The sequence below is a fragment of the Trachypithecus francoisi genome, unplaced genomic scaffold (genome assembly GCF_009764315.1).
Source record: "Trachypithecus francoisi isolate TF-2019V2 unplaced genomic scaffold, Tfra_2.0 Lachesis_group11, whole genome shotgun sequence".
NCBI classification, from domain to species: Eukaryota; Metazoa; Chordata; class Mammalia; order Primates; family Cercopithecidae; genus Trachypithecus; species Trachypithecus francoisi.
The window spans coordinates 117251851-117396029 of record NW_022681456.1 but is presented as its reverse complement, the minus strand read 5'-3'; the positions used below and the strand labels follow the sequence as shown (position 1 = coordinate 117396029).

Sequence of the window (144179 nt, the reverse complement as noted above, 5' to 3'; positions counted from 1 at the left end):
TCACTGATGGTAAGGATGTTATAACACTTTGCAAAGTGTAGAGCACTATGTAGGCATATGCTCATCTGTATTCATTTAGCATAATAACCTGAACTCCAAAAGCCTAGAAACTATCCATATATTAGAGCTGGTGACAAAATATTTTCACCCGAAATCTGCCACTATCAAATGGAGAAGGGAAAACAGAAATAGGTCATATCTGTAATGTACTCCTCTTCCAGATTACAAAAAAAAAAAAGAAGAAGAAGAAGGTATACCTTTGCAGCCAGTCAGAGTGACACATAAGTCAAGGATTTTTTTAAAATCTGTTTTAAGATGGTAAATTAGTGGGCAATTACTTCACCTTGAAGGACCTGAGAGGCCTTATCTGTAAAATGATGGACTTGGATGTGATAAACTCCACGGTCCCTTCCTGTTCTAAGACCGAATTATTCTATGCATAAATGAAACAGATTTGTGTAAGATCTGATTAAGATCTTTTTGAGCCTCTAAGGGAGATTACTGAGAACAGGGTTTTGTTGATGTTGTTTTTGAGACAGGGTCTCACTCAGTCACCCAGCCTGGAGTGCAGTGGCACAATCTCAGCTCACTGCAACCTTGACTTCGTGGGCTGCCATCCTCCTACCTCAGCCTCCTGAGTAGCTGGGACTACAGGTGCACACCATCACAGCCAACTACTTTCTGTATTTTTTGTAGAGATGAGGTCTCACTGTATTGCCCAGGCTGATCTTGAACTTCTGAGCTCAAGCTATCCACCCGCTTCAGACTCCCAACGTGCTGGGCTCACAGGCATGCACCACCAGGCATGGCCTACTGGGAACAGTTTTTAAAGCCTATTTCTTGCTGTAAGCCTTACATCACTACCTATGCCCCCACCCCAGGGGCAAGAGAACCTGAACTGATTCACCAGCAAACAGCCGTAAGAGGTGGCTCATGCCTGTAATCACAGCACTTTGGGAAGCCGAGGCTAGTGGATCACTTGAGGTCAGGAGTTTGAGACCAGCGTGGCCAACATGGTGAAATCCCATCTCTACTAAAACCACAAAATTTAGCTGGGCATGGTGGCAGACCCCAGTAATCCCAGCTACTCGGGAGGCTGAGGCAGGAGTATCAGCTTGAGCCCAGGAGGCAGAGGCTGCAACGAGCAGAGATTGTGCCACTGTACTCCAGCCTGGGTGACAGAGCGAGACTCCATCTCAAAAAAAAAAAGAGAGAGAGAGACCAGAGGCTTGAGAAAGTAAAAGAGAAGTCTTTCTTCTTCTCCTCTCTCTATGGTAGCTGAAAAAAAAAGAGTGGGGAAAGAAGAGACAGCCCAGTTAAAAAATGGGTAAAGGACTTGAATAGACATTTCTCCAAAGAAGATACACAGATGGCCAATAAACACATGAAAAGGTGCTCAACACCATTAGTCATCAGGGAAATGCAAATCAAAACCACAATGAGACACACTTCACACCTACAAGGACAGTTATAATCAAAAATGTGGAAAATAAGTGTTGGTGAGGATGTGGAGAAATTAGAACCCTCGTACATTGCTGGTGGGAATGTAAAGTGGTTCAGATGCTGTGGAAAACAGTTTGGCAGTTCTTCAAAAAATAAACACAAAATTACCACAAAACCCAACAATTCCATTTCTAGGTATATACACAAAAGAACTAAAAACAGGAACTCAAACAAATACTTGTATGGCAATGTTCTTTAGAGCATTATTCACAATAACCAAAAGACGTGGATAAGCAAAATGTAGTATATACATACAATGGAATGTTACTCAGCCATGAAAGAAAGAATCCACTTATAATACATGCTACAACATGGATGAAGTTTGAAAACATTATGCTAAGTGAAATCAGCTAGACAAATTCCACTTGTATGAAATTCCACTTATATGAAATTTTTAGAGTAATCAAATTCATAAAGACACAATGTGGATTATAGGTTACCAGAGAACTAGGGGAGGGGAAATGGGGAGTTATTACTTAATGGGTAAAGAGTTTCTATTTGGGTGATTTAAAAAGTTTTGGAAATAAATAATAGTGATGGTTGCACAATATCGTAAGTGTAATTAAGGCCACTGAATTGTCACTCAAAAAGAGTTAAAATGGCAATGTTTGTTTATAAATATTTTACCACAATAAGCAAAAAAAGAAGGGAAGAGGGGCATGGGTCACCCCAGTTGTATGTTTAAGAAGCCTAAGGCGGCCAGGTGTGGTGGCTCGTGCCTGTAATCCCAGCACTTTGGGAGGCCAAGGAGGGTGGATCACCTGAGGTCAGGAGTTCGAGACCAGCCTGGCCAACATGGTCAAACTCTGTATCTACTAAAATAACAAAAATTACCTGGGCGTGGTGGTGCACACCTGTAGTCCCAGCTTCTCAGGAGGCTGAGACAGGAAAATCACTTGAACCCGGGAGACGGAGGTTGCAGTGAACCAAGATTGTGCCACTGCACTGCAACCTGGGCAAGAGAGCCAGACTCTGTCTCAAAAAAAAAAAAAAAGCAAAAGCCTAAGGCACATACTTTTTGGCTAAGTCCCCAAAAGCAATTGCAACAAAAACAAAAATTGACAAGTGGGACCTAATTAAACTAAAGCCTTCTGCACAGCAAAAGAAACTATCAACAGAGTAAACAGACAACCTACAGAATGAGGGAAAATATTCACAAACTATGCATCTGACAAAGATCTAATATCCAGAATCTATATAGAACTAAAACAAATCAACAAGCAACAAACAAATACCCCATTAAAAACATAGGCAAAGGATATGAACGGACACTTTTTTTTTTTTTTTTTTTTTTTGAGACGGAGTCTCGCTCTGTCGCCCAGGCTGGAGTGCAGTGGCCAGATCTCAGCTCGCTGCAAGCTCCGCCTCCCGGGTTCACGCCATTCTCCTGCCTCAGCCTCCCGAGTAGCTGGGACTACAGGCGCCCGCCACCTCACCCGGCTAGTTTTTTGTATTTTTTTAGTAGAGACGGGGTTTCACCATGTTCACCAGGATGGTCTCGATCTCCTGACCTCTTGATCCACCTGTCTCGGCCTCCCAAAGTGCTGGGATTACAGGCTTGAGCCACCGCGCCCGGCCTGAACAGACACTTTTCAAAAGAAGACATACAAGAGGCCAACAAACATATGAAAAATGCTCATCATCACTAATCATCAGAGAAATGCAAATCAAAACCATAATGAGATACTATCTCACACCAGCCAGAATGGCTATTATTAAAAGTCAAAAAATGGCCAGGCACTGTGGCTCATGCCTATTATCCCAGCACTCTGAGAGGTCAAGGCGGGCAGATCACTTGAGGTCAGGACTTTGAGACCAGTCTGGCCAACATGGTGAAACCACATCTCTACTAAAAATACAAAAATTAGACGACAGTAGTGGCGCACATGTGTAATCCCAGCTACTTGGTAGGCTGAGGCAGGAGAATCGCTTGAACCTGGGAGGCGGAGGTTGCAGTGAGCTGAGATCGCCCCACTGCACTCCAGCCTGGGTGACAGACCAAGATTCCCTCTCAAAAAAAAAAAGTCAAAAAATAACAGATGCTGACAAGGCAGCAGAGAAAGAGGAACACTTAGATACTGTGGGTGGGAATGTCAATTAGTTTGGCCATTGTAGAAAGCAATTTCGAGATTTCTCAAAGAACTTAAAAAAGAGATAACATTTGACCCCCACAGCCCCATTACTGGGTATATAACCAAAGAAAAATAGATCATTACACCAAAGGACACATGCACTGGTATGTTTATCACTGTGCTATTCACAATAGCAAAGACAAGGAATCAACCTAGGTGCCCATCAATGGTGGATCGGATAAAGAAAATGTAGTACATATACACCATGGAATGAATACTACACAGCCATAAAAAAGAATGAAATCATGTCCTTTGCAGCAACATGGTTGAAGCTGGAGGTCATTATCCTGAGTGAATTAATACAGGAACAGAAAACCAAATACCTCTTTTTCTCACTTCGTGGTGGGAAGTAAACATTGAGCACACATGGAAAAACATGGACACTGTGGACTACTAAAGAGGGGAGGCAAGGGAAGTGTGTGTGAGTTGAAAAACTACCTATTGGCTACTATGCTCACAGCCTGGATTCAAACCTGCACATGCACCCTCCACATATAAAATAAAAGTTAAAAGTTTAAAATTAAATAATGCAAACATATAGGAAGGAGGAGGAGGAGGAATAAGAAGAGGAAGAGGAGGAAGAAAAAGAAGGAGAAGAAGGGGGAAGGAAGGGGAAGGAGGAATAAGGGGTGAAGGGGAAAGAAAGGGGGAAAGGGAAAGGAAGGGGACGGAAAGGGAAAGGCAGATAGAAGGGGGAAGGGGGACGGGAGAAGAAGAAGACGAAGCTGCCTAAGGCCCTGGGCTTGCTGACCTGCCCCAGAGCAAGAGAAAGAGCACCAAGGAGCAGGGCTCAGGGGTATAGCTCAATGGCGGAGGGACACAGATGGTTCCCTTGGGTCTCTGTTTCCTGAGGCATGCGGAAGATGGATTCCACAATTTGCTGCAGACCCTCAGTAGGGCACCTTGGAGGGCAAATGTCCTCAGTACCAATGCCAAAGAGCACCTGGGATGGAGCCTCATCAGCAGCACCTAAAGTCACTCCCAGTACTACCACTGGCAAACCACTACCCTTCAAGCAACCAGCCAGCCAGTGAGAATGATGAAAAGAAAGGTGGAGAGGTGCCACCATCTGTATCCCTCAGCCTTGTTCCTGACTCAGTCTTAGGGAGGTAAGCAATGGAGGAAGGAGATGGAAAGAGCAGGTGATGACAGCCAGCCTGTTGACCTAAAGAAAGAAATGAAGGCACAATTAACATGGAGAGTTTATTTGGGCCAAGGTTGAGGATGGCTACCTGGGTCACACATTTAAGCTGCCTTGAGGAGTACTTCTACTTGGTCTTTGTTACAAGCAAGCTTTTAAAGGCAAAAGGGGAGAAGGAGTGGGTAGATACAAAGTTGTTTGACAGGAATTCTCACTGATTCATGGAATTAACATTGGTTAGTGATTGGTTTTACATTGTTGAACTACAGTGTATGAGTTATGGTGTCCAGTGCAGTGCATTTTATGGCTACTTGGCATCAGTTAGTCTAGAGCCAACAGAGCAGGTGGCTTTAAGATGTAATGATTTAGCTCAAAGGGAAGTGAAACATTACTGTTGTCATACACTGTCACAATTCAATGCCTCACTGGGCCTGATAATTAAAGAGGGTTCACTCCTTTCCTCTAGGCCTCTAGAACCTGAACCGGAGAGAGGAGTAAGAGAGCTTTGAATTAAGCATCAGACAGATGTTTATTATGGTTTGAATGTATGCGTCCCTCCAAAATTCATACGTTAGAATCTAATACCTAAGGTGATGGTATTAGAAAGTGGGGCCGGCCGGGCGCGGTGGCTCAAGCCTGTAATCCCAGCACTTTGGGAGGCCGAGACGGGCGGATCACGAGGTCAGGAGATCGAGACCATCCTGGCTAACACGGTGAAACCCCGTCTCTACTAAAAATACAAAAACTAGCCGGGCGAGGTGGCGGGCGCCTGTAGTCCCAGCTACTCGGGAGGCTGAGGCAGGAGAATGGCGTAAACCCGGGAGGCGGAGCTTGCAGTGAGCTGAGATCCGGCCACTGCACTCCAGTCTGGGGACAGAGCGAGACTCCGCCTCAAAAAAAAAAAAAAAAAAAAAAAAAAAAAGAAAGTGGGGCCAATGGAGGATGATTAACTCATAAGGACTTTACCTTTGTGAATGAGATTTTGTGCTTACAAAAGTGCTTGAAGAAGTGAGTTTGCCCCTTTTTCTCTTCTGCTATGTGCCTCGTCAAAAGATGCAGCAACAGGGCACCATCTTGGAAGCAGAGAGAGAAGTTTTACCAGAACCAAATCTGAGAGATGTATTTGGTGTTAGGTATAGATGATGTCTGGTAATTATTAAGACAACAGAGTATTGTAGGATTTGCTGTCTTGGCTACTATAACTCATATTACACATCTACAAGACTGTTGTTTAAATAGGATGTAAGTAATTAATTCTTAATTTACTTATAAACTGAGTAATGCTGTACTATAATGTGAACCCATGAACATGTTGGAAAACATCCACTGAAAAATATATAACCCTAAGAAAATGCTATGACAACAAACCTACAGTTCTGGCCAAATAGAGCAGATAAGTTATTTGTGATAAATCTAATAAAGCAGGTTATTTGAGGTTATTTGTGTTGCTATTGTAGAAAGTAGAATCTCCACTCTCTCAAAAATGTTTAACCAGTATACACAAAATAATTGGTCACCAAAAACAACTGTCTTATTTTAATGTTCAAATTTTCTGCTTGTTTCTCCTTTATTAAATTTAAAACTCTTTATTGAATACATTCTCGGAGCAATTCTACTTTCTATCAAATCTGCCAGCAACTTGGTCTTGGACTTCCCAGCCTACAGAACTGTGAATATATATATATATAATATATATATATATTTTTTTTTTTTTCTTTTGAGATGGAGCCTTACTCTGTTACCAAGCTGGAGTGCAGTGGCATGATCTCGGCTCACTGAAACCTCCGCCTCCCGGGTTCAAGTGATTCTCCTGCCTCAGCCTCCTGAGTAACTGGGACTACAGGTGCACACCTGGAACTACAGGTGGTGCACACCACCACACCAAGCTAATTTTTGTATTTTTAGTAGAGACGGGGTTTCACCATGTTGACCAGGATGGTCTTGATCTCTTGACCTTGTGATCTGCCTGTCTCAGCCTCCCAAAGTGCTGGGATTACAGGCATGAGTCACCGTGCCCGGCCATATTTCTGTTATTTATAAATTATCCAATCTCGGTATTTTATTATGGCAGCAGGAACAGATTAAGATAATGTTTTAAAATGAAGAGGACTAGGGCTCACAAACTAGAACAAGACTATTCTGAATAGCCCAAAGTGACCAAAATAAAAGAAATCAGACTGAACTATCATTAGGGGAGCTGGTTCCCAAGAGAAAGTGGTGACTTGGCAGAGAAAAGTTGGTGGAAGTTATTGGACAAATCAATCATTCAGATTTACACCACAATGAGTTGAGTCAGTTTTAAAAACAAGTTGCATAATGTGGAGATGTGTGCCAGTGGCCCCCAGTATGCTTTCTCCCAATTCTTTTATAGATTTGCAAATAGATTTGCAATTCTCAGCTAAGCAAATGTCCGCTCAGAATCAAGAATACACTTTCTATCCTGCATTGCAGCTAGGTCTGAATATGTGACTAATCCTAGACAATGGAATGTACATGGAGATACCATGTGGTTTGGAAACCTCCTTTAAAAGCCACAATCTGCTACCTTTTGCCTTCCCCATCCACTTTCTTCTTCAATCATTCCTATACACCACTTCTTAAGATGTGAATTTAGTGACCAGAGCTATAGTTAGCATTTGGGATCATGAGGATAATGCTCAAAGCCTCAAGATGACAGAAGCGCAAACTAAGAATTCAGAATTCTTGGAAAATTTTCAAAGTAGAAAAATCATGCCAGTCCTGGTTAGCCTACCTCCTTTTACTTGAAAAAGGGAAAAAAAATATCTATTTTTAAAGCCACTGTTATTTTAGGCCTCTGTAACACAGCTGAACCTAAGTTTACATGAAATATATACAAATTATATTATCGCAAATAATCCATAACTTCAAACATAGAGAAAAAGAAAAAAAGAACTATACAGTACCTCTTCACCTCAATTTAGTCAAAATAACATAGATACTAAAACCAACATTTGTGTAGACCTTATGCAAGGAATTTTACCAATGGCTTCATATGCATTATTTCTTTCATTTTCTTAGTAACAGCTCTATAAATGTGTAACATTGTATACATCTTAGAGATGGAAAAGTTAAGACTTAAAGAAGTTAAATAATTTGCCCGAGGTCACACAGCAAGTATTTGTAGAACCATAATAAAAACCCACTCTTGGCCAGGCATGGTGGCTCATACCTCTAAGATGTAATCCCAGCACTTTGGGAAGCCAAGGTGGGTGGATTGCTTGAGCTCAGGAGTTTGAGACAAACCTGGGCAAGATGGTGAAACCCCATCTCTACAAAAAAATTAGCTGGGCATGGTGGTGTGCGCCTGTAGTCCCAGCTACTCAGGGGGCTGAGGTGGAAGGATCACTTGAGCCTGAGAAGTTGAGGCTGCAGTGAGCCACGACCATGCATGCCACTGCACTCCAGCCTAGGCAACAGAGCAAGACCCTGTTTCCAAAAAACAAACAAACAAAAAACATTCTATCTTACTCCTCTAAAGTCAAGCCTTAGCCACTATACATTACACCTGCATAGAGGTTCTTCTAGCAAAGATTTATTCATGTGGAGATCTCAGATAAATGGAATTGCAATAAAATTTCTTAGAATTTTAATAATCTATAAATGAGGGATTTGTTTGATGTTAGATATAGATGATGCTTGGTAATTAATAAGACAACAGAATGTTGTAGGATTTGCTATCTGGGCTGCTATAACTCATACTACACAACTAAAAGACTGTTGTTTAAATAAAATGTAAGTGATTAATTATCAATTTGTTTATAAGCTGAGTAATGCTGTACTATAACGTGAACCTAATAATATGTTGGAAGACATCCATTGAAAAATATGTAACACTAAGAAAATGCTGTGATAACCAACCTACAATTCTGGCCAAATAGAGCAGATAAGTTGTTATTTGTGATAAATCTAACAAAGCATGTTATTTGAGCTTATTTGTGTTGCTATTGTAGAAAGTAGAATTGCTCTCAGAATGTATTGAAGAAAGAGTTTAAATTTAACAAAGAAGGTGAAACAAACAGAAAATTTGAACATTAAAATAAGACAGTTGCCTTTGGTGACCAGTTACTTTGCATATACTAGTTACACATTTTCGAGAGTGTAGAGATTCTAATTCACTGGCATTACTTCAAAAAATTACATTTAGGAATACTCCTCAGAGAACCAATAATTACTTACATTGGGCCAATCCCATAGTAAAGACCTGACACAGTGTAAATGTTTAACATATATTTGATAATGAAAAAACAGATGTGTGGAGTTGGATTGATGTTGGTTAGGTAGATAAATGAATAGATGGTTGGATAAATAAACATAAAGTTTCAAGTAATTTTTACAGGAATTATCTCACTTGACCCTCAAAAGCATGCTGATAGTAGGTAAAGGAAGTGTGAAGTGTGATTATTCTTATTTAAAAAATAAAACATTGAGTTTCAAAAATTTTGAGAAATTTACCTAGATTGACTTACTATGTGAATCCTTGTCTCCCATAAACATAAGAAAATCTATATTGCTTACTGTTTGGCGAAAGGAAGGAGGAGAAGGAGGTTGGGAGAGGGAGAGTGGGAGGAGGAGAAGACAAGGAGGAAGAAGAGGAGGAGGAGAAAAATACCTGTGTTATGATGTATTTCTTGAACAGGCCATGATACTTCACTCCCACATGCCTATAACAGATTGCATTTTCCAAAGGTGGTCACAGTAATATCTCCTTACAATGTGACTTAACACTCTTCCCACTGAGATGTGGAGTCTATATTCTCAACCCTTGAATCTGGATTAGTTTAAGACTATAGGCTGGGTGTGGTGGCTCACGCCTGTAATCCCAGCACTGTGGGAGGCCAAGGCAGGTGGATCACCTGAAGTCAGGAGTTCGAGACCAGCCTGGTCAACATGGTGAAACCCTGTATCTACTAAAAATACAAAATTAGCTGGGCATGGTGGTGTATGCCTATAATCCCAGCTATTTGAGAGGCTGAGGCAGGAAAACCACTTGATCCTGGGAGGCAGAGGTTGCAGTGAGCCGAGAACGCACCACTGCACTCTAGCCTGGGCAAAAAAGCAAGACTCTGTCTCAAAAAAAAAAAAAAAAAAAAAAAAAGACTATGGTAGAAGTGAGGAAGTGAGATATGTGACTTCTTAGGCCAGATGATAAAAGGTGATACAGCTTCTGCTTGAAGTACTTGGAACATTCACTCCTGAAAATAGCTACCATCCTATCACACCGTAAGGACCTCCCACAGCCCCCATCCTGGCTGAGCTCCCAGCCTGTAGCCAGGACCAACTTGTGAGTAAATCAATGTGAAGGGGGATTCCCCAGCCCCGAGTGCAGCTGCCTCCACTGAAGTAAGCCATTCCTGCCTAGCTCTGCTCAAATGACGGATTCACAACCAAGATAAATTATTGTCATTGTCTTAGGCCATTAAGTTTTGGGTGGTTGTTACATAACAATGCCTATTGGTAAAAATGTATGTTTACTGTTTCCATTGTTTCACATGTTTTTCTTCTTCTTGTCTACTTAGAAAATGCCTATTCAGGCTGGCAGTGGTGGCTCACACCTGTAATCCCAGCACTTTGGGAGGCTGAGGCAGGTGGATCACCTGAGGTCGGGAATTCCAGTCTAGCCTGACCAACATGGAGAAATCCCGTTTCTACTGAAATTACCAAATTAGCCAGGCATGGTGGCGGGTGCCTGTAGTCCCAGCTACTCAGGAGGCTGAAGCAGGAGAATCGCCTGAACCTGGCAGGCAGAGGTTGCGGTGAGCTGATATCGCACCATTGCCCTCCAGCCTGGTCAATGAGAGTGAAACTCCCTCTCAAAAAAAAAAAAAAAGAAAAGAAAAGAAAATGCCTATTCACAGGCGAGGCATGGTGGCTTACGCGTGTAATCCCAGCACTTTGGAAGGCTGGGGCGGGCAGATCACCTGAGGTCAGGAGTTCAAGACCAGCCTGGCCAACATGGTGAAACCCCATCTCTACTAAAAATACAAAACATTAGCTGAGTGTGGTGGTGGGCTCCTGTAATCCTAGCTACTCAGGAGGCTGAGGCAGGAGAATAGCTTGAACCCGGGACACAGAGGTTGTGGTGAGCCGAGATCATGCCACTGCACTCCAGCCTGGGAGACAGAGCGAGACTCCATCGAAGGAAGGAAGGAAGGAAGGACGGAAGGGAGGAAGGGAGGAAGGGAGGAAGGGAGGGAGGGAGGGAGGGAGGGAAAGAAAGAAAAGAAAGAAAAAGAAAATGCCTAGTCAGTCTTTAAAACCCAGATCAGTAATACATCTAGACCACCTTCTCTTATACTGTCTCATTCTCCAATAAATTTAACCTCCTTTCTCTGTGTAGCTCCTGTGTATCTTAAATCTCTCTCCAGAATTGCATTAAAAATATTGCACTCAGCCAGGAAGGATAACTCACACCTGTAACCCCAGCACTTTGGGAGGCCAAGGCGGGTGGATCACGAGGTCAGGAGATCGAGACCACCCTGACTAACACAGTGAAACGCCGTCTCTACTAAAAATACAAAAACAAAATTAGCCAGGCATGGTGGTGAGCACCTGTAGCCCCAGCTAGTCCAGAGGCTGAGGTAGGAGAATGGAGTAAACCCAGGAGGTGGAGCTTGCAGTGAGCCGAAATCGCGCCACTGCACTCCAGCCTGGGCAACAGGGTGAGACTCCGTCAAAAAAGAAAAAAGAAAAGAAAGAAAAATATTGCAGTCTACACCTGGCATATACCAGGAACTCCGTAAATGGTTTCCAACTATTCAAATTGAATTTGGTGAACAAAAATGTGCAGGTGGTGCTGTACTTAACCAATTCCTGCTAACGTTGGACGGCCTTACCATTACTATTGCCATTAATCCTGTCTCTACAGTCTCTACACCACCACTCTTACATCGACCTCATGGTTCTACTCACTAGCCTGCACACTGTTCTCCCTTCCATTCAGCCAACGATGTTTGATTTAATATGGGGAACTACTCTGTTTTTTGTTTTGTTTTGTTTTGTATTTTGAGACCGAGTCTGGCTCTGTCGCCCAGGCCAGAGTGCAGAGGCGATATCTCGGCTCACTGCAAGCTCCGTCTCCCGGGTTCACGCCGTTCTCCTGCCTCAGCCTCCCGAGTAGCTGGGACTACAGGCGCCCACTACCACACCCGGCTAATTTTTTGTATTTTTAGTAGAGATGGCGTTTCACCGTGTTAGTTAGCCACGATGGTCTCGATCTCCTGACCTCGTGATCCACCCGCCTCTGCCTCTCGAAGTGCTGGGATTAGAGGCACGAGCCACCGCGCGGGCCAGGGAACTACTCTTTCCTCACTACTTTTATGAGTTTGTTAGTGGCATCTCTTTCCTCTCCATCCCCTTTAGGTCTCACTTATAGCATTTTTTTTAATTAGTTCCCTTGGGGCTAATAATTGCAAGATATTTGAATGACAACATTTTCTCCAAGATCCCAAATATTAATTCCAATGTCATCTTTGTTATTTCCCCCAACTTACTACATAGGGTTCCTGGTGGCCAGCTTGGAGTGCCAAAATCCCCTGGCTGAAGAAACCGATTAGGCCTCCATTGCCTCCAATCTGAGCTTCCGCTTAGATTTATTTGTAGAATTAATTACAGAAACTGTTTTATTCTTTTATATATATGACTTCTGTAGTAGTGTCTACCTGGGATATCTCAGTTTGCTGAGGTCACAAAGCCACTTGTTAAGATGTGATAGGACTATACTCAGATAGTACAGTGACACCACTAAACCTAAGGCTTACGGAAACCTAAGCCTCAGTCGTTTCCCTCCCACCTTTTGCCACACTCTAGCAGAGGTTTATTCAAGTTAGTGTCTCTACTCCACTGGGAAGGATTGGGATTCAGCATTTTCATATTTTTCTCTTTGATTAACCATTCCCCCACTCAAGACCGGCATTTCCTGTTTTGGCTGGGCCTGTTTAGACACATGTTGCTCAGCACAGCTGGTTGGGCATTTGCAGTCCAAGTGATTATCCTTGCACTTTTATATGGTGGCAGCATGCTGCAACAGGAAGCACGACGAAACTGCAGGCAGAAGGCCTGGGTTCTGGTCCCACTTTTCTCATTAAATACCAATATGACCTTGAATAAGTCATTTCACTCTTCTATGTCTCCGTTTATCTGTAAAATGGGGAAATCCAAACCCACCATCTCTAGGGACACTTTCAGAAATAACACTGGATGCTTCTACACTTTACTTGAAAGGCACTTTATTCATTCAATGCCTTTTCAAAGTACTTCTATAAAAAAGAAATTTCAGGGCCAGGAGCAGTGGTTCACCTCTATAATCTCAGCACTTTGGGCGGCAGAGGCAGGAGGACCCCTTGAGCCCAGGAGTTCAAGACCAGTCTGGACAACATAGTGAAATCCTGTCTCTACAAAATAAAAAGTTGTTTAGTCGGGCATGAAGGTTCACACCTGTAGTTTCAGCTACTTGAGTGGCTGAGGTGGGAGGATTGCTTGAGCCTAGGAGGTTGAGGCTGCAGTGGGCCATGATTGTACCACTACAGTCCAGCCCGGGCAACCGAGCAAGTCCCTGTCTCCAAAAAAAAAAAAGAAAAGAAAAAGAAAGAAAGAAAGAAAAAAAAGAAAAAAAAATTTTTTTAAAGAAATCTCAGAGCCACCTTATAATCAGAACACAGAATGATATGGTTGGAAGTCATGCTTTATAGAATTCTTGATTTTTTATATATTTATATAAAAACATCTTGTATGATTATCCAGAATAGCACTGCCAACTCATCAAGCTTTCAGGGACAAGAGGGAGGGTGAGTACATTGCTTCTGCTAGAGTTGAGATTAACAGCTCTGGGCCGGGCGCTGTGGCATGTGCCTGTAATCCCAGCACTTTGGGAGGCCGAGGTGGGTGGATCACTTCAGGCCAGGAGTTCGAGACCAGCCTGGCCAACATGGTGAAACCCCATCTATACTAAAAATACAAAAATTAGCTGGGCATGGTGGCGCACACCTGCAATCCCAGCTACTTGGGAGGCTGAGGTGGGAGAATCGCTTGAACTGGGGAGGTGGAGGCTGCAGTGGGCCAAGATCATGCAACTGCACCCCAGCCTGGGTGACACAGCAAGACCCTGTCTCAGAACAGAGAAAAAAAGAAAAGAAAGAAAGAAATTAACAGCTCTGAACCCTACCAAAGACAGCAAAAGGAACTCTGTTTTCCCCTCAAGCCCAGCATAGAATTTGTTATTTACCTACAATGGTTGATTTTATGTGTCAACTTAGCTAGGCCACTGTACCCAGATATTTGCTCAAACACATCTGGAGGTTCTGTGAAAGCATTTTTAGATGAGATTAACGTTTAAATAAGTAAACTCTGAGTAAAGCAGATTACTCCCCATAATGTGGGTGGGCCTCGTCTAATCAGTTGAAAACCTTAAAAAAAAAAAAAAAAGACTGAGATCCCCTAAGGAAGATGGAATTTTCTGCCAGCAAACTACCTTCAGGCTCAAGCTGCAAAAATCAGCTCTTCCCTGGGTCTCCAGCCTCCTGGTCTACCCTATGGATTTTGGAGTTGCCTATCATGGGAGTATTTATTTATTTAGAGAGATTCTTTCATTCCGTTTCTCTGGAGAACTCTTCCTGGACATAGAGGAAAAGTTCACCCTGCCCTTACCTCCTCCCTTTATCCCATGAAGTTCTATTCCCCTGCCAGAAGGTCCACTCACCTCAATAACCAATGCAAGTGAAAGGAATCAATAAAGTGCCATGCACGTTTGTTAACATAATAACAATTATCATTATCATCATCATTGTCATTTTAGTCAGACCATTTGAAAAACTAGATGTGGGGCCAGCTGCATGTACCCAGTATTATACACCGTGAAAGCCTGGGGCCTCTAAGGGAAGGCAGACCACACAGGGCAGGGGGCTATTGTGCTTTGCTTCCACAACCCACAACCCAGCCACACATCAGATTATTGAAACCACTCCTGCGAAAGAACAAAATTGGTTGATTATGCACTCATCCCACATAGCTCTTGGCTCTAGCAATTCTCTACACCTCCGGAGATCTCTCATCTTCCTCTTCATCTACATTATCCAGAAAAGAAAAAAAGCCAGCTGTCAGAGGGAGTAATCTTTTTAGCACTTTTCCAATCAAAACCAGCCTTTGCTGACTTCCCCTGACTTCCTAGAATAAATCCTGCCTGGTCTCCAAAAAGTCTGATGGCTTTTTAGTGCACTGGCTCCACCCAGTGACTGCTCTAGAGAATGCACCCAAACTTTCTTGTTTGGATGGAGGTTACAGAATTGACAGCTAAAAAGTCAGACAAGTTATTCACGATAGCCAGACCTTAATTTGAATTCCAGAGACTTCTGAGAAACTCTTTATGGCTCATTTTAAGAGCACCTAGCATAAGGTTAAGAGTATGTATTTTAAGTTCAGGTATCTCTGAGTACAAAATCTTGTTCAGCCTCCTACCACATTTTGCCTATATGACTTTGGACAAGTCATTTACCTTATTTAAGCTTTAAGGTACTTATTTGTAAAAACTGAGTTAATTGTGAATACTTACTAGAAATTTTCTAATAATTAATATAGACAGATAGTAGATGGATAGAGTGCTTAATAGACTACTTCGTCCATAATAAACAATCAATAAATCATAGTTATTTCTATTAGCTACTTGGAAGACTTCCATAAAATATCCATTTGTCTGTGGATCGATGCTTCTTACCCTTTTAACTGAGGTAAACAGGAGATTATGATCAATTTTTAAATGCTTGCTTTAACACAATTTGAGTCTGATAGATACAGATTTCCCTGCAGGAATTATGCATTCTTTGCCATGCTACTGCCTAGAGAGTAAATATTCTATTTTATTTATTTAAGACATAGTCTCATTCTGTCACATAGGCTGGAGTGCAGTGATGCAATCATAGCTTACTGCAGCCTTGAACTCTTGGGCTCAAAGAATCCTCCTGCTTCAGCCTCCCAAGTAGCTAGGACTACAGGCATGTTCCACCACATCAGGTTAATTTTTTTACTTTTTGTAGAAATGGAGTCTCAGTATGTTGCCCAGGCTGGTCTCAAACTCCTGGACTCAAGCAATCCTCCCAGGTAGGCCTCCCAAAGAACTAAGATTACAAGACTGAACAAACATCAAGCTATAAATATTCCAGTGATTCAAGAAAGGCACTCATTTTTTTTTAATTAAATGTATGTCATATATGCTCCTTTGTTTGGGACTTATATGGAAATTCAAAGTTCATTCTTAAATCTGAGACCTTGGGAATATACTCTTTTAAATTATCTCCTATATCTGTTCTCAAAATAAATCAACAAAATACTTTTGGGTCTTTCTTGAACGCAAAACCGAAAGCACTTCTTAAAGAATGAAGAGGATCTGTTTATGGGTGGCCATAATGTACCTTTGTTCAATCTCATAACCAAGTCTTACTTCCAGAATCCCTTACTTTTTTTTTTTTTTTTGAGACGGAGTCTCGCTCTGTCGCCCAGGGTGGAGTGCAGTGGCCGGATCTCAGCTCACTGCAAGCTCCGCCTCCCGGGTTTACGCCATTCTCTCGCCTCAGCCTCCCGAGTAGCTGGGACTACAGGCGCCCGCCATCTCACCCGGCTAATTTTTTGTATATTTTAGTAGAGACGGGGTTTCACCGTGTTAGCCAGGATGGTCTCGATCTCCTGACCTTGTGATCCGCCCGTCTCGGCCTCCCAAAGTGCTGGGATTACAGGCTTGAGCCACCGCGCCCGGCCCGCAGAATCCCTTACTTTTTAACACTGCTGTCAACAGATGAACCCAGCCCTGCTCCTAGCCCTGTTCTTCCTTTTTATTGGTTCCTAAGAAGCACATATTTTTTTTATAGCCCCACATTTCCCTATCCTTCATTCTGGATATAATTTTTCCACAAGAAAAAAAAATATTTGTAGTATAAAGGACTGAATTAAGATCCATGGGATTTGCAAGCTTGTCTCAACTGAATTGATTCAAGTCATGAAACCATACACAAGTCACAGCCTAAGTCTGTTTTGCATTTGAAAAATGGCGTTGCCTCCCCATCTTACCCTACAAAGTTATGGTGACTATAATAAATTAGTGTAAGTAAAACACCTTTGTACATTACAAGGTACTATACAAATATAAAACTAGCGCTTCCAGCTCAGGGTGAACACTACTAGTTTAAAATTCATTCCCAAACTTTTAAGTATGGAAACCCTCATATGCCAGTTACTGTATTTTTACTGTATTTTACTGTAGTGATTGAGAAAATAAAAGCTTTCATTTGGATTTCAGTTCCCTCACAATAATTCCAAGGTCTCTCAAAATGTCATGGTCAGATACTTAGAATCATTACCTAAATCATTAAGGAGATTAACCAAAGGTGGCCTCAACACATTGGGCTGCAGAATTTTTTCTTGTTTTCTGATTCCTCTAAACCAACTACTTTCCTTTCCCAAATGTTTTCTATCACTTGCTAGGATTCCTGGTCCCCCTTCTTCTTTGCTGGTTTCTGGGATACTAGCTCATCTGTCACTTCTTCTGAAACTACTGATTATAAATATTATAAATTCCTAACAGTTATTCATAGTTAAACCTATATAAGTATACACCTCAAAAGAAGAAAACAAAATGGATGTCACACATTGAGATGGAAAGATCTGATTCCAAAGTACTGGTAAAAAGTACAAAAATACTCCCCTCCCAGTCCTTGAGTTATTAATCATCTTGAGGTTGCCGTACTTAGACATCTGTTGGATAAAAGAACAGATTAGAGGGAGGCAAGGAAATCTGCCAAGACCTGAGGCAGATGCTTCCTCTTAGACTTGGACCTCGTAGCAGTGCGACATGTTCTGACTCTTTTCTCAGATCTAAGTTTTAACATCGCATTTCTCCAATGTATTGGAACGGCTCCAGTAGAAGTAGAACTTGAACATAAGGAGTCCCAGGCATTATTGGGGCTACTTCATTCATTTATTCAAAAGAATTAATTGAGAGCCTACTCATTTAGCCTTGAATTATTCTAGGGCTGGAGATGTAGAAATAAAAGACATGCATTCAGGTGGGCAGGAACATCACTCATGGCAGTGACTCAGTAAAAAGTGGAGAAAAAGAACTCAGCCCATGGTTTAAGCCCAAAGAACTTGTGCCTATGACTGGGCCTATGAATAAGAGGTGGACACAGCAGCAGTCTCCTTCAGCACGGCTTGGTGTGTCCCTTGATACGGCTCTTCATTCCACTGACGTGGAAGCAACAGGATTGATCATTCTTTTCTAGGGCATATTTACCAATTAAAGTCATTGGAAACTAGAAAAAAAGATGATATATGCATGTTAACCTTCGAATAGCATACCTGTGAGGTTGGTGTGGATCTACCAACCTCTCCTTAGTAGAACAGATGGAGGGCTAGGCTAGTCTAGCTAGTTCTATTCCAGATCTTCTTTTCTTCATTATTGCAATTCATTTTTGGCCTTTTAAGAATTATACAGACCTTTACAATTAATAATAAAATCTACTGATATTTTTGAAAAAAAGAAAGAGAGAAAAAAAGAGAGGAAGGAAGGGAGGGCGGGAGGGAGGGGAGGGGAGAAGAGAGAGAAGAAAGAAAGACCAGCCTGACTAACATGGTGAAACCCCGTCTCTAATAAATATACAAAAATTAGCCAGGCGTGGTGGTGCATGCCTGTAATCCCAGCTACTCAAGAGACTGAGGCAGGAGAATTGCTTGAACCCGGAAGGTGGAAGTTACAGTGAGCTGAGATCACGCCATAGGACTCCAGCCTGGGCGACAGAGTGAGACTGTCTCAAAAAAAAAAAAAAAAAGGAAAAGGAGAAACAAAGAGAGGGGAAGGGAGGATGGGGGAGGGGAGGCGGGGGGAGGAGGAGGGGAGGGGGTAGGAGAGGGGAGGCGGGGGGGAGGGGGAAGGGAGGGGAAGGGGAGGGGGAGGGGAGGAGGGGAGGAAAGAAAGACAGCTCCTGCCCTCAACATGTTCACCATCAACTTGGGGATTCATTTTACAGCATGGTGGCCTAGATTCGATGGTGAAAAAAATCCAAGGTAGGGTGTGAGAGGGAATCCAGTGACTGCCCAGGGAAGGTGGTGTTGGAAGTAAAGATTTGAAATATAAACACAAGCTCATTATGGAAGGAAGGAGCAACTTACTCTAGGTTAACCAGCAAGGTTCAGAGACTTGAAGAGAGCACAAGCATAAAAATGCAAACTGAGGAACTGAAGGCTGAGAAAGAGTAGCTGAAGACCTACAGAGGAAAGACTTGCTTGGCCCAGCTGATGAGCTTATATTTTGTCTTGAAAGCAATAGGAGCTACTAAAAGATTTTTATTTATTTTTTTTTTTTTTTTTTGAGATGGAGTTTTGCTCTTGTTGCCCAGGCTGGAGTGCAGCAATGTGATCTCGGCTCACTGCAACCTCTGCCTCCCAGGTTCAAGCGATTCTCCTGCCTCAGCCTCCCAAGTAGCTGGGATTACAGGCATGCGCCACCACGCCCAGCTAATTTTATATTTTTAGTAGAGACGGGGTTTCTCCATGTTGGTCAGGCTGGTCTCAAACTCCCGACCTCTGGTGATCCACCCGCCTTGGTCTCCCAAAGTGCTGGGATTACAGGCGTGAGCCACCACGCCTGACCTACTAAGAGATTTTAAGTGGGAGAGCTGCATGATGGGATTTGCCACAAAAAATATCAAGTTCAATCATTCTGGGATCTATATTTCCCTCAAACCTCTTAACTCCCATTAGGATGTTACCAAAGTCTCTTGCTTCCTATCCTGGCCTCCTGCCAATCCTCAGTCTCCTGCCCATCTGATCCATCCCCGACCCTTTGCAGAGTAGTCTTCCCCTGCTCTCAGCTCTACAATGGAATCCATGCCTAACGTCTTACACTTATGTTCTTGCCAGTCACCCTCCTCATATCTTAATCTCCAGCCAACCTCACTAGTTCTGCTTCCCCAAAACACCATGCTGTTTTATGCCCCTACTATTATCAGCATTAATGTCTGGGACACCCTTCCTCCACTGTCTTGCTGTTGGAGTCTCACTTATCTTTCAAAACCCAGTTCCAATGTCTCCCTTGTGTGAAATCTGCCCCCATCTGCCTAGGCACCCCTCCTTTGTGCCAACCTCATATCTTGCACAGTTTCCTATTCCTGCATTTATACTCAACAGGACTAGTCTCTGCCTGCTGGTTCACTACCTCCTTTTGTACTAAGAGCGCCTTGAGGGAGAGATGTCACCATCTTATCTTTGTATCCCCAGTGCTTAGGGCTGAGTTTAATGCTCAATACAGAATTGGTAAAATAATAAATGAATGAATAATGTTCCTTCTTACAGATAAAAGAAAGATGGTCCCAGCCTGTTACGGCAGAATAATTTTCTGAATTCTAAGCATGTAGCTATATACTTGAAAAATGTCTGAAGTTATATTTGTTACTGTGGTAGGATACTGCAATCAATTTCTTTATATTATGTCTCCCAATTTCTCTTTTATGAAGACTATACACTCTTGGAAATGCATGGCTGGACAAAGCTATGTTGCAATATTCTTCTCATGCACTGAGAAACTCACCCAATGTATAGATATGTGTATACCCCGAGCAAACTTATATAAGATCTTATCTTCTTTTCCTATAATCCCATCTGAATATTTTTGCAGCAGTAAAAGTACCCAATGTGCTCTGCTGCCAAAATAAAAAGGAGCCCAAGTATATGATTTTCCTTTTTTGCAAAACATGTGTCCCAGAAGATTCTACTTTTGTTAAACCACATCTAAGTAATGTCAAGGTATTTGTGGAAAGAGTGACTGTTATTGGAGATTGAACTTGAAGCACAAGGCCAAAGAATCTTGTGACATGGAAATAGTGTCACAGGTCCTAAAAAGGTCATGTTCCCTGGACTTGTCTTCGTGGTAACCAGAAGGGACCAATAATGGAGAATCAGGGAAGCTTCTCTGGTATTTGACCTGCATATGATCCTGATGCCAGGTAACCATACTGAGGCAAGGGTGAGTCTTTTTTTTTTTTTTTGAGTTGAAGTCTTGCTCTGTCACCCATGCCAGAGTGCAGTGGCACAATCTTGGCTCACTGCAACCTCTGTCTCCTGGGTTCAAGCAGTTCTCCTGCCTCAGCCTCCCATGCAGCTGGGACCACAGGTGCGCACCACTGCACCTGGCTAATTTTTTGTATTTTCAGTAGAGACAGGGTTTCACCATGTTGGCCAGGCTGGTCTTGAACTCCTGACCTCAGGTGATCCACCTGCCTCAGCCTCCCAAAGTGCTAGGATTATAGGCATAAGCTACTGCACCTGGCCAAGGGTGAGTCTGAATAATGACAGAGTGAATTCTCATCATCTTATTGGAATGGGAGTTCAGAGTTGGAATTAAAGTATATAAAGAAGCAAAAGGTAAAAACAAATTAAATGTCTATCAAACGAGCTGGTAATAAAATAGGTTAAAATAAATAGGATTTATGGTAAATTGGACTTTTGGTCCCAATCCTATTACCTGCAGTAAGATTACATGTCTATGATCTAGCCATAACCTCAAGGTAGGTGAAGTAAACTCTCCCACTTTCTGACTATGGGTTTGGCCATGTAAACTGAGTTGGCCAATGAGATATTAGTAGATGTGATGTGAGCCAAGGTTTGAAATGCACTTAAATGATTAACCTCATTTACTTGTGCATCTGTCATTGCCATGCGAAAAACGTAGCCTAGTATTGACTGGCCCTCCATATGAAGCAACACCACCTCAGCTGGTTTATCAACCTGCAATCAGAAACAGAGCAACCCCAGTCCACCCACAGATGCGTGAGAGAGAAAGAAATGCTTATTCCTATATGCTGCTGCTATTTTGTGATGGTTTGTTACCCAGCAAGAGCTGACTAATACATGGGTCATCCATACAATAAAATGTTTTCTAGCTATTAAATGAGATAGACCTTGATGAACCGATATAGAAGGATCTTTAGGATACACCTGCAAGGAAAAACAGCAAGGTGCAGAGCAGTATAAATAATATGCTCTCATTTGTGGGGAAAAAGGGAACATATATTTCTATATTTGTCTAAACGATATTAGACTATCTTTACAAGAATGAATAAAAAGTTGTTAACTGAGATTGTCCCCAGAGAAGAGCACTGGCTGGCTGAGGGACAGAAGTGAGTGACCAATCAGTCGGAAAGCTTTCCAGTATTTAACAACTAGAGAGTCGCACTGGTGCCCGCCGGCTGAATATCCATCCTAGATGGACGCGTTCTAGAAATAGCCAAGATTCCCCCTCTTACAGCTTTTTAGATCCCCCTTTCACAGTTTTCAGTATGGTCTATGCAGAAATTGAAGTGATTTCAAGGTTTAAAGAGAGCTAGATTTAGTTGAGTAGATGAGGATCAGAGTAGGGAGAAAAAGGGAGGAAAAAAACGTGCTAAATATGGTTTTGCCATCCATGTATTTTTAACAACTTATTCTCTACTTCTCCCCCTCTCCAATACCATTTCTAAGCTCCCAGTACCATTCCTAAACTTGACATCATTATAGTCCACAGTATGTAGACAATTGATTCAACTACTTAGATTAAACATATTTTTTAAAAGATGAGGTAAAATACTTTAATACAAAAGATTTTTTCACAATGTGGAAATAAATATATATATATTTTTTCAAAGTTCACATAATCCAAGAAACATTATGAGGCTAAGTGCATGTTGCCATGGAAACTAGATGTCATCATTAGCATCATCAACAGTCACTAAATGCCTGTTAGTGCTGTTTTGAGCTACTTCCTACTTTCACTAGAAAAGAAAGACATGATGTTTGCTGTGAAGGAATTTCTAATTTAAATGGCTTCTGGAACAGCACATGCTTGGGAAGGAAAGGATGAACCTTTACCATTCATCACTGCTAGGTGCCAGAGATACAAGATTAAATATGACTCAGTTTCCATCCACAAAGAGTTCAGTCTGGTGTGGAGGACACTCATGAATGGATGATTATTAGATAATGGGGAAATGTAGTGTTGGTTACACAAAACTCCCAAAGCAATCAAATGCTGACAGTAGATGAAGCACATGCTTATTCAAGAAAAAGCAATCTGTTTATATATCTATTTCTTGCCTCATTATTTATCCCTAAACATGTTTTAAGATTAACAATGCATAAGGGAGAAAACTCTCGATGTCCTCTCCCTGAATTCCTCTTACTATTCCTAGTTTTAACCTTAGTCAGTGAGATTCCCCTGTTCAAATGCAAACAAAGCTTTTATAAAAAGTGTGAAGAATGGAACTGTGGTTTCTACAAGCTGTTAAGTCAAAGAATGCATGAATAATTTAGACTCCACCAACTGCCAATGATCATGCATTCCAAAACTCTGGATCCCAGGAGCCAATGATAGGCAGGACACCTGGGATGGAGAATATGGTGCCCAGGAGAATGATTAATCTTTATTTCCTCTGTATTGTCAGCAATTCTTGATACAGGCGGCTGGCTGCCTGTCTAGATCTACAATGCTCTTGGCTTGCCCTCTGGGGCCCCACTTGTTGCCAGCATTCCACTTGTTACTTCTTGTTGGACCTCCATTGCATGGCCAACTGCCTAACCTCCTACACCCCATCTGTGCCATCCACCAAAGACTATGCTTTGCCTATCAGATTAGCCTTTTTCCTCTCTTCTGCAATAGAATGTGCCTTCAAGTGCCTGCTCTGCTAAGAGAAAATCAGAGTTTTGTTATTCTAGTATAAAAGCAGGATTCTGTAGAAAAGTCAAAGCAAAAGAGAGTCAGGCTAATCACATACAGTGGCCTAGGATGTGGAATGTGCCACCCTAATCAATTCCAGAGGGTTCCGGAGTTCATAAAGGAGCCTCAATCCTAAGTGGATGCAGTCCCTCCGGAGCCATAATACTAACACGTCTCTCTCCTAGGCAATAGCATAGTGATATTTAAGGGGCCTCTAACAGTCACTCTCAGTTTCACAAGGAGAAAGGGTGGTCGAAGGAATTGGCAAGTTCACAAATTGCCTAGAGTGAGTTTAAAAACAAAACCATTATTGTCTGGCTGAAGGATTGCTTGTTGTCAGCCTGTGCAGCCAGTATCATGCTCAATAAATGTTAATTTCCTTCCCTAAAGTAAAGTCCTAGCTACTCAGGAGGCTGAAGCATGAGAATGACTTGAACCTCGGAGGCAGAAGTTGCAGTGGGCCGAGATCTGGCCTGGGAAACAGAGCTAGACTCTGTCACAAAACAAAAACAAAAACAAAAGCAAAAAACCCTTAATATGGGCTGGGTGTGGTGGCTCATGCCCATAATCCCAGCACTTTGGGAGGCTGAGGTGGGAAGATCACTTTAGGCCAGGAGTTTGAGACCAGCTGGGCAAGACAGTGAGACTCCATCTCTAAAATAAATAAATAAATAAATCAAAATTTAACATGTAGGACTTTGGGAAGCTGAAGTGGGGTGATCACTTGAGCCCAGGAGTTTGAGGGCATCTTGAGCGACATAGCAAGACTCCATCTCTGTTTTTAAAAAAACTTAATATGTAAATTATATGTTTTAAATATGGGTATTTTCGAGAGGTCGAGATGGCAGTAAGCCATGATTGCGCCACTATACTTCAGTGTGTGTAGATGACAGAACAAGACCCTTTATCAAATAAATAAGTAATAAATGTTATTTTATTTTACATCAATTATATTTCCACAAAGTTTTAGTTTGTTTGTTTTTTGAGACAGTCTCTCGCTCTGTCACCCAAGCTGAAGTGCAGTGGCACGATCTTGGCTGACTGCAACCTCTGCCTCCAAGGTTCAAACGATTCTCCCACCTCAATCACCTGAGTAGCTGGGATTACAGGCATGCGCCACAATACCCAGCTAATTTTTTTTATTTTTATTAGACATGGGGTTTCACCATGTTGGCCAGGCTGGTCTCAAACTCCTGGCCTCCCTCAACTCGAAATCTCAAAATGTGCTGTGATTACAGTCATGAGCCACTGCACTCAGCCATACAAAGATTTTTTTTTTTTTTTTTTTTTTTTTTTAATGGAGTCTTGCTGTGTCGCCCAGGCTGCAGTGCAATAACATGATGTTGGCTCACTGCAACCTCTGCCTCCCAGGTTCAAGTGATTCTCCTGCCTCAGCCTCCAAAATAGCTGGGATTACAGGCATTCAACACCATGCCTGGATAATTTTTGTATTTTTAGTAGAGATGGGTTTTCACCATGTTAGCCTGGCTGGCCTTGAACTCCTGACCTCAAGTGATCCGCCTGCCTTGGCCTCCCAAAGTGCTGTGATTATAGGCATGAGCCACCATACCTGGCTATAAAGTTATCTTTTAAAGGATAATTGACTACTGATAGTAAGAAAATAAATTATGGAATTTATAGTATATGTAGAAGTAAATTAAAATATGATGTAAAATATATAATAACAGTAGCACAAAGAAAAGAAAGACAGTAAATATACTTCTGTAACATTTTTATACTATACGTACAATGTTATAATATTTGAAAACAGACTGAAAAGTGAAAATGTGTGTGTGTGTATATAGTATGTCCTAGAGCAATCACCTTTTAAAAAAGGGGGGGGGGGGGGCGCTGTAAGCCTAGTGAAGATAAAATGAAATCAGGGAAAAAAAACTTAATCAGAAAGAAGTCAGGTAAAGGAAAAAAGGAAAAATGAGCAATTGAGACAAACAGAAAACAAACAGCAATATGGTGCATTTAAACCTAACCATATAGATAATTACATTAAATATAAATTGTTTAAACAATCAAAAAGTGGAGATTGTCAGATGGATTTTTTTGAAAAGACAACTACATACTGTCTACAAGAAGAAACTCACTTTATATATAGACATGGTTAAAATTAGAAGAAAAACTATTAATCCAAAGGAAGCTAAAATGCCTATATTAATATTAGATTAAATAGATTTTAGAACATGAAGTATTACCAGGGATAAAAAAATACTTCTTAAGGCCGGGCGCGGTGGCTCAAGCCTGTAATCCCAGCACTTTGGGAGGCCGAGACGGGCGGATCACGAGGTCAGGAGATCGAGACCATCCTGGCTAACACGGTGAAACCTCGTCTCTACTAAAATGAATACAAAAAAACTAGCCGGGCAAGGTAGCGGGCGCCTGTAGTCCCAGCTACTCGGGAGGCTGAGGCAGGAGAATGGCGTGAACCCGGGAGGCGGAGCTTGCAGTGAGCTGAGATCCGGCCACTGCACTCCAGCCTGGGTGGCAGAGCGAGACTCCGTCTCAAAAAAAAAAAATACTTCTTAAAGATAAAGAAGCCAATTCATTAAGAAAAGATGGTCAAGTGTAGTGGCTCATGCCTGTAACCAGCACTTTGGGAGGCTGAGGTGGGCAGATTGCTTGAGCTCAGGAGCTGGGTAACATAGTGAAACCCCATCTCTACAAAAAATACAAAAATTTGCCAGGCATGATGGTGCATGCCTGTGTCCCAGCTACTCGGGAGGCTGAAGTGGGAGGATCATTTGAGCCTGGGAGTTGGAGGTTATAGTGAGCCAAGATCACGCCACTGCACTTCAGTGTGGGCAACAGAGTGAGACTCTATCTCAAAAACAATTATATGTATAATATATATACACACACATGTGTGTACACATATGTGTGTATATATGTACATGTATATATGTGCATATATGCATATATTATATGTGTACATACATAATATATGTACATATAGGTACATGTATAACATACCTATATGTACATATATGCTATGTATACTATATATGTGTATACATGTATATGCTATATATGTATATATTATACATAGTATATACTATATACACTATGTATCTATATTATATACATATATTATACATATATACACTATATATTATACATATATACATATGTGTATATATTATATGTATATATAGTGTATGTATAACATACACATATATGTATATATAATATATATAGTTTTTATGACCATATAATTTTATGGTGCATATATATGTGTGTGTATGTATATATAACTATTCTAAATATGTATCTACATAATTACAGAGCCTGACTGATAAGAGAAATAGGAAAACCTAAACAGAAAGCCAAATCATGGGTGAATTCCCATTCACAATTGCTACTAAGAGAATAATATACCTAGGAAAGCAACTTAAAAGGGATGGGAAGGACCTCTTCAAGGAGAACTACAAACCACTGCTCAAGGAAATAAGAGAGGATATAAACAAATGGAAAAACATTCCATGCTCATGCATAGAAAGAATCAATATTGTGAAAATGGCCATACTGCCCAAAGTAATTTATAGATTCAATGCTATCCCCATCAAACTACCACTGACTTTCTTCACAGAATTGGAAAAAATGACTTTAAACTTCTTACAGAACGAAAAAAGAGCCCACATAGCCAAGACAATCCTGGGCAAGAAGAACAAAGCTGGAGGCATCATGCTACTGGACTTCAAACTATACTACAAGGCTACAGTAACCAAAACAGCATGGTACTGGTACCAAAACAGATATATAGACCAATGTAACAGAACAGAGGCCACAGAAATAAGACTACACATCTACAACCATCTGATGTTTGACAAACCTGACACACACAAGCAATGAGGAAAAGAATCTCTATTTAATAAATGGTGTTGGGAAAACTGGCTAGCCATATGCAGAAAACTAAAACTGGACCCCTTCCTTACACCTTACACAAAAATCAACTCAAGATCGATCAAAGACTTAAATGCAAGACCTAGCACCATAAAAATCCTAGAAGAAAACCTAGGCAATACCATTCAGGACACAAGCATGGGCAAAGACTTCATGTCTAAAATACCAAAAGCAATGGCAACAAAAGCCAAAATTCACAAATAGGATCTAATTAAACTAAAGAGTTTCTGCACAGCAAAAGAAACTATCATCAGAGTGAACAGGCAACCTACAGAATGGGAGAACATTTTTGCAATCTATCCATCTGACAAAGGGCTAATATCCAGAATCTACAAAGAACTTAAACAAATATACAAGAAAAAAAAAAAAACAACTCCATCAAAAAATGGGCAAAGGATAAGAACAGACACTTCTCAAAAAAAGACATTTATGCAGCCAACAGACACATGAAAAAATGATCATCATCACTGGTCATCAGAGAAATGTAAATCAAAACCACAATGAGATACCATCTCACGCCAGTTAGAAAGGCGATCATTAAAAAGTCAGGAAACAACAGATGCTGGAGAGGTTGTGGAAAAATAGGAATGCTTTTACAGTGTTGGTGGGAATGTAAATTAGTTCAACCATTGTGGAAGACAGTGTGGTGATTCCTCAAGGATCTAGAACTAGAAATACCATTTGACCCAGCGATCCCATTACTGGGCATATACCCAAAGGATTATAAATCAGTCTACGATAAAGACACATGCACACGTATGTTTACTGCAGCACTATTCACAATAGCAAAGACTTGGAACCAACTCAAATGTCCATCAGTGATAGACTGAATTAAGAAAATGTGGCACATACACACCATGGAGTACAATGCAGCCATAAAAAAGGATGAATTCATATCCTTTGCAGGGACATGGATGAAGCTGGAAACCATCATTCTCAGCAAACTATCACAAGATCAGAAAACCAAACACTGCATGTTCTCATTCACAAGTGGGAGTTGAACAATGAGAACACATGGACAGAGGGAGGGGAACATCACACAGAGGGGCCTGTCGGGGGCTAGGGGAGGGATAACATTAGGAGAAATACCTAATGTAGGTGACAGGTTAATGGGTGCAGCAAACCACATGTCATATGTATACCTATGTAACAAAACTGCGTGTTCTATACATGTAATCCAGAACTTAAAGTATAATTTAAAAAAAAAAGAGAGAGAGAGAGGGAGAAACAGAAAATCCTACAAACATATTGGAGATTTAAGGGCCCTTAAAGTTCTTTTTTTTTTTTTTTTTTTTGAGATGGAGTCTCGCTTTGTCACCCAGGTTGGAGTGCAGTGGCACAATCTCAGCTCACTGCAAGCTCTGCCTCCCGGGTTCACGCCATTCTCCTATCTCAGCCTCCCAAGTAGCTGGGACTACAGGCGCCCGCCACCACGCCCAGCTAATTTTTTCTATTTTTACTAGAGACAGGGTTTCACCACGTTAGCCAGGATGGTCTCGATCTCCTGACCTCGTGATCTGCCCACCTTGGCCTCTCAAAGTGCTGGGATTACAGGCGTGAGGCACTGCACCCGGCCCCAAATTTCCTCTTTTTGTAAGTGGTAGCACAAGTACACAGAAATAGATATAGAAGACTTAAGCAACACCATTGACCAAGTTGACCTATTGCCTTCTGTAGAACACAACATTCAACAACAGCAGAAAACACATTCCTTTCAAGTACACATAAAACATTCACCAAGATGGACTATATTTGGGGCTATAAAACAAATTTCAATAAATGTAGTAGAATTTAAATCATAAACAGTATGTTCTTTGACCACAACTCAACTAATATCAATATTAAAATGACATCTAGAAAATATCCAAATCTTTGGAAATTAACAATTCTAAATAATTCAGAAATCAAAGAATAAGTCACAAAAAACTAGAAAATATTTTGAATTTTAAAAAAATGAAAACAACATTTCAAAATTATAGGATACAGCTGAAACAGTCCTTAGAGGGAAAGGTATGTCATATTAAATGCTTACATGAATAAAGAAGGGTCTAAACTTTGATGATAAGAAACTAGAAAAAGAAGAGCAAATTAAACCCAAGGCAAACGGAAGAAATGAAATAATGAAAATGTAGAAATCATTAAAATAGAAAACAGAAAAGCAACACAGAAAATCAAAACCAAAAGCTGGGTTTTTTCAAATTTAATAAGATCTGTAGACCTCTATAGCCAGACTTAAGAAACAAACAAAATTACACAATTTAACAAATATCAGGAATGAAAGAGGCTGGGAGCAGTGGCTCTGTAATTCCAACACTTAGGGAGGTAGGGGCGGGAGGCTAACTTGAGCCCAGGTGTTTGAGATCTGCCTAGGCAATATAGGGAGAACCTGTTCTAAAAAAATTAAAAAAAAAGAAAAGAATGAAAGAGGGAGACATCACTATAGATCCTAGAGATACCCTAGAGATACAATAAAGAAACATTATGAGTAACTTTATACCAATAAATTTAATAACCTATAAGAAACAGACAAATTCCTTTAAAAGCTAAAACTGCCAAATCTCATTGAAAAAGTAGATAACTTGAATATCATCCACAAAAGATAGTAAATTTATAGCTGCAAACCTTCCCACAGAAAAATGTCTAGGCCCAGATGGTTTCAGTGGTGAAGGCTATGAAACATTTAGATAAGAAATAACACAAATTCTACACACATTTACAGAGAGTAGAAGATGAAATGCCAACTAATTTTATCAGGCCAACAATTAACCTGATAGCAAAACCAGACCAATATATTACAAGAAAAGTACATATCATGATCCTTCATGAACACAGATGCTAAAATTCTTAACAATATATTAACAAATCAAATCTGGCAACATATAAAAAGAATAAACAAGTGAAGTTTCTCTTGGAATACAGAGTTTGTTCAACATTTGAAATCAGTCCACGTAAAAAGTAAAAGCATATAATTATCTTAAGAGTTGCAGAAAAAGTATTTCACAAAATTCAGTATCTCTTCACGATAAAAATTTTCAACAAGCTAAAAAAAAATAGAATGAAGTTTTCTCAACCTGATAAAGAAAACCTATAAAAAACATATGCTAACATCACTTAAAGGTGAAAGACTGAATCCTTTCCCCCTAAGATCAGGAAGAACATCCACGCTCCCTATGCTTATTTAACACCACCGGAGATTCTAGCTGGGGCAATAAGACAAAAAAAAGAAGTACATGGCCAGGCATGGTGGCTCACACCTGTAATCCCAGCACTCTGGGAGGCCTAGGCGGATCACTTGAGGTCAGGAGTTCAAGACTAACCTGGCCAACATAGTGAAACCCCATCTCTACTAAAAATACAAAAATTAGCTGGGTGCGCAAGCCTGTGGTCCCAGCTTCTCAGGAGACTGAAGCAGGAGAATCACTTGAACCCAGGAGGCAGAGGTTGCCATGAACTGAGATTGTGCCACTGCACTCCAGCCTGGGTGACAGAGTGAGACTCTTTCTCAAAAAAAAAAAAAAAAAAAAAGAAGTACATGCAGACACTTTGAAAAGAAAGAAGTAAACCTGTCTTCATTTGCAGACAACATGAGTATCTCTATGGAAATTACTATGGAATTGTTTAAAGCTAATAGAAGTAAAAGTGAGCTTTACCATCTCTCAGAATAGAAGGCCAGTATACATAAATTAATCATGTTGTGGACCAAGTGAAACTATAGTGCAAAAGCACTAATTTAAAAAAAAAAAAAGCATTGTAAGTTCTAGAAACTGGAAACATAGGGGGAAATCTTAAGAATTGCGAGGAGGGAAGAAAATATAAGTAATAAGATAAGGCTTAAGGAAGGAGAAAGATGGAGATGTTTGAGCAACGAAACAACAGAGGATCCGTTGAAGAATTTAACCTGGAGAGGGACCTGATTGAGATCATTCTGAAAAGTAAAATAGAAGCAATCAAGTTTGATTTGGAATAAACTCTCAGGAGGTTCTTGCAATCATTTAGGCAAAAAAGATGATAGCTTGGTCTCAAACAAAGGAGGAGAAAAGCAAACCATAGTCAAGAAAGAGTTGGAAGATTAAATCAATTGGCTATTGACAAATGATAAAGAGAAGAGAGAAGGGGGAGACCAGGGCTGCTCCCAGATACGGGGCTGCAGCAGGGAAGGACAATGCCCTGCAGAGGAGCAGCTGTGCAGGCTTCAGTCTCTGACTCACAAAATACCCCAGGGAAAGAGCAGGCGTCATCTTTAGCTTAAACCATAAAGTGGCATGCGGTGCAGAGTGGCATCCTGCCTGGGCCACTTTACTCTAAAATATGGCACCTACTGGTCCTCCACTTCAGCCACTGCCCCGGGCACTGGCATAATGGTCTTTTACAACAATTATTTCCCTTGCTCGCTTGCCAGGACACCCCCTGAGCCACAAAAGTATGCCTCAAATTAGGCAACTGACATAATAGAGACACTAGGACCTCTGTCTGAGTCGTGACCATTTTCTCTTCCCCTATCTTCTCTCAGGTTCGCTCTCTGAATTATCCTGGGGGAGCTCCATCACCTATCAGCTTCTTTTTTTGATGAAACTTGAACATCTTAAGCTGAAATTAGCCACCCTTCCTGAATAGCAAAATGCAGTCACCTTTACAGGACTCCAGATGTTTCAAATACAAACAGCCACGGGCAGGAGTAATGTTGCAATTCCATCCGTGCCTCAAAAGGGATTTGCAGCCTAAGCATCCACAAGGAGGAGCTCTTTAGTATATTTTCACTCACTCAGCAAAGACTTACAATCACCTGCTGTGCACCAGGCTCTATGCTAGGCATTGGAGATACTATAATAAATTAAAAGGGCCAGCTGCAGTGGCTTATGCCTGTAATCCCAGTACTTTGGGACGCTGAGGCGGGAAGATCACCTGAGCCCAGGAGTTCGAGGCTGTAGCAAGCTATGATTGTGCCACTGCACTCCAGCCTGGGTGACAGAGCATAACTCTGTCTCTAAAGAAAAATATTTATTTATTTAGAGATGGGGTCTTACTCTGTCACCAGGCTGGAATGCAGTGGCACAATCACAGCTCTTGGCAGCCTCAACCTCCCAGGCTCAGGTGTTCCTCCCACCTCCACCTTAGTCTCCCAAGTAGATGGTGCTACAGGTGCCCACCACCACACCTGGCTAATTTGTGTATTTTTTTTTTTGTAGAGACGGGGTTTCACCATGTTGCCCACGCTGGTCTCAAACCCCTGGGCTCAAGTGATCTACCTGCCTTGGCCTCCCAACAAATTAAAATTAAAACCAAAAACGTAAACACAGGAGCAGTGGTTCACACTTGTAATCCCATTTTGGGAAGCCAAAGCAGGAGGAATGATTGAGTCCAGGAATTTGAGACCAGCCTGGGCAACATGGTGAGACCTCATCTCTACAAAAATTAAAAAATAAACAAATTAGCCAGGTGTCATGGCATGCACCTGTAGTTCTAGCTACTCAGGAGGCTGAGGTAGGAGGCTTGAGCACAGGAGGTCAAGGCTGCAGTGAGCCATGTTCACACCACTGCACTACAGCCTGGGCAACACAGTGAGACACTATCTCAAAATAAATAAATAAATAAATAAATAAATAAAAAAAAGATCCTGGCCTCATGGATCTTACATTTCTACGGGAGAGACAATTAGTAAGTAAAAAATAAGTGGCATAAAACATTGTGATAAAGTTATTTAAAAAAAAAACAAAATGATGAGATAGAAACTAACTAGAAGAAGACACTCATCAAGAAAGGCACCTCTGGGGAGGCAGCATTTAGGCTGAGACTCGAAGGGTGAGAATGAGCCCGCTTTATGCTCACTACAAGTGATGCAACAGAAATAATTATGCCATATATTTACAGCTCTACATGTTATTAGCGTGTGGTGTGGGATCCGTGACAGAAGTGGTGCTGTTAGCATAACTCAATGCACGAAACTGTGCAAGGGAAGAGAGTATTTTGAAAAATTACACTATGCAACCTTCTCCCTAGTTAACTGTTAAGGAAAACTTATTCAGTGATACTAGTTAAGCATGGCAAGGAAAACGTCATTGAGAACCATCACAATAGCTACAGGGACCAGGGCAACGGGGTCTTGCAATCAGGGAGGGAGACTGCGGCAACTCCAAGTACAGCACAAGCAGGTGGGAATCATAATTGACGCCAAGGAGCAGGGTGGGGGGGGTCAGTGGATGGAAAATTACTAACAGGAAACATCAGGGGTAAGGGGGATTCTGGCTAAACCAACCTAACAGGATTCTTGCTGAAGACAGGCCAGGGTGAACAGGCATCGTGTTGGGGAAGTGGGAGCGGAAAATTCTGATCAGATATCCAGGATGATCAGATATTGAGGATGAGGGGTTCTGGCTAAACTGACTTAGCAGGGTTCTTTGCTAAAAACTGGATGTTGCAAGAAAGTGCACAGATGGGCTGAGCAGAAGATTTGGAAGCCTGGCTAAAGTTTGGCCAGGCAAAGAATCTTTGTCAAAACCTAAAGTATCCTGGGAGAGAAGGAGGTGCAGATTGGATCGAGACTGTGAAAGGAGGAATGAGAAGAGCAGGAGTTATTATTCAACTTATAACATTCAAGAGATGGCGTAGCATAACAATAAACTAGACACAATTGAGAGAGAAAGGATTCTCTACATTTTTAACTCACATTAAGTATATGAAGAGCTAGTCCCAATGGACTATAGTAGATAGATGGGAAATTAAAGAAACATCCGCCCTCTCCTGACGAAGGGGGTTGTAGGACAGGAAGAAAGAGGAAGAGAGGAGGCGGTCCCACAACGTGTTCCCAGTTTCCCGGAAGTAAGGCGGACAGGTTGACAGGGAACACCGGGGACTGCAGGGAAATTGCTCCATTCCTTTTTTGGGACTCTGGGAGGAAACCTTTGCAGAGGGTATCCCTGTGCCAATATGGGTAAGAGAAGTTGGGCACCAGCATGACTTAGGGGTGCTGCTTCTCAAAACGCCTGGGGAACAGTGTTTTTTGTTGTTCTTTCCCAATCACCCGATTCCCTAATAAAATACACTAAAAATGAGTCAATAGAAAAAGAAAATGAAAAAAACAAAAAAAAGGAATACAAGATCAAGTTTTTTATTAGATTCAACAGACATAAAATTCCTATCAAATTGTTTTGAAAGTTTCAAACGATTCCACCAGACACTGTTGGAAGAGCAGAGATTGAACTCAGCTTTTAAAAAGCAGGGGAGTCCCACAGAATGCCTGCCCCTTCCATGGTGGCTTTCTGGTACCCAGATATGTTAATTGGCCAAGCAGGTAATTTCTATGTGTTATTATCTAAAAATATTTCTTTATGAAAACACTGGGTGGGACCACAGGGCAGTCTCGGGTGAGAGGAAAAAGGAGAAGAAGGTCAGACAGCCCCCAAGGAGAATGGAATGGCTTTTCACACCAGAAAGAGCCTTGTACTCCTGCAACTCCCCTAAATCACCCTGTGAGAATATGTTATTAGCAGACACCTTCAGAATCCCCTGCTAGCATCCTGACAGTGCTCTTGCCAATAATCATTTGACCACATGCATAGAGCCAGCAGCAAAGACTGATTTTCACTGTTTTATTCCTGGCAGTATATAGCCTTTCTGGCCTGAAGTAAGCAAGAAAAACATGCATAATAAAATGTAGGAAGGTTCCAGTTCTCCAGGGCTTAGAAGGAGACCTGGTTCAATGCAACAGTATTTTATGTTTGGCACTGTTACTTTTGGGGAAAGAAGAAATGACAGAAAAAAATGAAGAAGATACAGTGACATAAGGAAACCCTGCATAAGGCTAACCATTGTTACCTCCTTTCAGGGCGGCTGGTTCCCCTTGCTTCCTTTCTTTCTTTGCCACAGACACCAGGGTTCCAGAATGGTCCACTTCTTCACAGGTGCCACCACTTGGAATTTCCATATGTATCACACTTGTCCACAGAGGAAGATACGGCTGCCCCAGAGATCCCCTTTCTATCTACACACAAACACAAGCAGCAGGGTCTTTGTGGACCTAAGAAGCAACAAAGATAAGGCAGCCGCAAAGATAACAGGTTCTAGGGATGCTGGTCTTGCTCAGCTGTTGCTGATTAATGGGGCTATTGCACTCAATTAGAATAGGGTTCACCTGAGATTTGTCCCATCTCCAACTTTCCTCTGATAGAGCCTCCCTTCTATGTAAAAGGTAACCATGTCTAGAGAGCCAATCAAGATAAAGCAATAGTGTCCTTTTTGTCCTACCTGGACCTGAGGACTTGTAGACTAGATAATTACCAATCAAATAGGCCACTAAGAAGTCCAGAACTTAGTATCTCTGGGTTTATCATTATTGCCTCAACCTGCAGCTGTTTCCCATGCATCCTGGGCATGGGAAACAGCCTAGTCTTTAGGAAACAGCCTAAAGAAACCTAAAGTCTGAAGGGACTTGCCCTACTTTAAACTGCCCACCAGTGCCCTTTGCAGAAAAAAAAAAAATGGAGTTCAGGAACTTGGGGTACAAATAAGAGTTTTGGAAAGGGACAGACCAGTCCAGACAGAAAGGGCCGGACTGTTAATTGGCTGGCTAAATCAAAAGTCATCAGTATTTAGGCTACAGTAACCAAAACAGCATGGTACTGGTAGAAAAACAGACACATAGACCAATGGAACAGAATAAAGAGCCCAGAAATAAAGCCGCACACCTACAATCATCTGATCTTAGACAAAGTTGGCAAAAACAAGCAATGGGGAAAGAACTTCCTATTCAATAAATGGTGCTGGGATAACTAGCTAGCCATATGCAGAAGAATGAAACTGGACCCCTTCCTTTAACCATATACAAAAATCAATTCAAGATGGTTTAAAGTCTTAGATGTAAAACCTAAAACTATAAAAACCCTGGAAGAGAACCCAGGAAGTACCATTCTGGACATAGGACTTAGCAAAGATTTCATCATGAAGACACTAAAAGCAATTGCAACAGAAATAAAAATGGACAAATGGGACCTAATTAAACTAAAAAGCTTTTGCACAGCAAAAGAAACTATTAGAGTAAACAACCTACAGAATGGGAGAAAATATTGCAAACTATGCATCCAACAAAGGAGTAATATCCAGAATCTATAAGTAATTTAAACAAATTAACAAGCATTTGTCCATTAAAAAGTTGACAAAGGACATGAACAAACACTTTTCAAAAGAATACATACAGCCGGGCACAGTGGCTCACATCTGTAATCCCAGCACTTTGGGAGACCGAAAGGTGGGAGGATCACTTGAGCCCAGGACTTTGAGACCGGCCTGTGCAACATAGTGACTTCATCTCTCCTAAAAATAAAAAATTAGCCAGGTGTAGTGATGCATACCTGTGGTCCCAGCTACTCTGGAGGCAGGAGGATAGCTTGAACCCAGGAGGTAGAAGCTGCAGGGAGCTGTGATCACATCACTGCATTCCACTCTGGAACAGAGCAAGACTCTTGTCTCCAAAAAAAAAAAAAAAAGAAGAAGAAAATGTATACATGGCCAAAGAGCATATGAAAAAATGCTCAGTATCACTAGTCAAAAGAGAAATGCAAATCAAAACGACAATAAGATACCATCTCAAACCGGTCAGATGGCTATTATGAAAAAGTCAAAAAAATAACAGATGTTGGCAAGGTTGTAAAGAAAAGGGAATGCTTGTACACTGCTGGTAGGAATGTAAATTAGTTCAACCATTATGGAAAGCAGTTTTGAGATTTCTCAAAGAACTCAAAGCAGAATTACTATTTGACCCAGAAATCCCATTATTGGGTATATACCCAAAGGAATATAAATTGTTCTGCCATAAAGGCATATGCATGTGTCTGTTCATCATAGCACTAGTCACAATAACAAACACATGGAACCAACCTAAATGTCCATCAGTGGAAGACTGGATAAGAAAATGTGGTATGTATATACATAGAATACTACACAGCCATAAAGAGGAATGAGATCATGTCCTTTGCCGCAACATAGATGAAGCTGGAGACTATTATCCTAAGCAAATTAACACAGAAACAGAAAACCAAATACTGTATGTTCTCACATTGAGTGGACTTTATGTCAATAGACATAGACGCAATAATAGACACTGGGGCCTACTTGAGTTTGGAGGGAGGGAGGACAGTGAGTATCAAAAAACTACCAATCGGGGACTATGCTTATTACCTGGGTGATGAAATAATCTGTACACTAAATTCCCATGGCACACAATTTACCTATATAACAAACCTGCATATGTATCCCTGAACCTAAAATAAAAGTTAAAAACAAAAAAACGTCCTAAGTGTTTAAGGAAGGAGAGAAAAAAAAAAAAAAAGAATAGAAACTTCAGACATACATTTGTTCAGTGCAAAACATTGTAAAATATATAGGGAAAAGTACTTTGAAATACATCCCAACTCAATCATAATGGTTGTGTGACTTTGGACAAATTACTTTGTTTCTCTAGTTTCAGTTCCCTCACCAGCAATATGAGGAAAACTGGGTTTTTCTAACATCATTGGTGAATTTGACTGTGTATGTGCTGTATCAATTTGACTTGACCCAGGTTCCATCAGGTTCTCCTACTGCCCTAGCTGCAGGTCTCAGCAGCTCGAGCTGTAAGAGGAGCGGTAGTGGCCTCCTCACCACCAAGATACACAAGAGGAAGGTCAGCTCAGCCCAAGACACAGGGAAGGAAGATGCCAAGAGGAGATGGGTGAGGTTGTCAGCTAAACCTGCTCCTGCAACAGTAGAAACGAAAACAAAAAAGGCAGCAGGAAAGGACAAACCTTCAGACAAAGAAAGGCAAACAAAAGGGAAAAAGAAGAGTAAAGGGAAAACAGGCCAAAATGGCTAACCAAGAAACTCAAGAAGATTTACCTGCAGAAAATGGAGAAACTGAAAATGGGGAAAGTCCAGCCTCTGATGAAGCTGGAGACAAAGAAGCCACGTGTGATTAGTATCATATGCCCTGTTTTATCCACAGTTCCTGTCTCCCTTCCTAGTATGAATATTTTTTATCAACTATTTTGTAAATGCCAAGTGTTTTAGTAGCTCTAGAAACTTTTTTTTTTCTTTTTTTAAGACAGAGTCTCATTCTATTGCCCAGGCTGGAGAGGAGTGGCACATTCTGGGGTCACTGCAACCTTGGCCTCCCGGGTTCAGGTAGTTCTCCTGCTTCAGCCTCATGAGTAGCTGAGATTACAGGTGACCGCCACCACACCCAGCTAATTTTTTTTTTTTTTTTTTTTTTTTTTTTTTAGTAGAGATGGGGTTTCGCCATGTTGGCCAAGCTAGTCTGGAACTCCTGACCTCAGGTGATCCACCCACCTCATCCTCCCAAAGTGCTGGGATTACAGATGTGAGCCACCATCCCCAGCCTCTAGAAACATTTTTAAGAGGAGGGAATCCCTCTTCATCCCATTGTTTTAAGTGTGAATGCTTTTATTTAAGAGATGGAATCATTTGCTAGTTATTTATTTTTTGGCACAACAAGCAAATAATGTAGGATACTGGATTACAGGAGACTGACTGTCTTGGGTGTCAGCTTAATAGTCCACAAATGGGGGATAGTTTTTATATCCTATAATAGAAAACATACTACATGGCAATATGGGGTCACAGTCCCGCACTTAATGCCTTGAACATTTTTAATCCTATTCCCATGTTGTTTTTTAGTAGAATTGTTTCCTAAGAAAACCACTCCTTGGGCCGGGTGCAGTGGTTCACACCTGTAACCCCAGCATTTTGGGAGGCTGAGGTGAGTGGATCATCTGAGGTCAGGAGTTCGAGACCAGCTTGGCCAACATGGCAAAACCCCATCTCTACTTAAAATACAAAAAATTAGCCGGGTGTTGTGGCACACACCTATAATCCCAGCTACTTGGGAGGCTGAGGCAGGAGAATTACTTGAACCTGGGAGGCAGAGGTAGTAGTGAGCCAAGATGACGCCACTGCACTCCGGCCTGGTTGACAGAACGAGACTCTGTCTCAATAAAAAAAGAAAACCACTCCTTGATGGTGGCTCTCCCTGTCAAAACTGTGTGCACTCTCTAACATCTGTGGCTGTGGTAGTCCTGTTTTCCTAGGAACTTTGTTAATGTGCTGTGAAAGATTGAAAATTTCAGTATGTAGTGTCTATGATATAAAATTGTTGGCCAGGTGCAGTGGCTCACGCCTGTAATCCCAGCACTTTGGGAGGCCGAGGCAGGTGGATCATGAGGTCAGGAGATCGAGACCATCCTGGCTAACACGGTGAAACCCCATCTGTACTAAAAAATACCAAAAATTAGCCGGGAGTGGTGATGTGCACCTGTAGTCCCAGCTACTTGGGAGGCTGAGGCAGGAGAATGGCGTGAACCCGGGAGGCGGAGTTTGCAGTGAGCCAAGATCACACCCCTGCACTCCAGCCTGGGCGAGAGTGAGACTCCGTCTCAAAAAAGAAAAGTAATAATAATAATAATAGTTTAAAAATTGTTAATTGGTGGTACTTACGTAACAGTTTATCCACGTTTGAAGACGCTGGCATTTGATATCTTCTTAAGGAAATTTGGCCTTCAAATTTCAAGCTGCAAAGTCATCAGAATATCTGCTTTTAAAGCTTACCATACATGGCTTTTTAGATTTTGGTACAAAATTGTGTACAAATTGTGCAAAATTGTGAAATGTCTATATACTTAGTGATCCCCAACACAACCAATAAAATCTCAATTAGAAAAAAAGAATTGTTTGATCCAACCTGTCCTGGCCCCTTGGCAGTTTGCCAAACAACAGCCCCCCCCCCCCCCCCCCCCCCCCCCCCCCCCCCCCCACTGCAGTTGCTTCCTCTCCTCACGCCACTGGCTGAGCTTCCACACAGCTGCGTTGTATCTGCCCCAGCAGGAGCCTCGGCTGCTCAGACGCCCGAGTTCTACCCGACCAGCCCCAGCTGTTGGCTTCCCCAGCAGCTGCTGGGGAAAGGTGGCGGTGGGGGCGGGTGGGGAGGCGAGTAATACCCTGGAGGTCCAGGAAATTTAAAAATAGTGAGATGGCCAAGTTCTTCTGCTCTGAAAATTTTAAAAAGGCAAGAAAGCAAGAAGGAGAAAAAAAATTGGTTAAATTTTTTCCAATGAAAAGCACAAAATAAGAAGCCACTGACTAATACATGACTTACTTTTCCACCTTTCCAAACCTAATGGTCTGTTCCAGGGCTCAGTGGATCTGTGCAGCCTCTCAGGAGATGCCCTGTATGATGGGCTTGCCTGCGTCTCTTTGTGAAATAGGGATCAGCAGGATAAGAAAGATGCCACCTTATGTTTGCGTACCCTCCCTCCCTGCTTCAATTCCTTCCTTCCTTCTTCCCTCACTCTTGCTGCCCTGGAATTCCACTCCAAATAAAGTGTTAACATATAAACTTTGCTTCAGACTCTGTTGTTGTTGTTGTTGTTAGTTTTTAGGGTTTATACACAATTCAAGGACAGAAGGAGTACCATGAAGATCAAAGGAAATAGTGTATGGGAAAGCCATTTGTAAGTGTTAAAGCAAAACTTACGCACATAGAAAGTCCACAGGATCTTGAACGAGAAAATAGAGCGGTATAAAATGGCGTGACTGGCAGTGCTGCTGAGATGTCAAGGGATTTTGGTACAGAAATAAAGAAGCACTTCACTCAGCTGGGGGTGGGGATGGGAGTAGAAGAGGGAGAAGCTCCAAATAAAAGAGGTCCTTTAGAATAAAGACAGCACCTAGGCAGACAAGAGAAGGGTATTTCAGGCACAGGCAGAGATGTGACATTCCAGGGGCCTAAGAAAGCATGGAAAGCCCCAGGAAATTCAGGGGGGGACAGAGTCAAAAGAACAGGCAAAGTTAGACCATGAAGGATGCTGCCCACCACACTTGAGAGCTCAGACTTCTTTCCTCAAGGCCATGAGTATTGCAGAGGAATGACGCTGTTGAAGTTTACTTTATAAAAAGATCACCCAGACACTGGTGTGGAGGGCGAAGAGCAGAGAGTGAGACCAGAAGTAGAACAATCAGGAGGTCATTGCATCAGTACTGGAAATGAAGAAGGAGGGCTGATCCAAGGCAGTGACTGTGGCAATGTGAAGGAGAGGCAGACTGAAGGCACATCTAGGAAGTAAAATCAATTTTCCTGAATGTGGAGGGCCAAGCAAGAAAAAGGCATCTAAGAAGACTTCATATTTCAGGTGTGAGCAGTTTAAGATGGACAGTAGTGCCACCCACCTGGATCAAAAATAAAGAAAGAGGAGCAGAGATTTGCTTATTTTTGGTGCCCAGGAATGGAGTAATATGCTGAATTTTAGCAGTCTAATAGATATCCAGGTGGAGATTAGCAATAAGCTGATGAAAATGTGTATCTCCAACTCAGTTAAGAATTTCTGCTGTAATCCCAGAACTTTGAGAGGCCAAGGCAGGAAGATTACTTGAGCTCAGGAGTTGGAGACCATCCTGGACAACATAGGGAGACCTCTGTCTCTTCTAAAAATTTTAAAAGTACCAGGTGTGATGACACATGTCTGTAGTCCCAGCTACTCAGAAAGCTGAGGTGGGAGGATTGCTTCAACTCTGGAGGCGGAGGTTGCAGTGAGCTGAGATGGCACCACTGCACTCCAGCCTGGGTGCAGAGCGAGACTTTGTCTCAAAAAAAAAAAAAAGCAACAACAACAACAAACAAACAAACAAAAACAATCTTTGGATTGCTGTTAGATTTTGGAAATCACCTCTGAAGAGTGTGCGGAGTTACAAAAATATGAAGGAGAAAATTTTTAAATACCAACAATTGAGGGATAAACCAAGACCAAAAACCATTAACAACAGAAAAAGGGAAGGAGCCATCTAAATGGGAGAAGAGAAACCAAAAAGACTAGTATTCGAGGTGAAGAGATAAGAGAATAAAGTATATGTGAGTAGTCAACAGATAGGTCCAGTAAAATGAGAGCTAAAAAGTGCACTTTGACAGCAACTAGGACGCCATTGCTTATCTTAGCAAAAGAAGTTTTAGTGGGGTGGAGAAAGTGGGAAAGTGCCAGCAGTTTGTTGAAAAGTAAGTGGGAAACTCTCATCCATTGCTGGTGGGAGTGCAAAATCGTACAGCCACTTTGGAAGACAGTTTGCCAGTTATAATATTAAACTTACTCTTACCGTATGATCCAGAAATTGTGTTCCTTGGTACTTACCCAAATGAGTTTAAAATTTATGTCCACACAAAAACCTGAATACGAATGTGTATAGCAGCTTTGTTCATAATTGTCAAAACTTGGAAGCAACCAAGGCATCCTTCAGTAGGTGAGTGAATAAATAAGCTGTGGAACATGCAGACAATGGAATATTATTCAGTGCTAAAATGAGATGAGCTATCAAGCCATAAAAAGACATGGAGGAAACTTAAATGCATCAACTAAGCAAAATAAGCCAATTTCAAAAGGTTATATACTGTATAATTCCAATTATATGACACTCTGGAAAAGGCAAAACTATGGAGAGTAAAAGAATCAATGGTTTCTAGGAGTTAGGAGGAACGGATGAACAGGCAGAGGATTTCTAGGGAAGCAAAACTATTCTGTATGATACTATAATGGTGGACGCATGTCATCATGCATTTGTCAAAACCCACACAAGGTACAACCCTAAGAATGAACCCTAATGTAAACTCTGGACTTGGAGTGATGATGATGTGTCAATGTAGGTTCATTGTTTGTAATGAACGTACCACTCTGGTGAAGGATTTTGATAGTGGGGGAGTCTTTACATATGTGGGGGCAGGAGATATATGGGAAATCTCTGTACCTTCTCCTGAATTTTGCTGGGAACTTAATGTTCTAAAATAATAAAGTCTATGGCTTTTTCTTTTTTTAGATAGAGTCTCACTCTGTCACCCAGAGTGAGACTCTGGAGTGCATTGGTACAATCACAGCTCACTGTAGCCTCTACCTCCTGGGCGCAAGTGATCCTCCCACTTCAGCCACCCAAGTAGTTGGGACTAGAGGCACATGTCACCACACCCAGCTAATTTGTTTTTTGTTGAGACAGGGTCTCGCCATGTTGCCCAGGTGGGTCTCAAACTCCTGGGCTCAAGCTATCCTCTTGCCTTGGCCTCCCAAAGAGCTGAGGTTACAGGTGTGAGCCACTGGGCCCAGCCTAAAGTATTTTAAGTAGATGAGAGATGGTAAGGAGGTGGAGATAATAAACATATGAAATTTTGAGCCATGTGAGTGTTGAGATGAAAATCTCTCAGTCTATAACAGCACTTAAATGCACATAAAGAAACTCCAGAAGGAAACCAAAAGTAGTACTAGGGATGATCAGTGAGGAACGGAAGAGGGCTAGATGAGGATACTTGAATACAAGAATAAGGAGAGAACTTTTCACTGTACAACTTTTTATACCTCTTGATTTTAAAACCATGTAAATTTATTTATTTATTTATTTATTTAGAGATGAAATCTCACACTCCTCACCCAGGCTGGAGTGCAGTGGTGCAATCTGGGCTCACTGCAACCTCCGCCTCCCAGGTTCAAGCAATTCTCCTGCCTCAGCCTCCTGAGCAGCCAACCTGAGTGATTACAAGTATGCGCCACCATGCCCAATTAATTTTTGTATTTTCAGTGGAGATGAGGTTTCACCATGTTGGCCAGGCTGGTCTAGAACTCCTGACCTCAAGTGATCTGCTCACCTCGGCCTCCCAAAGTTCTGGGATTACAGGCATGAGCCACTGTGCCTGGCCACTTTATTTATTTATTTAGTTACTTATAAAACCATGTGAATTTATTAATTACTCAAAAATTTAAATAAAACACCTACTATGTGCCAGAACATTTTTTTTCTTCCTTTTTTTAATTCTTTAATTTTACTTTAAGTTCTGGGATACATGTGCAGAACGTGCAGGTTTGTTACATAGGTATACGTGTGCCATGGTGGTTTGCTGCACCTATTGACCCATCCTATAAGTTCCCTCCCCTCACTCCATACCCCTCAACAGGCCCTGGTATGTGATGTTCCCCTCCCTTTGTCCATGTGTTCTCAATTTTTCAACTCCCACTTATGAGTGAGAATGTGCAGTGTTTGGTTTTCTGTTCCTGTGGTAATTTGCCGAGGATGATGGCTTCTAGCATTTTTCTTCTTTTTTTTTTTTTTTTTTTTTTTTTTTTTTTTGACACAGTCTCACTGTGTTGCCCAGGCTGGAGTGCAGGGGCGCACTCTTAGCTCACTGCAACCTCCGCCTCCTGGGTTCAAGCAATTCTCCTGCCTCAGCCTACTGAGTAGCTGGGACTACAGGCGCACCACCGCACCCAGATAATTTTTGTGTATTTTTAGTAGAGATAGGGTTTTGCCATGTTGGCTAGGCTGGTCCTGAACTCCTGGCCTCAGGTGATCCACCCGCCTCAGACTCCCAAAGTGCTGGGATTACAAGTGTGAGCCACCATGCCCAGCTCGATGAACATTTCTTGATGTCTTGAGGCAAACTCCCCAAGGAACCAAAACAGAGAGCCTTGTAGGATCTGAGATTATGACCTGGAAATCCCGAATAGCTTTGAATGCTGATGAGACTGGTGTCATAAATACCAAAGGTCTCGTGGAGGAAAAAAAAAAAAAAAAAATCAGAAGTAAGAACTACCATAATTGCTGGAATCCCAGGGAGCTGGGAGTAGAATGAATGAGAAATAATGGAGTTCAGTAACACTCTCTCAGTTAACTCAGCTAATAAGGTAGAAGGTAAGAAAGCATTTTTGTTATTATCCCAAACACCCAAGCTTAGTTGATTCTTTTGAAAAAATGCATACCAGCCGCACGGTGGCTCACGCCTGTAATCTCAGCACTTTGGGAGGCCCAGGTGGGCGGATCACGAGGTCAGGAGATCGAGACCATTCTGGCTAACATGGTGAAACCCCATCTCTACTAAAAATATAAAAAATTAGCCAGGCGTGGTGGCGGGCGCCTGTAGTCCCAGCTACTCGGGAGGCTGAGGTAGGAGAATGGTATGAACCCGGGATGGGGAGCTTGCAGTGAGCCGGCACTCCAGCCTGGGCGACAGAGCGAGACTCTGTCTCAAAAAAAAAAAAAATGCATACCAATTTCACTATGAAAAACCTGGATTACTTTACATGCCAGGGGAGGGGAGGAAAACCTGGAATCATTTAGTTGGTCAACCCACATTGACAGGAGATTGAAATCAACCACTAGAACTTGATTATAAAATCTGTTAAATCAACTAAGTTAAACCGTCTGTGAGCCACTACATTTTGATACATTTCTATGACCTGTAGCTCCCTTATTTTTGTATTCACCACAGTTGGCTTTCAGAATATCCCTCTAAGTAAAGATAAGTAACCCAAAGAAGGCCTCCCATTGAATTCAGAAGGGCTTCTATAGGGGAAAATATCTGCTCATTAACATTGCCATTTTAGGCTGGGCACAGTGGCTCACGCCTGTAATCTCAGTACTTTGGGAGGCCAAGGCAGGTGGATTACTTGAGGTCAGGAGTTCAAGACCAGCCTGGCCAACATGGTGAAGCTCCATCTCTACAAAAATACAAGAATTACCCTGGCATGGTGGCATGCACCTATAATCCCAGCTACTCAAGAGACTGCGACAGGAGAATCACTTGAACCTGGGAGGCGGAGGTTGCAGTGAGCCAAGATCACGCCACTGCACTCAAGTCTGGGTGACAGATTGAGACTGTGTCTCAAATAAAAAAAAAAAAAAAGGTCATTTTAACAAAAGAATAGAATTACAAAATCCAGCACAACTTCGCCAAGCAAAGAAACGTAAGTATGAAACATTTCAGCTTTTCCCCCAAAATAGTTTATAACAAAGAATTGAACCAGTACAATACCCTCAAGAACACCCAGATAGAAATTCTGTTTGAAAGTCTTTTCTAAGGAAAATGGAAGTTAAATATTAACCTCACATGAAGCAATCTGCAAACTTTGTTGCCAAATACTGATAATTATTGGTGTTCTTCATGGAAAAAAGCAGTCTGGGTAAACAATTTTAGATATAGAGCTACATTAACTCTATTTTAAGCTGACCATATTTACTCACATTATTTTCCCCTCTCCTTGTGCTTTCCCTCAATCTTTTGAGGGAAAGAAAAGATGCTTTTTTTCTGCCTAATTTTCCTCTGACAAATTGTTATGGCATTGAAACTTTGATAAAGAAAGAACTAGAATTGCAACCTCAATGGGAGATTATTGCCACATTATGCTTTCTATAATCATGTTATTTGTTTTATTTAGGGTTTTATTGTCTTGTTGTTTGAAGGGAAAAAAAATCAGAACTTTACCTGCTCTTTTCACATTAATATGTGTGATATGGTTTGGCTGTGTCCCCACCAAAATCTCATCTTTAATTGTGGTTCCCATAATCCCCACGTGTCGTGGGAGGGACCAGGTGGATATAATTGAACCACAGGGGCAGTTTCCCCCATTCTGTTATCGTGATAGTAAGTTAGTTCTCATGAGATCTGATGGTTTATAAGGGGCTTCCCCCTTCACTGGGCATTCATTCTTCTCCTTCCTGCCACCATGTGAAGAAGAACGTGTTTGCTTCCCCTTCTGTTATGATTGTAAGTTTCCTGAGGCCTCCCCAGCCATGCTGAACTGTGAGTCAATTAAACTTCTTTCCTTTATAAATTACCCAATCTTGGATATGTCTTTATTAGTGATGTGAGAACAGACTAATACAATGTAAACTTAATTAGCCTAATCATTATTAATCTATATTTTATTATTGGTATTAATAATGAATTGATATTTATTGTTAATAACAAAATAACATTAATGTTATTAATGTGACTATTAATAATACAATCCTATATTAATAAACTATTCACATTAATAATAGTGGTCTATTTTTTAAGAGATAACATGTAACAAAAATTCTAACAATTTAAACATCTGACAGATATTTGCTGTGAAAAGTCTGGTTAACTGGTTGAGTGGGACTGTGGAAAGACCAGACTGACACCAATCCTCTTGTTCCCACTTGGAAGAATGCATTTGATTTCTTTTTGAATAAATGAAAATTAAATCTTAACCATCCTAGCTCTCTGACTAACTCTGAAAGCTACTGAAGGAGATAAATATCCTTAATGTCTCCACCCAGGTATAATCCGATTACATTTAAATGTTTACATTTCCTTTGAAATCCTAATTAGCTAAAGATTGCTTGTGCTGATAGCTGTGTAGCCAGCCTGCCTTAGAGAAACTATTATTCCAATGTTACTTGTACCCTGTTCTAGAAGCAATATAATTACACAGTACCTACCTCTTTGTTAGTAGTAAATTATTTGAATGTGGATGTGGGACTTATAAACAGGATGTCATGGCAACATATATACTCTTATTTCCAAGTTTCCAGGCAAATGTCACAAATCCTTTTGCTATAGTTTGAATGTCCCCTCCAAAATTAATGCTGAAATTTAATTGCTGATGTGACAGTATTGAGAGGTAGGGGCTTTTAAAGAAATGATTAGATCATGGGGGTTCCACCCTCATGAGTGAATTGATGTCATTATTAAAGGAGTGGGTTAGTTATCTCAGGAGTGACTTTGTTACAAAAGGAAACTCTCTTGCATGTGCTCTCTTGCCCTTCCCGTCATTTGGCCATAGTGTGACACAGCAAGTAGGACCTCACCAGATGGCCAAACAGATGCCGGCACCATGCCCTTGAACTTCCCAACCTCAAGAACCATGAGCCAAATAAATATTTTTTCTTTATAAATTCCCCAGTCTGTGGTATTCTATTACAGCAGTAGAAAACAGACTAAGACATCTGTGTATCAGGATGTAAACTACACGAGGGTTTTGTTCACCAATGTATTTTCAGCACCTCGTTCAGGCCCTGACAAAAAGTGGACACTCAGAAAATTTTTGATGACTGAACAGGTAAATGAATTTATAACAGATAGGAATCAAAAAACTCCAGTATACTACAGTATAGAAGAAATAACTCACTTCTTTATATTCTATTCTTCATTTTAATTAACTCTCAACCCCAATCCTGATGGACTAAAAATTCAGCCTCAATCTTATTTGTTGTTTTCATTCAGCCCAGAGTTTGGTTTTTGTTTGTTTGTGGGTTTTTTGTGTGTGTGTGTTTTTTTTTTGGTTTTTTTTGAGATAGTCTTACTCTGTTGCCCGAGCTGGAGTGCAATGGCACAATCTCAGCTCACTGCAACCTTTGCCTCCTGGGTTCAAGTGATTCTCCTGCCTCAGCCTCCTGAGTAGCTGGGATTACAGGTGCCTGCCACCACACCGGCTAATTTTTGTATTTTTTTAGTGCAGATGGAGTTTCACCATGTTGGCCGGGCTGGTCTTGAACTCCTGACTTCAAGTGATCCGCCTGCCTCAGGCTCCCAAAGTACCGGGATTACAGGCATGAGTCATTGCAACTGGCCTCAGCTCAGAGTTCTGAAGCCCTATACAGTGCCAAAATGCAAAAGAGGTGGAGTGGCAATGTAGTAGTTGAGGGCTGGGTCAGCCCTCAATAATCAATCATTTTTCTACAAAGGGTATAGCTCAGATGTGCACTACTTCTGTCAACATTGTCGCACAGGCAATCAATAACCAATCCAGCCCTGTGGTTTCCCTCCCTGGAGACCATGCATCCATTCCCTCTGGAATATTGCTGTTTCTCAGGAGGCTGCTGTGAAGGCTAGGACACCCCGCTACTCCGAGAGCCCTAAGACTTCACTAGTGGTTTGTGGGAGGCCCTTAATTGATCCTCAAACTATTGCCCCTAGTTCACTTCTCTCTGTGGTGCCTGGCTGCACTTTCTAGATCTTTCATTTTTTTCCTTGGATAACGAGGGCAATAGAGAAAATGGTCTCATTGGCAGATGGGTACCTTTCTCGGCCCATGGAAATCTGGGGCCCCAAAAGTCGTTTATAGCCTAAACAGTCCCAGTCTCTGTAATACAAGTTGATGGCATTTTCGACAATAAAGCTCTTTCCAAAATATGTGTTCATTTTTTATGACTTCAGTCACACCAACAATTCTTTTAGAAACATGACTTTCTTTCTAGATTTAATTACAGGTCCTTTAAGTTTATCAGGTTTCCTTAGTCACTTTTCTAGAAGCCATTTTGTTCAGCTGCATGGGTTAGTATGGTCCAGCTTAATGCAATCCAAGGTCTTAACAGAACATCTCATAGCTACATCATTGATTTGGTCTTTGTCCTAAGGCTTAATTGACCTTCCTAGATGAAATTATTCCTCCTTCTATCATTTACTAGTTGGAAAGAAAGAAAAAGTGGTATCTTTCGACACAGTCCTAAAATGTCCGAATTCTCTCTTACTTTTTAGTGCTGCTTGCAAGTAGGCTATTTTTTTTTTTTTTCTGAGTTCATTTCTTTCTTTTATAACCTTATGAATGCAGCTAATATCAGTCAATCCATGCTATGGTATTCCGCTTTGGAATCTCTTTCCCGCCGGGCGCGGTGGCTCAAGCCTGTAATCCCAGTACTTTGGGAGGCCTAGACGGGCGGATCATGAGGTCAGGAGATCGAGACCATCCTGGCTAACCCGGTGAAACCCCGTCTCTACTAAAAAATACAAAAAAACTAGCCGGGCGAGGTGGCGGGCGCCTGTAGTCCCAGCTACTGGGGAGGCTGAGGCAGGAGAATGGCGTGAACCCGGGAGGCGGAGCTTGCAGTGAGCCAAGAGCCAAGATCCGGCCACTGCACTCCAGCCTGGGCGACAGAGCGAGACTCCGTCTCAAAAAAAAAAAAAAAAAAAAAAAGGAATCTCTTTCCCAAAATCCACATATGTATTATATAAAAGATCAGGTCTTTTAGAAAAGGTAAAGGTCTTTAATATGCAAAGCAACAGTTATGAACTAATGACATATTAAAGACCTTTTCCATAAACAAAAATGTTGCAGATATGTTAAGTTAAAAATAATAATAAGCAATCTTTAGAACAGCGTTTAGCATACATTACAGTGTATATAGGGGAAAAGGGTATGTGCAAATGTGTGTGTTGTCAACCTAAGTAACAGACAAGAGAGATAGTCTTCAAACATAATGAGTTTAATGGGGAGTGCAGAGTGGATCTGCAAATCCAAGATATGCAGGCTAAGGAGACTACCATTTTATCCAAGGAGGTTGAGGCAAGGAGATGATTTTAAAGGCAAAAGAGAAAAGTACACATAATTTGTTCTGAAACAGAGAACATTGTTTACAAAGGCTTATCACAGGAGATGACACTAGTTTTTTAGTAGAGACAGTGTGTCAGGCAAGTGTTCTTATGGATCTTGCTAGCTGTCCTTATGACTCACCTAGCAAGATACAGTTTGGAAATCCTTGGCAAAGATTCCTGCTGTAGGCATACATGTGTAAGAGCCCTTTAGAGAGTCTTTGTAATAGTTCTTATCACAGGCATGTGTGAGTGAGGGCCCTGAATTCTTAACTTCCCAGCTTCATTTTATTGTTGTTGATTTGGTCTGACACAAGAGACTCCATTTTGATTCTGGAAACTTTTACTATATATACATAATTTAATACATAAGATATCTCTAGAAAAATACACAAGAAACTGAGTGCTATAGTTGCCCCTGGAGAGGTACTGGGGAACTAGAAGATGGGGGTGAAAGGGAATTATTCTTTTCACTATATATGTATATATATACACACACATATGTATATATTCAAAAGATATAAAGGAGTATATATACATATATGTATATAAAGGAGTATATATACACATATATGTATATAAAGGCATATATATACACATAAAGGAGTATATATACACACATATATATGTATATAAAGGAGTATATATACACATATACACACATATACATCTATACACATATGTGTATATATACACATCTATACACATATTTATATGTATATACACCTATACATATATATACTCCTTTATATCTTTTGAATTCCAAACTATGTACATATATATTCAAAAATACATATTTTTTTGAGCCAGAGTCTTGCTCTGTCACCCAGGCTGGAGTCCAGTGCTACAATCTTGGCTCAATGCAGCTGCCACCTCCCGGGTTCCAGCGATTCTCCTGCCCCAGCCTCCCAAGTAGCTGGGATTACAGGCACATGCCACCACATCCAGCTAATTTTTGTGTTTTTAGTACAGACGGGGTTTCACCATGTCAGCCAGGATGTCTCGAACTCCTGACCTCAGGTGATCCTCCCGCCTTGGCCTCCCAAAGTGCTGGGATTACAGGCGTGAGCCACGTGCCCAGCCAAAAACAATTTCTTAAAAGTTGAAATATGTGCACAATAATGAAAAGTGAAACTTCTTCCTGAGCTCTGCACAAAAATCCTAGGAGTTGGCACCTCAAGTTAATACACTGTAAAACATGTGTAAACTTTAGAATATAGCACATGTGTATTTCTGTGCTCATTTTTCTCAGTAGTTTGTATTTTTGGTGTTAGTGCTTTTCACATTGTTAATTTTTTTTTTTTTTTTTTTTTTTCTGAGAGACAGAGTCTCACTCTATTATCCAGTCCAGAGAGCAGTGGCGTAGTCATGGCTCACTATGGCCTTGTCGTCCCAGGCTCAAGCGATCTTCCCACCTCAGTCTCCCAAGTAGCTGGGACCATGAGCATGCACCACCACACCTAGCTAGTTTTTAAATATTTTTGTAGAGATAGGATCTTGCTTTGTTGTCCAGGTTGGTATCAAACTCCTGGCCTCAAACAATCCCCCAGTCTCCCAAATCTAGTGGCTCATTATAGGCATGACACATTATCGGCATGACAATGACACATGTGTCATTCTTGGACACATTTAAAAAACAATGTATTCATTGTTTTTTAAGAATGAAATTCAAATTAAATATTTGCAGTGAAGCACCTCCACAGAAGGGTTTTTTGGAACCCAGTTTAAAAACCATTGCAGCTTTACACCAAGAATAAGAAGGCAATTACAGGCTTCTCAGAGACTAGACTGGATTTTAGAAAGATGCATTCAGTGCCAGGCATGGTGGCTCATGCCTGTAATCTCAGCACTTTGGGAGGCCGAGGTGGGTGGATCACTTGAGGTCAGGAGTTCAAGACCAGCCTAGCCAACGTGGTGAAACCCCATCTCTACTAAAAATGCAAAAATTAGATAGGCACAGGGGTGCGCACCTCTAGTCCCAGCTACTCAGTAGGTTGAAACAGGAGAATTGCTCGAACCCTGGAGGTGGAGCTTGCAGTGAGCCGACATCACACCACTGCACTCCAGCCTGGGTGACAGAGCAAGACGCCATCTCAAAAAAAGAAAAAGAAAGAAAGAAAAAGAAAATAAAGAAAGAAAGATGCATTCAGATGGTCACCGACTGGGTTCATTGAAAAGCAAACTCTAAGAGATTGAGTACAGAATGCTTCTTAGGAAGTACTCTCAAGAACAAAACCTGTGGGGACAAGAAGAAAGTACAGTTGGAAAAAAAAAAGAAACTATAATTGGGCAGAGAGAGAAGTTAAACTGTGAGTCACAGCAAAAGCCTAAGTCCATCTTAAAGGGAGCTTGGGAGATAGGATGACACTTCAGAGTTGCTCCAAAGTGGAACAAGAGGACTGGGCCTTTATGCTCCCAAAACAACCTGACACTTGGATTTTAGCTACTCTTGGGAAGGGGCAAGAACTTGAGCAAGGTTGTTTTCTTCAACCAAGGCCAAGACCTGGAGAAGAATTCAGCTGAGATCTACTGACTGACAACACTCCCGCTGCAGGGGTAACAAAGGCTTCAGTCCTGGAGTGGGGAGATCAAGGTGGGATAGTACAACACACCCATTATCGTCCACTCCTGAGTCTCTTGGATCCACCTGCTTCATTCAAGTTCCAAGAGCAGGTCCTTAAATTTCCACAGGGCCTCCATCCCCACCATGCAGCTAATCTCAAGAGCACAAATGATACTCATCATCATTCTACTATACAGGTCTCTTAGATTCCCTTTCTCTCTCCTGACCTAGGTGGCTTACCTAGTGTATCAGTCCGTTTTCATGCTGCTGATAAAGACATACCCAAGACAGGGCAATTTACAAAAGCAAGAGGTTTAATTGGACTTACAGTTCCACATGGCTGGGGCAGCCCCACAATCATGGTGGAAGGCAAGGAGGAATAAGTCACATCTCACATGGATGACAGCAGGCAAAGAGAGAATGAGGAAGATGCAGGCTGGGCACGGTGGCTCACACCTGTAATCCCAGCACTTTGGGAGGCCGAGGCAGGTGGATCACGAGGTCAAGAAATCAAGACCATCCTGGCCAACAAGGTAAAACCCCATCTCTGCTAAAAATATAAAATAGCTGGATATGGTGGTGCGCGCCTGTATTCCCAGCTACTCGGGAGGCTGAGGCAGGAGAATCACTTGAACCTGGGAGGTGGAGGTTGCAGTGAGCGGAGATTGCGCCACTGCACTCCAGCCTGGCGACAGAGTGAGACTCCATCTCAAAGAGAGAATGAGGAAGGTGCAAAAGCAGAAACCCCTGATAAAACCATCAGATTAGCTGGGCACAGTGGCTCATGTCCGTAATCCCAGCACTTTGGGATTTTGGGAGGCTGAGGCAGGTGAATCACAAGGTCTGAAGTTCGAGACCAGCCTGACCAACATGGTGAAATCCCGTCTCTACTAAAAATACAAAAATTAACCGGGTGTGGTGGTGAGTGCCTGTAATCCCAGCTGCCTGGGAGACTGAGGCAGGAGAATTGCTTGATCCTGGGAGGCAGAGGTTGCAGTGAGCCGAGATCACACCACTGCACTCCAGCCTGGGCAACAGGGTGAGACCCTGTCTCAAAAAAAAAAAAAAAAATCAGATCTCATGAGATTTATTCACTACCATGAAAACAGCATGGGGGAAACCACCCCCATGATTCAATTATCTCCCATCTGGTCCCTCCCAGAACGCATGCAAATGATGGGAGTACAATTCAAGATGCGATTTGGGTGGGACACAGAGCCAAACCTTATCACCAAGGTAGGGTGACCCAGACACTCATCTCTGAGAGGATCTAACACCCTGGTCATCATCTCCATCTCAGGACGTGTGTGCCTGTTGTATCAAGAAACCAAGTGGATTGTGTGGGTGCCAAACATATTACTTCCTAAAGGTCAGGTTGATTACTTCTTCCAGGAGGGTGAATCTCCTTTTTGACTGCTGGTATGTTGGCACAGTAACTCCAAAGTAACGGGATGACAGCCATAGCTTGAGGTTTAATGCAACGCTTTCTGTATCCTCTGGTGAAAGTGCTCACTCTTTGGGATCAGGATCTCTAGGAAACAGTTTCCCCAGTGAGTTACTGAGGAGTAATTGTTGGTGGAGCCACTCTTGCCTCCATCCATTAGTTCCCAGACCTATATATTCTGCTGCAAAGACTTCTCAAGTTCAGATATTTTAAAGGACTTACCAGACTCAAGGTTTTTATTTAAAGGCAAATGATGCACTGCATCAAGAGATGGTGAGTACAGGCAAGCACTGGAATCTGAGAGACAGCTCCGATACAGCTCCCCAGCGTCCTGACTTGCACACAATGCACTCAGAATCTAGGTCAAACCACCAAGATCTGTGCAAGGAACCTTAGCTTTGGGGGAATTCAATAAGGAAGTTCCCAGTAGAGTTTTTATGTACCCTTAGCGAGGCCTATCAAACCGGTTACGCCAGTTTAAGGCCATCAGTATGGAAACTGGCCCTGGCAGTTAGGAGGGGAGTTTCAGACTTCAAACAGCCTATCATAAATTCCACTTTCCTTATCTTGTCTGACAGTCAGAAACCAGACATCAAGGCATCCACAGAGACAAAGACAGTGCTGTTCTAGTCCAGTTGTAAATCAACTCCATCTATCAGACTTACTTATTGAAGATACCACACCGTACAGCTCTGGTTGACTTCAGATGTATACTAATTCTGGGGAATGGTGCCCCATCCTCTCAGGGTGTTCTCTCCAAGCTGGTACCTTAACAGGTTTCATCAGAGCTGTTTACACCAATGTTGTTTCATCACTCTATCAGACCACCAGGCTCTGGGTGGAATGGTAGGTGAGAGAACCAGTGGATCTTAAGTCATGTGTGAACTGCTGCATTTCCTATCCTGTTAAGTAGGTTCCTTAGTCCAATGTGATGTCATCCAGATCCCGTGTCAAGTAGATCAAATACTTTGTAAGCCCTCAACAAGTTATGCTAGATGAGGCCCTGGAGGCAAGAAAGTTAAACTCATAACTAGAATACATCAATTCCAGTCAAGATAAATTTAGCTGCCATAGCAGAATAACATAGACCGGGTGACTTACAAACAGCAGAAATTTATTCCTCAAAGTTCTGGAGGTGGGAAGTTCAAGATCAAGATTCTATGTCTAGATCTTGACATGTCAAGGTATGTTGTTGGCTCATGCCTGTAATCCTAGCTCTTTGGGAGGCTGAGGTGGGCAGACTGCTTGAGCCCAGGAGTTGAAGACCAGCCTGGGTAACACAGGGAGACTCTGTTTGGCACATTCCTGTAGTCTCAGCTACTTGAGAGGCCAAGGTGGGAGGGCTGCTTAAGCCCAGGAGTTCAAGGCTGCAGTGAGCTAGCATCTCACCACTGCACTCCAACCTAGAGTACAGTGCAAGGCAAGACCCTATCTCAGAAAAAAAAAAAAGTAAATGTCTAGTGAGAGCCTGCTTTTTGGCTCATAGATAAGCCTTTTACTTGCTGCATCCTCACATGGCAGAGGGAGCAAACAAGCTCTCTTCTAGAAGGGCACTAATCCCATTCATGAGGACTCCACCCTTATGATGGAATCACCTCCCAAGGGCCCTACCTCCTAATACCTTCATCTAAGGAGTTAGGATTTCAACATAGGAATAAACATTCCATTCATTACAGGATCCAAATAGGTAGCATGCCACCAAGTAGATGATTGTTCTCCTTGAGGGATGGTGCTATATTGGGGTTCAGGATTTGTCTCCATAGCTTTCGACAGCAATGTAAGCTAGATCAGCCTGGGTAAGTGCAACCCCTTTTGTTGGGCCCATGTACGGGCTTCATCCCTGCCACCATGACTACTCTCTTCATGTGCCAGTGAACCAGCACTGGGATGGCGGATGACAGAGACTTCCTGACTCACCTGGCTGGATCATTGCCTACTTGCTTACTTAGATCACTGTTTGCTTACCTGAAGAGGGATAATTAGTCTTTAGAGGGAAAAGTGGACTATTTCTGTAGAAGAATTTCAGGATTCAAGATTCTCCGGTGCATCAACCCAGATGTCTCCCTTCCCTGTGTCAGGGTTACATTTCTTCCCAATCAGGGTTCCCAATTAGTACAGAGAAAACTTTCCATGGTTGAGAATCTACCATTTCTGAAGCTCTACCATACATACCCTGCAGGAGATGAGAGTCTATTTATGCTGCCAAGGAGACCCTCTGGCTTTCACACTTAGCCTTTAATTAATTGATAATTAATGACCCTTTCATTATCTTTCTGCAGAACTGAATGGCCCTCAGCAATAGCCATCCAACTTTATAGTCTTTATATTTAGTATTTCCTCTGTCTTTCTCAAATGACCAAAACATTGCACCTACAAGTGCTTTCCTTCCACTGGTAGACTATCCAAGTTCACTGCTAGTGAAAGTTTTAAAAACTGCATGGCTACTGCATGCCATGGACTATTTGCTGTCTGTGTGCCACCTACTACCAGTGATGGGGACCTCATTGATATTTGGCCTGTGAATGATCCATTTCCAAAGTCCCGTCTTAAGAGTTTTCATTTTCAGACACTCCTGGTGCCAGCTATTTCCAGTTGAGTTCCCCATGAACCAAATTCTGAGGCAGAGATCTGCATGTAGGAACTTTATCAGCAAATAATCTTAGGATCAGCTCCTGTGGGGGAACAAAAAAACCCAAGATTGTTTAGAGAGAAAAGTCAAACTATGATTCTGTCAAAACAAAGGCCTCGGTCCATCCTATTAGGAGCTCTGGAGTTGGGATGACCCTTCAGAGTTGCCCCAAATTGCAGTCATAAGGCTAGGCCTGTGTGCCCCTGCATTTACAAGTCTTTGGATATGAATTGCCTCCTGGAAGGAGGTGTGACCTTGGGCTAGGCAGTTCTCTTTACCCAAGGGCAATTCTAGAAGAGAGACTCAGCTGAGAGTTGTTGATTGCCAGTACTCCCACTGCTGGAGGAATTCTTCAAGCCTTAGATGAGAAGTGGTGTCTGGGAAGCACACCGCAGCATCCACAGTACAGATGAAGGAAAGTCAGTGCCTCCTACCTGAAACAAAATAGATTCAATCTTTATCTTCTATACTTGCAATTGCCTTTCTTTTATCCCTTAGTTCAACTCAGTTTTACTTAAGATCATTATATATACTAGATACCGGGAATATAACGATGAATAAGATTTCTACAGTCAAAATGCCAATTATTTCCTCTCTGCCTCCATGCTTCCTGAAAGAGAATTTGTCATTCTCTCTTCTCTAAGAGTCTGCTCCCATAATCCTTTCTAAGTGTTCAGCTGCTACGTGTCCTCTGTCCTCCTGGCTTCAGCTGCACAGTCTAATTTTTCCCTTCTGGGATTTTGGAACCAGCACATATGGACCTAACTCAGTCTCCTTTTATTTGTTTTAATAGAAATGCTGCTGAGAGTTGCAGCTCACACCTGTAATACCAGCACTTTGGGAGGCTGCGGCAGGCAGACTGCTTGAGCTCAGGAGTTCAAGACCAACCTGAGCAACATGGTGAAACCCTGCCTCTACAAAACGACATAAAAATTAGCTTGGCATGGTGGCGCACACCTGTAGTCACAGCTACTAGGGAGGCTGAAATGGGAGGATTGCTTGAGCCCAGGAGGTCGAGACTGCAGTGAGTCATGATTAAGCCATGATGATGCCACTGCACTCCAGCCTGGGTGACAGGGTAAGACCGTGTCTCAAAAAAACAAAGAAAAATAGATTATCTACCTGAGATCACATATCATTAGGTTTAGAATTATTTTTTATCCTAGCACTTTGGGAGGCCAAGGAAGGTGGATCCCTTGAGTTCAGGAGTTCGAGATCAGCCTGGCCAACATGGTGAAACCCCGCCTCTACTAAAAATACAAAAATTAGCCAAGCATGATAGCGTGTACCCATAATCCAAGCTACTCAGGAGGCTGAGGCAGGAGAATGGCTTGAACCTGGGAGGCAGAAGTTGCAGCAGTGAGCCGAGATCATACTGCTACACTCCAGCCTGGGAGACAAAGCAGACTCCATCTCAAAAAAACAAAAAAAGAATTGCTTTTTTCCTTTTTGAGTGAAAATTTCAATAATCCTTACATGTGTGTATATGTGCGGACTTTTTCGCATTGTTTCCAGTATTGTTGGCTAAAGATTAATTTTTCAGATTACTTTTGACTCAAGACAGACTAAAGGACTTTGTTCTTTTCTGAGCATTTATGGCAATAAAATGTGTACTTTATCTATTCAATAGGGTTTGAATGGAAGGAGAGCTCTACTGCAGGTGTGAATTTGTAAATATCTGAGGTCGGCTTGCTTTGTGCTGGGAGAGGGGTGTGGGTTTGAGGAAATAACATAGATATGGGTCTGGATATGAACAGAAAAATCAGGGTAAGTGGCTTTAAACTGGGTCAGTACACATGTCTCCATTCTTAAGGAAGAGACAAGTTGCTCTGCAGTTTCCCTGTGACCTCAATACAGTCTGTTGAAAAGCTATTTGGCTTCTTAGACTGGAGCCTCTGATTTATATCCCAGAAACTCCTTTCTTTCAGTTTCCCTTGCCTAAGAATTCCCTGCCTATTCCTTTTACTTCCACCTCAGTGAAGCCAAACCCCTGCCCTGCTTCTCACATGGCCCAGGGCAGATTTTGTATTTAGAAACCAGTGGGAACAGCAGGAAAGGGGAAAGATGAGGGGATATATGCAAATACTTCCCTCCCCATTCCTGACCCTCTTCTGCCACTAACCAAGTCCACATCACGTTTCCTAACTACAAAACACTCTGCAGTAGCCAGTGCCTAGCTCCAGGATGCCTGGGAGAGTCCTCAAGTCTAGATCTCCTCTAAATGCATTAAAAGAAAGGTCATTTTAGTCTTTTTTTACCCAAAGAGTCCCACTCTGAAAACTCCTTTGCTTACTCATTGCAGTGGCTCATGCCTGTAATCCCATTTTGGAAGGCCCAGGCAGGAGGATCGCTTGAGCCCAGCAAATTTTAGACCAGCTTGGGCAACATAGTGAGACCCCATCTCTACAAAAAAATAAAAAATTAGTGAGATCATCTCCTTTGCAGTGACATGGATGAAGCTGGAAGCCATCATTATCAGCAAACTAACAAAGGAACAGAAAACCAAACACCGCATGTTCTCACTCATAAGTGATAGTTGAACAATGAGATCACATGGACACAGGGATGGGAACACCACATAGTGGGGCCTGTCGGGGAGGGGTGGGGGCAAGGGTAGGGAGAGCATTAGGACAAATACCAGATGCATGCGGGGCTTAAAAACTAGATGATAGGTGCAGCAAACCACCATGGACAAACCTGCACACTCTGCACATGTATCCCAGAACTTAAAAGTAAAATAAAAATAAAAATAAAATAAAAAATTAGCTGGGCATGGTAGTATATGCCTGTAGTCCCAGCTACTTGGAAGGCTAAGGTAGGAGGATCGCTTGAGCATAATAAGTTGAGGCTGCAGTGAGCCAAGATTGTACCACTGCACTCCAGCCTGGATGACAGAGTGAGATCCTGTTTCAGAAACAAAGGACATTTTTTTTTTTTTTTTAAGACAGAATCTCACTCTGTTAGCCAGGTTGGAGTGCCATGGTATGATCTTGGCTCACCGCAACCTCCATCTCCCCGGCTCAAGCAATTCTCCTGCCTCAGCCTCCCGAGTAGCTGGGATTACAGGTGTGTGCCACCATGCCCAGCTAATTTTTTTTGTATTGTTAGTAGAGACGGGATTTCACCATATTGGCCAGGCTGGTCTCAAACTCCTGACTTCAGGTGATTTGCCCGCCTCAGCCTCCCAAAGTGCTGAAATTATAGGCATGAGCCACCACACCTGACCAGGAAAAGAAATCCTTAAACAAAAAATAACCTAGACTGATTCAGATATTTGAAAATGTTTATTCTACTAACAGGGGTTTCAAGAGACAGATTTGACTCCATGTCCTCCCTTGCCATTCCCTAGGCAGGGCTTTACTTGGCCCAGTGTGTATCAGGGAACCGAGGGGGCATGGAAAGAATGGGAAGTGGAGGCCACTCCCGTGGTGTCCCCTTGCATTCCAGTGTCATTATTCAAGCAAAATAAAGCTAAAAGGAACATTTGGGGCTGTCCTGAATGATTAATTATGAAGTTACTAAAGGCCAGTTGTACCCCATTGAAGGTCCGTGTCCTACTACTGATATGATAAAAGAGAGATATATATAGGCTAATTGCATGTATATAAATCTTAGATATATCTTCAGGTTCAGGTAGAAAAAGTCTTTCCTTCTTTGCCTGTCCTGTCTCTGCCCCAGGACAGCAGCGCCTATGAGTAGGAGGGACAGTTTGTATGACTGACTGAATGAACTGTCAGTCTACAAAAAGTGGACCAAGTGGAAAATAACCTCATTTTCCCCACAGTCCTCAAGAAAAAGATTTCCCCTTGATTAGATTACTAGCCATTGGAAAATGTCTTAATAATCTTTTGTATTCCTCCACCCCTTACCCCAATGTGATAAAAAAAAAAAAAAAATAGCCGCATTTAGTTAAACACTTGCCAGGCACCTGTCTTACATTATTTCTTTAATCCTGACACTGTAATGTAGCTCTTACTGTGCTAGTTTTACTTATGCAGAAATGGAGGAACAACTTCACTAACCTGATCAGCAGCACACAGAAAGTTTCAGAGTCGGGTTTGAAACCTACTTAAGAAACCCAAAGTTGATACATTTACTAAGCAGCTGTGACGAGGCACCCCAAGACCACCCTCAGTTTCGACATTTCACTAGAAGGACTCACAAAACTCAGAAAAGCTGTTAAACTCATACTGTTTATTATGATGAAAAGATAAAGATTTAAACCAGCAAAATAAAAGACACAAAGGGTAGAGTCCGGGAGAGACCAGGAACACATTTCTAGTTTTCCTCTCTCTGTAAAGTCATCCGGACAGCACTTAATTCTCTCAGCAACAATGTGTGACAACATGGATGGAGTCTTGCCAACCAGAGAAGGTCAGCTGAGTCTTGCTGTCTGGAGTTTCAATTAGGGATTGGCCACATGGGAAGAGAGCACCAAGGTGGGTGACCTTATTCAGTCTCCAGCCCCTCTGGCCGTCAGACTGATTCAGCATGGCCCAAGACTCCCACCACAAATCACGAGTAGCATGAACTATCTAGTATGGTTCAAATGTTTGATAAATTTAATTAAATGTCAATTTGGGATCAGTTTACATTTCCAGGGCCATAGTCCATAGGTTGGACAATTATATTTCGGGGTCATTGGCAGTTCTTTGTTATTTACAAGTCAGAAGGCATAAGTGAATTTTAAAAAATATTACAGTCTTTTGAGAAGGGAATAATTGAGAAGAAAATGAGGCATTAGGTAAAGAACAATAAGAATATTGTTCTTGGCTGGGCGCGGTGGCTCATGTCTGTAATCCCACCACTTTGGGAGGCCGAGGCAGGTGGATCACGAGGTCAGGAGATGGAGACCACCCTGGCTAACACGGTGAAACCCTGTCTCTACTAAAAATACAAAAAATCAGACAGATGTGGTGGTGGGCACCTGTAGTCCCAGCTACTCCAGAGGCTGAAGCAGAATGGTATAAATCCAGGAGGCGGAGCTTGCAGTGAGCTGAGATCGTGCCACTGCACTCCACCCGGGGTGACAGAGGAAGACTCCATCTCAAAAAAAAAAGAATATTGTTCTTGGGCATTAAGAATATTATGCATAGGTAATACAAAAGAGAAAAGGAAGGTATATTTGAAACACTCATAAAAAGAAGCATGCCTTTGTAAAATTGTAAGGTACTCTGCACTTATAAGCTAAATGAATTTAGCCTTCAATGAGCTTCAGTTTCCTGATATATTGAAAAATAATAATAAAATTATATACACACACATTCACACGCTTTGCTGGGTTTTTGCAGATTAAATTATACAGTGTTTACTGCCTGCCTACTCTGAAACAAGCTGTGAAAAAAGCTTTCCACTCTCAAGGAACTTAGTCTTGTGGGAAACACAGACAATGATTAATTAATCACAGTGATGATTAATTACAAATTTCAATGAGTGTCTCAAAGTGAAGGAACATCACAAGGTCATAAGAGAGTGTATACCACTGACTTAAATCATGGGGAGGGTACCAGATCAGAGAAGGCTTTTCTGGGCTGACATCTAAAGGATGGGAAAGAGCTAACTAACCAAGGGGGAGGGGATAGGGAGGAGTGGGGCATTCCAGGCAGTGGGGACTACAGAGAGACAGGACAAGTACAGGGGCTAAACAAAAGCTTAATGAAACTAGAGTAGAGAGAGTGAGGAAAGAAAGCAGCCTTATAAGAGATGAGTCTGGGTCAGATAATTCAGGTTGTTAAAAGACCAAGGTAAAAATTGAGGTCATTATCTTAACAGCAATAGAAAGTTTTCAAATTTTAAGCAGAGAAGTCGCTAATTAAATTTTCATATTAAAAAGATCACTAGGGGCTGGGCGTGGTGGCTCACACCTGTAATCCCAGCATTAGCATTTTGGGAGGCTGAGGTGGGTGGATCACTTGAGGTCAGGAGTTCCAGGCCAGCCTGGCCAACATGGTGAAACCCTGTCTCTACTAAAAATACAAAAGTTAGCGGAGCATGGTGGCACGTGCTGGTAGTCCCAGCTACTCGGGAGGCTGAGGCAGAAGAATCGCTTGAGCCAGAGGTTGCAATGAGCCGAGATCGTGCCACTGCACTCCAGCCTGGGAGACAGAGCAAGACTCCATCTCAAAAAATAAATAAATAAAAATAAAAAGATCATTAGGTCTGAGACAAGAACTAAGAAAAATTTTTTTTGAAAAAAAGAAGAAAAAGATCATCTGGGCTATGGTTTGGAATTACTGACTTCGGAGGAAGAGAGATTTTAGCTGGGAAGAATGAATACAGGGAAATGAGATAATATGAAGTTGGTACCAGAGTTTCTAAAACACAATACAGAAAAGAAAATTAAACTAACATTAACTAAATATTGGCTATGTGCTAGGTGTTTTACATACAGTAGCTAGGATATTAACCCCCAGTTTGTTTTTGTTTTCTTACTTCTGCAATGACTTGGAATAACCCTTAGTATGACTCCAACACCCACAATCTTTCTATTCTATCCTGTACCCTCAGCAAGTATTATATGAATCCAATTTTTAAACAATAAAAGGGGCTGGGTGTGGTGGCTCATGCCTGTAATTCCAGCACTTTCGGAGGCTGAGGCAGTTGGATCACTTGAGGTCAGGAGTTCCAGACCAGCCTGGCCAACATGGTGAAACCTGTCTCTACTAAAAATACAAAAATTAGCCGCGTGCGGTGGCAGGCACCTATAATCCCAGCTACTCAGGAGGCTGAGACAGGAGAATCACTTGAACCTGGGAGGCAGAGGTTGCAGTGAGCTGAAATCATGCCACTGCACTCCAGTCTGGGCGACAGAACAAGAGTCTGTCTCAACTGAATTAAATTAAATTAAATTAAATTAAAGAATCAAATGCCCAGCTTCCTCACTCATAATTTTTTTTTTTCTTTTTTTTTGAGACAGTGTCTTGCTCTGTCGCTCAGGCTGGAGAGGAGTGACGCAATCTCAGCTCACTACAACCTCTGCCTCCCAGGTTCAAGTGATTCTCCTGCCTCAGCCTCCTGAGTAGCTGGGATTACAAGCACCTGCCATCATACTCAGCTAATTTTTATATTTTTGTAGAGATGGGGTTTCACCATGTTGGCCAGGCTGAGATGTTACTCCTAACCTGAAGTGATCCACCCGCCTCGGCGTCCCAAAGTGCTGGGATTACAGGCATGAGCCACCACACCTGGCCCATAAACTTTTACGATATACTAAAGTTTGAAAATTAGCCAGGTGTGGTGGCACATGCCTGCAGTCCTAGCTACTTGAGGCAGGAGGATCACTTGAACCCAAGAGTTCAAGGCCACAGTGAGCCAGGATTGCACCACTGCACTCCGAACTGGGTGAAAGACTGAGACCCTATCTGAGAAAATAAATAAATGAAATAAAGTTTGACACAACATAGAGAAGGGACAGAAGAAAATGAAAAATAGTTTTCTAGTTGGGGTTTCCTAAAGGAAATGGTTCACTCCATTTATTTGAATGAGGTAATGGGTCCAAAATACTTTGTGGGTTAGTGATAATTACTCATAATTCATTCATGAACATACTTCAATTTAAAAAGAGAGAGAGACAGAATAATTAAGTTAAAGAATCCTAGGCAACCCTTCTGGGTCCCCTTCCACCACGGGGAAGCTTTACTTTCACTTTCGCTTTACTAAATCTTGCCACTGCACACTCTTTGGGTCTGTGCGTTTCTCTAATCAAGCTGTAACACTCACTGCAGCCCATGGCTTCATTCCTGTGAAGCCTGTGAAGACCACAAACCCTTCGATCGAGGAAAACCTTCGCTCAGGAGAAGACTTCTTGTCTCATTTCTGGGGTCCCGTCTGGAATTTCTCCAAAGCAGTGAGTGAATTCGGACCCCTTTTGCTTGCTATTCTGTTCTATCTTCTCACTAGAAATTGGAAGAAAACACCAGGTACCTGTCGGCCATTTAAAAGCGACAAGCATGGCCGCTGGACTTAAGACATGGGTGTGAGGCTTTCTGGAAAAGAGCTCTCTAACAACCCCCGGCCCTCCAGGCTGGGAGCATTGGTTTAACTGGAACCAGTTCCACCTTTCTCTACCTTTCCTGGGAAAAGCCAAGGGCTGGCTAGAGGTGGAAAACTGTCTTCCCGAACTCCTGGCACTGGCCCAGTCGAGATCATGGCACAGCAAGAAGCGTCTACTCCACAGCTGCCCATGCATGCATTCTCTGCCTTTTCTGACCCATGCCTCCTGGGTCCTAACGTCCTCAGAGAAGACTTTCTTGAGGCCCTGTCCTCTAGGATCTTTCTTACCCCTGAGTCTAAGAATCGTTTGGCTAGGAGCCTAAGTCAAGGGGGGTGGCAATCCAAAGACCCTTGCCCATGGTGTCCTCAGGCTTATTCTTATGCAAATGGGTATCAATATACTTATACATGACCTGTCCCTCATAACCTGTACCCTAGGCACTATCTGGGACATCAAAAGACATGTCAGTGGCTGATAGAAGACCTAGGACATTTTTCCTTTTGTTGCCCTAATCTTACTCCAGATTGTAGAGGCTGCTTTAATTACCACCTTTCCTGTCTGGGATCAGCAATTAGAACTGTAGAACTTCTCCACTCGAAGCTGTCAGATGTATGGGCCGAAACAATATAATAGACAATACGTCCCCCGATTCAAGTCCAAAGGTCAGTGAATATTCGTAGGAGGGCAAATAGGGGACAGAAAATCTGGGTACAAAAAGCACTGGTCCTCCAATTTGCTGCGGCCTACCCTAAAGCTGTTGTGCTTCAGGGCCATTTTCAAGGACTTTATCTTGCTGGGACAGCTTCAAGCCCAGAAATATGCTAACTGATGCCTGGTCTCTGTGCTCAAAATACACCCCGAACCTAAGACCTACTCGCAGATGCAAAGGCAATTGTGAGCATGCTGGTAAGGAGCCACTAAAATCCAGCAGTCCCGGCCTCCTTTTTTGTGGCTAAAAAAGGGCAGGAAACGAATGTGGGCAAAACTGCTACGTCAGTAAGTGCAATTAAATCCAATAAGCAGTGTTCCATGGATGACTGTGCCCCCTGGAAAGAAACGGACACTAGAACCATAGGGGACGCCCTAGGGCTAGTGCTCACTAGGGGATGACTGGGGTGCAGGGACTCCTACATTCTCCTTTCAGGTGGGAGACATTCCCTCAAAAGCAAAGCCACGCCTGAGGTATATTCAGGATAACTGGGACCAATTTGATTCTCAAACACTGAAGAAGAAGTGACTTATATTTTTCTGCAGCACTACCTGGCCGTAATATCCTCTTTCCAGAGGAGAGACATGGCCACCCGAAGGAAGTATAAACTATAATACCATCCTACAGCTAGATATCTTTTGTAAACGAGAGGGCAAATGGAATGAAGTGCCATGTGTACAGGGCTTTTTTCTCACTAAGGGATAACCCACAATTACGTAAAAAATGGAATTTACATCCTGCCAGGGCTCCTCAAAGCCTACCCCCATACTCAGGCCTCCCCAGAGCTCCCCCTTCCGCTAGTAAGAACTCTCCTTTGGCTCTAACGGCCCAAAAGGAACCAGACAAAAAGATAGTCAAGGAAACACAAGGCGCCAATGGCCCTTGACTGTGCTCCCTCCAAGCCATGGGAGAAGGAGACTTTGGCCTGGCGTGAGTACATGTCCCCTTTTGCCTCTCAGACTTAAACAGATCAAACTGGACTTAGGAAAATTCTCAGATAATCCTGCTTGATACATAGATGTCTTACAGGGATTAGGACAATCTTTTGATTTAGCATGGAGAGATAGTATGTTGTTGTTAGGTCGAACATTAACTCCCAGTGAAAAAGAGGCCACGTCAGCTGCATCCCGGGAGTTTGGGGATCTCTGGTACCTCAGCCAGGTAAATGATAAAATGGCATCAGAAGAAAGGGAACAATTCCCCACAGGCCAACAGGTGGTTTCCAGTGTGGATCTCCATTGGGACCTCAATTTGGAGCATGGAGACTGGAGTCACAGGCATTTACTGACTTGTATACTACAGGGATTAAGACAGACCAGAAAAAAAGCCAATGAATTACTCAATGATGTCCACCATAATGCATGGAAAGGAAGAAAACCCTCCGGCATTTTTAGAGAGACTAAGGGAGGCATTAAGAAAGTATGCCTCCTTGTCACCTGACTCTAATGAAGGCCAACTAATTTTTAAAGGATAAGTTTATCACTCAGTCAGCTACAGACACTAGAAAAAAAAACGTCAAAAGTCTGCCCCAGGCCCCGAGCAAAATTTGGAAACTCTATTGAATTTGGCAACTTCAGTGTTTTATAACAGGGATCAGGAGGAGCAGGCTGAACAGGACAGATGAGACAAGAAAAAGGCTGCTGCCTTAGTCATGGCCCTCAGGCAGATGAACGTCTGTGGCTCTGAAAGAAAGAAGGGCTGGGCAGGCAACCCACCTGACAGGGCTTGTTATTAGTGCGGCTTACAGGGACACTTCAAAAAGGACTGTCCAAATGAAAGTAAGCCGCCCCCTCATCCATGTCCCTTGTGCCAGGGGGATCACTGGAAGGTGCACTGCCCCCAAGGGTGAAGGTCCTCTAGGCCAGAGGCTCCTAACCAGATGGCTCAACAACAGGACTGAGAGTGCCTGGGGCAGGCGCCAGCTCATGCCATCACCCTCACAGAGCCCCGGGTAAGCTTAACTATTGAGGGCCAGGAAACTACCTTCCTCCTGGACACTGGTGTGGCCTTCTCAGTTTTACTCTTCTGTCCCAGACAACTATCCTCCAGATCTGTCACCATCAAAGGGGTCCTAGGACAGCCAGTCACTAGGCATTTCTCCCACCCCCTATTTGTGACTGAGGAACCTTATTTTTCTCACATGCCTTTATTATGCCTGAGAGTCCTACTCCTTTACTAGGGAGGGACATATTAGCTAAATTAGGGACATTAATATACTTGCATATAGGAGAAGGTATACCTGTTTGCTGCTCTCTACTCGAGGAGGGAGTTAATCCTGACGTCTGAGCAGAGGAAGGACAATACGGACAAGCAAAAAAAATGCTTGTCCAATTCAAGTTAAATTAAAGAATCCTACCTCATTTCCTTATCAAAGGCAGTACCTCCTCAGACCAGAAGCCCAACAAGGGTTACAAAAGATCGTCAAAGACCTAAAAGCACAGGGATTAGTAAAGCCATGCAACGGTCAATGCAACACCCCTATTCCAGGCATACAAAAACCCATCAGACAATGGAGGTTAGTGCAAGACCTCAGAATTATCAATGAGGCAGTTGTTCCTCTGTATCCAGTTGTACCTAATCCTTATATTCTACTCTCCCAGACACCAGAGAAAGCAGAATGGTTTGCAGTCCTAGATCTTAAGGATGCTTTCTTCTACATCCCTCTCCATGCTGACTCTCAATTTTTATTTGCCTTTAAAGATCCGTCAAACCCAGTGTCTCAGTCTACCTGAACATCCTACCATTCATTATCGGGGCTGAGGTACTAGGAGGACCAGGAACTGGCATTGGAGGCATTACCACCTCAAGCCACTTCTATTACAAATTATCACAAGAGTTAAATGATGACATGGAATGAGTCGCAGATTCGCTGGTCACCTTACAAAGCCAGCTTAACTCTTTAGAAGCAGCAGCCCTTCAAAATCAGAGAGCCCTAGACTTATTAACAGCCAAAAGAGGTGGAATCTGTCTTTTTCTAGGAGAAGAGTGCTGCTACTTCATTAATCAATCCTGAATTGTCACCGAGAAGGTTAAGGAGCTGTGAGACAGGATACAGTGCCAGGCACAAGAGCTCCAAGACACAGGACCTTGGAATATTGTCAACCAATGGATGCCCTGGCTTCTCCCCTTCTTGGGACCCTTGGTGGCTATTGTGATGTTGCTTATCTTTGGACCCTGCATTTTTAACCTCCTTGTAAAATTTGCCTCTTTCAGAACAGAATCCATGAAACTGCAAATGGTTCTACAAATGGAGCCCCAAATGACCACCACTAGCACCTACTATCAAGGATCCCTAGACCGACCCACCAACCTGTTCTTGCTCCACAACATCAAAGACTCCCCTCCTGAGGAAACCTCAACTGCAGAGCCCCTTCTACCCCCCAGTTCAGCAGGAAGTAGCTAGAATGATCATCACCCAACTTCCCAATAGCACTTGGGCTTTCCTGTTGAAAGGGGGGACTGAGGGACTAAGTGGTTAAGCTGGCTGGACTTCCTGGGTCAATAGGGACTTCCCTAAGGGGACTTCCCCCTAAGCCAAAATGAGTCATAGCTGCAAGCTAAGAGATTAAAACTTCAACCAATCAAAGGGGACTTTCCCCTAAGCCAAAATGAGTCATAGCTGCAAGCTAAGGTATTGAAACTTCAACCAATCATATAGGGAGTTTAAGCTCTAGCTGCAGCCTGATGTTTTTAACCAATCAGGTCTGCCAACTCACAAGTGAAGAGAAAATAAGCTAATCCTATAGGACAGAAAAAGGAAAAGGGGAGGAGTCATAAGGGGATATAAGCATAAGATACCCAAGCCAGAAACAGAAACCCTTCCAGGTCCGCTTCCACCAGGTAGAAGCTTTACTTTCGCTTTCCCTTTACTTTCCCTTTCACTTTACTAAATCTTGCCACCATAAAAATAAAAATAAATAAATAAAAAAAGAATCCTGGCCTGGTACAGTGACTCACACCAAGAAGGCAGATTGCTTGAGACCAAGAGTTCAAACCCAGGGTGGGCAACATGGCAAAAACCCATCTCTACAAAAAAATACAAAAAAAAAATTATCCAGGAGTGGTGGTAGATGCCTGTAGTCCCAGCTACTCAGGAGGCTGAGGTGGGAGGATCACTTGAGCCTAGGAGGTTGCAGCAAGCCAGGTTCATGCCACTGCACTCCAGCCTAGGCGACAGAGCCAGATCATGCCTAAAAAAAAAAAAAAAAAAAGGGAGGCTGTAATCCCAGCACTTTGGGAGGCCAAGGCAGGCAGATCACGAGGTCAGGAGATCAAGACCATCCTGGCTAACATGGTGCAACCCCATCTCTGCTAAAAATACAAAAAGTTAGCTGGGCATGGTGGCAGGTACCTGTAGTCCCAGCTACTTGGGAGGCTGAGGCAGGAGAATGGCATGAACCTGAGAGGTGGAGCTTGCAGTGAGCCGAGACTGCACCACTGCACTTCAGCCTGGGCGACAGAGCGAGACTCCGTCTCAAAAAAAAAAAGAAAGGAAAAGAAAAAGAAAGGGCAGGGCGTGGTGGTTCATGCCTGTAATCCCAGCACTTTGGAAGGCCGAGGTGGGCAGATCACTTGAGGTCAGGAGTTCAAGACCAGCCTGGTCAACATGGTAAAACCCCATCTCTACTAAAAATACAAAAAATTAGCTGGGCACGGTGGCACGCACCTGTAATCCCAGCTACTCAGGGGGCTGAGGCAGCAGAATCGCTTGAACCCCAGAGGCCAAGGTTGCAGTGAGCCAGGATTGCGCCACTCACTCCAGCCTAGGCAACAGAGCAAGACTGTGTCTCAAGAAAGAAAACAAACAAACAAAATCCCAGCTTAATTTTCTTAAAAGGAAGCTGAATTGGCAGAGTTGTCCCACAGTGGACTAAAACAGCCAGGTCTTTATACCTCCAACTTGATCACTGGGTGTAGGCTGTCCCAGTAAGGGTGCCTCACCTTAGTCACTTATGAAGCTGATGTAGTCCCTGAAGACACTGCTAGCTGAAGGCTTTCCCCTTGTAGCACTCCCAGTAGTTGGGAAAACAAGTCCTTCACTGAAATAGGGTCTGGACACCATGCTTGCTATGTCTTCACAAAATATTATTGTATCTTTTTAAATCTCCTTTATGCTGCCCCTCTCTACTTGGAATAGAAGAAATTCCCATACATAAATAAAATTAAGATCTTAGGATAAATTTTTAAAGAGAGAAAGATGATAGACATTCAACAAGAATTTATTGAACATCTACGTAGTATATAGTGTTAGAATGAGATATAAAGTTATAGAAAATACTGAGGCAGAGTCAAGGGCAGATGCATAAACATTTACATAAACATAGAATGAGGTTTTTTTTTTTTAGACAAGGTCTCGCTCCTCTATCACCCAGGCTGGGGTGCAGTAGCAAGATCACGGCTCACTGCAGCTTCAAACAAACTTGTGGGCTCAAAGAGTCTTCCTACTTCAGCCTTTCAAGTAGCTGGGACTACAGGCACACACCACCACACCTGGCTTTTTTTTTTTTTTTTTTTTAATTTAGAAGTAGAGACCGGTTACGGGGGTCTTGCTATGTTGTCCAGTCTGGTCTTGAACTCCTGGCTTTGAGCAATCCTCCTGCCTTGGCCTCCCAAAGTGCTCAAATTACAAGGGTGAGCCACTGTGCATGACCTAAAAATCCAGCTTTTTTGAAGCACTGAGGAATGATGAAAGGAAAAAAAAAATTTTTTTTAAGTATTAATGGTAAAATACAGTAAGTACATTCTACCATCCCTCATCCCGTGTCATTCTCCTTTCTGAAACTGAATAAATATTACAAATAGTAACTCTGCTGAAGTAAGCTTTACATAGTTAGGATCTCAAAAAGGCTTTTTCCAGTCCAAACACTCCTAAGTTCCATTTTCCTAAATCTGTAGCAATAATCTTATTTTATAGAGGCTATACCACCAATTACTGCCACTAAAGGCATATTGCTGTGAAATGAACCCGGGTTATGAAGTTAAGAGAATCATGAGTTTAATATTCTGAGTTGGCCACCTGCTGAGGCAAATCATGCACTTTGTGTGCTGTGAAACTGCAGTAATTATACGTATATCATATATGCAGTAAATAAAAATATTTAATGGCTATATATAGGAGTTCAATAGAAATGTATTCCCTTCCTTCCTCTTCCATCAATAATATCCACTACACAAGAAGCGCCAGCTTGGCTGGGCACGGTGGCTCACGCCTATAATCCCAGTACTTTGGGAGGTCATGATGGGCAGATCACGAGGTCAGGAGATCGAGACCATCCTGGCTAACACGGTGAAACCCCGTCTCTACTAAAAATACAAAAAATCAGCCAGGCATGGTGGCGGGCGCCTGTAGTCCCAGCTACTCGGGAGGCTGAGGCAGGAGAATGGTGTGAAGTCAGGCGGCAGAGGTTGTAGTGAGTCGAGATCGCGCCACTGCACTCCAGCCTGAGCGATAAAGCAAGACTCCGTCTAAAAAAAAAAAAAAAAAGATCCAGCCTATGATTAGAGTCTCCACAGACTGTAGTCTTCACAAATTGATCATTTATAAATTGTTGTTTTCACATGCCTGCTCCTGCCAGTCATTGAATGCTGGGAATACAAAATTAAGTAAGACATGGTCTTGACTTCAACGAGCTTACAGGTTAGTGGGGCAGGGCTGAGGAAGTGAGGAATAGGGTACAAGTGCCAGCCATTGTAACAGTAATTGGGAGAGAGCACTATTTGTGCTAGAGAAAGGTAAATTCAGGTAGGAGTTCAGAAGAGAGATGTGAGAGAATACAGTGAAATGCCCAAGAAAGCAATTGATTCATCCCATCTCTTGAACATAGAAAAGCTGATAGAAAACGAAGTTAAGTGATAACTCAAGGTCACACCTTTACTTATTAGTAGAGTCTAGCGGAAACCAAAGACTCCTAAACCCAGCCCAGTGCTCCTTTCCTGTTTCTGTACCCTTTTTTCCCAAACATAAGGGGTTGTGGAAGGGTTTTCCCGAGTCAGATAATTTGTGTCTAAGGCCTTCCATTTACAGGTGGTCAAAGTCTTTTCCTGAACCTGTCCTTCCCAATGACACCTTGCTTTCTTTCTTTTTTTTTTTTTTTTTAATTTGAAATGGAATCTCACTCTGTCGTCCAGGCTAGAGTGCAGTGGCACAATCTTGGCTCACTGCAACCTCTGCCTCCTGGGTTCAAGCGATTCTTCTGCCTCAGCCTCCTGAGTAGCTGGGACTACAGGCACGTGCCACCATGCCCAGCTAATTTTTGTATGTTTAGTAGAGACGAGGTTTCACTATATTGGCCAGGCTGGTCTCTAACTCCTAACCTCATGATCCACCCCTCTCGGCCTCCCAAAGTGCTGGGATTACAGGTGTGAGCCACCACGCCCGTTCTGACACCTTGCTTTCATTTCCACTATGAACACCAGCCAATATATACCCAAATGACAAAAGATTTCCAACACGTGCACTCTTGAAGAAAGCACATGATCTTCATTCCTTTGTCCAAATAACTAAGTAGTGGTAGTGCTAAGAGGAGTGTCTAGGACTGCAGTGGTGACTGAGAACTCACATGCACTCTGCTTCACCACAAAAAGACAGTGGCAAACCTTTTATTTTATTTTATTTTATTTATTTTATTTTATTTTATTTTATTGTTTGGTTTTGAGACGGAGTCTCGCTCTGTAGCCCAGGCTGCAGTGCAATGGCACTATCTCGGCTCACTGCAAGCTCCACCTCCTGGGCTCAAGCGATCCTCCTGCCTCAGACTCCCGAGTAGCTGGGACTACAGGTGCCCACCACCATGCCTGGCTGATTTTTTGTATTTTTAATAGAGACGGGGTTTCACCGTGTTAGCCAGGATGGTCTCCATCTCCTACCTCATGATCTGCCTGCCTCGGCCTCCCAAAGTGCTGGGATTACAGGCGTGAGCCACCGCGCCCAGCCCTTCCTTTATTTTAAAAACACAGTCGTTAAATGCAACAGTACTGAATTGTCTAGTTTAATGTTATGTATTTCATACACTATTAACACCAGTATGGGAAGCATTCATAAAAATTATGTGCCATTAATTATTTTCTTTCACTTAAAGCTTTTAGGATTCTGTTTGAAAATATATGTAAAATGATAAAGACCAAATGTATGTTAATTCAAATATTTAATTAAAGAATAAAATAAGAATAATGAACTAATTGAAATTGTTGTGAAATTGGTGTGGTGACTTTTGATTCAAACATTTAAATCTGCTGAGGTTAGTTTTCCTACAACTATTCTCAGGATTACATTTATAGACCCTCATCTAGTTAAATTTAGTATTCTGACTTTAACAGTGATTCAGGCCAGACACAGTGGCTCACTTCTATAATCCCTGCACTTTGGGAGGCTGAGGCAGGAGAATCACTTGAGGCCAGGAGTTCAAGACAAGTCTGGCCAATATAGACCTCATCTCTACAAAAAGTTGGGTTTGGTTTTGTTTTTAGAGACAGAGTTTCACTCTGTCTGCCCAGGCTGGAGTGCAGTGGTACAGTCTCAAACCACTGCAACCTCCGCCTCCTGGGCTCAAGCAATCCTCCCGCCTCAGCCCTGCCAAGTAGCTGGGACCACAGGCACGAGCCACCATTCCTGGCTAATTTTTGGATTTTTTGTAGAAATGGGGTTTCACCATGTTGCCCAGGATGATCTCAAACTCCTGAGGTCAAGCGATCCACCCACTCTGGCCTCCCAAAGTGCTGGAATTACAGACTTGAGCCACCACAGCTGGCTTCTACAAAAAGTTTAAAAACAAAAGTGATTCACACAAAAAACAAACTAGATTTTTTTTTTTTTTTTTTTGAGATGAAGTTTCACTCTTGTTGCCCAGGCTGGGGTGCAATTGAGTGATCTCGGCTCACCATAACCTCCGCCTCCCAGGTTCAAGCAATTCTCCTGCCTCAGCCTCACCCTCCTGAGTAGCTGGGATTACAGGCATGTGCCACCACACCCAGTTAATTTTGTATTTTTAGTAGAGATGAGGTTTCTCCATGTTGGTCAGGCTGGTCTCAAACTCCCGACCTCAGGTGATCCACCCGACTCCGCCTCCCAAAGTGCTGGGATTACAGGCGTGAGACACTGCGCCCAGCCCAAACTAGATATTTTTATGACTGTAAAGGAATACATGTTTACTGCAAGAAATGAAATATTTAAAAGTACAAAAGTAAAAACTATTAAACATAACTCCATGACCAAATAAAAACAGGGTCTCGCTATGTTGCCCAGGCAGGTCTCGAACTCTTGAGCTCAAGCTATCCTCCTGCCTCTGCCTCCCTAAGAGCTGGGATTACAAGTGTGAGCCACCACTCCTGGCCAATAAAAACCATTTTAATAGTGTAATATATATATTAGTTTTATATATACATATACATACACATAAAAACATATATATTTAAATCACCATTATACTCTACATATAATTATTTCTAATTGTATTTTATTATACTTTAAAATTCTGTGGAGGAATAGCAGAGATTAGTGTTACTATCAAAAACTTGCGATTCTGAGGTAGTGATTCCTATTACATTACCATTTAACTTGCTTATAAGACATGTCAGAAGGCAGAGATATCATGGAAACTGACTATAGATTATCATAAAATAAATTAGGTGGTGAGTTCAGTTGCAGCTACTGATTCAGATTTGGTTTCTTTAGTGGAGTGAACCAGTACAGCCTGTGGCATCTACTATGCAGTGTTACATGTTTATTTCTGTATAACAATGTATAAGGATCACAGGAACAGTTTGCCTTCACCCAGTAGAGTCAGCAATATACTTTCATGGTCTTTCCTTAGGTGTCAATGTCAATTTTCTTATTCTCTACCATAATCTAACCCAAGTGTAAGAAAATCGCAACCCACAGACGAAATTCATCCTGACACATTTTTGTATGGTCCATAAGCTAAGAATTGTCCTCATATTTTTAAATGGTTGACAAAAATTAAATGATGAATTTATGTAAAGATAAATAAGAATTATACGAAATTCAAACATGAGTAGTGTAATAAAAGATATTTTAAAATAAATAAATAGTAAAATAAAATTCCAATTTCACATAAACGAAGTGTTGGTAGAACACAGCCATACTCATTTGCTCACATATGGCTGTTTTCGCACTACACGGTTGAATAGTTGTAACATACACTACACAGCTCACAAAGCCTAAAATATTCCATACATGGTCCTTTACAGAAAACATCAACCTCTGATCTAATTCACAAAGACACTGATTGTCTTGAAATGCCACAGAAAATCACGCCAACCCATCTCACAGATCACATCATGCTGAGTAGAACTGATGAGCAGAAAATAGCAAGTATCCTATTTGTCAAAGTGATACACATACGTGATCCAGGATGGCAGATACTCTGTTACGTCAATGACATCTCTAGGGGTTCAGTAGTCTGGGTCATGTTGAGATAGCTCCTTTAAAATAAAGAAGTTGCTGAACACTGCACTTCATGTAAGGAAAACAGACACACACATGATTTGGGTCTATCTTGATTTGACAGCAAACAAATAGATATTTGAGCATACTGCCAGTGTGAATCCACGAGTAAAACAAAGTTCTACAGCAGGTCCTGGATGAAACTTAAAATCTGTTCTGCCACCTGGACCTATGACCTAGCAGATTCAGTAACAGTTAGCTTTTGCAACAGGTGAAATGCTATACAGAACCACAAGAAATGTGGCAATAGAAGAATCACAATGTTGCCACTTAAAGTTTTGAAGTAAGGCTTGCTTTTTTCAACAGAAAACGTCGTCTTTGGAGAAATGTGTCTTGGAGTTCTACTGAGTTTTGGCAAAGACCAGCACTTTGGGAGGCCGAGACGGGCGGATCACAAGGTCAGGAGATCGAGACCATCCTGGCAAACATGGTGAAACCCCGTCTCTACTTAAAAATACAAAAAACTAGCCAGGCGAGGTGGCGGGCGCCTGTAGTCGCAGCTACTCGGGAGGCTGAGACAGGAGAATGGCGTAAACCCGGGAGGCGGAGCTTGCAGTGAGCTGAGATCCGGCCACTGCACTCCAGCCCAGGCGACACAGCGAGACTTCGTCTCAAAAAAAAAAAAAAATTAAATGCCTGATCATCATACCTCAAATGATCATGAGAACTAAGCTATCCATCACAAATTGTGTGTCGGACACACACAGCAGCTAGTGCATCACAAAGTGGAAATAGTATGTATCAGTCTCAAAAGGTACTGAGGCCACAAGCTGATTGTTTAAACAGGGATGACAGATTTCCAGAACACCTATTCCTGCTTCATTACTTCCCCTTAATACACATGCATGGCCTCATTGAAAATTCCTTACAGCCACTTAACTAAGAATGGGTTTATAGATGTTTTGAGAGGTGACAATGTGCTAGCTACCCCTCACTTGCAGCGCCTCCTCGGTCTCGGCGTCCATTCTGGCGGTCCTTGAGGAACCCTTCAGCCCGCCACTGCACTGTGGGAGCCCCTCTCTGGACTGGCAGAGGCCGGAGCCGGCTCCCTCGGCTTCCAAGGAGGAGCAGAGGGAGAGGCCCGGGCGGGAACCCGGGCTGCGCACAGCGCTCACAGTCCAGCGGGAGTGGGTGCAGGCGTGGGCTCTGGGGGCCCTGCACTTGGAGCCGCTGGCAGGCCCAGGGCACTGAGGGGCTTAGCACTGGGGCCAGCAGCTGCTGTGGGTGTGCCGGGTCCCCCAACCGTGCCGGCCCACTCGCTGCTAGGCCTCAGCTGCCTCCCCACTGGGCAGGGCTCGGGACCTGTAGCCTGCCATGCCTGAACCTCCCCCATGTCCTGCCGTGGGCTCCCACATGGCCCCAGCCGGCCTGAGCCTCTCCAAGGAGTGCCATGCCCTGCTCCACCACACCGGGTCCCAGCAACCACCCAGGGACTGAGGAGTGCCAGTGGACTGTGGGGGACTGGCACCTCTAACCACAGCCTCTATCGCAGTATCCACTAGGTGAAGCCAGCTGGGCTCCTGAGTCTGGTGGGGAGTTGGAGAACTTTTATGTCTAGCTAAGGGATCATAAACGTACCAATCAACACTCTGTGTCTAGCTCAGGGATGGTAAATGGACCAATCAGCACTCTGTCAAAATGGACCAATCAGCTCTCTGTAAAGTGGACCAATCAGCTCTCTGTAAAATGGACCAATCAGCTCTCTGTAAAATAGACCAATCAGCTCTCTGTAAAATGGAGCAATCAGCAGGATGTAGGTGGGGTCAGATAAGGGAATAAAAGCAGGCTGCCTGAGCCAACAGAGTTAACACGCTGTAGTGTTTTGTTGTTGTTGTTGTGGGAGATTTGTTCTTTTACTCTGTGCGATAACACTCCTTGTTGTTCTCTGGGTCCCGGATGCCTTTAAGAACTGTAGTCCTGTTTGTGAAGGTGAATGTGTGCAGCTTCGTTTCTGAAGCCAGCGAGACCAGGAACCTAGCAGGAAGAGCAAGAACTCCATTGCCTTTAAAAGCTGTAATACCATGAATGTCTACGGCATCACTCGTGACAGCGAGACAACCCTCCGGAAGGAAGCAGCTCCAGACACATCTGAAGGAACAAACTCCAGACACACCATCTTTAAGAACTATAACACTCACCGCAAGGGTCAGTGGCTTCATTCTTTAAGTCAGTGAGACCAAGAACCCACTAATTCGGGATACAGTTTTACTCTAAACGCTTACATAAACTAAAAAATTCATTGCCGTAGTACTGCAGTATAATACAATGTCTCTGAATAGCTAAGGGCAATTCTGCTAATGGAGAAAACTTCAAGCAGTGCAACCAGTCATACATCTTGTCTGCAAAGAGAGATGACTACTGCATATATGTTCATATACACATACACAATCCTGTCATCTGCAGACAATTGATATCCTCCTCTCCAACTTGGATGTTATTTCTCTTGCCTAATTGCTGTGGCTGCAATTTCCAATATGCTGCAGAAGAGTGATGAGTGGGCGTCCTTGTCTTGCTCAAGCTCTTAAGAGGAAATGCTTTCAATTTTTACTTGTTCAGAATGGTAACTGCATTTGTCATATATGGAGTTTATTGTCTTGAGGTGTATTGCCTGTATACCTAATTTGTTGGGTTTTTTTAAATCTTGAAGGGATGTTAAATTTTATCAAACACAGATACTGAGATGCAGGAAGATAATTGAGATGATCATACTGTTTTTGTCCTTCATTCTGTTGATGTGATGTATCACATTTACTGGTTTATGTATGTTGCCCCATCCTTGAATCCCAGAGAAAACCTCACCTGCTCATGGTGTGTAAAACGTTTGATATACTGTTGAATTTGGTTTGCTAGTATTTTGTTGAGGATTTTTATAGCTATGTTCATCAGGGATATTGGTCTACGGTTTTCTTCTTTGGTTGTATCCTTGTCTGGTTTTGGTATTAGGGCAGTGCCAGCCTCATGAGTTAGGATGAATTTCCACCCCATTTTTTTTTTAGTAATTTGAAGAAAGTGGTGTTCTTTAAAAATTGTGTAGGATTCAGCTGTAAAGCCACTTGGTCGTGGGCTTTTCTTTGTTGGAAGGTTTTATTACTGAATCAGTTTTTTTTTTTTTTTTTGAGACAGTCTGGCTCTGTCGTCCAGGCTGGAGTGCAGTGGCGCAATCTCGGCTCACTGCAACTTGTTCCTTCCGGGTTCCCGCCATTCTCCTGCCTCAGCCTCCCAAATAGCTGGGACTACAGGCGCCTGCCACCACGCCCGGCTAATTTTGTGTTTTTAGCAGCGATGGGGTTTCACCGTGGCTATCCATCTCCTGACCTCATGATCCATCCGCCTCAGCCTCCGAAAGTGCTGGGATTACAGGTGTGAACCACCGCGCCCAGCCTACTGTTTCAATTTTTTAACTCATTTTTGGTTTATTCAGGTTTTCTAGTTCTTTATGGTTCAATCTTTGTAGGTTTTATGTGTCCAGGAATGTATTCACTTCCTCTAGATTTTCAAATTTGTTGATGTATAGTTGTTCACAGTAGTCTCTAATGATCCTTTGTATTTCTGCGATACCAGTTGTAATGTCTCCTTTTTTATTTGTGATTTTATTTATTGGGTCTTCTCATTTTTTCTTAGTCTAATTAAAAGTTTGTCTAATTTTTAAATCTTTTCATATAACCAATTTTTTGAATTATTGATTCTTTGCATTTTTCTGGTCCCAGCTATGATTATTTTTGCTCTAATTTTTATAATTTCTTTCCTTCTACTAATTTTGACTTAGGCTTCATCTTGCTTTTCTAGTCTCCCAAGCTACATCATTAGATTGTTTATTTAAAAGATTTCTAGTTTTTTGACATAGCTGTTTATTGCCATCAACTTCCTTCTTATTCCTGTTTTTTATGTCTCCCATAGGTTTTGGTATTTTGTGTTTCTCTTTTCATTTGATTCAAAAAGTTTTTAATTTCTTAATTTCTTTATTGTCCCATTGGTTATTCAGAAGCATGTTGTTTAATTTCCATGTATTTGTATGGTTTCCAATGTTCCTCTAGTGATGGATTTTTAGTTTTATTTCATTTTGGGCAACATGGATACTTGATATGATTTCAATTTTTAAACATTTGTGGAGATTTGCTTTGTAGCAAATGATGAGAAAATTTGCTTTTCTCAAATGATGAGAAAAATGAGTTATTCTGCAACTATTAAATAAAATGTACTGTAAATGTCTGTTAGGTCCATTTGGTCTATGGTGCAGTTTAAATCCAGTGTGTGTTGATTATCTGTCTAGATAATCTGCCCAATGCTGACAGTGGGGCATTTAAGTCCCCAACTATTATTGTATTGATATATATCTCTCCCCCAGATCTAATGATATTTGCTTTATATATGTGAGTACTACTCCAGTGTTGAGTACATATATATTTAGAACTGTTATATCCTCTCACTGAATTGAATCCTTTATTATTATATAATTCTGTTTCTTTTTATAGCTTTTGACTTGAAGTCTAAGTCTGATACAAGTATAGCTGCTCTTGTTTATTTTTTATTTCTATTTACATGGAATATCTTTTTTCATTCCTTCACTTTCAGTTTATGTGTGTCTTTGTAGGTGAAGTGAGTTTCTTGTAGACAGTATATAGTTGAGTCTTGATTTTTTTTATCTATTCAGCCAGCCTATGTCTTTCTAATTGGGGAACTTAATGTTTACATAAAGATTGTTATTGATAGGTAAGAAAAAAACTCCTGACATTTTATTGTTTTCTGGTTGTTTTATATTTCTTTTGTTCCTTTCTTCCTCTCTTACTGTTTATCTTTGTGATTTGGTGGTTTTCTGTAGTGATGAGGTTTGATTCCTTTCTCTTTCTCATTTGGATAACTGTTCTACCTGTGAGTTTTATACTTTCATGTGATTTCGTGATGGCAGTAATCATCCTTTTCCTCCAAACCTAGGACTTTAAGCATTTCTTATAAGGTCAGTCTAGTGATAATGAATTCCTTCAGCTTTTGCTTGTTGGTGATGTAGTTTGAATGTGTGTCCCTGCCCAAATCTCATGTTGACTTGTAATCCCCAGCATTAGAGTTGGGGCCTGGTGAAAGGTGACTGGATCATAAAGGCAAATTTATCATGAATAGTTTATCACCATCCCCTTGGTGCTGTCCTCAGTAGTGAGTTCTCAAGAGATCTGGCCACTTAAAGTGTATGGTACCTCCCCAACTTCTCTCGCTCCTGCTTTCGCCTTGTGATGTCCATGTTCCCCCTTTGCTTTCTACCATGATTGGAAGTTTCCTGGGGCCTCCCCAGAAGCAAAATGCCACTATGCTTCCTGTGCAGCCTGTAGAACCATTTGCCCATAAAACCTCTTTCCTTATAAATTATCCAATCTCACGTAGTTCTTTATAGCAATGCAAGAATGGCCAAATACACCTGGGGAAGTCTTTATTTCTCCTTCATTGTGAAGGATAGCTTTGGTGAGTATAGTATTCTTGACTGGCAGTTTTGTTCTTCCACCACTTTGAATATGTCATCCTATTCTCTCCTGACTTGTAAGTTTTCTGCTGAGAAATCTGCTGTTTCTCTAATGAGAATTTCCTTGTGTGCAATAACACTTTTGTCTTGCTGTTTTTAGAATTATTTCTTTGTCTTTGACAGTTCCACTATAACGTGACTTGAAAGGGACCTTTTTGGGTTGAATCTGTTTGGGAACCTTTGAGCTTCCTGGATTTGGATGTCTGTATGTCTCCCAAGACTTGGGGAGTTTTCAGTTGTTATTTCATTAAATAAGTTTTTCTATATATTTTCTCATCATTGTGTTCCTTTGGAGGTGTCATGTTTCCTCGCTTTTTCTTAAACATCTATAGTGTAAATATTTGTTCACTTAATCATGCTTCACAAGTTCTCTAGGCTGCTTTCTTTATTCTTTTCTTTGTTTTAAAGACAGAGTCTCGCTCTGTTACCCAGGCTGGAGTGCAGTGTATGATTATAGCTTACTGCAGCCTCAAACTCCTGGGCACAATGATCCTTCCACCTCAGCCTTGCAAGTAGCTAGGACTGCAGATGCATGCAACCACACCTGGCTAATTTTTTCCCCCAGAGATGGGGTCTGACTTTGTTGCCCATGCTGGTCTCAAACTCCTAGGCTTAAGCAATTCTCCTACATCAGCCTCTCAGGTGACTAAAATTACAGGCATGAGCCACTGTGCCCAGCTTTTTGTTTTTAACTTCTTATTTTTGGTGTTCTGACTGGGTTATTTCAAGCCTTTCTGAATTCTTTCAAAAGAATTTCCAAAATTATTTCTCCTGCTTGATCTAGTCTATTGTTGAAGCTCTCAACCATATTTTTTATTTTATTCGTTAAATTCTTCAGCTCCAAATTTTCTGTTTGGTTTCTTTTTTTGATATCTATTTCTTTGTTGAATTTCCCATTCAAATCATGACTTGCTCTCCTAATTTTGTTAAATTGTCCATCTGTATTATTTTGTATCTCACTGAGTTTCCTTAAGATCATTATTTTGAATTTCTTTTCAAGCATTTCATTCATTTCCTTTTCTTCAAGTCTGTTACTAGAGAGAATCATTGTGTTTCTTTGGAGGTGTCATATTTCCTTGCTTTTTCTTGTTTCTTGTGTCCCTACATTGATATCTGTGCATGTAGTAGTAGTAGATTAGTCACCTCTTCCCATTTTGTGGTGTAGCTTTCGTAGGGAAAGACTTCTTTCCTGTAGATGTGTCCTATAGTGTCGGTTGGGATGGTGCTTTGGCTTTGGTTTGGGGAGGGTGCAGTACTACGGTCTCCATGAGATTTCTTTGGCTATAGTCAACAACAGCAATGTCTGTGAGTGTCTCAGTGGCCCAGACTGTGTTTGTGGAGGCAGTGGTGTGGCTTTGCTTGGGATGGAGACCGCTGGGCAGGCCAGTTCTCAGGCCCTTGTAATGAGTAACATGTACCAGGTGCAGAGTCTCCACTAGTCAAGGGAGAAGAGTCATTGGTGACAGTGGGTGCCAAGCAGGCCAGTCTTCAGGTCCTTGGGGGACACACATGGTAGATCTAGTCAAGGGGGTGAGGCTCCCGGCAGTGGCAGACACCAGATGGCCAGCTTTCAGGCCCTGGGAAATATACACATCTGCTCCCCCAAGTCTTGGGGGTGGCCTCCCACTGCAGTGTACTCCCTGTTCGTTGGCGTATAGGGCACGGCCTGGACTCGGGTGCCAGGGTCATGGTTATAGTGCTGTGTCCACTGAGGTTGTCGAATGTTGTAGCACTGGAGCCTTTTGTGTAGGCATGGTAGGATAATGACAGAACCCCAGGGATGTAAAAGCTATTGTGCCCCAGGGCAGTATGCAGTGAATCTGTTCTCAAAATGGCACCATGCCATAGCAACTTGGGTTTTGGGGACTGAGGGACACCCAGTGGGATTTCCTTCTCTGGGGCAATTCACCTATGTGGACTCAAGGTAGCTCCCTATACTGGGCTCAGGGCCTGTGAAGTCTGCGGGGCTCTCCTATAGCTAAGATTTCAAGTGTCCATGGTAATAATGATAAGTGCTGGAGATCTCTGGCTTACTTTCTCCCTGAAATAGGTGGTCCCTTTTGGCTCCAAGTGGATCCTGGATAGGTGCTTTGCTTCCCTCTCCGTGCTGCCTTCCCAAGTTTTCCCCACACTGCTCCTTACTAACTCATTTCACAGGGAAAAAAAAAAGAAGCAACAACACCTTCATCTTCATGGAATAGATGGTCCAGCCACATACCAAGTCACACAGAAACACTTAGACTGATCCATTCAGATAACATTAGGAGACTTTCCCTGATGCAAATTATCAAATTCCTGGAATTAATTTAATCTGAACATTTTTTCATGCTTTTATTTTGCATTTTACTCCTTGGGCTCTGACTCTGGTTATTAGCCTAATGCAAAGAGAAAAGACATATGAGGGAAATTATTCACTTTTTCCCACAGCACTGTCTAAATAGAAAACACAGCAACAGCAACTTAAAGCGAAGTTGAAATAGTTCCTTTATACGCAGGAGTGGAGCAGCATTCTGGAGCAAGGGAAACTCATTTTGTGAATGTTAGAGGGAATGTTTAAGGGCCTTGGGGGTAGGAGACATCTGGGTGTTCCATATCATCCAAATTATCCCTGATATCATCATTCCAAAGGTTAAGGTTCCACTGTTTCCCAAACAATGCCTGACTTATATAGAAGATATCTGGTAATGTTAGCAATCCATGAGCCCACAGAATCAAACTCTGGATTTCCATAATCTTGGCCAGGCAACAAGAGTTTTTTAATGAAAAATCATTATCATAGAAAAATCCCCAAATTTCAGTATGTATCTTTTAGCTAAAACTTAATATTTGAATTTTTTTTTTTTTTTTTTTTTTTTTTTTGAGACAGAGTCTTGCTCTGTCATCCAGGCTAAAGTGCAGTGGTACGATCTCAGCTCTCTGCAATCTGTGCCTTCCAGGCTTAAGCAATTCTCATGCCTCTGCCTCCCAAGCAGTTGGGACTACAGGCATACACCACCATGCCCAGCCAATTTTTTTATTTTTTTTTAGTAGAGACGAGGTTTTGCCATGTTGGCCAGGCGGTCTCAAACTCCTGACCTCAAGTGATCCTCCCTCCTGGGCCTTCCAAAGTGCTGGGATTACAGGCATGAGCCACTGCACCTGGCCTAATTGTTATTTGATTTTTATCTTCCTCTTAAAATGTTACTCAGTGGTCTCGTAAGTAGTCGTCTTCTCTATACACCTGCAATTTTCACAGCCTCTTTGTTGTTCTATTTCAAAGTTTTCACTCCTAATTTATTTTGAATTTGATAATGCCAGTCTATTATTTGAAAACCACTTGCCTGATGTGTAAGCTTACTATGGCTACCATAGCAAAGTACCACAGACTGAGTGACTTAAAAAACAGAAATTTATTTTCTCACAATTCTTTTGTTTTTGTTTTTGTTTTGACATAGTTTTGCTCTTGTTGCCCAGGCTGCAGTGCAATGGCATGATCTCGATTCACTGCAATCTCCACCTCCCGGGTTCAAGCGATTCTCCTGCCTCAGCCTCCTGAGCCGTTGGGATTACAGGCATGTGCCACCATGCCTGGCTACTTTTGTATTTTTAGTAGAGACGGGGTTTCACCATGTTACTCAGGCTGGTCTCAAACTCCTGACCTCAGGTGATCCACCCGCCTCAGCCTCCCCAAGTGCTGGGATTACAGGCATGAGTCACTGCGCCCAGCATATTTTCTCACAATTCTAAGAGCTAGATGTCTGAGATCAAGGTGCTGGCAGAGGTGTTTGTTCCGAGACCTCTCTCCTTTACTTGGCCATCTTTTCCCTGTATATTCACATCGTTTTCCCTCTGTACATGTCTGTGTCCAGAGTTTCTCTTCTTTTTTTTTTTTTTTTTGAGATGGAGTCTCGCTCTGTTGTCCCGCCTGGAGTGCAGTGGCCAGATCTCAGTTCACTGCAAGCTCCACCTCCCGGGTTTATGCCATTCTCCTGCCTCAGCCTCCCAAGTAGCTAGGACTACAGGCGCCCGCCACCTCGCCTGGCTAGTTTTTTGTGTTTTTTTAGTAGAGACGGGGTTTCACCGGGTTAGCTAGGATGGTCTCGATCTCCTGATCTGCCCATCTCGGCCTCCCAAAGTGCTGGGATTATAGGCTTGAGCCACCACGCCCAGCCCAGAGTTTCTCTTCTTATAAGAGTATCAGTTATATTGGATTAGGACCCACCCTAATGACCTCATTTTAACTTGATTACCCTTTTAAGAACCCTGCCTCCAAATGCAGTCACATTCTTAAGTATGGAGACTATCAGGCCTCTGAGCCCAAGCTAAGCAATCATAACCCCTGTGACCTGTACATATACATCCAGATAGCCTGGAGCAACTGAAGAACCACAAAAGAAGTGAAACAGCCAGTTCCTGCCTTAACTGATGACGTTCCACCATTGTGATTTGTTCCTGCCCCACCCCAACTGATCAATCGGCCTTGTGACATTCCTCCCCTGGACAATGAGTCTCATGAGCTCCCCACCAAGCACATTGTGACCCCCTCCCCGATAACAATAAATAACCACCTTTAACTGTAATTTTCCACTGCCTAACCAAGTCCTGTAAGACTGCTCCTCTCCTATCTTCCTTTGCTGACTCCTTTTTTGAACTTAAGTCTGCCTGCACCCAGGTGATTAAAAAGCTTTATTATTGCTCACACAAAGCCTGTTCGGTGGTCTTTTCACATGGACGCATGTGACATTTGGTGCTGAAGACCCGGACCAGGGGGACTCCTTCAGGAGACTGGCCCCCTGTCCTTGCCCTCACTCCCCGAGGAGATCCATCTAGGACCTCAGGTCCTCAGACCAGCCCAAGGAATGTCTCACCAATTTCAAATCACGTAAGCGGTCTCTTCACTCTCTTCTCCCGCCTCTCTTGTTACCCTTCAATCTCCCTATCCTTCCAATTCCAGTTCTTTTTCCTCTCTAGTAGAGACAAAGGAGACATATTTTTCTGTGAACTCAAAAACTCCAACATCGGTCACAGATTTGGGAAGACAGTCTTCCCTTGGTGTCTGATCATAGCGGGGATGCCTGCCTTGATCATTCACCCACATTCCCTTGGTGGCAGGTCAATTGCAGGGATGCCTGCTTTGGCTGCTTACCCACATTACAACCCAGGACTCAGTCAGGGATGCCTACTAGAAGACTGGTACCTGCCCACCTCCATTTCTCCGTGTCTCTACCTTCCTCTTTAAACTTACCTTCTCCACTGCAGGCAATCTTCTTTTTTTTTTTTTTTTTTTTTTTTGAGACGGAGTCTCGCTCTGTCGCCCGGACTGGAGTGCAGTGGCCAGATCTCAGCTCACTGCAGGCTCTGCCTCCTGGGTTTACGCCATTCTCCTGCCTCAGCCTCCCGAGTAGCTGGGACTACAGGCGCCAGCCACCTCGCCCGGCTAGTTTTTTTGTATTTTTAGTAGAGACGGGGTTTCAGCGTATTAGCCAGGATGGTCTCGATCTCCTGACCTCGTGATCCGCCCGTCTCGGCCTCCCAAAGTGCTGGGATTACAGGCTTGAGCCACCGCGCCCGGCCCACTGCAGGCAATCTTCTGCCATCCATTCCTCCCTCTTCCCCCTTAGCCTGTGTTCTTGAAAACCTAAAACCCCTTCGACTAACATCTGACCTAAAACCTAAACATTTTATTTTCTTCTGTAATACCACTTGACCCCAATACAAGCTCGACAATAGTTCCAAGTGGCCAGAATCGCACTTTCGATTTGTCCATCCTACAAGATCTAGATAATTTTTGTCATAAAATGGGCAAATGGTCTGAGGTGCCTGACGTCCAGGCATTCTTTACGCATTGGTCCCTCCCTAGTCTCTGCTCCCAATGCAACTCATCCCAAATCTTTCTTCTTTCTCTCCTGTCTTTTCCTTCAATTTCCACCCCAAGCTCTGAGTCCTTTGAATCCTCCTTTTCTACGGACCCATCTGACCTCTCCCCTGCTCCCCAGGCTGCTCCTCACCAGGCCAAGCCAGGTGCCAATTCTCCCTCAGCCTCTGCTCCCCCACCTATAATCCTTCTATCACCTTCCCTCCTCACATTGGTTTACAGTTTCATTCTGTGACTAGCCCTCCCCCACCTGCCTAACAATTTCCTCTTAGGTGGCTGGAGCTAAAGGCATAATCAAGGTTAATGCTCCTTTTTCTTTATCTGACCTCTCCCAAATCAGTTAGCATTTAGGCACTTTTTCATCAAATATAAAAACCCAGCCCAGTTCATGGCCCATTTGGCAACAACCCTTAGACCCAGAGGGCCCAGAAGGCTGTCTTATTCTCAAATCTTATTCTAAAATGTCTTATTCTCAAAATGTATTTTATCACCCAGTCAGCTCCCAACATTACAAAAAGCTCCAAAAATTAGATTCCGGCCCTCAAACCCCACAACAGGACTTAATTAACCTTGCCTTCAAGGTGTACAATAATAGAGAAGAGGCAGCCAAGTGGCAACTTATTTCTGAGTTGCAATTACTTGCCTCTGCTGTGAGAGAAACCCCAGCCACATCTCCAGCACACAAGAACTTCAAAACGCCTAAACTGCACTGGCCAGGTATTCCTCCAGGACCTCCTCCCCCAGGATCTTGCTTCAAGTGCCAGAACTCTGGCCACTGGACCAAGGAATGCCCGCAGCCCGGGATTCCTCCTAAGCCATGTCCCATCTGCCCGGGACTCCACTGGAAATTGGACTGTCCAACTCATCTGGCAGCCACTCCCAGAGCCCCTAGAACTCTGGCCCAAGGCTCTGTGACTGACTCCTTCCCAGACCTTCTCGGCATAGCGGCTGAAGACTGACAGTGCCCAATCACCTCGGAAGCCTCCTGGACCATCACAGATGCTTCAGGTAACTCTTCCAGTGGAGGGTAAGTCCGTCCCTTAATTGATACAGAGGCTACTCACTCCACATTATCTTCTTTTCAAGGGCTTGTTTCCCTTGCCTCTGTAACTGTTGTGGGTATTGACGGCCAGGCTTCCAAACCTCTTAAAACTCCCCAACTCTGGTGCCAACTTGGACATTATTTTATGCACCCTTTTTTAGTTATCCCCACCTGCTCAGCTCCCTTATTAGGTCAACATGTTTTAACTAAATTATCTGCTTCCCTGACTATTCCTGGGCTACAGACACACCTTATTGCCACCCTTTTCCCCAGTTCAAAGCCGCCTTCACATCCTCCTCTCATGTCTCCCTACCTTAATCCACAGTATGGGATACCTCTACTCCCTCTTTGGTGACTGATCAGGCACCCCTTACCATCCCATTAAAACCTAATCGCTCTTACCCCACTCAACGCCAATATCGCATCCCACAGTAGGCTTTAAAAGGGTTAAAGCCTGTTATCACCTGCCTGTTACAACATGGCCTCTTAAAGCCTACAAATTCTCCTTAAAACTCCCCTATCCTACCCGTCCAGAAACCAGACAAGTCTGACAGGTTGGTTCACAATCTTCGCCTTATTAACCAAATTGTCTTATTAACCAAATTAACTAAATTGTTAAATTGTCGCCTTCTTAACCAAATTAACCAAATTGTTTGTGGTGCCAAACCCATAAACTCTCCCACCCTCAATACCTCCCTCCACAACTCATTATTCCGTTCTTGACCTCAAAGATGCTTTCTTCACTATTCCTTTGCACCTCGCATCCTAACCTCTTTTTGCTTTCACATGGACTGACCCTGACACCCAACAATCTCAGCAACTCAACTTGGACTGTACTGCTGCAAGGCTTCAGCGACAGCCCCTATTACTTCAGTCAAGCTCTTTCTCATAATTTACTTTCTTTCCGTCCATCTGTTTCTCACCTTAGTCAATACATGGACGTACCTGCTTGTTCAGCTCCAACCTGGTGCCAGACACCAGCCCTCTAGGCGACTATCTTCCAGTCCTCCAGCAGGCTAGACAGGAAATTCACCAGGCTGCTAATCTCTTGCCTACTCTAGATTCCCAGCCATATGAAGACACCCTAGCTGGACGATCAGTTCTTGTTAAGAATCTGACCCCTCAAACTACAACCTCAATGCACCAGACCCTACTTAGTCATCTGTGGTACCCCAACTGCCGTCCACCTGCAGGACCCTCCCCCTTGGGTTCACCATTCCAGAATAAAGCTGTGTCCCTCGGACAGCCAGCCTGATCTCTTCTCTTCCTCCTGGAAGTCACAAGTACTCTCCCCTACTTCCCTTAAACTCACTCACGTTTCTGAAGAACAGTAATAACCCTTATGAGCCTAATGCATCCCTTCATTCTATTAGGTCTATTGGTCCTGACCCTGCTTTTTACAACAGGGATTTACACAGTCACCCCCACTACTTGGACTGTGCCCCAAAAACTTGTCATCACTACTATCTTCTGTCTAGTCATACTCCTATTCATCATTCTCAACTACTCATTAATTCCCTGCCCTTGTTTACACTGTTGGTTTATACTTTTCCTCCAAACCATCGTAACTGATATCTCCTGGTTTTACCTCAAACCACCACCCTTAACTCTCCCTTGGAGTGGATAGAAGATCTTCAGTGGCAAGGTACACTCCAATTCTTCAATCCTGAGGAAGTCCTTTTTTTACTTTTCTACTCACTTTTATCCTTGCCCCCATTCTCCAGTCACTCTCTACCTCTCCCTAGTTACCTCCAGCATACTATCAATCTCACCCACTCTCTCCTCACTGCCTCCAATCCTTCTCTAGCAAAGAACTGTTGGCTATGCATTTCCCTTTCTTCCTGCTCTTACACAGCCATCCCCGCTCTACAGGCCGACTGGGCTACCTCTACTTTCTCCCTGCACCTCCGAACCTCCTTTAATAGCCCTCATCTTTACCCATCTGAGGAACTTCTTTAGTTTCTAGACAGATGTGGTGAGAACTCCCCAGACATTTCGCAACCAACAAGCTGCCACACTTCTCCACATCTACTTAACCCGGCACCTTTCTCCTTATGTCAGTTTGATCCCTGCCCCCACATTTGGACCCCTAACCACACAAACAACTACCCCGTTGCCGCTCCTTTATGCATCTCCTGACAACAGCCTACTGGAATCCCTTTAGGCAACCTTCCACTGTCCAAATGTTCCTTTACTCTTTATCTCCAGAACCCAGCCATATACATTACCAAACAGATGGGAGCATTCCAACATCACATTACTGATAAGCCCTCTATCATTACTGACAAACTCAAAAACATTGGCAGTCACTATTGTTTAGGAAGACTCCTACCTTGCATCTCACTCCAGCCTTGGCTACCCTCCCCCTGCTCCTCTGACTCTCCTCCTAGCCCCTCCTCTTGCTTGCTTATACCCAGCCCCATGAATAGCAGTGAAAGGTTACTCGCAGACACTATGCGCTTTCTCATATACCTGATGAAAGGACTTCCTCAGGATAGAAGAATTGGAGTGTACCTTGCCACTGAAGATCTTCTATCCACTCCAAGAGAGAGTTAAGGGTGGAGATTTGAGGTAAAACCAGGAGATACCAGTTATGATGGTTTGGAGAACCGAACCTCTGCGCAGTTGCACCATCAATCCCCATTACAACCTCTGACGGCTGCTGCCCTTGCTGGAGCTCTAGAATTTGGGGTGCAGGATTCCTCTTTCAGTACACCCTCTCACCTTTTCACTTGACATTTCCAGTTTGCCTGACACAAGGTCTCTTCTTTTCTTGTGGCCCTTCCACCTACATGTGCCTACCTGCCAACTGGATGGACACATGTACTCTAATCTTCCTTACCCCCAAAATCCAGTTTACAGATGGGAACGAACAACTGCCTGTCCCCCTCATGACACCAACACAACAAAAAAGAGTAACCCCACTAATCCCTTTACTTGTGGGTCTAAGACTTTCTGCCTCCACAATTGCACTTGGAACTGGAATAGCAGGCGTCTCAACCTCTGTCACAACATTCTGCAGCCTCTCTAATGACTTCTCTGCTACCATTACACATATATCACAGACTTTATCTGTCCTCCAAGCCCACGTCGACTCTAGCTGCAGTTGTCCTCCAGAACCGCCTAGGCCTCGATTTACCCACTGCTGAAAAAGGAGAACTCCATATCTTTCTTAATGAAGAGTGTTGTTTTTACTTCAATCAATCTGGCCTGGTATATAATAACATCAAAAAACACAAAGACAGAGCTCAAAAACGCTCTAATCAGGCAACTAATTGCATTGGACCCACCTGGCCACTCTCGAACTGGGTATCCTGGCTTCTTTCAATCGTTAGTCCTCTCATACCTATCTTCCTCCTCTTATTCGGGCCTTGTGTCTTCTGATTAATCTCTCAATTCCTATGAAACCACATCCAGGCTATCACCACTCCATATGGCAAATGCTGCTGTTAACAACCCAACAATATCACTCCTTACCCCAAAATCTTACTTCAGTCTAATCTCTTCTACTTTAGGTTCCTGCGCCACCCCAATCCTGCTCAAAACAGCCCTGAGACACGTCGACCATCACCCTTCCATACACCCTAAAAATTTTCACCCCAAGTTTTCACTTCTCTTTCTCATTTTATTTCTTCATTATTAACATAAAAAGACAGGAATGTAAGGTCCTCTGAGCTGGCCGCACCATGGTCAAGCCATCGTGACATTCCCCCCAGCTTGTGATAATGTACTTTGTGATATTCCCCATCCTTGTGAATGTACTTTGTAACATCCCCACCCCCTCCTTGTGACAATACACCCTCCCTGCCCTTGTGACCTTGTGAATGTACTTTGTAACATCCTCCCCACCCTTGTGAATGTACTTTGTAATATCCATCCCCTGCCTGCAAAAAAAAAAAAATTGCTCCTAACTCCACCACCTATCTCAAACCTATAAGAACCAATGATAATCCTACCACCCTTCGCTGACTCCCTTCTCAGACTCAGCCCACTTGCACCCAAGTGAATAAACAGCCTTGCTGCTCACACTAAGCCTGCTCAGGTGGTCTCTTATACAGACGCGCTTAACATACATATCGTGTGGAAAGCGTGTAAATTACAGGAATGTACCACTTTTGTCCCATTTTATTTCTCAATTTACTGGACGCATTTATTGGAAGGCACATAACAGGTCTTTGTGGGAAGAAACAGAAAGAAATCACAAAAGCAATTAAGACAGCTTAAATAATAGGATTTATGCAGGTTACGTACAAGGATCCTGCATACCTCAAAGACCCCAAAGTTTGTAACATCAATTATTGGGAATAAAATTATACAAGGTTACCACCAATAAACTTATTTTACAGTTAAAACAAAAGTTTTCCTCTTTTATATCTCTGAATTGTTTATTTAAAGACAATTTCAATAGAAATACTTGATTTGGGGGAACTTCTAACCACTAAACAAATAGCAATTATCCTAGTATTGGATCATCTTTGTCTCCTATCACTATCATTTTCTTTCCTGTTGCTTTCATTTTTATCTCTTTTCTTAGCCATTGTTTAAACATTAGTCAAGTTTTAATTTACTTAACCCTTGTAACAAGTCTATGAGTTAAGTGCTATCATTATTCTCATTGTTTTGATTGGGGCAAAATGAAATATATTCAAGCTAGGTAATTTAAGGACTATTTAATAAAAGGATCACCTAAAAGGTATGGGCAGAATGTAGGATAACCCCAGGGGACAGCAAAGTGCTCTGGGTTTCACAACAGTTAGGAGGCACTGTTATCATCCTTAGGCCTGAAAGATACAGAAAGGACGTAAATACTATTTCCCTAACATAGAGTGAACTATTTTGGTAAGGGCTGTTGTGGGGGATATGACCTTCGGTGAAGGGACAGAGCCCTGGGACCTCATAAGAAGGGAGCTAGGGGGATAAACTCTCCAGCTCTATGCTCTTCTTTCTCTGTAATTTCCGTTGATTGCTTCCCATTGCCCAGATCCAATTTGAAACTAAAAGTCAAGATAGCTTCTTGATACATTCCATATAGGTCAGTCTCTGCCTCCTAGGACACAAAACAGAGTAGAGAAGGGTGGATATTGGTCTACAGGGGCAAAATTAAGGTATTTAGCATAATCACTTTACACTACAGTTTACTACACCATTCTGTCTCCAGCGGTGGGTGGTTAGAAAGGTAGGTAGATAGTCAACTATTTTATGGAGCAAATAATAAAAAATGTATAGAGGCCTTTTGCAAACTAACCAAAAAATAAAAATAAAAAGAACAGGGCAAAAAAAAAAAAGAAAGCTTTTTATAGGCATATTTCATGTTATTTTTGGAAATCACTATTAAGAACTGTAAGCTTCCTTGATTGTTACAGTACTTAAAAGCATCCAGGAGATGGCAGCATTGGTAAGGTATTTAAAAATCAAATGTTAAAAATATTTTTCACAATTATTCTTGATAGATAATGAGCTTCCTAAATGGAATAACGTTTTAAAGTATAGTTGGTACTAAATAACTAAAAATGCAGAAATGCTAAATTATTGTCAAATAATAGCGTGGCTTTATGCAGGTTGTAATTCAAGAGTACAGTCACATGACACATAATGACGGTTCAGTAGATGATGGGACTGAAAATACAACAGATTACAACAGGGCTAAAAAATTTCTATCGCCTAATGACGCCTAGGATAATGGGTGTGTTTGTGTCTTAGTTTGTTATTTGTTTCTTTTTTCATTTTTTTCTTTTGAGACCTGGGTCTCGCTCTGTCACCCAGGCTGCAGTGCAGTGGTGCTATCTTGGTTCTCTGCAGCCTCAGTCTCTGGGGTTCAAGCGATCCTCCTGCCTCAGCCTCTGGGGTAAGATTCCAATCATGCACCATCACGCCTGGCTAATTTCTGTATTTTTTTGTGGAGATGGGGTTTCACCATGTTGTCTAGGCTGATCTCAAAGTCCTGAGCTCAGGAGATCCTCCCACCTCAGCCTCCCAAAGCGCTGGGACTACAGGTGTGGGACGATGTGCCCGACCTGACAAAAACAAGTTTCATAACTAGAGGCAACTATTCACAAATCATATACAAAATATCACATGTAAGATGCGGTGGCTTATTAAAAGCTAGATATCACAGACAACAGTTATGAGGGAAAAAAATTAATCTGCCTTTAAATGTTATTTCTAAACTGTTTTAATCATTTCCAACATTGAAACATAAATTGTTAAAGATACACATAGATGTCAATATTCTGGCCCAGGTACTTAACTGGGTAGAGAAGACAAAATGCTAAAAAACAATCTGACCTTCTAAACTCTCAGCCTGAGATGGAGACAGAAAACTCCAATGAATTACAATACAATTCGATCTGACTCTAATAGCAAGGTGCCATCTAAATGGGAGGACCAACTTGCCTAACTCCACCTTGGGAGACGGGGAAGGCTTCACCAGGGAGGGAAGACAGAGCAGAGACTTTGAGAGATGAGCCTGCGTTTGCCAGGATAGGGAGAAGGCCACTGCCTGCAGAAAGAAGAGCAGGTGTGGGGGAGGGTGGACATGAAATAGCACACCCTATCCCAATGGTTAACCAGAGGCAATATTGCCCCCAGGGGAGATTTTGAAATGTAACACTTTTGCTTGTCACCACTGGAGAAGTGCTACTGGCAGCTAGTGGGCAAAGGTCAGGGATGCAGCTAAACATCCCACAGTGCACAGTCAACCACGACAAATGAATTTTCTGACCTCAAATACTGCCACCGTTGAAAAACTGCTGTAACCGCAAATGGCATCTCTTTGAATGGCAAGGTTACAGAGAGGAATAGAAAAAAGGCAAGCGATGATCCAGGAACGTTTTCTAAAAGGGGGCGGAGATAAAAGTAAGGAAGGTTTATTGACTCCCCTCCCCCAAAAAAAGAGAAAAAAAGAAAGAAAAGTTTAGATTTTATTGTAAATGTGAGAGAAAGCCAAACAATCAGATTTGCATACTAGAAAGATTGCTGTGACTGGGAAGAGAATGGACTGAGATGGCGACGCTGAGAAACAAAAGAAAATTGGTATTTTAACAATTTCACTTCTCTTTTCTTTATCAAGGGGAGTATCTTACAAATGAAAAAGTAGAAGTAAGGCTGATAAGAGGAAATTGAAATTCTAGATTGATATCTCGATTGTAAGAGGGCAAGTAGCTGCTCCAGTGATTTCAGGATTTGTGATGAAGATAAATTAAACTGCCACGTCTGCGCCTCACTTTCTGAATCCCTCCCTCCCACTGGCCTGCAACGCTGCCCCTCGCTCCTGTCTGGCGTGGTTCCTTAAAGCCCTGCATTTGACTCCATACCTTGGCTCCCATTCTTTATTTATCCCACTAGACTGGCAACCCAGATTTGACTTGTTCTTCCAGTTCTGACTTGGAAACTACCCATCAGCCCTTTGCGCAGATGCTGAGGGTTAGAAATGCCCCACTCCTTAGCCCCAGGCACAGTGAGACTAACCCCGCAAGGGTGGCAGTGAAGGGGAGGGGAGAGTTTGACAAATCTCCTCCCAAGTGATATGAGAATTTATGGATGAGATTAGCAAAACGCTCCTGTTAGTCCAGACATCAGAGTAAGAGCCAAATTCTGTTTCCTACAGTGTCCCCACCCGACCTTTCACCTCTACTCCTACCATCCTGCCCCTCAGTCACCCAGCCCAGCCATGCTGGCCTCCTTCTGCCTCAGAGTTTCCATTGGCTGTTTCTGTCTAGATGAAAAACAGAATTCCCTAGAGAGATTTCATAAAATGCCCGGATCTGACCCTTACATCCTTTTACTTTTCCTACTGGGTTTGGCTTTCTCTTTCTTCTTTCCTTCCCTTTCACTCATATCAGCACCTCTACCCCACCCCCAACTTTTACCACACTCATGTCAACAACTGGGTATGTGTTTGTCATGTTTTCTCTTTGTTCACATAGACTATTTAAGTAAATAAGAAAAACCTGAGCAAGAGAGAAACATGAGGATGATAGCCCAGCTTTTACTCTTCTACCCCTCCCCATCTCCTTATGATCCCTACTAGCTGGACCCAATTGGAACCCAGAGAGCAAGGAAGCTCATTGGTGCAAGTCACGTAGGTCAGCCTCTGCCTGTTTTCCCTGATGTTGCAAAATTGTAATTGCACTAATTTATACTTCCATCAGTCTAGAAGAATTCCAGTTGTTCCACATCCTTGCTAACACTTAGTATTATGATGCTTCAGAAATTTAGCTAATCGAGGGCCGGGCACAGTGGCTCATACCTGTAATCTCAGCACTTTGGGAGGCCGAGGCGGGTGGATCACTTGAGGTCAGGAGTTCGAGACCAGCCTGATCAACATGGCAAAATCTCGTCTCTACTAAAAATACAAAAATTAGCTGGGTAAGGTGGCACACACATGTAATCCCAGCTACTTGGGAGGCTGAGGCAAGAGGATCACTTGAACCTGAGAGGCAGAAGTTGTAGTGAGCTGAGATTGCACCACTGCACTCCAGCGTGGGTGACAGAGCAAGACTCTGTCAAAACAAACAAACAACTAAAGAAATTAAGCTAATTTAATGGATGTGTAATGGCATCTATATATTGTTTGACTTTTTGTTTTTGAGATGGAGTCTCGCTCTGTTGCCAGGCTGGAATGCAGTGGCGTGATCTTGGCTCACTGTAACCTCTGCCTCCCAGGTTCAAGTGATTCTCCTGCCTACGCCTACCAAGTAGCCGGGACTACAGACATGTGCCACCACGCCCAGCTAATTTTTGTATTTTTAGTACAGATAGGGTTTCACCATGTTGGCCAGGATGCTCTTGATCTTTTGACCATTCATCCACCTTCCTCAGCCTCCCAAAGTGCTGGGATTACAGGTGTGAGCCACTGCGCCCAGCCTAATTTGCATTTATTAACAGTGAGACTGAAGCTGGGCACTGTGGCTCACACCTGTAATCCCAGCACTTTGGAGGGCCGAGGTGGGTGGGTCACTTGAGGTCAGTATTTCAAGCCCAGTCTGGCCAAAATGGTGAAACCCCATCTCTACTAACACAAAAATTAGCTGGGTGTGGTGACGTGCACCTGTAATCCCAGCTACTTGGGAGGCTGAGGGCAGAATTGCTTAAACCTGGAGGCAGCAGTTACAGTAAGCCGAGGTCACACCATTGCACTGCATCCTGGAAGACAGAGCGAGATTCTGTCTCAAAAAAAAAAAAAACAGTGAGATTGAATATCCTTTCAGTCAATAGTGTATTATCTATTTAAATCTTTTGCAATTTTTCTTTTAGATTCTTTGTCTTTTATATACTTATTTGTAGAAGTTCTTTAAATCAGCAGGGTGTGATGGCTCACGCCTGTAATCCTAGCACTTTGGGTGGGAGGCTGAGATGAGTGGATCACGATGTCAGGAGATCAAGACCATCCTGGCTAACACAGTGAAAATATAAAAAATTAGCTGGGCATGGTGGCAAGCACCTGTAGTTCCAGTAACTCAGGAGGCTGAGGCAGGATAATCGCTTGAACCCAGGAGGCAGAGATTTCAGTGAGCTGAGATTACACCACTGCACTCCAGCCTGGGCAACAGAGTGAGACTCCATCTCAAAAAACAAGAAGCAATTTAAATCTTCTGACTAGGCCAGTTATGGTGGCTCACACTTGTAATCCCAGCACTTTGTAAGGCCAAGATGGGAGGACTGCTTGAGCCCAGAAGTCCAAGACCAGCCTGGGCAACATGGCAAGACCACATCTCTATTTTTTTAAATTAATATATTTTATAAATTAAAAAATAAAAATTAGCCAAGTGTGGTGCACACCTGTGGTCCTAGCAACTCAGGAGGCTGAGGTGGGAGGATCACCTGAACCTGAAAGGTCAAGGATGCAGTGAGTCATTCATGTCAATGCACTCCAGCCTGGGTAACAGAGTGGGACCCAGTCTCAAAAAAACAAAACAAAACAAAACAAAAAAACTTCTGGCCTGGCACAGTGGCTCATGCCTGTAATCCTAGCACTTTGGGAGGCCGAGGCAGGTGGATCACAGGGTCAGGAGTTCAAGACCAGCCTGAAACCCCATCTCCACTAAAAATACAAAAAAATTAGCCAGGCATGGTGGCGGGTGCCTGTAATCCCAGCCACTCAGGAAGCTGTGGCAGAGAATTGCTTGAACCTGGGAGGCAGAGGTTACAGTGAGCTGAGATGGTGTCATTGCACTCCAGCCTGGGCAACAGAGCGAGACTCCATCTGGGGAAAAAAAAAAAAGCTTCTGTGAAAATACAAATATTGGCCGGGCACGGTGGCTCAAGCCTGTAATCCCAGCACTTTGGGAGGCCGAGACAGGCGGATCACGAGGTCAGGAGATAGAGACCATCCTGGCTAACACAGTGAAACCCCGTCTCTACTAAAAAATACAAAAAACTAGCTGGGCGTGGTGGCGGGCACCTGTAGTCCCAGCTACTCGGGAGGCTGAGGCAGGAGAATGGCGTAAACCCGGGAGGCAGAGCTTGCAGTGAGCTGAGATCCGGCCACTGCACTCCAGCCTGGGCAACAGAGCGAGACTCCATCTCAAAAAAAAAAAAAAAGAAAAGAAAATACAAATATTGCAAACATTTTCTCTCAGTCTATAGATTACATTTTCATTTTGTATGTGGTATCTTTTCGTGAAAAGAAGTTTTTATTTTGTTTTATTTTTTGAGACGGTCTCACTGTCACCCTGGCTGGAGTGCAGTGGTATGATCATAGCTCACTGCAGCCTCCAGCTCCTGGCCTCAACCAGTTCTCTTGCCTCAGCCTCCCAAGTAGCTGGGACTACGGGTATGTGCCACCACATCCAGCAAATTTTTCTGTTTTGTTTTGGTAGAGATGGTATCTTGCCTTGTTGCCCAGGCTGGTATCAAACTTCAAGCAATCCTTCCACCTTGGCCTCCCAAAGTGCTAGGATTATAGGAGTGAGCCACTGCGCTCCAGTCAGAAGTTTTAAATTTTAATATAGTCAAATATATCAATTCTTTCATTGACTTTAGAGTTTTATTGGAAATGAGTGTTGAAATTTATCAATTATCTTTTCAAAATCTACTAAGATTATTGAAAACTTGCTAATATAACTAATTATACTGAGAGGTTTCTTGATGTTGAACTATCCTTGAATTCCTACAGGAAGTCCTAATTGGGTTTTTTTTTTTTTTTTTTTTGAGACGGAGTCTTGCTCTGTTGCCAGGCTGGAGTGCAGGGGCACAATTTCGACTCACTGCAACCTCTGCCTCCTGGGTTCAAGCTATTCCCCTGCCTCAGCCTCCTGAGTAGCTGGGACTACAGGTGTGTGCCACCACGCCCAGCTAATCTTTTGTTTTTTAGTAGAGATGGGGTTTCACCATGTTGGCCAGGATGATCTTGATCTCTTGACCTCATGATCCACCCACCTCAACCTCCCAAAGTGCTGGGATTGCAGGTGTGAGCCACCGTGCCCAGCCCCTAATTGGGTATTCTTTATTATTAATACCAATTTTTAACTATTGGATTATACTCACTAATATTTTTATATAAATTTTGGATCTAATTTTGTTTTTTCCTTATTAGTCTTTGGTATTAAAATCATCTAAATTTATAAAAATAATGACAGAGATGTCCAACTTTTCCATGTCTGTTTGATAACAAAGGCCTTAGTTAAATTAAGTTTATATAAAGGAATCTTCCTTGGTCAGGCACTGTGGCTCACGCCTATAATTCCAGCACTTTGGGAGGCCAAAGCAGGCAGATTACTTGAGCCCAGGCATTTGAGACCAGCCTGGCCAACATGGTAAAACCCCATCTGTACTGAAAATATGAAAATTAGCCCAGCATGGTGTCCCCCGCCTGTAGTCCCAGCTACTTGGGTGACTGAGGCAGGAGAATCGCTTGAACCCAGGAGGCCGAGTTGCAGTGAGCTGAGACCACGCCACTGCACTCAAGTCTGGGAGACAGGGCAAGACTCTGTCTCAAGTAAATAAATAAAACCTTCCTAGAATTCCATCCTTTTCTGGTAAATTTTCTTACTTTCCCTTCAAATTCTTCAGTTCCAAAAAACTCTCTGACCAGGAAACACTTGGAAAACCACCTTTTCTTGGGGGACTTAGTAAAACATATCTCTCTCACTCTAGTAAGAAATTCCTTCCACAGTAATCTATGCAGTGATAGATGACTATATGTTTAACTGGCTCTTAAACCAGGAAAACATGATTTGTACCATTTGCCAATAAGCCACCATGGCAAATTTTGAGCTACCATTGTGACATCACTAAACATGGACTTGGGAAGAAATGTCCATGATTGCCTCTTGGAAGCTGGTGAAAGGTAGTTTCAGCCTACTATTGAATCAAGGTCCTTCCTCTACAAATGTTAGAGAGTTATGCCAGATTGTGGAGAAATTAAAATGAAATTAAAATGTTACAGAAGACTGGACTTTACCCTGAAGGTAAAAAGAAGACCGGACTTTACCCTGAAGATAAGAAGAAGACCACACTGCCCTTAGACAGTCGAATCCTCTCCTAGGCTTTGCACCTCCGGGCCGCCTCTCTCTGACCCCCATGCTTTGGAGTGCCTTTCTCACATAGTTTCAAGTCTTGTCCACTGCCTGACACCAGGCAAGGTGACAGTGGCCTCATGTCCATTTCATCCCTTCAGGGCACTCTCCAACACACTACCTGTCATGTGGTTCCTCTTCTACTCTCTCCCCCAAGTGTGGTTTCCCAGATGTCCAGAGGAGTTCCTGAACCCATGCTTACACTGTGGCTGTAGTCAGCCTACTTCTAGGCCTAGTAAGAGCAGTATTATTTTGTGGGATCCCACAAGATTGAACTGCTGATTTTGAGTGACTCCAATTGTTTATATGGACAGGGACCCTCATATAAAAAAGTATTTGCCTTTTACAGTTAAGCTGAGTATAAAGCCATAGGGTTAGTGCTAGACTCATGTAATAAATAGGAAAGGTGACTGAAATGAAACGCAGGGCTTAAGGACTGACTAATAAATGAGTGTGAGAGTGGAGTTGGGGAAGGGACACTGATTTAAGTCATTTATATAGAAGCAACATGAAAGCCCTCACAGCAATAACTCTGTAAAGGAACTAATGTAAAGAAAAAAAGCAACAGAGATTAAGACTCAAAGTTGTAAACACATTTGAGAAGTGGGAGAAAGAGGAATTGGAAAAGAATATGAAGAACGGGTAGTCAAAGGGTTAAGAATTGTTAAGGATATGGAGCAATCCTCATTAATGATAGTTTTCTTTCAATTAAATCATCTTCGTGGTTTTAAAAAAATCTTAGTATAGTGTATAAAGTCAAATAATGAAAAACTGTTCCTAGGAGCATTGTTTGTAAAAAACTAAAAACTGGAAACAATGAAAATATAAATGTGGTTATAATGCAAAACTATACAGCAATAAATATGTGAGCATACACAACATTATAGATGATTCTCACAATATTGAGTGGAAAAAGTGAGGTCCAAGGGATAAAGTGCATTTTAACTTCCAAAACAGGCCAAATTAACCTATGCTGTCAATATTCAGGATAGTTGTTTATTTTCGGGAAAGAGGAAGTGGTGATTGGCAGGAACACAAAGGGAGCTTGGGGTTCTGTTAATGTTCTATTTCCTGACTTGGGGTTGGTCAGAATGTGTTCCCCTTGTCAAAATTCATAAAATCATTGCTCTATATACTTAAAATGTATGTACTTTAGTCAGTATAAACTATGCTTAAATGGAAAAGTTTATTTTATAATGTAAAAGATAACTCCAGCTGGGCACGTGGCTCATGCCTATAAGTAAACCCAGCACTTTGGGAGGTTGAGGCAGGCTTGAGCCCAGGAGGTGGAGACTGGCCTGGGCCACATGGCAAAACCCCGCCTCTACAAATAAAAAATTAGTTGGGCGTGGAGGTGTGTGCCTGTTGTCCCAGCTACTCAGGAGGCTGAGGTGGGTGAGCCGAAATCATGCCACTGCACTCCATCCTGGGTGACAGAGCGAGACCCTGTCTCAATAAATAAATAAATAAATAAATAAGTAGTACTTCCAACTTTCCAAGGCACCTTAACCTCTAGTCTTTTTTTTTTTTTTCCCTTTTTGTGGAGAATAGGGTCTTGCTGTATTGCCCAGGCAGCTCTCAAACTCCTGGGCGCAAGCTCTCCTCCTGCCTCTGCCTCCCTAAATGCTGGGATGAAAGGCATGAGTCACTGCACCCGGTCTAGCCTCTAGGCTTAATTTCCAGAGGTAAATAATATATTAACAATGCATTATCCACCTGGGCGCGGTGGCTCATGCCTGTAATCCCAGCACTTTGGGAGGCCAAGGCGGACGGATCATGAGGTCTGGAGATTGAGACCACCCTGGCTAACATTATAAATTACTCTACTACAAAGACACATGCACACGTATGTTTATTGCGGCACTATTCACAATAGCAAAGACTTGGAATCAACCCAAATGTCCATCTGTGACAGACTGGATTAAGAAAATGTGGCACATATACACCATGGAATACTATGCAGCCATAAAAAAGGATGAGTTTGCGTCCTTTGTAGGGACATGGATGCAGCTGGAAACCATCATTCTTAGCAAACTATCACAAGAACAGAAAACCAAACACCGCATGTTCTCACTCATAGATGGGAACTGAACAATGAGATCACTTGGACTCGGGAAGGGGAACATCACACACTGGGGCCTATCATGGGGAGGGGGGAGGAGGGAGGGATTGCATTGGGGAGTTATACATGATATAAACGTCATGCACATGTACCCTAGAACTTAAAGTATAATTAAAAAAAAAAGAAAAAAAAAATTAGCCACGGCAGGCACCTGTAGTCCCAGCTACTTCGGAGGCTGAGGCAAGAGAATGACGTGAACCCAGGAGGCGGAGCTTGCAGTGAGCCAAGATCACGCCACTGCACTCTAGCCTGGGCAACAGAATGAGACTCCATCTCAAAAAAAAAAAAAAGAAAGAAAAAAGAAAAGAAAAGAAAGCAAACCTCTCAAAATAATCCTTTGCAGTGAAGTTCAACTTTGTACTCCTTAAGATGATGGCTGGTGCATAGTTCCTTGGGGGTCCAATTTAGCATTTTTAGTAGAGAAATGTACTTCCATACACTTCATTCTTCAAAATTAATAACATATTTCTTTTACTCTTTTATTTCTTTACTCTTCCAGAGATGATGGAAAGAATGCTGAATTGTATAAACAATGCCAGCACTGTCCTATAAAACAATGAACCAGTATCGTTCAAGATACCCAGTGACTCAAGATTAAAGCATAACATTGGCATTAGAAGAAAATTTACACATCATGAAGTAGTATTTACTGCATTTTGTCTGCCATCATCTGTTCCTCATTCTCTTGATAGCAACACCTTGATTTTCCTTTGGAGAAACACCCTCTTCCCTATTCTGAGTCCCTGTGTTTCTTTTTTTTTTTTTTTTCTTTTTTTTTTTTTTGAGACGGAGTATCTGTTGCTCCGACTGGAGTGCAGTGGCTGGATCTCAGTTCACTGCAAGCTCCACCTCCCGGGTTCACGCCATTCTCCTGCCTCAGCCTCCCAAGTAGCTGGGACTACAGGCGCCCGCCACCGCGCCCGGCTAATTTTTTGTATTTTTTAGTAGAGACGGGGTTTCACCGTGTTAACCAGGATGGTCTCCATCTCCTGACCTCGTGATCCGCCCGCCTCCTTCTCCCAAAGTGCTGGCATTACAGGCGTGAGCCACCGCGCCCGGCGGAGTCCCTGTGTTTCAAATGAAACACTTCACCCCCATCCTAGGTCCAGGAGTGGACATATGACCCAGGAACGAACAATCAACATATCCCATTTCCCTGGATCTAATGATTATTCCAAAGATATGCACATGTTCCTCCCCAGGCTAAGGAGGAGCAACTGCGGAATATTTTGCTAGAATCATTGAGAAAAAGATGTTTTCTTTGCATTGGAGTTATTAAATAATAAGAATATAATTTAGAGTTGTGAAAGGCCAGCACATGAAAACCTATTTAACATGATAAGGATTGGACAGAGTCTCAATGATTTCATGTAGGTCCTGAATCTAAATGCATCCAAAAATAGTGCTATTACAGACTAGATTGTGCCCCCTCAAAATTCATATGTTGAAGCACTAATCCCCAATGTGAGTACACTTGGAGACAGAGCCTTTAAAGAGGTCATACTGGGTGCGGTGACTCACGCCTGTAATCCCAACACTTTGGAAGACCAAGGCGGGTGGATCACCTGAGGTCAGGAGTTCAAGACCAGACTGGCCAACACGGCGAAACTCTGTATCTACTAAAAAACAAACAATACGGCTGGCGCAGTGGCTCATGTCTGTAATCCCAACGCTTTGGGAGGCTGAGGTGGGCAGATTACTTGAAGTAAAGAGTTCGAGACCAGCCTGGCCAGCATGGTGAAACCCCATCTCTACTAAAAACACAAAAAAATTTCGTTGGGCGTGGCAGCACATGCCTGTAGTCCCAGCTACCTGGGAGGCTGAGGCAGGAGAATGGCATGAACCCGGAAGGTGGAGGCTGCAGTGAGTTGAGATCACGCCATTGCACTCCAGCCTAGGTGACAGAGCAAGACTCTGTGTCAAAAAGAAAAAAACAAAAAAGAAAAAAACAAAAATTAGCCAGGTGTGGTGGCGCGCTCTGTTGTCTCAGCTATTCAGGAGGCTGAGGCACAAGAATCGCTTGAACCCGGGAGGCGGAGGCTGCAGGAAGCTGAGATTGCAGTACTGCACTCCAGCCTGGGTGACAGAGTGAGACACTGTCACAAAAAATAATAATAATAATAATAATAATGAGGCCAGGCACAGTGGCTCACGCCTGTAATCCCAGCACTTTGGGAGGCCGAGGCAGGCGGATCATGAGGTCAGTACATTGAGACCATCCTGGCTAACTTGGTGAAACCTTGTTTCTACTAAAAATACAAAAAATTAGCCAGGCATGGTGGCACACACCTGTAGTCCCAGCTACTCGGGAGGCTGAGACAGGAGAATCGCTTGAACCCAGGAGGTGGAGGTTGCAGTGAGCTAAGATCGCACCACTGTACTCCAGCCTGGGCAACAGAGCGAGACTCCGTCTCAAATAAATGAATAAATAATAACATCCCCTAAAACGTGGAATTGGCTAATTGAGGTGAGGTAAAAGGTAGTGAGAATTTCCCCACTCCCCAGTTAGAAATGATTAGCAATTACTGGTTTTGGGTAGAAAAATGCCTGGCTAGATTGCTGCCGAATTTATATTAAGACTCTTCATGTATTAAACAATAACAAGGCAGGACGTTTGGAGACTTGATAGAATATTCATTATGTTGAAATGTTTGCTTTTTGGTAAAGTCCAACATGAAAGTCCAACAAAGAGCCAAACTTTGTTTGAACCTAGCTAATCTAAAAACAGAAAATATAAAAAACACAGTTTTGCCTATGGTTAATAATCCAAGATGGCCAAGAATCAGTTCTGGCTTTCCGGGATTAGAATGTCAAAATCCTATACCCAAAAATAAAGTGAACACTAAGGAGGCCAGGATACTGATATCCACAGATCACTCCCAGTTACTTCCTGTTATTCATGCCCTGGATGACAAAGGGGACAATTGTTCTCATTACAAAGAGCCAGTCAAAAGAATGTAGCCAGAAAAGAAGGAACTGTCTCACTCTGCCTCTCCACTTCGGATAGGGCCATGATAGAGGTCAACAAGCTACAATGTAGTGGATGGTCCAAGCACCAAAGTTTGTTTTAAAAAACAAGATAAAAATAATTCTGGTTTTGGTTATAAGCTTGGGGAATGTGAATAGAAAACAAAAAAGTACTAACATTATATGTAAGTTGTATTGCTTTAGAAACCCTAAGCCTGGTCGAGCGCAGTGGCTCACTCCTGTAATCCCAGCACTTTGGGAGGCCGAAGTGGGTGGATCACCTGAGGTCGGGAGTTCAAGACCAGGCTGACCAACATGGAGAAAGCCCTTCTCTACTAAAAATACAAAATTAGCTGGGCGTGGTAGTGCATGCTTATAATCCTAGCTACTCGGGAGGAGGCTGAGGCAGGAGAATCCCTTGAACCTGGGAGGTGGAGGTTGCAGTGAGCCGAGATCGAGCCATTGCATTCCAGTCTGGGCATCAAGAGCGAAACTCCCTTAAAAAAAAAAAAAACAAAAAAAAAAACCTGGAGCCTAAAAAAGAGGGGAACTCTATTCTAATGGCCGCCTCAAACCTTTCTTTTTTTTAATATGGAATGCTGGAATGCTTCACAAATGTGCGTGTAATCCACGCAGAGCGACCATGCTAATCATCTCTGTGTGGTTCCCCATTTTAGTATATGTGTTGTTGAAGCAAGCATTCTTTCTTCTCTTTTGAAAACGGTAGTTTTTTACTGTAGTAATCCTGTTTTCCCTTCATTTTTGTGCAATAGATGTTTCAGGATGATCAAATATATTATTTAGCTATAAGTTCCAAAATCATGAAGCCTTTTAGAATAGTGCTATTCAAAGACTATAAAGCTATGTTGCACTTTTGCAACTATAGACATATATGTGATACTTCTGAGAATTTTTATTTAAGCCAAATAAAATAAAGCAAAACACCATTATCTCTTGAACGTTGTCATTGTCACTGTATGTTTTCATGGCCAAGCCAAAATTCTGTGAGAGAGGCTAATAGGAAAGATAGTATTTCATACAAAGGTGAGAAAATTATGGATGACTAGTACAGATTAACTAAATTATGCAAAGGCATGTATCGAGGTAATGACACAATAAAGACAGGAATTCAGGGCTTTCTCTGTTTTCTTTTTTTTTTTTTTTTTGAGACGGATTTTCGCTGTGTCGCCCAGGCTGGAGTGCAGTGGCGCCATCTCGGCTCACTGCAAGCTCCGCCTCCTGGGTTCCCGCCATTCTCCCGCCTCAGCCTCCCGAGTAGCTGGGACTACAGGCGCCCGCCACCTCGCCCGGCTAGTTTTTTGTATTTTTAGTAGAGACGGGGTTTCACCGGGTTAGCCAGGAGGGTCTCGATCTCCTGACCTCGTGATCCACCCGCCTCGGCCTCCCAAAGTGCTGGGATTACAGGCTTGAGCCACCGCGCCCGGCCCACCTTTCTCTGTTTTCATTCAGGGGCAAGAAAAGACTAGGCAGCAAAGCTGGGCATGGTGTTTCACACCTGTAATCTCAACACTTTGGGAGGCTGAGGCGGGAGGATCACTTGAACCCAGGAGTTTTAGATCAGCCTGGGCAACATAGTGAGACCTCCATCTCTACTGAAAATCAAAAATCAGCTGGGCATGATGGCATGTGCCTATAGTCCCAGCTACTAGGGAGGCTGAGGTAGAAGAACTGCTTGAGCCCAGGAGGTTGAGGCTGCAGTGAGCCTTAATCATGCCACTACCCTTCAGCCTGAGTGACAGAGTGAGGCCCTGTCTCAAAAAAAAAAGACACCAGGTGGCAGTTACTGACACCCTAGCTTACTACCCATCTCTGGGCAGTATCTCTTATTAGCCTATCTTTGAATTTTTATTAGGGTGGTACCAGCAATAGTCCCATATTCCTAATCCAGGTAAGGGGAGAGAGAGTTGCAGCCAGAAACAAGGAGGGAAGGGATGAAGATAGAAAAGAGAGAAAAAAATGAATGCCAACTAGTCTTCCTCTCCTCACTTTGGCAGTGATAAACTCTTGCTCACTCCCTTTGTGCACTCTGGTAGAGAAGCAGCACATTCCATTTAGTTACGCCTCTGTTAGCGTGGCGAGCGTTATTTAATTGCAGAAAACAAGTTGGAGATAAGAGTGAGATTCAGGAAGGAAATTATTCTCCTTTCTTTTCAAAAATGGTACAAAAATAACAACAACACAACCATACTTAAGGAAGGAAGTAGATGGAACACAATAATATGGAGAACCATTATTCCTTCCCAGGTTAGGCAGGAGAGCTAGGATCTAGTCCTATCTGGCCACACAAAACACATGGTTCGAGCTTTTTGGAGTTCCGTTTCCTCATCTGAAAAGGCAGGGGGGGTTGGAAGGTTCAAATTTTGTATTAAGATACTTTGAAGAAGTAATAACCATTTTTCATGAAAGTTAAAGGGAGGATATAAAAAGAAACTAAGATTTATCAACACTTATCTTGTGGCAGGTAATTAGCACTAGGATTTTTAAAGCACAGACTCAAACATCCTGGGTTTGTTTGTGTTCTGCCTTCTACTAGCTGTGTGATCTTGGGCAAGTTACCTAACTTCTCTGTGTCTCCTTGTCCCCAGCAGAAAATGGGAACAATGAGCCAGGCGCAGTGGCTCATGCCTGTAATCCCAGCACTTTGGGAGGCTGAGGCAAGAGGATCACTTGAGTCCAGGAGTTCAAAACCAGCCTGGGCAACATTCTTCATCTCTACTAAAAATTTAAAAGTTAGCTGGAAGCAGTGGTACAAGCCTGTAGTCCGAGCTACTCTGGAAGCTGAGGCAGGAAGATCACTTGAGCCGCGGAGTTCCAGGCCACAGTGAGCTATGACTGCACCACTATACTCCAGCCTGAGCAACAGAGAGAGATCCTACCTACAAAAAATAAAAATGAAATGGGAACAATGGTACCTTCTCCAAAGGGTGGATATGAGGATAACGGTTTATATATACAATGTGGTTTATACATACTACATATACATATATATCATAACAGCAAACTGGCACAAAGTATTGCTCTGTAATTGCTATTATAATTATTACAACTTGCCGGGTGCGGGGGCTCACGCCTGTAATCCCAGCATTTTGGGAGGCTGAGGCGGGAGATCACGAGGTCAGGAGCTTGAGACCATCCTGGCTAACACAGTGAAACCCCGTCTCTACTAAAAATACAAAAAAATTAGCCTGGCGTGGTGGCGGGCGCCTGTAGTCCCAGCTACTCCGGAGGCTGAGGCAGGAGAATGGCGTGAACCCGGGAGGCGGAGCTTGCAGTGAGCTGAGATCACGCCACTGCACTCCAGCCTGGGCAACAGAGCGAGACTCCATCTCAAAAAAAAAAAAAAAAAATTATTACAACTTTATCGTGATATTTTTATAGATGAAAAAACAAAACAGATGAGGAAACCACGGCTTCAGAGCTCTGAGTTTTTCTGACCTCAATAGTCAGTCTCTCAACTATCGATTACCCTGTACCAGTTAAAAGAAGTGAAAGTCAGCTGGGCCCAGTGGCTCACGCCTGTAATCCCAACACTTTGGGAGGCTGAGGTGCGCAGATCACCTGAGGTTGGGAGTTCAAGACCAGCCTGGCCAACGTGGAGAAACCCTGTCTCTACTAAAAATACAGATTAGCCGGGTGTGGTGGCGCATGCCTGTAATCCCAACTACTCAGGAGGCTGAGGCAGGAGAATCTCTTGAACCCCAGAGGCAGAGGTTGTGGTGAGCTGAGATCGTGCCATTGCACTCTAGCCTGGGTAACAGGAGCAAAACTCCATCTCAAAAAAAAAAAAAAAAAGAAGTGAAAGTCACAGAATTTTGTAGTCAGTTAGGGAAATCCTACCAGTTTCACAACGAGTCAATCAAAACCTTGCAATAAATACACAATAAAGCTGTGTTTCAAAAGTCCTCCAACACCTAGCATAGCTTTTAGAACAGCTAATTTGCTTAGGTGAAGAAATGCTCCAGGCAGGGCGTAGTGGCTCATGCCTGTGATCCAAGCACACTGGGAGGCAGAGGTAGGAGAGTCACTTGAAGCCAGGAGTTTGAGGGCAGCCAGAGCAACACAGACAGACCCTGTCTCTGTGAAAAACAGAAAAAAAATAGGCCAAGTGTGGTGGCTTATGCTTGTAATCCCAGCACTTTGGGATGCCCAGGGGGGTGGATCATTTGAGGTCATGAGTTCGAGACCAGCCTGGTCAACACGGCGAAACCCCATCTCTACTAAACATACAAAAATTAGCCAGGCTTGGTGGTAGGCACCTGTAATCCCAGCTACTCGGGAGTCTGAGGCAGAAGAATCGCTTGAACCAGGGAGGTGGAGTTTGCAGTGAGACGAGATTGTACCACTGCACTCCAGCCTGGGCAACAAAATGAGATTCTGTCTCAAAAAGAAAAATAGGAAAAAATAGCCAAGTGTGGTGGTACATGCCTATAGTCCCAGCTACACTGGAGGCTGAGGTGAGAGGATCGCTTGAGCCCAGAAGTCAAGGCTGCAGGGAACCAGGATCAGGCCACTGCACTCTAGCATCAGTGACAGAGTGAGACCCTGTCTCAAAAAAAAGAAAAAAGGAAAACAGCCCAAAAGACAGAGCGAGACTCCATCTCAAAAAAAAAAAAAAAAATTATTACAACTTTATCGTGATATTTTTATAGATGAAAAAACAAAACAGATGAGGAAACCTTGTGTTGGGCTGACATCCAGTGAATTGGTGGCCTATCTCTCTCTCTCTCTCTCTTTCTCTCTCTCTCTCTCTCTCTCTTTCTCTCGTCAGAAGGTTTTCAGAGATGCAAATTGCATCTCTGAATACTTGAAGTTCTATGGCATTAAATCTCTGCTCAGATGAGCCTCTGGCCAGAAGTAGAATCTTTTTTTTGTTTGTTTGAGACAGAGTCTTGCTCTGTCGCCAGGCTGGAGTGTAGTGGCACGATCCCAGCTTACTGCAACCTCTGCCTCCCGGGTTCAAGCGATTCTCCTGCATCCCCTCCCTAGTAGTTCAAATTACAGGCACCTACCACCATGGCCAGCTAATTTTTGTATTTTTAGTAGAGACAGGGTTTCGCCATGTTGGCCAGGCTGGTCTCAAACTCCTGACCTCAAGCTATCTACCCGCCTCAGCCTCCCAAAGTGCTGGAATTATAGGCATGAACCACCTCGCCACGCTAGGATACTTTTTTTTTTTTTTTTTTTTGATACAGAGCCTCTCTCTGTCACCCAGTCTGGAGTACAGTGGCGCAATCTTGGCTCACCGCAACCTCTGCCTCTTGGATTCCAGCAATTTTCTGGCCTCAGCCTCCTCGGTAGCTGGGACTACAGGTGCATGCCACCCAGGGTTTCACTGTGTTAGCCAGAATGGTCTCAATCTCCTGACCTCATGATCGGCCCGCTTTGGCCTCTCAAAGTGCTGGGATTACAGGCATGAGCCACCACGCCCAGCCTGTGTGTGTGTGTGTGTGTGTGTGGTGTGTGTGTGTGTGTGATGAAGTTTTGCTCCTGTTGCCCAGGCTGGAGTGCAATGGCATGATCTCAGCTCACTGCAACCTCCACCTCCCGGGTTCAAGCAATTCTCCTGTCAGTCTCCTGAGTAGCTGGGATTATAGGCGCCTGCCACTACCCCTGGCTAATTTTTGTATTTTTAGTAGACATGAGGGTTTCTCCATGTTGGCCAGGCTGGTCTTGAACTCCTGACCTTCAGGTGATCCACCTGCCTCAGTCTCCCAAAGTGCTGGGATTACAGGCATTATCCACCGGGCCTGGCCGCCAGGATACTTTCTTAAAGGAGGAATTGGTAAATCCTTTCCCTCTGGTGATAGGGACAGTTTTGATAAAGGTGGGAAGGGGAGAACCATGTGCATGACTCCAGACTCAGAAACCAAAACCCAAGTTGAATTCCATCTCAGAGTAAAATCAAGTACTACAAATGAGAAAACACAGACTCAAGAATTACAGGACTAGCGTATCTTTTCTTAGGGGATAAAAGCTGTTTGACAGCGTCTGCAACAAGTGGTTCACAGACACGTCCATCATCTACTTCCTCAACAAGACGGAACTGTTCGAGGAGAAGATCACACACAACCCCTGACCATCTGCTTCCCTGAGTACACGGGGGCCAACAAGTATGATGAGGCAGCCAGCTGCATCCAGAGTAAGTTTGAGGACCTGAATAAGCACAAAGACACCAAGGAGATCTACACACACTTCACATGTGCCACCGATACCAAGAACATAGTTCGTGTTTGATGTCATCACCGACGTGATCATCAAGAACAACCTGAAGGACTGTGGCCTCTTCCGAGGGGCAGTGAGACCTGACGGGATGGGCCACCACCAACTCTGTACCCCGCAACCCCTGAGGAAGATGGGGCAAGAAGACCATGCTCCCCGCCTGTTCCGCAGCCACTTTTCTCTTCTTTCCTTTGTTCTCAGCTCCCCCTGTCCCCTCAGCTCCAGACATGACATAGGGGAGGGGTTGCCACAGGCCTCCCTGTTTGAACCCTGCCCTTGTCTGAGGTGCTGGTAATGGCCATGGAACTCCCTTTCTGTGCATCTGTTCTGGTACCCCCCAGAAGTTGTGAAGATTCCATTCTACTTAGTAGCTCTCATTATGTAAAGAGAAATCTTGAAATAAATCAGTTGTTCCTGAAAGTTCACAAGAGTAAGAAAATAGACTGAGTCTTGCCGGCTGGGCACAGTGGCTTACGCCTGTAATCCCAGCACTTTGGGAGGCCAAGGCGGGCAGATCACGAGGTCAGGAGAGCAAGACCATCCTGGCTAACACGTTGAAATCCCGTCTCTACTAAAAATACAAAAAAACAATAGCCAGGCATGCTGGCAGGCGCCTGTAGTCCCAGCTGCTGGGGAGGCTGAAGCAGGAGAATGGCGCGAACCCGGGAGGTGGAGCTTGCAGTGAGCCAGAGCTTGCAGTGAGCTGAGTTCGCGCCACTGCACTCAGGCCTGGGAGACACAGCAAGACTCCGTCTCAACAAAAAAAAAAAAAAAAAGAAAAGAAAACAGACTGAGGCTTAAAAGAACTATATGGTATAAAAGAAGAATCCAGAAAGTAGTAGACTGGGAACAGAGAAATAATATTTGAATTTAACTCATCTGTTCAACAAATATTTGCTCCTTGCTAACATTTTGCCAGGTCCTGTGCTTGTTATACAGTTTTGATCAGATAGACATGGCCTTAGGGACTTGAAAAGCTAGTTGCCAGTGAAGGGAGAGAGCCAATATACAAGAAAACAAATATATGTAATTGTAAGTTACAGTGATACTATAACAGAAAAAAAGAGGTTGCCATGTAAGACAATAAGAAGATAAAAGAATTTACTTTGGACCAAGCATTCAGGAAGGCCTCTGAGGAAGGCAAATCTTGACCAGAAGGTAGGAGGAACTCGGGGGACAGTGAAAGGAGGAAGGAATATCGGCGGGGCGGGGGTGGGGAGATTTCAAGCACGTGGAGTGAAAAATGCTAAGATCCTAAACTAAAAGCAACTCTAAGAATCAGAGGGCCAGTTTGGATGGCTTGACCTCTACCCCTCTTGAATCCCCTTTGATACCAAACATTTTGGAAAATCCCATGTAGTATATACTGCATGCCTTCCCACAATCATTTATGACTCTTAAATCTCACAAAAACAAATTCAACTGATGAATTCACATCTTTCTAACGTACATTTTGAAGATTATCTTAGCCCAAACCTGCACCCACATCCTTCTGAGCGTACTGACTCACTAGACAAAGCCAACTCCTCCCCTCCTGCGTACAAAAATAGCTTTTCCAGATCTACTGTTGTAATTGGTTTTTTTCCAGGGCTTTATGCTCTACTGAAACTAAACACTTAAATGAGCAATTTCACTCTAGTTTTAAGCTCAGGGGAAATGACAACGGTTTTGTTTCTGTTTTGAGACTTTGGGGCAAATTTTAAATCGTTAATATATAATGAATCCTATGTAACGTCATAGAAGCAAAACGTGATTCCTTTTTCAGTACATTGCACACATAAAATGAACATGAAACCAGGTTTGGAGAGTGATTCTTAGTAACGTAGCCTTGCATTTGTGCTTCGACATAAAATTGAGACATTCTCAAGAGGCCTAGGGACATGGTGACATGTTGCGCAGTTTGGCCAGCAGAGGGAGACCAGAGAGTCGTGAAGCACCCAACGAAGCCACACCCAGATTAGGGTTGCTTATTATCTGTCTCTTCTCTGAATTTTCAAAAAACACAAAAAGAAAATGAGAAATTCTTGAAACAAAGCCCCTTTTTTTATTGAAGCAAAATCCACATAACATAAAACTAGCCCTTTTAAAGTGTGCAATTAAGTGGCATTTACCTCATTCACAGTGTTATGGAACCGTCACCTCTATCTAGTTCCAAAACGTAAGAAATACTTAAATTTTCTATAAAGAGAACTTGCAAAAGCCCAGGCCTGTTGTATCCTCCTTATTTCGTCACATTCCCAGTTTTGTGTCCACCGGCATTCTGTCAGGAATTGTCCCCATGCGTTCCCCCAACAGCCTTCGTCACTGTACAATTCATAGACTCGGATTCAGGGTTACAATTACAGGTTCGAAAACCAAAAACATCCCAATCCTTTAGTTCTTCCTCTAGGAATTGCACAGTTACAATAGACAAGCCAGTATAGGTGACTTTTAAAAATTCTATACATACTATGTTTGTCACTTCTCAGCAAAGGAATGAATAAATTGTTTTAATTCAAATATGGTTACAAAACGGAAATGAACAATGTACTACACCAAAGCCCTTCAGTCTTTGATGGGAAATTTAAAGTTATTCCCATCCAGAGTGAAAATTAAAGTTATTTCTAGGTTGGGATGCGAGCCAAGATTTTAAGGGCACCATGTCAACTGGTTAGATAACAACTTTGAGGAAAGCTGAACTTAATGTAATAAAAGCAGAAGGTTTACAATCTAAATCCACTTTTTTATTAAAGAATTTAATCTGCTTTATGGGGTCTTGGCCCAGGGAAGGGTAAAAAAAAAGAAATGCCAAACTGGAGAGGCCGGGGGAGGGGAATGGCTGTAGATGACTCTGGGAAAACAGGAGGGAGGGAAACTGAAGCGCGAATGAGGCCGGATCCGCCCTAACAAAGAGGCAGAAACTGTGTCTCAACAGCCACCAAATCCAGTTCAGGGCGGTTTGAGCCAGTTTCTGAGCTGGATTGAGAACAACAGCCTCGGCAGAGACTTCACTAGGGTGAAACAGAAAATCCAGCATGGACTTCACAGAAAGAACTGGATTTGGCCTGGACTCGCTGGAGCCTAAAGCTGCTTCCTGTAGTGGCAAAGTCAGATAAAATATAGGGCCTGGAGCATGGACAGTGGCCTCTTCCAGAAAGAGAAATCACACAGCACTGTCTCTGTGCCATAATCCAGTCCGCATTTTCTGTCTTGCTGCTCCTAATTGTGGCTGGTAAGGGAAAAAGGGCCTCAGGGTATCAGTTTTCAGAGAAAGCTGGCTGCAATGTTGGGGGAGGGGAGGATTATGTGTCTCCCGTACTTTAATTCGTGTGCCTGGTGGGGGGGAGGGGGAGAAATGTGCGAGAGGGTCTGAAGGAGAGGGAACAGCACTTCACACCCTGCAGTTCACACCACCTTTCCAATAGCTTTGCTGCATTATTGCACAACCTCAAAATACACTGAACATAGGCTTTGTGGGAGTGCCCCACATACAAGTGGCACTTGTACAAGTAATTATCAGACCTCCTTCAGCTCTATGCATGAAATGGCAGTAGCCATACCCAATACTGTCAACATTCTCTTTTCACCTGCGTCCAGAAATACATACAAGCCGTACATGCCTTTCTCAACTAAGAGACACAGCAGTATTAGGTAACAATGGAATGATAATCCTGTCCTCCGCTCCCCTCCCCCAAGTGCCAGAAGCTCCCAAGATCTGATCAGTCCCACCCTGAAATGGCTCCTCTAACACTCTCTAGTAGACCGAACTGTGGTCTACAGCTGTGGAGGGTGTGCACTGCCTGCGGCCAAGTTTGGCTCAGAACCTTCCCGAACCAGTACAGCCCTTCCCCACCAAAAATTCCTAGGAGTTCTACACAAAGTCCAGGACGGCCTGGTGGGACACTATGTGTGTGTAAATTCCCTCTCCCCTAAGTGTCCAAAGATGTTTAGAATCTTCCAGAGGCACTAATTAAGTGCCTTCAGACCCAGGGCTTCTCTGACTGGAAGTCAGCCCTGGTGCGAGCTGGGGGGCAGGGCATGGAGCTTACAGCTCTCCCATGCACAGGCTCAATTACAAGCAGGGCTGTAGGTTTCAGAAATACTCCTAAGAGACTGGGGAAGGGAAAAGGAAGAAGGTCAGCTGAAAGATGTGAAAATGCTATTTTATTCCTTTTACCATAGATACATAGATGAAAAATTGGAACACAATCCACTCTGCATTATTAATGTGCGAAAATCAAACACACGAAAAATGTTGCTGACATTTTCTAATTAATGTTTATTACACAAGTAAGTAACTCATGAAGCTCTTCTACGTCCATTTCACTCACTATTAAACCTGGACTGCTGGGGATTCTGCTAGGTCTTTTTTTTAGGATTTGTTTCTTTTTTGGTAGGGGACAATGAATTGCCCCACATGAAGATGCAGTAGGCTGGAAAGGATAATAACAGTAATAACCACCGGGTGTGGCGCCTCACGCCTGTAATCCCAGAATTTTGGGAGTTCAAGGCGAGCAGATTGCCTGAGGTCAGGAGTTTGAGACCAGTCTGGCCAACATGGTGAAACTCAGTCTCTACTAAAAAAAATTACAAAAACTAGCTGGGCGTGGTGGTGTTCGCCTGTAATCCCAGATACTCGGGAAGCTGAGGCAGGGAATGCTTGAACCAGAGAGGCAGAGGTTGCAGTGAGCTGAGATTGCACTACGGCACTCCAGCCTGGGCAACAGAGTGAGACTCCATCTCAAAAAATTTAAAACAAAAATAAATTTTAAAAAAAAAGTAATAACCATAATACTGAGAGCTCACTATAAACCAGGCAGTACCAAGTGTTTCATATCTTAAATTATAACATACACACCACACATTTCCGAGTTAGGAATTAATGTCCCCATTTCAGAGATGAGGAAAATGAAGTTTGGAATGATTTGGTACTTTACCAACGTTACACATCTCTAATGTGGCAGGCAAAGATTGTGGCTCCAAAATCCATTCATCTAAGCTGATGCTATACCCGCCACCTCACTGGCAACGGGTTATAAACCCTTTTTCAGATCCTACTACGTGTCAGCCTACTTCCGGCTGGGGGAAGATGGTCATAGTGACAGGGAAAGAATTGGTTCAGTGATGAGAACATGGTTGGTTCCTGCCTTCAACAAGCTTTCAATCTAATGACTGTTTTTTTCAAGGACAATTCAGAACGGTCTGACAGGGATTTTTTTTTTTTTTTTTTTTTTTCCTGCCTTTCGGCCTCAGAGGCCATCTGGGAAAAAGAGTTTAGAATTTCCCTGCCATTTCCGTGCTGTGCGGGGAGGAACATTTGAAATCGGGCCTGGCGGGGTACCAGCAGGCAGCACAAGCAAGCTGGGTGGAGAGGGGCAGGGCGAGGCCCCCGGGAGTCGTCACCATGGCAACCCAGCCTGCTTTCCAGAACAATGTCTGTAACCAGGAAAACAGCTCCAGAGAGCTCGCTCTTCATAATCCCCGTGGCCTGTCGGGCCAGGGAATGCACAAGGTGGATTATTTCTCCGTAGAGAAATGGCTCTACAAGGCGGGAACAAAGGGGAAACATTTATTGTATAGATCTCTCTTTGTTATCTGGCTGAAATAAAATCAACAAAGTGCAATTACTTAGTTCCTCTCCACTCTTCACAGGAAATGAACGCTGTATTGTTAGGCAAGGTTCCTTTTTCTGAATAATATTTGCTGTAATTTTTCTTTTATCCCCATTTTATAGATGAGAGACTAGTAAGCATGAATAAACTTGACCTCTGCAAAACTATAATTTGAAAACCTGGGAGTCTTTTAGAAGGCTTTGTGAAGGAGGCCCCGCCTTTGCCTTCTTTGTCATAAACCTACCAGATAATGTGAAGAGAGTTGGTGTCCACGTGCTCGGGGCCTTGGGAGCCACCAACGCTGGCTGGACTCAGCCGCTGCGCTCTGTTCCCTGCGCTCGCCCCTCCCCCGCACCCGCAAACGCAGCCAGGAGGAAGCGGCGAGGAGGAATGCAGGAGGCATTCCAGCCCCACCCCCGCAAGCCTCCTCCAGCGCGTTCTGAAACTACTGCTAAGTGGGCTGCAAGGAAGACAGTGAACCAGCTGGTGACTGTACTCCTCCAGGCTTACACATGATCTACAGCCTGACTACACCCTGCGCATTGAAGGTTGTCCCTTGCTCCCTCTGAGCTAGGGTGTGACAGCCCTTAAAGATAAGGGTAGCATCGCGGTAGTCAGCCCACACCTGCAAGACCAGAACAACAGCAGTTACTTTATGCCTAACAACCGACGATTTTCCATAAATGTCCACACTTACAAATAATGTCATTTTTAAATAGTTACATAAACCAGAAAGGTTAAGAGTTCAGCTACCTTGTGGCAATAAAAGTTCTGCTCTCTGTGTCTGGGTGTCCCCGAGAAGGCCAATTCATGACAAAATCGGAAAAGCCAAAATAACTAGACCTAAACCTTTGCATCAGTCCCTTTGTGCAGTGATGAAGGAGGGAGGGCCCCTCATCACTGGGGAAGTCATAGGTGGCACACTTCCCAGTCTACGCTAGAGATTTTGTTGCCCTAAGGTCACTTGGTGATAAGAAATGCGTTCCCTGCCCATCTTCCACTCCCAGGGACTAAGTTGAGAACCACTGCCAGAGAAGCCTTGGAAGGAGTTAATTGGATGAACTATCGATATTAAATTAAGGCCTAAATATGTTGTCCATCCCACAGACATTTTTTTTGACGGAGTTTCGCTCAGTCACCAGGCTGGAGTACAATAGCACGATCTCGGCTCACTGCAACCTCTGCCTCCCCGGTTCAAGTGATTCTCCTGCGTCAGCCTCCCGAGTAGCCGGGACTACAGGCACATGCCACCACGCTGGGCTGATATTTTTTGTATTTTTAGTAGAGACGAGGTTTCACCATATTGGTCAGGCTGGTCTTGAACTCCTGACCTCGTGATCCACCCGCATCGGTTTCCCAAAGTGCTGGGATTACAGGCGTGAGTCACCGTGCCTGGCAGATACTTACAGTTCAGTAGAGTTAATTTACCCCGCTTTAGGAAGTCACATTAATGGATCTTTGTAGTGAATTTTTAAAGACTCTTACATTGTTATAATCTTCCTCCCCAAAGTTTGATTATTGTATTCAACATTAATTCAACATTCACTGAAAACTTCCTAACAACCAGGCAATATGGTACTATTGGCTACACTGTGCATGTGAATTTTAAAAATCACGTAAAGCATGGAACGTACTTTCAAAGAGCTTGCAGGCTGGGAAGATACACAGGAAGTCAGTTATTCCAGAGTGATATGGCATATGCTTTATAAGGATAGGAAAAAGAGGATGTGATATGGGAGAAGAGGGACATGAAAAACAGTAAGGTTGAGTGGAGTGAGATATAGCCAGTGAGTTTCTCAGAAAGAGCTGAGAAATGAGATGGAGTTAGCCAGAATAATACCAGAGCTAGCAATCAGAGAAACAGAATTTTCTTTTTTCTTTCTTTCTTTTTTTTTTTTTTTAGACTGAGTCTTGCTCTGTGGCCCAGGCTGGAGTGTAGTGGCGCGATCTCGGCTCACTGCAAGCTCCGCCTCCCGGGTTCACGCCATTCTCCTGCCTCAGCCTCCCGAGTAGCTGGGACTACAGGCGCCCGACACCATGCTCGGCTAATTTTTTGTATTTTTAGTAGAGACGGAGTTTCACCATGTTAGCAAGGATGGTCTCTACTCCTGACCTCGTGATCCATCTGCCTGGGCCTCCCAAAGTGCTGGGATTTCAGGTGTGAGCCACGGCGCCTGGCCTCTTTTTTTTTTTTTTTTTTTTTTTTTAGACAGTCTTACTCTGTCACTGGGCTGGAGTGCAGGGGCGCTGATCTCGGCTTACTGCAACCTCTGTCTCCCAGGTTCAAGAGATTCTCCTGCCTCAGCCTCCGGAGTAGCTGGGATTACGGGCACCCGCCACTACACCCAGCTAATTTTTTGTATTTTTAGTAGAAACGGGGTTTCACCATGTTGGCCAGACTCCTCTTAAATTCCTGACCTCATGATTCCCCACCTTGGCCTCCCAAGGGCTGGGATTACAGGCGTGAGCCACCGCGCCCGGCCAGAAAAAGACTTCATTCCAGATGTATTAACAAACAGGTCAGCTACCAGTCAGAAATAAAAGAACTCAGACGCTAAGACAAAGCAAGGAGTCTGAAGTCCACTAGGTCAGTAGCTTTTCAGGACCTGAAACAGGTGGACTAGCCCAGCAGGAGAATTGATCTGTTTCCTTACCCAGAAGCGTCCAAGCATCCTATCAGGATAATAACTAAGCCACAAGCACGAAAACCCTGAGAAAAGGTGAGCTATTGATATGCAGATTTCAACATCCAAAGCACTTTAAAATTTCAACATATTATTTATAACTTTAGAATTATTAGCAAAACTACACATTATTGGACCTAATATCAGAAGAGTAGTTATTAGATACATGATCATGAGTCAGTACTAATGTTTTCACTAAAGTTTTCAAGTAGTCTGCTAAGACCTGTTCACACATGCTAGGCTAAGATCTAGCAGCAATTAAGCTAGGACTTATCCCTGTACCACATACCCTAACATCCAATCTATTTAACCACTTCAACTCTTTTTTTTTTCTTTTTTTTTTTTTTTTTTTTGAGGTGGAGTCTCACTCTGTTGCCCAGGCTGGAGTGCAGTGGCTCACTGTAAGTTCTGCCTTCCAGGTTCACCCCATTCTCCTGCCTCAGCCTCCCGAGCAGCTGGGACTACAGGCGCCTGCCACCACGCCCGGCTAATTTTTTGTATTTTTAGTAGAGACGGAGTTTCACCATGTTAGCAAGGATGGTCTCTACTCCTGACCTCGTGATCCATCTGCCTGGGCCTCCCAAAGTGCTGGGATTTCAGGTGTGAGCCACGGCGCCTGGCCTCTTTTTTTTTTTTTTTTTTTTTTTTTTAGACAGTCTTACTCTGTCACTGGGCTGGAGTGCAGGGGCGCTGATCTCGGCTTACTGCAACCTCTGTCTCCCAGGTTCAAGAGATTCTCCTGCCTCAGCCTCCGGAGTAGCTGGGATTACGGGCACCCGCCACTACACCCAGCTAATTTTTTGTATTTTTAGTAGAAACGGGGTTTCACCATGTTGGCCAGACTCCTCTTAAATTCCTGACCTCATGATTCCCCCACCTTGGCCTCCCAAAGGGCTGGGATTACAGGCGTGAGCCACCGCGCCCGGCCAGAAAAAGACTTCATTCCAGATGTATTAACAAACAGGTCAGCTACCAGTCAGAAATAAAAGAACTCAGACGCTAAGACAAAGCAAGGAGTCTGAAGTCCACTAGGTCAGTAGCTTTTCAGGACCTGAAACAGGTGGACTAGCCCAGCAGGAGAATTGATCTGTTTCCTTACCAGAAGCGTCCAAGCATCCTATCAGGATAATAACTAAGCCACAAGCACGAAAACCCTGAGAAAAGGTGAGCTATTGATATGCAGATTTCAACATCCAAAGCACTTTAAAATTTCAACATATTATTTATAACTTTAGAATTATTAGCAAAACTACACATTATGGACCTAATATCAGAAGAGTAGTTATTAGATACATGATCATGAGTCAGTACTAATGTTTTCACTAAAGTTTTCAAGTAGTCTGCTAAGACCTGTTCACACATGCTAGGCTAAGATCTAGCAGCAATTAAGCTAGGACTTATCCCTGTACCACATACCCTAACATCCAATCTATTTAACCACTTCAACTCTTTTTTTTTTCTTTTTTTTTTTTTTTTTTGAGGTGGAGTCTCACTCTGTTGCCCAGGCTGGAGTGCAGTGGCTCACTGTAAGTTCTGCCTTCCAGGTTCACCCCATTCTCCTGCCTCAGCCTCCCGAGCAGCTGGGACTACAGGCGCCTGCCACCACGCCCGGCTAATTTTTTGTATTTTTAGTAGAGACGGGGTTTCACCGTGTTAGCCAGGATGGTCTCGATCTCCTGACCTCGTGATCCACCCGCCTCGGCCTCCCACTTCAACTCCTAAAGGGCAAAAGAAGAGAGAGACAGTCCTTAAGAGATACGGGACTTGCAGGGGCTGAAGTAGAGAAAGTTTGTTGTTACTGTAACATCCCAATTTCCAGTCCCTTAGTAAGCACATTTTCCAGACCTTGATTTTCTTTTCTTTGTTTCTTTTCTCTTCTTTTTTTTGAAACAGGATCTGGCTCTGTTGCCTAGGCTGGAGTGCAGTGGTGTAATCACAACTCACTGCAGTTGCCTCTCAGGCTTACACAATCCTCCCACTTCAGCCTCCACAGTAGCTGGGACTACAGGCATGTGCCACCATGCCTGGGTAATTTTTCTATTTTTTGGGTAGAGACAGGGTCTTGCCACGTTGCTCAGATGGTCTCGAACTCCTGGCTCAAGTTATCTACTCACTTCAGCCTCTCAAAGTGTTGGGATGACAGGCGTGAGCCACCACACCCAGATCCAAACCCTGATTTTCCCTTGCTGGTACTCATCAGTGATGTTAAAATATTTCAGTTTTCAGACCGGGTATGGTGGTTCACCCCTGTAATCCCAGCACTTTGGGTGGCTAAGGCAGGGGGATCACAAGCTCAGGAGTTTGAGACCAGCCTGGCCAATATGGTGAAACCCCGTCTCTACTAAAAACTACAAAAATTGGTCGGGCGTGGTGGCATACGCCTGTAGACTCAGCTACTCAGGAGGCTGAGGCAGGAATCACTTGAACCCAGGAGGCAGAGGTTGTAGTGAGCCGAGATTGTGCCACTACACTCCAGCCTGGGCGACAGAGTGAGACTGTCTCAAAAAAAAAAAAAAAAATCAGTTTCTGGTCACAGTGTAATAGTGTGTTACCTGACTTCTTTGAAATTAGACCTTCTGTCAATAAGGTAAAAGAGGAGGTAATATGATATGTGTAACTTCCAGGAAAAAGCTTTAAGATCTAATAAACAATGTGTTACTGTTGGAGAGATCAAGGAAGCAAGTGTTGAGTTGAAACCTCTTTGAGCCAAGGTCTCCTTGCCAAGGCACATTAGACATGCAGTAAGAGAAAGAAACAACCTTTGGTGTGTTAAGCCATTGAGAGAATTGGTGGATATTTGTTATACAGTACAACCTAGATTATCTTGATTAGTCACCTGTCGATATCTGTTTCTGTACCCTCATTTCTTCCCATCAGAAGCTGTGTCTTCTACACAGTCCTAGGCTTCAGAAGACACTGACTCCAGCTCCAGCTCCACAGGGTGGTTCAGTATAAGAATCATGGTAATATTAGTTCCTAATCACTAACTGGTTTAATACGTTTGCCACAAAGTCTTAGCAGTTTCTCAGAGAGAGAGAGAGAGAGAGAGAGAGAGAGAGAGAAAGGATGTACCGTTCTCCCTCTGGATGTTTTTATGACAATTATTTTATTATCTCACAGTTCTGTGAGTCAGGAATTCAGGAGCAGCTTAGCTGGACAGTTCTGGCTCAGATTCTCACATGAGGTTCCATTCCAGACATTTGCCAGGGCTGCATTAATCTGAAGGCTTGATTGGGGTTAGGGAATATACTTCCAAGATGGCTTATATGGCTGTTGGCATAAGTTCTCAGTTTATTGCTGGCTCTTAGTAGAAGACCACAGTTACTTACCCTGTGGATCCACTCCATGGGGTTACTTGAATGTCCTCCTCTCATGGTAACTGGCTTTCCCCAGAGTGATCCCAACAAAAAGAACAGGAGGAAACCATTATATTTTATATCCTAATGTTAGGAACAACACACTATCATTTCTATTTCATTTTATTCATTAAAGGAAGTCACTAAGTCTAGCACACATTTAAGAGGAGGGGAATTAGGCTACACTTTTGCAGGGAAGGAGGAATAGTAAGGAATTCATGGACTTTTTTTTTTTTTTTTTTTTTTTTTTGAGATGGAGTCTCGCTCTGTGGCCCGGGCTGGAGTGCAGTGGCTGAATCTCAGCTCACTGCAAGCTCCGCCTCCCAGGTTTACGCCATTCTCCTGCCTCAGCCTCCCGAGTAGCTGGGACTACAGGCGCCCACCACCTCGCCCGGCTAGTTTTTTGTATTTTTTTAGTAGAGACGGGGTTTCACCATGTTAGCCAGGATGGTCTCGATCTCCTGACCTCGTGATCCGCCCGTCTCGGCCTCCCAAAGTGCTGGGATTACAGGCTTGAGCTACCGCGCCCGGCCTTCATGGACATATTTTAAACCACCACAGATATGACAGCAGGAAGTGCTGTTGCCATATTAAGTAACAAGAGGATCTAGCCTGAGGGTAAACACTCACAGAGAGGAAAGCAGAACACATATGGAAAGAATTTTGATGACGTCACTGAGCCACTGATCTTACCATGCCTGGAACCTATGCTGGACTACTTATAGTTATGTGAAAAAAAAAACACATTTCTTCCCTTACCATTTCAGTCTGTTTGAATGGGGCTTGCTTCTATTTCCTCTAGGGAATGAAATCAATGTATCTAATCCACAATACATATTGTAAATTCACCTAGATATCAATATATAAATGTAAACATTTGAAAAATATGATCTCCATTTCTAAATTATTTAAATTACATATGTATAAAACTGCTTATTCAATTACATATATAATTATACGTGTGTGTATAAAACTGCTTACCATATGATAAAAGTTTTGTGCAATTAAAAAAAAATTATTCTAATAATTTCCAAATAATTTGTTGATTTTAAAAAACCTTTGGGCCGGGCGCGGTGGCTCAAGCCTGTAATCCCACACTTTGGGAGGCCGAGGGGGGCGGATCACGAGGTCAGGAGATGGAGACCATCCTGGCTAATACGGTGAAACCCTGTCTCTACTTAAAAATACAAAAAACTAGCCGGGCAACAAGGCGGGCGCCTGTAGTCCCAGCTACTCGGGAGGCTGAGGCAGGAGAATGGCGTAAACCCGGGAGGCGGAGCTTGCAGTGAGCTGAGATCCGGCCACTGCACTCCAGCCTGGGTGGCAGAGCAAGACTCCGTCTCAAAAAAAAAAAAAAAAAAAAAAACCTTTGGTGTGGTCAGGCGTGGTGGCTCACACCTATAATCCCAGCACTTTGTGGGGCCAAGGCAGGCGAATCACCTGAGGTTGGAAGTTTGAGACTAGCCTGAACAACATGGAGAAGCCCCATCTCTACTAAAAATACAAAATTAGCCAGCCTCCTAAAGTGCTGAGATTATAGGCGCGAACTATTGTGCCCAGCCACCAGATACATTTTTTTTTTTTTTTTTTTTTGAGACGGAGTCTCGCAGTCGCCCAGGCTGGAGTGCAGTGGCCTGGATCTCAGCTCACTGCAAGCTCCGCCTCCCGGGTTTACGCCATTCTCCTGCCTCAGCCTCCCGAGTAGCTGGGACTACAGGCGCCCGCCACCTCGCCTGGCTAGTTTTTTTTTGTATTTTTTAGTAGAGACGGGGTTTCGCCGTGTCAGCCAGGATGGTCTCGATCTCCTGACCTCGCGATCCACCCGTCTCGGCCTCCCAAAGTGCTGGGATTACAGGCTTGAGCCACCGTGCCCGGCCCACCAGATAACATTTTAAATAATTTTTTTGTGCCTTAGTTTTTTCAACTGTAAAATAGGGTATGGTTGGTGATGATAATTTAAATTCACAAATGAGTTAATATGCTTTTATTGATATTTGTTTATTTATTTATTTATTTTTGAGACAGAATGTGTCGCCCAGGCTGGAGTACAGTGGTGTGATCACATTTTACAGCAGCCTCAAACTCCTGGTTTAAGGGATCTCCCACCTAAGCCTCTTAAGTAACTGGGATGGCAGGCACACAACACCATGCCTGGCAAATTAAAAGAAAAAAAATTATAGGCACAGGGTCTTACTATGTTGTCCAGGTTGGTCTTGAACTCCTGAGCTCAGGCCTCCCAAAGTGCTGGGATTACAGGTCTGAGCCACTACATTTGGCTAATATCCTTTTAGAAGACAACCATACAGAGAAGGTACTATGGAGGTGTTTTTATTTTTATTAATGAAATCAATGTTAATGTCTTCAATCAATAGTCATTCAGTGAAGGATGGGCGCAGTGGCTCACACCTGTAATCCCAACACTTTGAGAGGCCAAGGCGGGCGGATCACCTGAGGTTGGGAGTTCAAGATCAGCCTGATCAACATGGAGAAACCCCGTCTCTACTTATAACATAAAAATTAGCTGGGTGTGGTGGTACTCGCCTGTAATCCCAGCTACTCGGGAGGCTGAGGCAAGAGAATTGCTTGAACCCGGGAAGCGGAGGTTGCAATGAGCGAGATCGTGCCACCAAACTCCAGCCTGGGAGACAGAGCCAGACTCTGTCTCAAAAAAAAAAAAAGAAGTACTTGAAAAAAACAAAAGGGCTGGGCATGGTGGCTGACACCTGTAATCCCAGCACTCTGGGAGGCTGAGGCAGGCAGATAACTTGAGGTCAGGAGTTCGTGACCAGCTGACCTGGTCAACATGGTGAAGCCCTGTCTCTACTACAAAATACAAAAATTAACCAGGCGTGGTGGTGGGAGCCTGTAATCCCAGCTACATGGGAGGATGAGGCAGGAGAATTGCTTGAACCCGGGAGGTGGAGGTTGTAATGAGCCGAGATTGCACCATTGCACTCCAGCCTGGGCGACAAGAGCGAAACTCTGTCTCAAAAACAAACAAATAAACAAACAAAAATACAGTGCTTCCATGCTAGTGCAAAATACGCCTTGATGCAGAAGGAGCCTTGTGTTTGAGGATGATAGGTATTCATTTACCTTCACAGACCCTTCACCACATCTCAGATTGCTCATTGGGAAAAACGTATATTTTGTGAGATATTTTGGAAGGTCTCTATGTGAAGTTTGGTCCTGGTCATGTAATTATTATTTTCTAATTTCTTATTCTGTTATTTATGTTTTTTAAATTTATAAACAAAGAGTACTAAAATATCAGGATTGTTATTCACTCTGTCATCCAGGCTAAAATACAGTGGTGTGATCATAGCTCCCTGTAGCCTCCAACACCTGGGCTCCAGGGATATTCTCATCTTAGCCTCCAGAGTAGCTGGGACTATTGCCTACCCAAAGGACTTTTTTTTTTTTTTTTAAGACCGAGCCTAGCTCTGTCATCCAGACTGGAGTGCAGTGGTGTGATCTCAGCTCCCTGCAACCTCCACCTCCCAAGTAGCTGGCACTACAGGCACCCGCCACCACGCCTGGCTAATTTTTTTGTATTTTTAATAGAGACGTGGTTTCACCAAATGGCCAGGCTGGTCTCGAACTCCTGAGTTTGTGATCTGCCTGCCTCGGCCTCCCAAAGTGCTGGGATTACAGGCATGAGCTACCGCGCCCAGCCAGGACTATTATTCTTTTTTTTTTTTTCTTTTTCTGAGACAGAGTCTCACTCTGTCGCCCAGGTTGGAGTGCAGTGGCAGGATCTTGGCTCACTGCAACCTCTGCCTCCCAGATTCAAGAGTTTCACCGTGTTAGCAAGGATGGTCTCAATCTCCTGACCTCGTGATCCGCCTGCCTCGGCCTCCCAAAGTGCTGGGATTACAGGCGTGAGCCACCTCACCTGGCTGCTATGAATCTTAAATAGAGTAGATCAAGGTCACCAAGCCCCTTCTTGGAATATATTTGCATATCTGTGCTCAGGGAGAATGAATAATCTATGCAAATCCACTGTCAGTGGTTTTTTTCTCTAAGGCAGATATCTTCCCAAAGAAGTAAGAGGGAAACTTGTTCCTTTATATTTCAAGTAAAACAAAACAAAGAAAGATACCCTGAGATTCTACTATGGTGGAATTTTAACTGGATTTCACCAAGAAAGGAGTCTATCATTCATTATGCAATTAAGGAGGATAAAAACCCACTCCAGGCATTTCAACCAGTAGAGATTTAAATAAATAAATGAGTTAATGTTGGAAAGCCCAGAGAGGGTGAGAAGCTTACTCAATGAGTAGCTACTGCTAACCATTTCTAGACTGGGGAAGCAAAATCACTGAGCAGAGGCCAAGGGTGTGTGCAGCTAAGGCTTCTGTGAAGCCCAGCTACCTGAACTGGAGCCCAGGAGCCTGCAAATGCAGGCTGCTGTTGGAGTCCCTGTGGCTTCATCTGCCCCAGACTTCACTACTAATGTTGATGTTGTGCCCAGACCGTTTATTCCCCGAAGAAGACCACCAGAGTCCAGAGTCAAAGCCAAGCGGCAAGGATCTTTACTGCAAGTTCGAACTTGGTCCCTCTGCTCCACAGCATACAAGAGGGCCCCGAACGATGCATGTGCTCGCTTTTTATAGCCCGATGTAAACAGGATATGTAAGGTTACAGAGAAACAAGGGAATTCTTTGGGTGACAGCATTACAATTGGTTAACATTTTAAGTTATACATTTAGCAGTTTTTTTATTGGTTCCCGCGCTTTCGGTAAAACCACTCCACAAACGGTTGTGACCTTATCGGGGACTCTCCAGGTGGTGTTTTTCTAAAGTTGAGACAAATGGAGGAATGTTTGCACTGGGCCCAGGAAGTTGAGACAAATGGAGGAATGTTTGCACTGGGCCCAGGAAGTTGAGACAAATGGAGGAATGTTTGCACTGGGCCCAGGAAGTTGAGACAAATGGAGGAATGTTTGTACTGGGCCCAGGACTGAGATATATGGAGGAATGTGTTTGTACTGGGCCCAGGACTGAGATATATGTTTGCTTTCTTACATTGCCTCTGCCATCAGTGCTATTGCCGCCTCTGTTCTTTTATCACTGGTGTGTAGTGCTGGAACTGCTGGAAACAGCTGCTTTTTCAACTGCTCAAAACTAGAAAAAGAGAGTCACAATTCCCTCCCTGCTGCCTTTTAATCTCCTTCCATTGGCAGAATCTGACCAAAAGTTTGTAATGTAGAATACAGTTTGTAAATGTAGTTTGTAAATGTTTGTAAATGTAGAATAGAGAATCTAACACACAGCAGAGCACAGAAGTGTGAGAATGAAGGTTGAAAACGTGAAAGGAAAATAAATCTTGGGATCTCAAAAACCATTAAGCTAAGGGGAAAAGTCAAGCTGGGAACTGTTTAGGGCAAAGTTGCCTCCCATTGTATTCAAAGTCATCCCTCTGCTCACTGAGATCAATGCATATCTCATTGCCTACTTTGGAAAGGCTAATTCGAAACTCAAAAGAATGCAACCATTTGTCTCTTCTCTACCTATGACCTGAAAGCCTCCTCCCTGCTTTTGCTTTTTGGCCAGTGGCCCCGCCTTTTCCTATGTATGTTGATTGATGTCTCATGTCTCCCCAAAATGTATAAAACCAAGCTGTGGGCTGGGAGTGGTGGCTCACGCCTATATCCCAGCACTTTGGGAGGCAGAGGCGAGTGGATCACGAGGTCAGGAGTTTGAGACCAGCCTGGCCATCTTGGTGAAACCCCATCTCTACTAAAAATACAAAAATTAGCCAGGTGTGGTGGCAGGAGTCTATAATCCCAGCTGCTCGGGAGGCTGAGGCAGGAGAATCGCTTGAAACCAGAAGGCGGAGGTTGCAGTGAGCCGAGATCGGCCACTGCACTCCAGCCCAGGCTAAAGAGTGAAACTCTGTCTCAAAAAAAGAAAGAAGAGCAAGCTGTGTTCTTCCCACCCCGGGCATATGTCATCAGAACCTCCTGAGGCTGTGTCACGGGTGACACTTTGGCAAGAGAAACTTACTAAATCGACTGAGACCTATCTCAGATATTCAAGGTACACAAGAACAAATAAATAACCAGTCTGGTAAGTCGTAAGAAAGTTACACTGCATTTCATGGACCCTAACAAGGCCAAGACACTCACTCGCCTTCCCAAGAAGAGTCTCTGTAGAGACTCAATGGGAAACCTGTAGGCAGTCAAGAGGGTTTCATATGTCCTTTTCCCCAGTATCAAATGCAATCACAAAACAATCTTTCAGTATTATCAGACACCTAACGAGCAGTGCTATGTGAAGGTTCTAGGAAACTTTAAACAATTGAAGATTCTCGCCTTCAGGTAAGGGATAGGAACAAAAGCAGTACTGATAATACTGAAATATTGTTTTGTGATTGCATTTGATAGTGGGGAAAAGGACATATGAAACCCTCCAGCCTTTTTCTCTTGGTGCCCTAAAACTTCTAGCTCATTGAGAGTAAAAGGATCAAAATGCAATCTCATCCAGGGATAAAAGGCATCTTTACAATGGGAACTCTAAAATAGTATGTCATCCACTTTAGCACAAAGTGGATGGAGAGAATAAGGCATAACATCAAATACAAGCCCCCAAATAGAAAGTTACGAGGGTGGACAGAACGTGGAAATAGACTAAGACAAACCAAATGAGAACAGGCAAAGCCTATTTATTCAGAGATTGCTATAGCAAGGGGGTCAACCACTGTCACTTGTATTCTGGCAGAGACTCCAAGGCAGGCAGAGGAGTAGGAAAGTTTTATTGTAGGAAAAAGGAAAGGCTTCAACTATGCCCCAGTTAGAGGCTGTTGACATGAGGAAGCTGTAAGCAGATGAACTAGAAACAGGAATTTCTATGTGATTGGTTAGGGGTGCATATTGGTTTTCTCTGATTTTTTTTTTTATTTTTTATTTTTTTTGGGACGGAGTCTCACTGTGTCCTCAGGCTGGAGTGCAGTGACACAATCTTGGCTCACCACAACCTCTGCCTCCCGGGCTCAGGTGATTCTCCTGCTTCAGCCTCCTAAGTAGCTGGGACTACAGACAGGCACCACCATGCCCAGCTAATTTTTGTATTTTTTTTTTAGTAGAGACAGGGTCTCGCCATGTTGGCCAGGCTGCTCTCAAACTGCTGACCTCAGGTGATCCACCTGCCTCAGCCTCCCAAAGTGCTGGGATAACAGGCATGAGCCATTGTGCCTGGCTGGCTTTCTCTGATTGGTCCTAATTTGGAAGCAGGGACAAAAATTAGAAAAGCAGTCAGTTATGAATCAAGTCCTGGCCATACTGGCTTATTGTCACAGGAAACAACTGTTATTGTCTAGCCTGTTAGATTGTCACTAAAGATGTGTGACTCCCAACAAATATGACTTATAGCAGACTGTCTTGCTGATTGGTTATTGAAAATAAGTGATTAGTTTCCTGGATAGGTTGCTGCATGCTATCAATGAAGGAAGGAAGAACTTTACCCTCTTATGTTATTAGGTACCTGGGGCCTGCAAATTAAACTGACAAATATTATAATAACAGGAAAAACATATGCAATTTCATTTGATGTTAATATTTTTATGTGGCATAGAGGGCTTTACAGAGAAGATGTGAAAACCTCAAAACGTGGATACAGAGGCTTATATACCATTTTAACAAAAGGCAATAAATTGTGAAGACATAGGTAGATAAAGGACAGGGGTTTGAGCTTCTAGAGGTGGTAAGTTGTTGGAAAGTACCTAGGAAGTATATGAAGAAAACTAATGGAAGATAAGGACTATATTAGTAAGGTTTGTTTGTGCAGACAATCAGTGTCAATTCTCCATTTCCATTGATAAGAATGCTTTATTTCTGCTTATGGGAGAGCACCTTTCTCATGGAAAATGCATGTCCTGCTTTTAAGAAAAGTGAAGGGCAGGCCGGGGCAGTGGCTCACACCTGTAATCCCAGTACTTTGGGAGGCCGAGGCAGGCAGATCACAAGGTCAGGAGATTGAGACCATCCTGGCTAACACCGTGAAACTGCTTCTCTACTAAAAATACAAAAAATTAGCCAGGTGTGGTGGCGGGCACCTGTAGTCCCAGCTACTCTGGGGGCTGAGGCAGGAAAATGGCGTGAACCTGGGAGGCGGAGCTTGCAGTGAGCTGAGATCACACCACTGCACTCCAGCCTGGGAAAAGAAAAGAAAAGTGGAGGTCAGAGGCCATTTGCTGTTTTTCAGTTGCCTTCAGTTCAAATTAATCAATATGCTACAGCAGCATATTTGGGGGCAACATGTTCTGATCCCCTTCATGGGTCGGAGTTCCATTGTTGTATATGGTTCAGCCACTGCCCATTTGTATTTCAACTTCAAATTGCAGTCTTTCAATTCCGAATTACAGATGTACACTTGAGATCACACTCCTTCAAACATAAGCCTGCTCCAGAATGAGGCAGTGAGAATTGACTTACTTTATGATGGTTAATGATTCTTTTGAGCAGCCAATTATTTTAGCCAATTATTTTAGCCAATTATTTTGGGTGAGATTAAATAGTAATAAGAAGAAAGCAATGTCACCAACCATTTTCCCTAAGATACGGTGGAAAAAAATGATGGTTGCTTCATAACCCTGCAGAGAGTATTTAAATTTCCCAAATTGATACCTGACACCCCACATGCATCTCTCTCTTTTTTTTTTTAAACAGGGTCTCACTTTGTCACCCAGGCCAGAATGTGGTGGCATGAACACAGCTCACTGCAGCCTTGACTTCCCGGGCTTCAGCGATCCTCCCACCTCAGCTGCTTAGTAGCTGGCACTACAGGAATGTACCACCACACCTGGCTAGTTTTTGTATTTTTTGCAGAGATGAGGTCTCACTATGTTACCCAGGCTGGTCTCGAACTCCTGGGCTCAAGCAATCCACCCACCTCAGCCTCCCAAAGTGCTGGGATTATAGGTTTGAGCCACCATGACTGGCCCCCAATATGCACCCCTAATGGATAGAATTTGAAACTTGAAAAAATTGAGAAATTTAGCCAATTATTTTGGGAAGGAGTGCTTTCCCCATAATTGGGCTGTCTTCTGCCAGATTCTTTCAGGAGCCAACCCTAAGCAAAAGGTTTAAACTAAGTACTTTGAGAGGTGATCATGGGAAGCACTGACAGGGGAAGCAGGAAGTAAGACGGGGAAGTGAGGGAAGCCTAGACCATTACGTTACCAATGGGGGCAACCGAGGGTCAATCATGCTGAGAATCTCTGGGAGTTGTCCCACCTGAGTGGGAGAGGAAGCTGGAGTTTGTCCTCTAATTCCCATCAGTCATTAGTTTATAATTGCTTCTGTGGTGCTAACTCTACAGCGCTGAGAACTTGTTCTACACCTGAAGTGAGAAAAAGCCCTCGGGCAGCATCATGTACTAGCAGTAGGATACCGTCTGCACATACAGAAACAGTAAGTATTGAAGGGATATGAGCATGGCACTGACAGGATCTTCCACACTGGCCGAAAAAAAATGAGGACTCTGATTCCCTATAAAGTGCTGAGATCTAAGAGAATCCAAAAGTGTATTACTATAGCTGACCTTCTTTCTTCCTTCCCTGTGGGTATATGTTTAGTAAATCCCGAAAATGTTCCCTAGGTCTGACTTAATTTTCTTTTCTTTTCTTTTTTTTTTTTTTTTTTGAGACAGAGTCTCCCGTTGTTGCCCAGTGCTGCTGGTGCAATCTCGGCTCACTGCAACCTCTGCCTCCCAGGTTCTAAGTGATACTCTTGCCTCAGCCTCCAGAGTAGCTGGGATTATAGGCATGCACCACCACGCCCGGCTAATTTTGTATTTTTAGTAGAGATGGGATTTCGCCATGTTGGCCAGGCTAGTCTCAAACTCCTGACCTCAGGTGATCCACCCACCTCGGCCTCCCAAAGTGCTGGGATTACAGGTGTGAGCCACCACACCCGGCCCTGACTTCATTTTCATTTACACCCCAGTATTAAGCTCCGACCTGTTCTTTTGTTCCTTCAGAATTAATTGTTGACATCTGAGCCTACAGTCTCTGCTTTAGTAGGCATATGCCAAGGGTGTGGTAGTAATCTTTCCTCAGCTTTTAAATATTAAATAAGCCTCCCAAATGGACCCTGGTTCTTGCCTGAAGTGCGGCTCTACTTGGCCAAGGGTTTTACTTTTAAAGAGCCGAAGCGGAAATAAACAAAGAGACTGTCAGTAACACTGACGCTTTCCAAAGCTATTAAATAAACCCTGTTGACACTAGCAATCTTTATTGTTTGTTGTTCGTACATTATGGTTGTCTGATTAGGTAGCATGATTGACTTTAAACACAAAAACACTAAAGCAAGAAGGAATATGAATTAGAGTAGAACTTCTGGATAGAAAGTACATATGTATTAAGGTATTGTGGTTAACCTCTCAGGCTCTGGCAGGAGGCAGATTGAGTTACAAACTTGGAATCCCCACTTACTTGCTGTATGACAGTGAGAATATTATTTAACTTTTCTAAACCCATTTCCATGTCTGTAAAATAGAGATAACGACAGTGCTACCCTCCCATGGCTCTTAGGAAGATTTAGCAGGATAATGTATGTGACTCTGTTAGAATACAGGTGATCTACATGTCATAAAATCCAATATATCAGTCAGGGCTCAGTGAAGGAATAGAGCCACTGTGAGTGTTATTAGGCAAGGGATTTCTTATAGGAACTAGTACTTACACAACTGTGGGAGGAGTTGAGTAAGTAAAGATCCAGAAGAGGAAGTTGGAGAAAGAGTCACTAAGCAGTCCCCTAAAGCCCTGGGGTGAGTAGGCAAGTCGAAGCTGGCGAGGAAATCTGAGAAATCCAGGGCATTCATCAGCCAAAGTGGGACTGCAAAAAGGGAGCTTGCTAAGCACTGTATGGGAAACTATGCCTCTCTTAAGACACCTCCGTGTATGCTAAGTGTCTGGTGGTGGACCTGCTGCTATTGACCAGCAGGGCTAGCATTTGGGAAGAACAGCCTGGTGTAGAACAGAGGAAAGTGGACAAGCTGGACTCACTGGGCACCTTAATATCTGCCTATCACCATGCAGCACAATGAAGATCTTTGGAGAGTCATGGCTGCTGTTTCACTTCTGCCTTGCAAATTATGAGCAAGCTCCTCTTGAGGTCAACTCTAACCTAGGTCATATGGGGGATTCCAGAGAACATTCTGCCCAGATTAGTCATGTTGACGACAGAACAATCCGCATACCCCAAATAATATTGGCTTTAAAAATATAGTTTATTTCTGTCTCATGCAATAAAAGTCTAGACAAAGTCATTCTACAGTGACAGGAACCTAGCTCTTTAGATCTCTTTGCACCAGTATCCACAGCAAGCAGCTTTAAAACTCCATAGTCTAAAATGGCCAATGGAGCTCCAAAAATCATGTCGTCATTCCTACCAGCAGGAAAAAGAAAAGAGTAAAGTTGGGCTCGCACATTCTTTTTTTTTTTGAGACAGAGTTTTGCTCTTGTCTCCCAGGCTAGAATGCAATGGCGTGATCTTGGCTCACTGCAACCTCCACCTTGCAGATTCAAGCGATTTTCCTGCCTCAGCCTCCCAAGTAGCTGGGATTATAAGTACGAGCCACCACGCTTGGCTAATCTTTGTATTTTTAGTAGAGACAGGGTTTCTCCATGTTGGCCAGTCTGGTCTCAAACTTCTGACCTCAGGTGATCCACCCACCTCAGCCTCCCAAAGTTCTGGGATTATAGGCATGAGCCACCATGCCAAGCCTTCACACATTCTTTTTTTTTTTTTTTTTTTTTTGAGACAGAGTCTCGCTCTGTTGCCCAGGCTGGAGTGCAGTGGTGTGATCTCCACTCACTGCAAGCTCTGCCTCCCAGGTTCACGCCATTCTTCTGCCTTAGCCTCCTGAGTAACTGGGACTACAGGTGCCCGCTATCATGCCCGGCTAATTTTTTGTATTTTTAGTAGAGACGGGGTTTCACCGTGTTAGCCAGAATGGTCTCGATCTCCTGACCTCGTGATCTGCCTGCCTCAGCCTCCCAAAGTGCTGGGATTACAGGCGTGAACCACCGTACCCGGCCACCTTCACACATTCTTTTAAACAACATGTCCTGGAAATCTCACAGAGCTGCAAGGGATGCTGGAAAGTGTAGCCTTTATTTTAGGCATTGTTATATCCAGCTAAAACTTGAAAGAGGAAGAGAGAACATATCAAGGGAGAAGTAGCAGTCCTCGCCACAGTTCTCGCCACAGTCCTCTCATGCATATGCTCCTTCTTTTTACATAGAGCCCTCTTCTCTAGGAGAGGTAACTCCAAAGTGTCCTCTAGTTACTGCTTTAAGCTCAAAGTCCAGAAACTGGGTGATATGGAGTCATCTCCATCTTGTGTAGATGTAGTGGCTCGTGCTCCAGAAACTCATAAACAGAAAGTTGTTTGTCCTACCTTTTTGGTCATACTCAATAAACTGTATAGTGGTGAGACAGAAATACAGTAACCTTAATTAAAATTTCAACTGAAGACGAGGAAAGCAGGAAACATGTAATACTCACTGGTACTGGTCCATAGAAGTTATCAAACCCTGCTAAGCAGTAATTGCAGAGAACCTCCTGGCCTGAGAAGGGAGTTCCTTGATTAGCTAGCTCACCAGGCAGTCCTTGGTTCTGCTCTCTGCGATGAGCTTTTTCAATCACTATCTTTGTTGTGGACTGGATTGGGTTCTACCCCAAATTCATATGTGGTCATCCTAACCCCCAATAGGACTGTTTTTGTTTTGTTTGTTTGTTTGTTTGTTTGGATATAGAGCCTTTAAAAAGGCAGTTAAGGTTAAATGATGTCATAAGGCTGAGGTCCTAATCATATATGGCTAGTGTCCTAAGAAGAAGAGGAAGAGACTCTAGGGATGTACATGCAGAGAGGAAAGGCCATGTGAAGACACAACAAAAAGGTGACCATCTGCAAGCCAAGGAGAGAAACCTCAGGAGAAACTTAACCTAGTGATATACTGATCTTGCACTTCCAGCCTCCAGAACCATGAAAAAATAAACAGTTGTTTAAACCTCCAATCTAGTATTTTGTTACAGCAACCATAGAAGACTGATGCAGTTCCTGGTCCCTAGCTCTGCTCTCTCAGAAGTTCGTGCTTCATCAGCATCCTCCATGGCCATACCTGAGACTGGCTTTGTAGAGTCATCCCTTTTTTAGGAGATACACTGTTTATTAAATCCACTTCATTTTTGCACAGGCTTGGGGATTGGTATAGGGGTATAATAGTTACAGATTTTTGCAGGCAGTATAATTATTTCAAATATAATTTTTTAAAATTTACTTTCATGTAATTCTCTGTCCTTGTAATTACAGCCAAAGATCTTATCTAGCCATGGTGTTTTTGTTTGTTTAAAGCCTGAAGACAGATCTTTTTTGTTTTGTTTTGTTTGAAATGAAGTCTCTGTCTCTTGCCCTGGCCAGAGTGCAGTGGCACAATCTTGACTCACTGCAGCCTCCACCTCCCAGATTCAAGCAATCCTCTCACCTCAGCCTCCTGATTAGCTGGAACTACAGGTGTGCACAACCACACCCAGCTAATTTTTGTATTTTTAGTAGAGACGAAGTTTCACCATGTTGGTCAGGCTGGTCTTGAACTCTTGGCCTCAAGTGACCCACTTGTGTCAGCCTCCCAAAATCCTGGGATTACAAGTGTGAGCCACCGTGCCCAGCTTTACTCTCAATTTTTAAACTTTTTGAGACAGGGTCTTACTCTATGCCTGGATTCATTGCAGCCTCAACCTCCCCAGGCTCAGGTGATTCTCCTGCCTCTGCCTTCTGAATAGCTGGGACTACAGGCACACACACACCATGTCCAGCTAATTTTTTTATTTCTTTGTAGAGATATGATTTTGTCATGATGCTCAGGCTGAACTCAAACTCCTGTGCTCAAGCAATCCGCCTGCCTGGGCCTCCCAAAGTGTTGGGATTACAGGCATGAGCCACTGCACCCAGCCTTATCCCTCAATTTAATGGCAACTACCTTGAAAGTTGTTTAAAACACACTTGGATGGGAGAGAAGTACCCTTAATCTACTCTTTGCCAGCAGGTCAGTGCTTTTGTATGAGGGGTCACTAGTTTTCTCTCTTACTGAGGTTGCAGGCTTTCAACCACTGCTTATAACTGGTTCAATTTTGAGTGCAAAAGCAGTTGCCCTTTTATTCTTGCAAGGGTCCAAATTATCAACTTTGATTGCAGACCTGAGAAAAATAGCACTCTTTTAGCAAAGCTGTAGTCCCTTCTATCTCTGCTTTTCCACTGCCTGCTTGCCTGTAAGGCTTTCTGAAAGCATCAATAGGCAGCCAATACCCACAAAAATCATTAATCTTTCCTATGATTTCCCCTAAAGCTACAGCCTCAGTCAGCATGTGGTCCCCTTTTCAAGTTAAAGCAGGGAAATGTTTGCCACAAAATGACCAGCCTGTGATATTGAGTCTATACCACCTGCCACTCAACTTCTAAGCTTAGTATCATGTTTTTGGTTTTTCTTTTTTTTTTTTTTTTTTTTTGAGACAGAGTCTCTGTCCACCAGGCTGGAGTGCAGTGGCGCGATCTCGGCTCACTGCAAGCTCCGCCTCCTGGGTTCACGCCATTCTCCTGCCTCAGCCTCCCTAGTAGCTGGGACTACAGGCGCCCGCCACCACGCCCGGCTAATTTTTTGTATTTTTAGTAGAGACGGGGTTTCACCGTGGTCTCGATCTCCTGACCTTGTGATCCGCCCTCTTCGGCCTCCCAAAGTGCTGGGATTACAGGTGTGAGCCACCGCGCCCAGCCTTGGTTTTTCTTAGTACTCCACTTCCAAGTTCTTAATCCTGTATCTATTAGGAATCCATTTAGCATGAAACACAGCAACCTAAAAATGACACTTATTTAAACAAGATGGAAGTTTTTCTCTTTCATGTGTACTAAATTGGAAGGAAATAAAGCAGGGCCTGAAAGCAGCTCAGCAGTCCTCCAGGACTCAGTCTACTATTGTTCTTCCATCCTCAAAAATATTCCTCAAATCTGCTGAAGCTTCTAGCTGGTAAAAAGAAGAAAGTTGGGAAGACTCTGTTACCTCCCTTTAAAGGCAATTTTCCAGAAGTATACATGATAGTACTTTTGTTTACACCTATTGGTTAGAACTTAACCCTATGGCACACCTAGCTGAAAGGGATGCTTTCAGCCAATTGTGGGAATACAGCTTAACTGCTAAGCTGTTAGGAAGAAAAGGCAAAAAAAAAAAAAAAAAAAAAAAAAGAAAGAAAGAAAGAAAGAGAAGAGAAAGAAAAAATAAGTACGCTCTGTCTCTTTGGGTACACTGCCCAGAAAAAATACTCACCAATTCCAGTTGTGTCGTATATTTGTGCCAGGAATGTAGTCACTTGGCACACCTACCTGAAAGAGCAGCTACAAAATGAAGCCTCTGTACTAGGGAGCCAAATGTCCAACTAAAAATTGAAGGTTTTATTACTAAGGAGGAGGCAAGAACACATAGTTAGTCATAAATAGCAGTCTTGGCTCTAGCAGGTGAATCACATTGCACAGTATCCATCATATTTTTAACAATTCACTGTGTTAACTCTCTTTTGTATCAAAATGTGGCCCAGGCAGGAGCCTACACAGTCAGTTCTTTGTTGTTTCACTCTGACTTGGGTAACATTTTTTTTTAAATAGACTTTTTTTAGAACAGTTTTAGTTCACAGCAAAATTGAGTGGAAAGTACAGAGAGTTCCCATGTACCTCTGCCCCCACACCCGCACAGCCTCCCTACCTTCTATGGATAACTTTTTATAATCACCATATAGAAGTGAAACCTAGCCTTCTAATTCTTTGTAGTCCTTCACTGTCATCACCAGCACGAAATCCAGTTGACATTTTGAGTATGAAGCTACTTCACTGTGACTTAAAGAAACCTTAGAGAATAAACCATATGCATACAGAAAACTGGAATGGACTTTTATTTGAGACAGGGTCTCACTCTGTCACCCAGGCCAGAGTGCAGTGGCATAGTTACGGTTGACTGCAGCCTCTACCTCTTGGCTCAAATGATCCTCCTGCCTCAGCCTCCTGAGTAGCTGGGTCAATAGATGTGTCACCACACCTGGCTTGTATGTATATATATATATATATATATATATATTTGTTTTGTTTTGTTTTGTGGTAGAGATGGGGTCTTACTATGTTGCCTAGGTTGGTCTCGAGCTCCTGGACTCAAACAATCCTCCCACCTGGCCTCCCAAAGTGCTGGGATTATAGAAGTGAGCCTCCACACCTGGCCTGGAATGGACTTTTACGGAATAAAATCTGTGGGTGAGGCATGCTGGCTCACACCTGTAATCCCAGCACTTTGGGAAGCCGAGCTGTGTGGATCACGAGGTGAGGAGATCGAGACCATCCTGGCTAACATGGTGAAACCAAAAATACAAAAAATTAGCTGGGCGTGATGGCGGGCGCCTGTAGTCCCAGCTACTCTGGAGACTGAGGCAGGAGAACTGCTTGGACACAGGAGGCGGAGGTTTCAGTGAGCTGGGATGGCGCTACTACACTCCAACCTGGGCAACAGACCAAGACTCCATCTCAAAAAAAAAAAAAATCTATGTCCTGCATACTTTCTTAAAATTTATATTATTAGCATATTTCTTGAATGCTAACCAATAAAAGCCAAGCACAGATCAATAGTATATTTGTTGTACCACTGAGGATTTGCGCAGTATGAATAAGTATATTCTATATGCTAATTTCTCTATTTAGGGAGCAAATAAAAATTAATATGACTTTAATAACTGTATTAATTTGTACTCATGCTGTTAATAAAGACATACCCAAGACTGGGTAATTTTTAAAGGAAAGAGGTTTAATTGACTGAAAGTTCAGCATGGCTGGGAAGGCCTCAGGAAACTTACAATCATGGAGAAAGTGGAAGCAAACACGCCCTTCTTCACATGGCAGCAGGAAGAAGAATAAGAGCCAAGAAAAGGGGGAAGCCCCTTACAAAACCATCAGATCTTGTGAGAACTTACTCTCATGAGACTAGCATGGGGAAAACCCCCACCATGATTAAATTACCTCCCACCAGGTCCCTTCCATGACACATCAGGATTATGGAAACTACAATTCATCATGAGATTTGGGTGGGGACACAGCCAAGCCATATCAATAACACAAAGAACAGCATGTAAAATTTGACCAGTTCTGGCTGGGCGTGGTGGCTTACACTAGCACTTTGGGAGGCCAAGGTGGGTGGATTACGAGGTCAGGTTTTTGAGACCAGTCTGGCCAACACAGTGAACCTCCATCTCTACTAAAAATACAAAAAATTAGCTGGGCGTCTTGGCAGGCACCTGTAATCCCAGCTACTCGGGAGTCTGAGGCAGCAGCTTGAGCCTGGGAGGCGGAGGTTGCAGTGAGCCGAGATTATGCCACTGCACTCCAGCCTGGGCAACAGTGCAAGACTGTCTCAAAAAAGGAAAAAAAAAAATTGACCAGTTCTTTGCTAATGGTAAAAAAGATTTAGTGAGTCTCAACTGGCTATGATGCCATGAGTCAGGAAAGTAACACGGCCCATGGAAAGGTTATCCTACTCATTATTCCACTCCTCAAATACTCTTCTCTCCGTCCCTTGACACCTGAAATTTCTTTGAAAAGAGATAAAGGCTTCTATTTCACACAGATGTTGAAGAAAAACATAAAACTATTAGAGAGCACAGATGGAGAGCTTAGTGAAAAGGTGTTTACTGCCAGAGAGTTCATTTTAGCTCTTCAAGTAGACTTGGGAATGAGGCTTAGGGGAGAAAAAAATGAGATAGCCTTTGAAGTCAAAATACAGTAAACTGGATCTGTCCCATATTAAGAAAGCATAGTCTCTGAGTGATGTAATTGGCTACTGATTCCTGGGTTCATGAGTTATACAAGCCCAGAGCTGGTTGAAAGTGGTCTGTTGTGAGCATTTGGTGCCCATCTCAGGATTATGGCATCCACCTGCCTTGGCTGAGTACATGAGGACTCCCTTGAGATTAGAGTGCCCAGCTTTCATTTGACATAAATTGGGATTATTTGACTCAGTCAAGTCTGAAAGAGGGTTGGCAGGCCAGGTGTCCGGGTCTATTAGGTGAAAGTTTATCACAAGTACAAAACAAAGGCAACTGAAGCTGAGAATGGCAGAATAAAGTGAAAGTTTCAGTCAATGTATAAATAACGGATCATAGATCCTGCCGTATTTCTTTCTTCTTTTTTTTTGAGATGGAGTCTTGCTCTGTTGCCCAGGCTGGAGTGCAGTGGTGTGATCTCAGCTCACTGCAACCTCCGCCTACCCGATTCAAGTGATTCTCCTACCTAAGCCTCCTGAGTAGCTGGGACTACAGGCGCCCACCACCATGCCCAGCTTTTTTTTTTTTTTTTTTTTGTATTTTTAGTAAAGACGGGATTTCGCCATGTTGGCCAGGCTGGTCTTGAATGCCTGACCTCGTGATCCGCCCGCCTCGGCCTCTCAAAGTGCTGGGATTACAGGTGTGAGCCACCGTGCCCAACCAGATCCTGCCATATTTAGTTTGGAAGATAAGAAAGGAAAACAAGAATTTAACAACATTTCTATAATTCAAACTGTAAGTGAGCCAATAGCAATTGTAGAAGATTGTGTGGCAGTGACTAAGCATCTAAGTAGAAACCAGGTGCATATCACAACATGAGGCATTCACATAGAGATATTGCTTCTATAAGTGGTCATGTTGATTAGATTCTGCCAGGAGCCTTTCCTTTACACCCTCAGGTGTTTAAGAATCCACTTTTAAATTATAAAAATAACATTACTAGAGATTAGCTAACTGAGAAGGACTTGGAAAATAAAGATGTTTGAAAGTAGGGAAACATGAAAGGGATGATAGCATTAGAAAGGGAAGAACATAAGCCTCACCTATTTCATGATCCAATCTACAACTCTCCTGGTAGTTAAGTTGTGAGGTTTTTTTGTTTTTGTTTTTTGAAACAGAGTCCTGCTCTTGTCACCCAGGCTGGAGTGCAATGGCGTGATCTCAGCTCACTGCAACCTCCACCTCCCAAGTTTAAGTGATTCTCTTGCCTCAGCCTCCCGAGTAGCTGGGATTACAGGCATCCACCACCACGACCGCTAATTTTTGTATTTTTAGTAGAGACGGGGTTTCACCACGTTGGCAGACTGGTCTTCAACTCCTGACCTCAGGTGATCTGCCTGCCTCAGCCTCCCAAAGCTTAGGAATTACAGGTGTGAGCCACTGCACCCGGCCAAGTTGCAGTATTGACACATGCATGAGTATGTTCATTGCAGCACTAGTCACAATAGCCAAGACGTAGAATCAACCTAGATGCTCATCAACAGTGGACTGGATAAAGGAAACGTGGTATATATATACCATGGAATACTACACAGCCATAAAAAAGAAGAAAATCATGTCCTTTGCAGCAACATGGATTGGAGCTAGAGGCCATTATCCTAAGCAAATTAACTCAGGAACAGAAAACCAAATAATGCATGTTTTCCTGTATTAGTGGAAGCTACACATGGAGTACACAAGACACAAAGAAGGGAGCAGCAGCCACCAGGCCCCACTTGAGGGAGGAGCGGGGGAAGAAGGGTAAAGATGGAAAAACTACCTGTCAGTTATTATGCTGATTACCTGAGTGACAAAATTATCTGTACACCAAACCCCCATGACACACAATTTACCTATGTAACAAACCTGTGCATGCACCCCTTGAACCTAAAATAAATGTTGGAAAGAAAAAAAAAGTTACAGTCTTGAATGACTAAATTTACTTTGCTATAAAATCACACAAAGCATTGTTTTTATGTTGGTCAAGTATCAGGTAGTATTCCCAACTTAATGCTAAGGTAATGTCTTTAGTCACAGAAGAAAAAGGATTTCTCTGACTCCAACCCAAGAAGGCCCCCTTTTCCCAAAGGGAACTGCTAGTCTGTTTAGGCAC

The 144179-nt window shown here is 43.2% G+C and overlaps 1 long non-coding RNA gene, 1 other non-coding gene and 1 pseudogene across 2 annotated transcripts; 1 reads left to right on the top strand and 2 right to left on the bottom strand.

Moving 5' to 3' along the window:
• Positions 1-31280: 31280 nt before the first annotated feature.
• Positions 31281-38379, top strand: LOC117090898 (annotated as a pseudogene).
• An 18807-nt stretch (positions 38380-57186) lies between these two features.
• On the bottom strand, positions 57187-119187 carry LOC117090479. The gene is made up of 2 exons (XR_004440028.1): positions 118440-119187; positions 57187-57622 (listed from the first exon to the last, which is right to left on the bottom strand). It is a non-coding gene; the product is annotated as an uncharacterized LOC117090479 (long non-coding RNA).
• Positions 106958-107063, bottom strand: LOC117091197. Its single transcript, XR_004440306.1, has one exon. It is a non-coding gene; the product is annotated as a U6 spliceosomal RNA (small nuclear RNA).
• Positions 119188-144179: the final 24992 nt, after the last annotated feature.